This window comes from Schistocerca cancellata, chromosome 3, assembly GCF_023864275.1.
Source record: "Schistocerca cancellata isolate TAMUIC-IGC-003103 chromosome 3, iqSchCanc2.1, whole genome shotgun sequence".
Classification (NCBI taxonomy): Eukaryota; Metazoa; Arthropoda; class Insecta; order Orthoptera; family Acrididae; genus Schistocerca; species Schistocerca cancellata.
The window spans coordinates 374,869,342-375,013,520 of NC_064628.1; the positions used below are offsets into that span (position 1 = coordinate 374,869,342).

Here is a 144,179-nt window from a genome sequence, read left to right on the forward strand (position 1 = left end):
TTGCCCTGTCAGGATTTAACGGCGTCAGCGCCGGTAAGCGTTGTACAAAGTTCGGAAGAACAGGTTGAGTTGAATTTGTCGGGGCACTGCCTGAAACGAGCTGCTGTTGCTGCAGTGATCCAGGAGAGTGTGTCTCCAGGGTATGTGGCGACGACGGATGGTCGGGTGGCAGCGTGAAGGTGACGCGTTGTGGTTGAGCGCGATCCGTCGCGACGCGGAAGGCCGACGCGGGTGAGACACCGTATTGTGTCGATTGCGGTTGCGGAAGTTCAACACATTGCAGGTGTGTTCGGATTGACGTGTCACGGAAGACCTACGCAGATGAGGCACCGAGATGCGCTGAGAACGGTAGCAGAAGCTCAACTGGAGCCAGCGTGGGGGCGACAGGTGAGAAAAAGTTCAAAGTTTGAAAACGCGTGCCAGTCCGTGGCAAACTTGATGTACGATCAGAGTTGGAGCCACCTGTGTTGCAGGGAGGCTGCAGAGGTGCGGGCTGTCCAGAAGCACAGTGAGGAAAATGCTGTCAAACGTTGGACGGAATGTGTGAATGTTCATTGTTCATAGTCACTTCACTCAAAACGGTGTGCGGATGAGGTGAATGTCATGGCACAAAACACTGAGGCTTAGCAGTAGGACGGAGATGGAGGTCAGGCACAGATAACAAGCTATTGTTCCTGTTGCAAGCCGGGATATTGAAGCAAGAAGGCATGTGCTGATGCTGAACCAAGGCAGGCGCGGGTGTGGTCGGATGCTGAGGAGGTTGACCTGTGAACAAAGCAGTTCCGGCCACGTGGCAGGAATCCATGTAGTACTGCACGGATTGCAGCATGGCAAACCATTGTCCTGGTGATGGTAGGTTATCTAATGAAGCGATTTGCAGAAATCGGCATTGATCCCACACTGCACGGAGATCCGTAAGAAGTAACTGGTCGATGAGGGAGGGAACATGTGGTGGGAACGAAGGCGTCTGATAGCTGGAGTCATGCACACTCGTAACCTCACTTATTGTTGCAGGCTCAAAAACGTCCAGCGAAATCGGCGTAATCGTCGAGTGAGAGGCATCACGTTGCAGTTCTGGTGGGTGTATATCGCCCGCAACACATTGCATGTAGATCACAAAATCCGGCATTAGGCATTGGGCCGAAGCCATTGTTCGAATGTTGTGTTGATGTAATACACGCGAAAATAACTGATGTGGAGGCCGGGGACACAGTAAAATGGCGAAAACGGAAGACGTTACAACTTGGGGTCACCAGTGAGGTGGATGCTCGGGTCAGTTACACCAATCAACACCTTATAATCAGGAGTTTACTTATTCACCTCTTTACATGAGTAAGGCTTACAAAGAACTGGATGGCAGAACTGCACAAAGATAATGTTTAGCTTAGTTCAAAGACGATACTCAGATCAATACTGGTGTTGACCTCATTGGCGCCACAGGCAAATAGGAGCACCTATTTGCCTGTGGCGCCGATGAGGTCAACACTAGTATCGATCTGAGTATCGTCTTTGAACTAAGCTAAACATTAGTTTTGTGCAGTTCTGCAGGGCTGTATGGCAAGTGGTTCCTTTGAATGATGCTGACTGATGTTGATCGCTGCACCAGCAGATGATCATTGAGCAGTGATGTAGATGATGATTGGGCAGTGATGTTTATCTGGACCACATGGCGGTAGCTTGCTTGACAGTAGTCGCCAACTTGATGCCCTTTTCTAGCCAGATGGGTACTACTTATACATGTTCTGACCAACATATTGTCATTTAGGCACCCCAGGTGACATGTAGTTATCCAGTTGTAATGTCAAAGCGGTGTTCCTGATTTCAGTTACACTGCTGGCTGCTGAATGGTGGTTGTATGCAGAAACAGTTTCTTGCCACAATCTGTGGCAGTTACGTGGTCATCAGGCACTGACCTCTGACATGTTAGAGCTGGCTAGTGCTGTTACAGAGTGCAAGTCACACAGTATAAATTAAAGTGCTTAAAATTTATTGTACAATTGAAAAAAAAAATGTTTCATAAAAGGTCCTCAAACATGATTACTGCTTGTAAGATAAATTTTACACTTTATTATTAAACACTTCATTTTAAAGGACCATGTTGCTTTCTGAGAGATTCTGTGCCTCTACCATTGACTAGTTTTTGTTCCTTGCAAAGAAAAAAGAAAAAAAAAACTTATGAAAATCACTTTGTGGGAATACATATTAATTCAAGAGCAACATATTACACACCACTTAAAATTATAAAGTCTAAATTTTTCATTAACAGAAATACCGTTACTATATTGCATACTCTCTAAGACGTACTATAGCTGAAAAAAATGGTAAAAAAATCAGATTTTTTGGCATTGATTCCCATGTTACAGCACAATACCCAAACATTAAATGGAAAGCTCTCTCTCTGGCCTAGTTAGCTTTCACAGAATGAATTCTGGCTGGCCAGGTTTAAAGGCTGCAGATGACTGAGCACACAATGGGTAGAAGCACAATGTTTATGTTTTTGTAATATGAGCTTACAATTGGACATGCATGACATATCAATAATGACACAATTTCTGAGGCATCCACTTTGGCACCTGACCTCTTAAGGAAATTACAAAAATTTCTGTTATCCAGAATTTTTTTCCAAAGCAGTTGGAAGTTAAACCATCCTGTTATGAATAGCAGAAAATTTTCTCTCCAGTCACTGTTAACTTTCAACCATGCTATAAATAAATCATTGTTATTTTTGTCTGTCTGATGTTTTTCTTCTGTAATAGAGTTATTTGGTGAAGGAACTAAATTGTGGGAGACCCATCTTTCATCAGTATTGTACACACCAGGTTGATAATTACAGAAGTGTCCATACTAAAAGGATGCAATGATTTATTTATTTTGATCCAGCATGAAGAATAACGCATTTTCATGAAACATTATATTACAAAAAATTGTAAGAATTTTATTAATCTTAATCCAACAACATTAATATGTCACAGTATAATGAGATGGATACTCTTTATGTTTGTGTATCTTCTGGATTCTCATGTAACATCTTATCTTCAGTATAAAGTTCCATGCGCCACTGATGATAGGTGAAAGGTTGCGAGCGAATCTCTTCTGATGGTTTGTACTTCTTACGCACTGCTCGCAGATGTGGATTAGGTGGACCCCATGTAAACGTTGGCTTTAGCAAACTTTCCATCTTCTGTGAAAAGAAACAATGAAAAGTTAATTTGCAGCTATAATTACATTTTCAGTATTCAACAAAGCTGAAGGCTCCAAATTATTGAACTTTTAACATGCCCAACAAGTTTCCACTATTGCTAACAGATTTATGGACTCAAGGACGGTAATGATGTGTTAAAAAACAGTGGAATGAAACAGCATACATATTTGACGAGGACAACATATGGACATGCCACATTGTTTTTAGTGTATCAACATTGCTGTGGTTGAACATCAAAAGCCACAGCTGTGGTCACATTAACTAGCTTTTTGCCATGGGCTGTGCAGTGTTTTAATCACTTCGTTGAAAATCCACATTGTGCTTTGATGACGAATGGGGGAAGAACATACTACAACACAGCAACTTCGGCCGGCTGGGGTGGCCGAGCGGTTCTAGGTGCTACAGTTTGGAACCGCGTGACCGCTGCGGTCACAGGTTCGAATCCTGCCTCGGGCATGGATGTGTATGATGTCCTTAGGTTAGATAGGTTTAAGCAGCTCTAAGTTGTAGGGGACTGATGACCCCAGAAGTTAAGTCCCATAGTGCTAAGAGCCATTTGAACTATTTGAACAGCAATTTCTACTTTAGAAAATAATAGTGTGTAAATACTGCACACGTTAACATATATTGCTTCAAGCAAATGTTTAAGCTTGTTGTCTTATGATACCTCTTTTATGACTCTTGTGTATCTGCTGGTCGTAACTGTTTGCTACGCACTGCTGTTCCTTCAGCAACTTGTGTTTCTATATTATTTACATTTGATAACCCTCAAACATCAATGGTAGACAAGTGCAGGGCTTTACAGATCAATGTCCGTGATGGATTGTAGAACAGACACATCCCCATATTTTATAATCACTTGTGAACCAGATAGTTATGCATAGAACATTCTGTTTAGAGGCTAAGATATGCATTGAACATGTTCCTAATAGACAATAATGACATTTTGTATCGTGTGTTGCATTTGTCAACTATTGTTCTGTCACATTCCATTTACGTTCTGAGCAAGGAAACCATTACTGCCTATGTGGCTTTGTATTTACCCTAATATCACATACATCATCCTTTTGGTCTCTAATGGCATATAGAATGGAAGCAGTAGAAATGTCATGTAGTGTTCCTTAAATATTGCTTCTTTAAATTTCTATAACACTATTTTGTGAGAAAAATGTCATCTTTCTACCAAATATTTCCATTTAAGTCCTCTGAGTCTCATACTTTGCAGCATGAAGTATACTTATCTGTTACAATCCTAACAGTACATTATTAAATTCACTCAGTGTATACAGTCTACACAGCCAATCTTAACCATTTTTATATTGCACCACTTTTCAATATCTTCTGTTCTCTTATTGTCTGAACTGCTCATCATCCATGTTCCACCGCCATCCAAAGCAGGATTCCAGACAAATACCTTCATAAAATACTACCTAACATTTAAATTTCTATTTAATAATAGCAAATTCCTCTTTTTCTGAAATGCTGTTCTTGCTATAGCCAGTCGTATTTTATATCTTCTGTATTTTGGTCATCATTTATTTTGATTTCCAAATAGCAAAATTCATGTACTTCTTTAAATGCCTTATTTCCTTATCCAATTCCCTCAGCATTGCCTGATTTAATTCAGCTATATACCATTACCTCTGTTTTACTTTAGCCAGTGTTCATCTTATAATTTCTTTTCAAGACACTATCCGTTCTGTTCAGTTGCTCTTCCAAGTCCTTTTCTGTCTCTGACAGAATTACAATGTCATTGGCAATCCTTAAAGTTTACTTTTTTTCCACTGAACGAAACTTCCCTTTCCAAATTTCTCTTTCTACTTACTGTTTGCGCAATGCACAGAATGAATAATATTGGGGATGGGCTATAACCTCGTCTTTTACCTTCTCAGCCACTGCTTTTCTGTAATGTCCTTCAACTTCTTTTAACTGCTGTCTGGGTTCTGTGTAAGCTATAAATAATTTTTCAGGCCCTGTATTTTATCCCTGCTACCATCAAAATATTAGCGAATTTGTCTATTCAACAATGTCAAAAGCCTTTTCTAAACATAAACAAATACAATAAACATAGGTTAGTCAAGATATGCTGTAGTGTCACTACTTCTTTGCATGCTTCTGCATTTCTCCAGAATCTAAATGTATCTTCTACAAGGTAGACTTTTAGTAGTTTTTCCATTTTTCTGTATATAACTAGCATCAGTATTTTGCACCCATGACTTATTAAACTAATGGTTCTGTAGTATTCATACCTGCCAGCTTCTGCCTTCTGTAGAATGGGAATTATTACATTCTAACAACGGAAAATCCAGAATGGAATATGAATTAGCAACTCAGCATGTCCACTTTATGGTAAATTATTACATTATCCTTGAAGTATGAGAGTATTTTGCTTATCTGATACACCTTGAGTGTCACATTGAATTGGTTTGCCATAGCTGGGCCCCCAAGAATCTCAGTAATTCTGAGGGAATGTGTCTATCCCGGGAGCCTTGTTTCCACTTAGTCATTCAGTCATCTGTCAGTTTCTTATTTCTGTATCATATCTCCCTTCTCATCTTCATTTACTTGCTTCTCGTTCTTTCTATAATATTGCCTTCAAGCTCATTTCCATTGTTTAGCCCATCTACACGTTCCTTCCAACTTTCACCTTTTCCTTCTTTGCTTAGTACTGTCTTGTCATTTGAGCTCTTTGAAATTCACGCAGCTGCATCTTTTCTTCAAAAGTCTATCTAATTTCCTTATTGGTGGCATCTATCTTTTCCTTAATTATGCATGCTTTTACAGCCATGAATTTGAAACTTCTTGGAAGATTAAACCTGTGTGCCGGACCAAGACTCAAACTCGGGACCTTTGCCCTCTGTGGGCGTGTGCACTTGAGTTTGAGTCTTGGTCTGGCACACAGTTTTAATCTGCCAGGAAGTTTCATATCAATGCACACTCCGCTGCAGAGTAAAAATCTCATTTTGGAGCCGTGATTTTTTTCTCTAGCCATTCTTGCTTAGCTATTATGCATTTTCCATCCATGTCATGTTTTAGACCTCTGTATTCTTTTTCGCTTATTTATCTACTGCATTTTTATATTTCCTGCTTTTTTTGGTTATCTTCTGTGTTGCCCAAGAATTTCTAGTAACTCTTGTCTGTTTATCTATTTGACTCTTTGCTGCCTTCATTATTTTATGTCCCAAGGTTATCCATTTGTCGTCTATTGCAATACTTTCCCCTCTTGAAGCCATACAGTGCCTACTGCTCTGAAATTCCCAAAAAGACACAGGTTTCTTGAATTTATACTGGTTCTATTTCCTTGATTTCCTACATTCCAGTTTTAATCTGCAGTTTGTAAGCAATAAATTATGTTCAGAGTTCACATCTGCCCCTGTAAAAGCAATGCAGGCACTGATATGGGGGGGGGGGGGGGGGGTGACAAACTGTGGTATCTGCCCCAGGCGGCAATTTCAAGGGGTGCCAAATTCATATTCTTGAAGAAAAAACTTTGCTTCACGAAGCGCCTATCATTGAGCACACACTGGTCTATCGATTATTCATATGTTTCTGAAATGCATCCCAGTTGTTTCTTGAACATTTTTGATCACAGTTTAAGTTGATTTCTGAACAAATCATGAGTTGATTTTTGAAAGCGTACATAGTGTACATGATGTATCTGCCAGGGGAATCCCCACCGAATCTAGAAATAAAAAAACTTTCCCGCAGACAAAAGGGTATGGGACTATATGAGCTGAGCCGAATGAACATGAATGGATGAATGTCAATCACTGTTTGTTCATGTGGTTGATTGGGTGTGCAATGATCAGGATTGTTATAAGTATTAGTGAATCAATAGATTCAGATTACCAGAGTGGAAAGAAAGGACTAACAGGTAAGAAAGATTACATATTTTCTTATTGGTGTACCCAAGAAAATGAAATTTTAACAGAAAATTTTTTGCCAGATTGCTATACTACCAGTTGCACAGCCCTGATTAGCAGCCACTGTAAGTTCTGTTCTGGGAATAGTGCAGAAAATGCATTGTACAAACACATAATAATGCCTAACCGAAGAATAAACGTGAGATAATTGTACCTGTGATTCTGGCAGGGTTAGTGAAGTTAACTGGAGGATAAGTTTTGACAATGGCAAGAATAGTTACAGAATTAATGATCACACGATTGTTTGTTAGAATGAGGAAAGAGAAGAAATAGGGACATCACACAAATTATATGGAGGTACATTACAATTTCAAATTTACATAACATTTTCATCTACTACTTTTCAATCTCATGCTTGAGAAATTGGAGGAGCGTATGAGTATGAATGAAATGTGAAACTACTTCCAATATAAAAATTTTTGCTTATAGTAGGCCTAATAGGCATTTGATATTGGTATTTCGTGAGTTATGTTCTATCATGTTATTTATGTAAACTAGGTACATAAAAATGACCGTTTGTGCCAAAACAGTCTCGCTTGTTTGGTGCGTGCTACAGCTGCTGCGCCATTAGAAAGACCTGTTTCACCATATCCAGCATACAGTGACAAAATAGACGTAATCAGATCAAGAAACCACAAAAGTATTAGATGCTATTTGTATTAACAGCTTTTCAGTGTTAGACAATGACATGTTGATTTTTCGTGTAGCAAAACGTTGACAAACTTTGATGAGATAATAGCCCTGTGAAGCTATAGCAAGATTAGAGAAAAAAAAATACTGATACCTAAGGACTGAAGGAAGAAATGTGGACTGTCTTACCTGTCTCTTATCTTTGCTGATTTTGTGCTTCTTATATTTAATTTGGCTAATAGGCAATAAGGACTGCAAATTTTCTGAAGAGTTGTTATTCTCCCGGTCACAAATAATCCCATCCAGTATTAATTGTGACTTTTTTTGAGGGTGTATGGTGTCAAACTGGCTAACTAGGATCAGGAGAGGTACCACAGGACATTTTCATTTCCACTGTCCTGAATATACGTTTGATGGTTTCCATTACAAAATATAGATGTTTTAATTCCTCAGAACGAAACACAGTGCTGTGCAATAGAAGAATGCTGTGTGAAGAGGCGTGGCACTGCCCTTTGGCACACTTAAGACCAAATATGTTTTATATATCAAAGTCTTCAGGAAGGTGTGCACTATAAAATGACCAATTTTCGAAAAACAGATTTTTTAAAATTTTTGACATCCTATCTCAAATGCTCGAGGGGGGCACCACTATCAAGTTTTCATCCCGGTTTGGAAATATCCTAGATCCAGGGCTGTGTCAATGTCTTACAGTTTAAAATCTGGTTTCAAAATCTCTGTCTTACCATTGTGTAATCAATCTGAAGCCTTCAAGTCCTCAGGTCTCTACCAAATATACTACTTGAAATGGCAGTAATACATACAGTGACTGACCTTCCTCATTGTTGGTGTCATTGCTGTTATAAGCATAAGAATTGAGTGACATGAGAAAGAAATTGAAACAGAAGGTAAATGCGAGCTTTCGCTCATTTAAGAGCATCCAGTGAAAGGCAAATGGTGATCAGGGCTATAGATCAAGATATATTTCAGTTTTAATGGAATACTGAAATCAGAATTTGAGCTAGTGCTAAGAGGCAGGAGGTGACCATTGGTCATGTTGGCCAAATACCCAAGGACATTGTGTCATCACGGAAGGCTTCAGAGCACATTGACAGTTTTTGTGAAGCCAGTGCAAGAATATGAAGGTCTAAAACTAAAAGTCAGACACAGTTTGTGAGGACAGACACCCCATTGCAGCAATCAGCTGGATGAGTCCATGGCCTGGATGGCAGGGAAAGAAAAACAGTCCATCCAAAAAGTACATTTTATGACAGTAAGAATTAATGGAGAATTATTTCAGATAGTGTTGCAGAATAACTTCCACGTACCAACCAATGTCGTAGATTAAGATTTTGATAGAATTATTAGTAAAGTGGCCTGTTTGATGTTACAAAAGCCAAAAAAATTATAATTAGGAGTGATAGACTATTGTATGGAGGAGAATGTATCTGGGCTTGGCTGAGGTTTGACCAAGTTCAGATGGCAGTCCATCATAGTTACATCATGAACTTTGTATTTATTGATTTGATATTGATTAACTATGAATACATACAGTCATTAGGCAGTGCTTTTAATTAGTGCCTCAAAGTATATTTTTGCTGGTGAAAATATCTGCAGACAGGAGGAGATAGGTAACTGAACAAAACTTATTGCACATCCTATATTGTCACGTAACCAAATGTTGATTAATTGGACGATATCAATTATCTAGTTGCCAGTGTTGTGATAGGTCATCACTAATGACCATTACTGTGGGGTTATAGTATTTTGTATCTTTGAGAAATCGTGTGACTTATTGCTGGCAGATCCCAAAACTATTCTGGTGGTTCATGCCCCTTGTGGCATATCAGCAAAGTGTAGTTGTAAGTACATGTAGCTATTACGATAGGGCAGAATTGTCTTGTCAATCAGAATTAGTTTCAGTCCCACAATTCTGTTGACTGATCAACTCTGCATAAATTTTGTAACGTAAGCACAGCAATTTCATTGGAGGACAAAGGAACTCAATAATATACGAGGGGTGTTCAATAAATAATGCAACACATTACTTTCTCAGCCAATTTCAGTTGAAAAAATGTTGAATTTGGTGTGGAATATTCCTCCTTCAGTCCACATAATTTGATAAAGTTCCAGTAGGTGGTGGCGCTATATGTAGCTTCCAAATTGGGGTGTGTAATGGACGTGTGTTCCAGAGAGCTGTCGCTGGGTTTCTTTTGGCAGAAAACAAGAGCACTGCAGATATTCATAGGTGGCTGCAGAATGTCTATGGTGACATGGCAGCAAACAAAAGTTTGATGAGCCATTGGGTGAGGCATCTGTCATCAAGGTCACACAAACTTGACTGATCTCCTGCATGCTGGCCGGCTGCACACACCCTCAGGAAATTGAAGAAATGACTTCAGCATGTTCATTCTCATGAAAATATAAACAAACTTATCCTTCTCCATGACAACACAAGGCCTCACACAAGTCTGTGCACCTGAGAGGAGCTTATTATACTGCATTGGACTGTTCTTCCTCATCCACTCTACAGCCAGATTTTGCACCTTCCAACTTCCATTTTTTTTGTGCGTTGAAGAAAAGGGAAGCAGTATGTGGAGGGTGGGGAGGTTATTGATGCAGTAAGATGTTGGCTCTGATGTTGACCAGTGGAGTGGTACCATGTGGGCATACAGGCCCTCCTAGTAAGGCAGTGTTAGGCCGTTGCATTGAATTGAAATTATGTTGAAAAACAGGTTGTGGGGCGGCGAGTGGGTAAGCAAATTGCTTGTGAAATAAAGTTTGTTATTTAAACGTGGGAAAAACACTGCACTTCCCGGCTTTTGGAATGTTGTATAATGCTGTCTTTCGCCGTTCTCAACACTGGCTCTCTCTTTGCTTTTTGGCACCCAGAAAGTGATTTAACGAAACGTAGAGCCTGTAATGAGAGTTCCTAGTGCCCACTTAACCTGAGAATATTATTATAGCTGCAGCTTATAGCTCTGAAGAAGTAGGAGATTGTTCAGGATTTCTAATCAAAAACAATTTTCCAAAATAGTTGAGTATATTCTGAAATTCACTGATAACATCACAATTATCCCAACAGCCTAACAAACAGAGCAGTTCAGAGTCTAATTCGCTGATGCAACTATAAATGTCCGAATTGAATGTCAAAAGAATGCTCGCCAAAATTTGATGAGAAAATCTCATCAAACGCCACGCTAAAATGATTGGTAGAATGTCTGTCCCGCGACGGCACGTGAAAATACAACAACACGCAAACTGAAGCTAGATAATGAAAATCATTCCAAAAATAATCCTTCATTTGAAATGTTTTCACAGTTACGCGTATACATCGTAACTCAATACGGCACCCGAGGCAGTTTGTAGCAGCGCTACCGTAGCGAAGCGACTCCCGACACAGCTGACGTGCTATTCAGCGTCTGGAGAGAACTGGGGCCTTCCTTACTCGCGCAGTGCTCTTATATATATAGCCTCGGTGCGGACGGCTAAGAGAACGCCGGCTCTAACTTGGCTCTCACGACTGGCCGCTGGGCTAGTAACGCACCACTTCAAGTTACATAATAATTTATAGCTTCTTTTGCTGATGGCTTATGAAGCTGTTAATTTAATCGTGCATTTAGCACGCAGGTAAGTATTTATAATAAAATTCTGACGTGGCTAAGTTAAATATCTTGGGCGAGAGAAATAATTAAGTTACGCTGCACGCAGCAAATGAGCTCTGAACTGGTCCTTTTTAGATCCGCTATCGCTATAATTTTATAGGTATTCAAAAGAAACTTTTCACATCTTCATAGTCATAGCGGACCTCCAACCTATTTAAATCTAAACATCCTAGTCTTATTCATTAGCCTACTTAATCTATCTTGCTTCTTTCAGTTTTGAGATGAAAACCAGAAAATCATGAATTTCCACTAAAGTCTTAACCTGTGAAATCCAAAGTACTGTTTTTATTAAATTATTATGAAAGATGAGTCTAAATATAAATTTTGAAGTCTCTAGCTCCTTTCTGTTGCGCCAATTATTTTTTTAGAAAAACGTCCAAATTACAAAAATGGCTGAAGTTATCGAACTGATATTTAATACACATTAATTTAGTATTATTCCTTACATGCTGGAAAAGTTTCAGATCATTTGCTTGAATTTTAAGGTATTGCGCAACATTTATGACGTCAGAGCTAGTTACAGCAGACTGGCTGGCACACAATGGAAACTGATGTGAATTTACTACAGCGTGAGTAGGCTGCTTCCCTACATCACCCTCTACTTAAATTTTTTGTTTATGAATGTTAATGAATGAGAAAAAAAATTTAATTACAAAAAGGGAAGCAAGAGTACAATTTAACTCCCTATAAAAATCAAAATTGGAATATAAACATGTAGAAACATTAAAGAAAACTGATTATCTACATTAATTATTTAAATTGTGGGCATGTTCACTGCCTTTTAAACAATGTCAGTACTCAAAATTTTAAGCGAAGTCACTGAAATATTTCGGCATACATATTGCCTTAGACCAACAAACACATAATAATTGAAAAATTATGAAAATCTTAGACCCATTAAATACATTAAATACACTTTTACATACACAAATTCAAAGAAAATAACATGATACATAAACAGATGATTATCTCTTAGCAGTCTTTTCTAAACCTGAAAGAAAGTTCACAAATAATTTTTACACACGTGATTGTAGCCGCTTTGGCTGGCGTCCTACACTTCCATTCACAAGGGTAGAGGAGGGGAAGTTGCTATGGTGTGCGTCCTTCACGTTCTCTCTAACTTACATGGGGGAAAGGGGAGGGTCACTGTGAGTTGTGTCCAAGTCACTCCACGCTTTCACGCAGCTACCAGGCTGCCATTATCTGGTTTGTCCTGTAGAACAAACAAAAGAGTGCCTCAGACTCTGTTCACTTAATATCTAAGGGTGGGTCACAATGAAATGGGGATATATACATTTTAACTTCCAATATATTACTGGAACAAAGTTAACAGAACTTTTTTTTTCAACATTACTCTTGCGGTTACTTAAATGTCATAAAATCGGTAAATAAATGGCTCAAAACGCCGTTAGTCACGTACTAGAGAAAATCTATGCTCATGGCATACAATCATGAATCCTATTTAACGTCAATTTATTATTTCTGGGCCGGAACACTGAACCAATGCTCGGTACATTCCTGACATTTGTATATTAAGCACTTAACTGAATCATCTTTGATTATCTTATTCTTAGAGATATTATGAGTATGATTAGTGGTTGTTTTCTCAGCTTCTTTGTATATGTGACTTTTGGTAATAGTACAGTCCTGAGTGTTCAAAACACACTACGTTTAGTTGCCTACAAAATCCACTTATTGGTCCTCTGCTGTTGTCAGTTCCACATCTGCAATTAGGGTCTTACTTACTTTGAAGTGTATTTATGCTGAGCTAAAATTACTGTTTCACGTCTGCTATTATGTTTCTTATTTATATTGCTAGTGTATGTACTTATTTACCACTCACTCTATTAATATTTAAAGCATAGGATAGCACATTTATTTCATATTCATAGTGTATTGCGGCTGATTAGTTTGCTCACGTGGCAATCCATTTCCACTCGATCGGATGCTGAAACCTCAGGTAGTCTCTCTCGGACCTACCACTAAAGTGCATCAAATAATTATGGACGAGCGTAATGCTAAATTCCTTAAACCTATAGGACACCATGAGCTGCTCTGTCTCATCTAACATAAGGGTACCTATGGTCGCATTCACGCTTCCAACTCATAACCTCAATACGCATAGGTGTATCCTGTCACACACTACACTAAAATAATGGCCAGCTCCAACCTTATAAATACTTCAGGGACGTGTCCTTCACGACTCAACCACAAACACTGCTCACTTCTATTACACTGCCTTTCCTTGCTACATCAGGTGAGTTTAAACTTACAACTTATCTGCATATTTTTCATAACACTTAGCAATCTCTTTCTTATTATTTATTAGTTAGCTCTAATGTATCCACTAGGTTTCATTACCACTTCAGATTCTGCTAGTACACGAATTCATACATCTTTTTAAATTACTGTTGATGGACCATTTCCAACCAAACAACACTTTGTACTTACTATATTACCAGGGTACTACACATAATTGTTACTCAAATACATTTGTATCTTAATTACGTCATACTTCTCTATTGTTTGTCACTATTCAGTTTATCACATTAGGTATCTTTCTTCACTGATCGGTAGATAGAATGGTAACATAACTCCTGGCCTGATAGTCATGACAGAAAAATTTCATGTCTGAAAGAAGAGATCTAAATTTTGGTGGATAGGAAAGATGAAGAATGAGTGAGACCTGAAAGGGAAAGAAGATCTCACACAGCTGGGACTGCACAGCTGCCACACTGTGTAGAGGTTACAGAACAACCTCCTCCCTACAGCCTTCATTGGCTGAATGCTGGTTTGGTAACCATAACGGAAAATTTTGGTATTAGGAAAGAAAATGTCGAAACTTTTGTGGATAGAAAAGATGAAGAATGAGTGAGACCTGAAAGGGAAAGAAGATCTCACACAGCTGGGACTGCACAGCTGCCACACTGTGTAGAGGTTACAGAACAACCTCCTCCCTACAGCATTCATTGGCTGCCTATGAATCTCTTTAGGTCAATCACGTTCCTTAGACCTAATAGCTTCTTACTTTTAGGGTATTCTAGCCTATATGCATTGGCATGTGGTTTTCCTATGATCCTGAAAGGTCCTTGGTATACGAACATGAATTTCTTTGTTTCTGCATTTACCTTCTTGGATTTTTCTTTGGTTTTAACAAGGACTAATTGACCTATTTCAAAGCTAGTAGGTACAGCTTTTGCGTCATGCCGCTTCTTCCTTTCCAACGCTCTTTTTCTCATATTAGCCCTAGCCTTTAGTTTCTTTTCGTCTGTGGATATTTGCGTTAGAATAGGGAATTCTACCATATCTGCTATCACATTGTGAGGTTCTTGGCCAAACATCAATTCGCAAGGTGCAAAACCAGTTGCATCATGTCTTAAGTTGTTAATTACATTCTCAAAATACTTAATGTGCTCTGCCCAACTTGAGTGTTTTCGAGCACAATAAGTTCTACAAAGCCTATTCAATTCCCTCATAATACGTTCACTCATATTTCCTTGGGGGAAATACGCAGATATTTTCAGATGTTTCACGCCGGCCTTATCTAGACATTCCTTAAATCTATCAGAAGTAAATTGAGGCCCATTGTCTGACAGCAAATTCTTCGGAACGCCAACGTTCACGAAGAAGTCTTTTTCCAACTTTTCAACCAATGTTTTTGCATTCGCTCTTTTAATTGGGTATAGCTTAACATATTTACTGAATCCATCCACAACAACAAAAACATGTGTACAACCACCTCTCGAAACAGGAAGAGGGCCAAACAAATCACAAGCCAGTAATTCTAGGGTTTCAGTGGGCTCTACTGAATGCATATCCCCTTGTATTCTGCTGTTAGCAACACGGATCTTCTGGCACACTACGCAAGATGCTAGACGCTTTGCCACACGGCGGTACATGTTGTCAAACACAACCTTTTCCTTTAATTTTGCAATGCACTTCTTTGCACCGTAGTGCCCATACCTCAGGTGTACATAGTCGATTAGCAAGTCTACATGTTGTGAGGGAAAGCACAGCTTCCACTCAGAAACACCTATCTTTTTCCTCCTAAACAGAATACCTTTATGCAACCAATAGTATTGTGAAACCTTAGGATAGTTCGCATTTCCTAAATAGCTCTTCACTAATTTCAGTTGGTCATCTGCATTCTGCTCACGTCTCAAGTTCTTAATCACTCTCTTTAATGCACCTTCTTCCTTTACTTCGTGCAATGCAAACATTCGAACTTCATTTAGGTCTGTTGCTGTAATCCCCGCGTCATCACAGAGCTCCGCACTTCTAGATAACCCATCAGCTACCAGATTGTCTTTCCCTTGAATATATCTAACCTTAAGGTCAAACTGCTGGAGATACAATGACCATCTTACCAAACGAGAATTCCTCAACTTACAGGTTTTTAAAAAGGTCAACGCCTTATGGTCACTGTAAACAATTATCTTGTGACCTAATAAATACTGCTCAAACTTCTGTACCCCAAATACAATTGCTAATGCTTCCAGTTCGGAGATGCCATAATTTCTCTCTGCTGCCTGTAAAGATCGACTTGCGAAAGCTATAGTCTTGTGCACTTCTTGCTCGTTCTCTATTTCTACCTGGAATATTTCCACAGCTATACCATAGCCACTAGCATCAACAGACATACAGAATGGCTTTTCAAAATCAGGATGATGTAAAATTGGACTATTAATTAAAGATTGTTTAAGCACCTCAAACGCCTGTTGACATTCTGCTGTCCAAACCCAAGGGGTATTCTTTTTCAGCAGGAGGTGAAGACAGGGAGCATTAAAAGCCTGGTTACTAACAAAACGCCTATAGAAGCCGAAAAGACCGAACATTGATCTCAACTGCTTCTTGTTTCTGGGAGCCTCAAATTTTTCAATGACTGCTAGCTTGCCTGGGTCAGGCAGAATACCTTTTCCACTTATCCTATATCCCAAGAAACCTATTTCCTCTTTAACGCATTCTGTCTTTTCAATCTTTAGTTTCATGCCACCTCTCTCAATAGCCTCTAACACTTCCTCTAATAAAGCTATGTGTTCTTCCCAGGTAGGAGTTGCTATTAACAGATCATCTACGTAGACTGTTATTTTATTACTTAAAGCTGGTCCTAAAACATGGCACATCACACGTACGAAAGCACAAACAGAGATATTAAGTCCGAAAGGTACCACACGGTATTGGTAACAAACTCCTTCGTACAAGAAAGCTGTGTACTTCCTTGAACTCTCCGCCAGTGGCAAGTTCCAATATCCACACGTGATGTCCATAGAAGTTAAGAATTTTACTCCCCGGAATTTTTGCAATAATTCGTCCATATTCTGCGGTCTATCACTTTCCCTAACCACTATTTCATTTAACCAACGAGCGTCCAAGACCAATCTGACACTCCCGTCTCTTTTTGGTACAACAACAAGAGGATTATTGTACTCACTGACCGCTTTCTCAATCACATCCCACTCCAGCATTCTCTGTATCTCTTTTCGAACCGCCTCCTTCCTAGCTACAGGTATTTGGTATGGCTTCCTGAAAAACACCTGGCCGGGTTTCACCTTTAATTGACATTCATAACCTTTGACTATGCCAGGTCGATCTGAAAATACCTTATGATGCCTTTTTAGAACCTGTCTCAGTTCTTCCTTTTGATAGTCTGAAATCTTATCGATCTCTTGCAATTTAGCTTCTATTTTGTCTAAAACAATTGCTTCTTCTTCTTCTTCTTCTTCTTCTGTGTTCAGCTTACTGTTACTAAAATTCACACCTTCGTCCCAATACCTCCTATTTTTCAGAACTCGTATAGGCAACTCCCAAGTTTCATGATCTGTTACTACATGCTTATCACTAAAAGGTACTATAATTACTCCGGTTATTGGTAAGACCATTTTTAATTGGCTGTTCTCAAAGTCCACAACACTCTGATATTTTGACAAGAAATCTATGCCAATTAAAACCTCAATGCTGAGATTGTTTACAATTAAACATGGATGATCTATTAAATTACCATTAATGTTAAAGGGTAGTAAAGCTTCTTGTTTTACCGTTTTTGAAACCTTGCCAGTAGCACCAATTATTCTTAGTCCTGATACTCTCATTACTGTAAGCTTATCTTTACCCGGTAATGCATCAAAGAAGGACTGAGATATTGCACTTACCTCACTTCCACTGTCTAAGAGACAACGTACATTGATACCCAACATATTTACTATTATTATAGGGTGGCTTATTCTAGGTTGTACAGGTGGTTCCTCAAATTCATCAAGTAATTCCTTTTGGATTCGTCTCCAACTAAAGTGATTGACATCTGTCTTCATTATATTTAGGTCACAGTGTGTAGGGGTTTCCTGAATTACATTTTCAGCTGCCTTTTCCAGTCGGTCTATTAATTTTAAATCGAAACACTGCACAACTTCATTACATTTAGTTTGCTGAACATAACCCAAATTACTGTAGTCTGAGCGATTCTGCGTCTCCAGACCGGGCATAACACTAGTTACAGCTAAACCACTTTCACCATTATCGTCAGTTTCCTTTTCAAGTGACAACTGGTCACAGCTACTGGGTTCATCGACCCTCAACAGCCTACCCTCTACATTCTCACTTATCTCCTGTCCTAAATTTATTAGTACATTATCAACATCCTGCACAGGCACTTTAGATAAGAGCACATCATCTTCATCGTAAATATAAGCATGAATTTCTTCTGCTTCTTCACCTGTCAATTCAGTATTTTGTAGCTCTTCGCTATTGTTACACTGCTGCGCCTTCTCTTTTTCTTCCCACTTAGAAAGCGTTTCTAACACGGTATCTATCAAATACTGTGAGTGATCTAATATTTCTGTGGTATCTTTAGATGCTACCGACTCTTCATCCACATGTTCAGTTTGAGTATTCTGATCTGTCTTACCAATTCCCTTAACTACTGGCTTAGGAAAAGTAACCACCTGGTGAGCGCCAGTGTCCTCATAGACGGGAACTAGTTTTCCTGCCTCGGCCTATTGCTGTTTTCTTTAGTTTCATTATAATTGACTGGCACAGCATTGCTTTCCGTACTGTTGTTTACATACATATTTCTGTTCGGAACAAAATTATTATCTCTTGGATGCCATTGTTGGTTCTGATAATTATTTCCCCAATTCCTACCTCTCTTAGGATGGCGAATACCTACTGTTCTGATGTTTACATTACCATTTTGCTCATTCCTAAAATTACTATTATTGTTAGTGGCATTTCTGTTATTACGTGCCTGCTCCTCATTGGCAGCAACACGTTCTACACGTTGCAAATATTCAATGAAACGATCAAGATTGTCTCTAGGGGCCGATATAATTCTGGTTTGCCAATACCATGGCAGTTTGGCTTCAAGACCTAATATAATCATTTCTGGCTTTAGCTTTTCCGCCAAATGTGACAAACGTGAAATCCATGACCTAGCAAATTCTTTAATTGATTCCTTGCCTGCACTGAAGCGTTTTCCACTCCAAAATTCTCTTAACACTTCATTTTGCTTATTACTAGACCAATATTCATTAATGAAAGCTGTTTTAAACTCCGCTAAAGTTTTACACTTCAACATAACATCAGCGGACCAACGCAAGGCGTCACCTGCTAAATGGCTTTTAATAAATGAGATTTTCTCTCGTTCAGACCAATTTGGTGGAATTACATCTTCAAAATCGTTCCAGAAATCTAGCGGGTGGATATTTTTATCTGGATCAAACCGCAAGAACTGCCGACACCCGATAAATGCGGCGTTTGCAGCTACAACTTGTTGTACACTACCATTACCAGAAGTTACTGAAGCTACTTTACTCTCAATGTTAGCAATGTTAGTACTGATATTTTCTACTCTCAATTCAACATTATCTACTCTTTGTACAATATGAGTAGTATCACTTTTGATTGCATCTACGTCTGCTTGACATATGTTTACTTTAATATTAACATCTTTAAATCTATCTGAGCACAGTTCAGATTCCGACTCGATCTTTTCTGTTAATTTGTGCTCCAGCTTCGTATCTTCCATTTGGAAGTCTTTGCGAACCTCAGCAACTTCAGATTTAACTGTTTTATACATTTCAGAAAATTGTTGAGCAACCTTTTTCTTAATATCCTCATGGTTGTAATCAATTTTATAATTCAAACTGTCTAGATCCTCTTTCAACTTATTGCAACCAGCCTTGAAGGTATCGTCCATTACCTCCAATCGTTTATTAAAATTAGTTTGACTGGCCACAATCCTGTTATTTACCTCAATTATATCAGATTTTAATTCAGCTGTCATTTGTGCATTACTGGCAGCGATTGCTTGTAATATAACATTTAGATCAACAGCCCCAGCATTTTTGGGTTGCTCACTAGCTGGCTTTTTATCACACTCAGGTGACGAAAAACTAGCTCCAACACCAGAATCATCAAAATTAAATGAAACTTCTGATTGATTAGTCCTATCTAACTTCTCCTTCTTAAACTCTACCATCTCTGATGACTGTTTCATTTTTAATTCATCAGAGAAACTATCATCCAATAAATTTACAATTTCTACTTTCTGCTTTACTACAGGGGTCTCTATTATTGAATCATTACCCCTTCCCACACTACTGTCAGGAGATAATACTTCATATTTTACTTTAACATTACCACTTTTATGCATATTTACACTTGAACCGTTGTCTGGATTTACAGTTCCTTCAACAGACATAGGTTCTGATTTAAGCTTAACCTCAGTTTCTTTTGGCGGTTCCATCGCCGACAGTCTCTTAGTGCAGGTTAGTAAAATTTTTAACAGTTTTCCACTTAACTTAGTTCCTTCTGCACGACGTTGCCGTAGCCGGCGCGGCGTACCAGGATTCCTGATGCGACGTGGCACGTTGAACTGCAGACGGCACTCCGACGGCTGTGGTGTGTTTACGTGGCCCGTAACTGCAGGCGCGGCCCCCGGCTGCTGCGGCGGACGACTGCGGTACGGCGAAACTGGCTTCTCGCGATGCCGGCAGCACCGCTAGACTCAGTGCCAGCTCCGTCAATCTAGATGCGTTGTTGATTCAACTGCGTTGTCCACCTGCCTATGTAACACTTTCACTGTTCTATACTCAGTTGCGTGTCGCATTTCACTCGCGAATCCGAATAGTTAAAAATCACTTTCACTTAGTTGATTTCCCGGCCGATGCACCATATGTGGGGCGGCGAGTGAGTACTGCATATTGCTTGTGAAATAAAGTTTGTTATTTAAACGTGGGAAAAACACTGCACTTCCCGGCTTTTGGAATGTTGTATAATGCTGTCTTTCGCCGTTCTCAACACTGGCTCTCTCTTTGCTTTTTGGCACCCAGAAAGTGATTTAACGAAACGTGGAGCCTGTAATGAGAGTTCCTAGTGCCCACTTAACCTGAGAATATTATTATAGCTGCAGCTTATAGCTCTGAAGAAGTAGGAGATTGTTCGGGATTTCTAATCAAAAACAATTTTCCAAAATAGTTGAGTATATTCTGAAATTCACTGATAACATCACAATTATCCCAACAGCCTAACAAACAGAGCAGTTCAGAGTCTAATTCGCTGATGCAACTATAAATGTCCGAATTGAATGTCAAAAGAATGCTCGCCAAAATTTGATGAGAAAATCTCATCAAACGCCACGCTAAAATGATTGGTAGAATGTCTGTCCCGCGACGGCACGTGAAAATACAACAACACGCAAACTGAAGCTAGATAATGAAAATCATTCCAAAAATAATCCTTCATTTGAAATGTTTTCACAGTTACGCGTATACATCGTAACTCAATACGGCACCCGAGGCAGTTTGTAGCAGCGCTACCGTAGCGAAGCGACTCCCGACACAGCTGACGTGCTATTCAGCGTCTGGAGAGAACTGGGGCCTTCCTTACTCGCGCAGTGCTCTTATATATATAGCCTCGGTGCGGACGGCTAAGAGAACGCCGGCTCTAACTTGGCTCTCACGACTGGCCGCTGGGCTAGTAACGCACCACTTCAAGTTACATAATAATTTATAGCTTCTTTTGCTGATGGCTTATGAAGCTGTTAATTTAATCGTGCATTTAGCACGCAGGTAAGTATTTATAATAAAATTCTGACGTGGCTAAGTTAAATATCTTGGGCGAGAGAAATAATTAAGTTACGCTGCACGCAGCAAATGAGCTCTGAACTGGTCCTTTTTAGATCCGCTATCGCTATAATTTTATAGGTATTCAAAAGAAACTTTTCACATCTTCATAGTCATAGCGGACCTCCAACCTATTTAAATCTAAACATCCTAGTCTTATTCATTAGCCTACTTAATCTATCTTGCTTCCTTCAGTTTTGAGATGAAAACCAGAAAATCATGAATTTCCACTAAAGTCTTAACCTGTGAAATCCAAAGTACTGTTTTTATTAAATCATTATGAAAGATGAGTCTAAATATAAATTTTGAAGTCTCTAGCTCCTTTCTGTTGCGCCAATTATTTTTTTAGAAAAACGTCCAAATTACAAAAATGGCTGAAGTTATCGAACTGATATTTAATACACATTAATTTAGTATTATTCCTTACATGCTGGAAAAGTTTCAGATCATTTGCTTGAATTTTAAGGTATTGCGCAACATTTATGACGTCAGAGCTAGTTACAGCAGACTGGCTGGCACACAATGGAAACTGATGTGAATTTACTACAGCGTGAGTAGGCTGCTTCCCTACAAGGTTTTGTAACCAAAAAAGTGGAGAATAATATGGTGTATTTAAATCCTGAATAAAACCATCCTGCTTTTAGAAAAAAATGCGTTGCATTAAATTTTTGTTTTCCTTACCTATCTAAATAATTTCTTTTATCTCATCATACATTGTTTCAGTTTCTTCATCACCTGCAAAGCTAGATGGCATATGAACTTGCACTGCTGTGGTGGTTGTTCAGTTTATGTATTTAATTCTACAAGATTCCAACTGTTTTCTGAGTATTGTTGTATTCATCCAAAGTTCAGTGAGGTTAAAATATGGAAGCACAGCGATAAAACAAGTGCATACAGATAACGGCAGGTACATTAACAGGTCAAAGATGTGTGACTGGACTGAAGTACACAGCATCAGAAGGTAGACATGTGTTGTAACAAAGTCATGCACTCCTGTTAGACTACCATTTATCGTCCTAGGCAGATTATTTGATATTACACTGCAGAATCGTTTTTTGTTAGCTGTTTCTCTTGGTCTAAACTGATGTATGTATGATGCTAGAATAACTTGTCCATGAATTTTTGTCTATGGCAGACTTTATTCTGATTAACCTCAGATTTCTAAACCATTTGAATTTTGTAATTGAGGGTAGGTAAAACATGTTACATGATCCTTAAACCAAGTGTTAGTGATGAACAAACTATGCTCTGTGCAAAATTTTACCAGATGTCTTCCTCTTTCATTCATTACCTGAAGTCCATGTTCTACTATATTTCCTTCTCTTCCATTTCCCACTGTCAAACTCCAGTCCATAATCACAGTAAAATTTTTGTCTCTCTTAACTATCTGAATAATTTCTTTTATCTCATCATACACTGCTTCAGTCTCTTCATCACCTGCAGAGCAGGGTGGCATATAAACATGCACTATGTGGTGGTTGTTCAGTTCGTGTCTATTGCGGCTGTGACAATACATTCACTATGCTGTTCATAGTAATTTAGCCACATTACTGTTTTCTTATTCATTATTAAACCTACTCTTGCATTACCTCTATTTTATTTTGTATGTACAATTCTGTACTCTTGTGACCAGAAGTCCTGTTCTTTCTTCCACATTTCCCTAAGTCCTACTATATTGATTTCCCATTTTAAAATTTGTGGTGACTTATCATTTGTCACAATTGATTATGCAAGAAGTCAACACGTGTGTGTGTGTGTGTGTGTGTGTGTGTGTGTGTATGTGTGTGTGTGTGTGCTACTCCCCCTCAGGAACCACACAGGTTAGCCTGGCCTCTCCACAAATACCCTTCTGATGTGGTTGCACCTATGATAGGGCTATCTGTATCACTGAGGTGCATAAATCATCCCACCTGAGTGAAGTCTACAGTTCATTTCATATCACTTGTTTATATAATCCATAAATATTTAAACAATGTGATAGGATCCAAAGTTAGTGCTGACTTGTAGCTGGACATTACTTTGTTTGTTTCCACTGATGCAGGAATTACCTTACATTCATCCACTTCTAAAGATATGTGCTGTCGACTACACAAAACGGATAACATCTGCAATGTTAGCTGTTCTAATGTAATGAACTGATGCTGACACTATTATGAATATCTTCAATTAATATTTTATTACTTTCTACTATTTTATTATTATTATCCTCCAATAGTCTCTTATTCTCACCCATTAATTTTCTGTTATTATCCTCTATCATTTTCTTATTTTATTCTAAAAATTTAGCAATTAATGTCGTTATATCTACTTTTTCCACTTTGGCTGTCATTTTGTGTGTAAAAACAGGCATACATATGCACGTCTATACAACAGCTCAACAACTGCTATGTAACAATATACCTAATTCCTAATATAGTATTACTATGTATGTTTGCGAACAGCATAGTGAATGCATTAGTGTAGCCAAGATAGACACGAAGCCCACACCTACCACAGTAGTACAAGTTTATATGCCAACTAGCTCCGCAGATGATGAAGAGATTGAAGAAATGTATGATGAGATAAAAGAAATTATTCAGATAGTGATGGGAGATGAAAATGTAATAGTCATGGGGCATGGAATTTGATAGAAAGAAGAGAAGGAAAAGTAGTAGGTGTATATGAAATGGGAGTAAGGAATGAAAGAGGAAGCTGCCTGGTAGAATTTTGCACAGACCATAACTTAATCATAGCTAACACTTGGTTTAGAATCATGAAAGAAGGTTGTTTATGTGGAAGAAGCCTGGAGACACTTGAAGGTTTCAGACAGAGTATATAATGATAAGAGATTGAGGACCCAGGCTTTAAATTGTAAGACATTTCCAGGGGCAGATGTGGACTCTGACCACAATCTATTGGTTATGAACTGTAGATTAAAACTGAAGAAACTGCAAAAAGGGGGAATTTAAGGAGATGTGACCTGGATAAACTGAAAGAACCAGAGGTTACAAAATTTCAGAGAGAGCGTTAGGGAATGATTGACAGGAACGGGGGAAAGAAATACAATAGAAAAGGAATGGGTAGCTTTGAGAGATGAAATTGTGAAGGCAGCGGTGGATCAAGAAGGTAAAAAGATGAGGGCTAGTAGATATCCTTGGGTAATAGAAGAGATATTGAATTTAATTGATGAAAGGAGAAAATATAAAAATGCAGTAAATGAAGCAGACAAAAAGGAATACAAACGTCTCAAAAATGCAGAATGGCTAAGCCTGGATGGCTAGATGACAAATGTAAGGATGCACAGGAGCCGACTCCATGGGGCCTGAGGGGGCCCGAGCCCCCTCAAAAATTCGTTTGGGGGGCTCCACCGTCCCCAGTAATTTAAGAAAATTATTAATTGTATTATGCTTTGTAAAATCACAAAATTATGTTGGAATTTTTTATTTTCCTTGTTTGACGATAGTTACCTTTTAAAATACAGTCAGAATGAATTAAAACAAATAATTATTATGGTAGTAAGCAGGTTAACTGAAAATGAGTGGTGTGAATCATGATAGTGTCACAGTGCTGCGGGCACACTTAGAATTTGTCCCGGTGCGCGAATCTTCGGGTAAAGTCTGGCTCCGGCGGGCCAGCGCTGTGGCCATGGTGACATCAAAAGGACTGCAGCAGAAGTGCCTGGAACCCTCCACCTCATGTCGCCTTGATGCATTGAGACAATATGATGCTGTGGCTATATAAAGCCCACCCTGGTGCTGCAGTCATTCAGTGTGGATAGTTTCGTTCAGTGCATGCTGCAGACGTGTTTAGTGTTCCAACTTTAGTGTGTAGTGGACTATTTTATATGGCTATATTTTATTTGTTTACTTTAGTCTCTTAGTGTATTGTGAATTAAGTTTGCAATGGATAAATTTGTTACCAAAATTGTGCGCTTGGAAGTTGATGATATTGCAAGACAACCTCCAACAGTTACTGTGTTGTCAATTGCTTCATTGTCTTCAAGCGAGAACCATTCACAGCTGAAACCTGGACAATCCGGTAAGGGAAGATCATTTCAGAAGCCTTGGTTGATCAAATATACATGGCTAGAATATGGAGCATCTACCGAAAAAGTTTTTTGCAAAACCTGCAAAGAGGCAGATGCTAAAACTCTATTACAATTTTCTTCACAAAAACAAGGTGCATTTACTTCGGTAGGGTTTCCTAACTGGAAAAGGTCTTTGGAAAAATTCCATCTTCATGAAAATACTTTTATGCTTAAAGAAGGTGTTCTGAAACTAAATTCTATCACTAATCTAAGTGTGGCCTCCCAACTATATGAACAGTTACATAGTGATATGAAGAAAGGCCTTTTAGCTCTTGAGAGCAATTTCTATGCCGACAAGGACTAGCAATTAGAGGGTACAAAGTTGTAAACTCAAATTTTTTTCAGTTGTTGGAACTCTGAAAGAATGACATACCTGATTTTAAAGATTGATTAGGGCATTTGGGGTATAAGTGGACATCCCACAATATTCAAAATGAGATCATTGATCTACTGTGTTGAGAAAGGTATTGGCTTCAATTAAGAAGGCTGAACATTTTTCTATTATGATTGACGAAACAAGTGATTCTTCTATTCACAAACAAGTGTCATTTTGTATTCGTACTGTCGATGATTCCTTAATCATCAACGAAGACTTTATTGACTCATATGAGACCATCCCCCCCCATGAACCATGGACCTTGCCGTTGGTGGGGAGGCTTGCGTGCCTCAGCGATACAGATAGCCGTACCGTAGGTACAACCACAACGGAGGGGTGTCTGTTGAGAGGCCAGACAAACGTGTGGTTCCTGAAGAGGGGCAGCAGCCTTTTCAGTAGTTGCAAGGGCAACAGTCTGGGTGATTGACTGATCTGGCCTTGTAACAATAACCAAAACGGCCTTGCTGTGCTGGTACTGCGAACGGCTGAAAGCAAGGGGAAACTACGGCCGTAATTTTTCCCGAGGGCATGCAGCTTTACTGTATGATTAAATGATGATGGCGTCCTCTTGGGTAAAATATTCCGGAGGTAAAATAGTCCCCCATTCGGATCTCCGGGCGGGGACTACTCAAGAGGGTGTCGTTATCAGGAGAAAGAAAACTGACGTTCTACGGATCGGAGCGTGGAATGTCAGATCCCTTAATCGGGCAGGTAGGTTAGAAAATTTAAAAAGGGAAATGGGTAGGTTAAAGTTAGATATAGTGGGAATTAGTGAAGTTCGGTGGCAGGAGGAACAAGACTTCTGGTCAGGTGACTACAGGGTTATAAACACAAAGTCAAATAGCGGTAATGCAGGAGTAGGTTTAATAATTAATAGGAAAATAGGAATGCGGGTAAGCTACTACAAACAGCATAGTGAACGCATTATTGTGGCCAAGATAGATACGAAGCCCACACCTACTACAGTAGTACAAGTTTATATGCCAACTAGCTCTGCAGATGACGAAGAAATTGAAGAAATGTATGATGAAATAAAAGAAATTATTCAGATAGTGAAGGGAGACGAAAATTTAATAGTCATGGGTGACTGGAATTCGAGTGTAGGAAAAGGGAGAGACGGAAATGTAGTAGGTGAATATGGATTGGGGCTAAGAAATGAAAGAGGAAGCCGCCTGGTAGAATTTTGCACAGAGCACAACTTAATCATAGCTAACACTTGGTTTAAGAATCATGATAGAAGGTTGTATACATGGAAGAACCCTGGAGATACTAAAAGGTATCAGATAGATTATATAATGATAAGACAGAGATTTAGGAACCAGGTTTTAAACTGTAAGACATTTCCAGGGGCAGATGTGGACGCTGACCACAATCTATTGGTTATGACCTGTAGATTAAAACTGAAGAAACTGCAAAAAGGTGGGAAGTTAAGGAGATGGGACCTGGATAAACTGAAAGAACCAGAGGTTGTACAGAGTTTCAGGGAGAGCATAAGGGAACAATTGACAGGAATGGGGGAAAGAAATACAGTAGAAGAGGAATGGGTAGCTTTGAGGGATGAAGTAGTGAAGGCAGCAGAGGATCAAGTAGGTAAAAAGACGAGGGCTAGTAGAAATCCTTGGGTAACAGAAGAAATATTGAATTTAATTGATGAAAGGAGAAAATATAAAAATGCAGTAAATGAAGCAGGCAAAAAGGAATACAAACGTCTCAAAAATGAGATTGACAGCAAGTGCAAAATGGCTAAGCAGGGATGGCTAGAGGACAAATGTAAGGATGTAGAGGCTTATCTCACTAGGGGTAAGATAGATACTGCCTACAGGAAAATTAAAGAGACCTTTGGAGATAAGAGAACCACTTGTATGAACATCAAGAACTCAGATGGAAACCCAGTTCTAAGCAAAGAAGGGAAAGCAGAAAGGTGGAAGGAGTATATAGAGGGTCTATACAAGGGCGATGTACTTGAGGACAGTATTATGGAAATGGAAGAGGATGTAGATGAAGATGAAATGGGAGATACGATACTGCGTGAAGAATTTGACAGAGCACTGAAAGACCTGAGTCGAAACAAGGCCCTCGGAGTAGACAACATTCCGTTGGAACTACTGACGGCCTTGGGAGAGCCAGTCCTGACAAAACTCTACCATCTGGTGAGCAAGATGTACGAGACAGGCGAAGTACCCTCAGACTTCAAGAAGAATATAATAATTCCAATCCCAAAGAAAGCAGGTGCTGACAGATGCGAAAATTACCGAACAATCAGTTTAATAAGCCACAGCTGCAAAATACTAACACGAATTCTTTACAGACGAATGGAAAAACTAGTAGAAGCCAACCTCGGGGAAGATCAGTTTGGATTCCGTAGAAATAAAGGAACACGTGAGGCAATACTGACCTTACGACTTATCTTAGAAGAAAGATTAAGGAAAGGCAAACCTATGTTTCTAGCATTTGTAGACTTAGAGGAAGCTTTTGACAATGTTGACTGGAATACTCTCTTTCAAATTCTAAAGGTGGCAGGGGTAAAATACAGGGAGCAAAAGTCTATTTACAATTTGTACAGAAACCAGATGGCATTTATAAGAGTCGAGGGGCATGAAAGGGAAGCAGTGGTTGGGAAGGGAGTGAGACAGGGTTGTAGCCTCTCCCCGATGTTATTCAATCTGTATATTGAGCAAGCAGTTAAGGAAACAAAAGAAACATTTGGAGTAGGTATTAAAATCCATGGAGAAGAAATAAAAACTTTGAGGTTCGCTGATGACATTGTAATTCTGTCAGAGACAGCAAAGGACTTGGAAGAGCAGTTGAACAGAATGTACAGTGTGTTGAAAGGAGGATATAAGATGAACATCAACAAAAGCAAAACGAGGATAATGGAATGTAGTCGAATTAAGTTGAGTGATGGTGAGGGAATTAGATTAGGAAATGAGGCACTTAAAGTAGTAAAGGAGCTTTGCTATTTGGGGAGCAAAATAACTGATGATGGTCGAAGTAGAGAGGATATAAAATGTAGACTGGCAATGGTAAGGAAAGCGTTTTTGAAGAAGAGAAATTTGTTAACATCGAGTATAGAATTAAGTGTCAGGAAGTCATTTCTGAAAGTATTTGTATGGAGTGTAGCCATGTATGGAATTGAAACATGGACGATAAATAGTTCGGACAAGAAGAGAATAGAAGCTTTCGAAATGTGGTGCTACAGAAGAATACTGAAGATTAGATGGGTAGATCACATAACTAATGAGGAGGTATTGAATAGAATTGGGAAGAAGAGGAGTTTGTGGCACAACTTGACAAGAAGAAGGGACCAGTTGGTAGGACATGTTCTGAGGCATCAAGGGATCACATATTTAGCATTGGAGGGCAGCGTGGAGGCTAAAAATTATAGAGGAGGGATGCCAAGAGATGAATACACTAAGCAGATTCAGAAGGATGTAGGTTGCAGTAGGTACTGGGAGATGAAGAAGCTTGCACAGGATGGGGTAGCATGGAGAGCTGCATCAAACCAGTCTCAGGACTGAAGACCACAACAACAACAAACAACATATGATTGCCTTAATGAATTGTTCTGGTGATGCATCTACTCTGTCCCACCATTGTGTACGAACTTTCTCTTCTTCTGGACTTTGATCCTTTGCAGGGTGATGCTGAAATATAAGATCATGATGACTACGTTTTGCTACAAAATAGACTTAGAAAACTTTAAGTTTTGCTTTTCTATATTTTAAATTCTTCCTCTCTCACAATGACAGATCCCCTTAATTACAACTCAAAATAGTGTAAACCTTCAACATGTGATCTTATCCTCCCACACATCACTATTAAAATTCTCTGTCTATAAAAGTTTCAAAAGCTTCAAGAGGCATAATACATACAAAGGAAGAACTTTTTACTTATCTTCATTTTCTCTTCTTGTTGCTGTTGGCTCCACTTATTGTGTCTATGGCTACATTTTTGAATCTGAAATTTTGATTTATAATGTTGTGGGTTCCTAATAACTGAATAACTAATGAAGATTTACCTGTTGCTGTGAATATATTTTTATTTTATCCCATTCCTTTATATTACACTGACTTTACAAATCCACTTCAGAACATGAATTCATATTACTATTGACAAGATTAGAAATTCATCTATTTCCATCAGAGGCATGCCCACTACTACGAACATTCTGCGATATTCACAATATTCCAAAAAGTTTACAAAGCAAAAGAGTTTACAAACTTTCCCCACAAAAGAAGGATCTTCTCTAAAATATATCATTATTTTGTAAATGAGTCCAGAAATAAATTTAATAATTGGCACAATTAATAATATAAATTTTAAGTGTACCAGAAATTTCGTAATTTCAAATATTTTTTAAAAGAAGAGTAATTTTGACTGTTAGTGAATATCATTTGTAACACATTAATTTCTTTTTGTACATTTTAGCCTGAATCATAACACATCACATACAAAATCATATGAAGTTCATTCAGTTAGCAGCCGAGATGATGTTCACCTATACGAGATTTGAGATTAATCAAGGTATCAGCTACTTCTATGAAAAAGAGTAAGGTCAGACAAGGGTGTCCCATTACAACCACTATATTATGTGTGTGACCCATAGGCCATACATGGAAGTTCCATATTTTTATATAAAAAAATGATTCATTAATTTGGGTGCCCCTTGACACTGTTGGTGGCCATCTTACTCCAAGCCGTCCATGACACTGCCAACTCAGAAATTCAAAGCGTATCTATATCCTTTTGCAGCAAGTGAGTGGCACTCATCTCCTGATGACTCACTGCTGCTCTTGTTACTACTCACACACCCTCTGCACAGACACACACCAGGGTGCACAGTATCTGTTTCTTTTCTTTTTTCCTACACTACTTGACATATATCAGGTATGGAGATCATCTTTAGCTGATACAAGTATTAATAGTGGATCAGGCTGCTTGATAAAATGTCCTGGGACACTACAGTAATTTGGCATGTGACAGTTCCACATGGTAATTTCACCCCCTCCAATCAGTCAATCCTTTGAACATTGCTACAGTGACATCATTGGGCCTTTGCCACCATCAGAAGGGTACCAGTATTGTCCGGCAGTGATTGACCATTTCTATCGTTTGTCTGAAACCTGTCTTATGAAAGATACAATGGCACCAATTGTAGTCACAAACTTCTCCTGTGAATGATCCCATGCTTCAGCATTCCTCTCTGTCACCACTGATCACGGCATGCAATTCAAGTCATATCTCTTTAAAGCACTCTCAGCACTGCTCGGCAAGAGCTATTGTACTCAGACCTCTGCCTATCACCCTGACACTAATAGTCTTCTGGAATGCTCCTGACATCCTACAAAGAAGATTTCAGAGCAACAATGGCTGAATTAAAGTATAGGCAGACACTTCAACTATCAGTATTACTGCAAGGCCTTGGACTTTGTGTAACATCTTCTCTCGCAGATCCACAAGCACCATCCTGCCATTTCAAAAGAACCTTCTACCCAAGGACCATTAATTTTCTGTGACTTAGTCACACAAACAGGTTTTTGTCTGACACAGTGCTATTTTAAGACATCTCCAACCACTATACAATGACCCATACAAAGTGTTGGTAAGCTATGAGAAAATGTTTTACATTGATATCAATGGCTATTCTGTAACAATATCCACTATACAATGACCCATACAAAGTGTTGGTAAGCTATGAGAAAATGTTTTACGTTGATATCAATGGCTATTCTGTAACAATATCCACTGACGAACTCAATCCAGTCTTTACCCCAGCTAACACCAAGACACTACCTACATTTATTTCCATGAGGACACTGGACACACCTAGTCTTCCACTGTTACCGGCCGTGCCTCCAAGTGAACCTCAAGTCACAACTCGTTTTGGGCACCGAATACATGGTCCTATCTCAAATACCATTGACACCTGGGAAGGGGAGTGGAGGGGGAGGGGTGTGTGTGTGTGTGTGTGTGTGTGTGTGTGTGTGTGTGTGTGTGTGTGTGGAAGGGCGTGGGGGGGGGGGGGGGGGGTCGACTGATGGGGACAGTGAATTATCTGCTATGTATTTCATATGCACAGTGTAAGGTAGCTGAATCTTCATGCTACCTCTGAGCTTTGGGATGGATATAGACACTCTTAGCAGTCTCATGATTACTCATTGTCATAATCTGTTATGTTGTGTGTTTAAATAAACTGCACTTTCACACAACATATCTTATATAAATAGTGTTTGAAAATGTAAAATCCATTTTTTAAGTTTCATTCACTGTAATCTCTCATTTTGTAAGAGGTAATACAGTAAAACTTCATTTACACATTAAAAACAACAACAACAACAACATAAGTGTGAAAAATGTATATATGAAATATAGCATCATACTATCAAATTAATTGGTAAACACAAATGAAAAATCCAGTAACTAAAAAGTTACATTCTACAAAACGTTATACAGGCTTACTAGGCATGCTACTTAACAAAGATATAAAGAAAAATGTAAACCTCTACACAGAAGAAAATTTCATTTCATAAAAAAAGTCCATAATTTTTGCTTGTTTTTTCTTTGATGCAGCAATAACGTACTCAGTACCCTCAAAATGGTGCAACTCTGTCATTATTTTGTCAGAAACGTTGTAGCATGTCACAAATTGTTTAATTATTTCTAACACATTTACTGCATCGTTAAACAGGATGGAGGAATGATGAGGCTCTTCTCTATCATCCTCATCGTCAGTTTCTTCCTCGTCCAGGTCCTGTGATGCAACGTATACAACAAAATTTGCTACAGGAGCTGCAAGTCGAGGACGTAAAGTCGCATGATAATCCCTTTGGGAATGGATGAGTGTACATTTCATTATATGCTCAAGAAAGTGGCTCCTCATATTTTGAAGCTGAACACACTCCTCAGAAATGCTACATCTGCAAAAGACAGACTTACTGTAATTGTGCAATTTCTAACTACTCTAGTTTACAGTACTGGTATAGTGCTATAATGCTGCTGTGCACACTGCTCTAATGCTGCTCTGCACACTGCCGAAAATAGTACCAAAAACATATGAAGCTATTTACACCACACTGAAGGAGGAATATGTGAAGGCAAATAAATTTAATATGTACTGCAGTCATGAAAAATTTTTATTTCCACAGAAGTTGTAGATTTTCTCCTTTATATTCTTGAGGGTATATCGTAGCTGTACTTCATGGCTAATAGCATCTGCAATTTTTTATAGCTCTCACTTTTTATACTCAGGATGTTGTAAGTTACACAGTGCTTCATCTGCCTCAAATATTTCTATCAATTTCGTTATATGTGCGATGCGCCATGTAAATTTGGGAGTCATATTGATAAACATTGTGTGTCAGACAGTGCAGCGATGCTAGCGCTCCAAGCAGGTGATGTCTCCATGGAGTAAACATAAGATGAATGCTTCCTTTGATCAAAGAAAATTTGACCAATGCCTAACTCTGACCAAGTTCCATATTACACTATCAAATTTTATTATAGTCTAATATTGGCCTTACCACCCCAATTCCTGGAAGCCCACTCTGATACACTGCACCTTAATTTGTGCACAATGTGGATATTTTGCTGGGACACGAAGGAAAAAAGAAACCATATACGTAAAAAACAAATAAATGAAGTTTTACTGTAATATACTGAAGAGAAGATGTCAATTACAGTAAAAAATAATAATACTAAGAATGGATATGTGAAAAACCGTAGAAAAAATGAATGTATACCTCTTTTCGGATGTGTTTGACAACTTGCACTAGAGTCCCAATAGGTATTATCATCATAGTTAAAGTCAACATGACATTTGATGTTCTTATTTGATAGTTTGACAGATGTTGGTTCAGATAATTAAGGGAATAAGTGCAGTGGAAGTAAATAAGACCCTGGAAATAGAAAAAGTTTGAAAATACAAATATTTAATTAAATACAAGAGCAGATATTACAAAAGGGGTATCTAAAATCTAAATATCACCTAAAATCTGATCTAGGAAGCACATTACATACTGGACAGGTGTTACAATCTGCATTAATTATTCCATAATAATTAAATATCATTCTCTCAGATTAAAGACTTAAACAATCAAGAAGTTTAGCATGATATGTTAAAAATTTGTAACTTCAAAATGTGTAACTGCTCCAACTCAAATATCTCATAAGGTTTAGACCCAAAATTTATTCAAGCAAGGCTGATTTTCTCTGGAAAACATTAGTACAGTCTGGCTTGTGTGAAATGAAAAATAAATTTTTGTTACATACAACATGAGCTAGAGGTTGAATTTTACAAGCAATGTACCATAAGTAATGCAACAGTGTCCTTGACCTCTTTATTTGCTGATGTACATTGTTAAAATCCAGCATGTAGCTGGGGTGACACTTTCTCTAGACTTTGCAGTTCCTTCAGAAGCAGTATACAAGGGGCTGAAGCGTACCTCAACATTCTTCACGTAATACTGTTTCTTGAAACTTTATAAGTAGACTTTTGTGGGATGACTGGTGTGTATCTTAAACTGTCTGACAGTTCACATTTTTCATAACTTCCATGACATTTTCCCACGTCTCAAACAAACATGTAACCATTTGTGTTGCTCAATGTCACCTACATGGTATTGATACCACATGCTTTGACAGTATTCAAAAACGGAATGCATAAGTGTTTTGAAGCAGCCTCCATTGTAGACTGACGGCACTGCCCCAGTATCCTGCCAATGAACTGAAGTCTGCTATCTGCTTTATCTGTGATTCAGCCTATGTCATCGTTCCATTTCGTTTCCCTACAAACTGTTACACTCAGGTAATTTGTATGAGTAGGCTGTGTCCAATTGTGACTCATTAATTTTGTGTTTGTAGTTTTGTGAAATGCACAATTTTTCATTTCTGTACATTAAAAGCAAGCTATCAGTCTTGGCACCACTTTGAAATATTATCAAGATCTAATTGCATATTTGTGCAGCTTCTTTCAGACAGTACTTCATTACAGGTAACTGCATCATCTGCAAAAGTTGTGCGCTTACCACTAATATTGTCGGCCATGTCAGTAATATGGAACACAGAAAGCAAGGCTCCCAATACACATTCCTGGGACATGCCCCTCAAGTTGCATCTACTTCTGTCAATGACTCTCCATCCAAAGTAGCATGCTGTGCCTCTCTAACAAGAAATCCTTAACATAGTCACAATTTTTGTTTGATACCCGATATCATTGCCTTTTTGTTAACAAACATTGGTGTGTTACAGAGTAAAATGCTTTTTAGAAGTCAAAAAATATCACACATGATTGCCTCAATCTCCTGGCTTTCACCGAAGACATGTGAAGAGAGTGAGATATGGTTCCACATGATCAACATTTTCAATATCCACGTTGGCTGGCGTGGAGGTCCTCCTATTAATGATAGCTCATTATGCTCGAACTCAGAATATTCTCTGAGATTCTTTAAGAGATGAACATCAGTGAGAGTGGACGACAGTTTTGTATTTTTTTGGAGCTCTTCTGCTACCGTTCTTGTGGTCATATGTGACCTGTACTCTCTTTAAACAACCGGGCACACATTTTTTTGTTCAAGGATTCTACACCAAAAAAAACGTTAAAATGGGTGCTATGTTGGTGGCACATGCTACATAGAATCTGACAGATTTCCTCAGCCCTGGAGCCCGTAGCGACTACTATTTAGTGAAACAACCTGTAATACAGTTAACATATATTTATTGACACCAAAAGTAGAAGCACAAGCAAACTCATATCTGAAGAGAATAATCCAAGGAAAGCCCAGTAGCAGATCCAAGTCATAGTGGAGGATGCGAGAATATGTTCATTATAGTACAGCTAGCAAAGAGAAACACAGAACTTGGGCCACAATCTGAGTAAGCGTCTTAGTCGATGGGCACCACTTGGTACCCTGTGAGCATCGGCATGTGCATCTGTGCCATATATTTGTTACAGGGAAGCAGGTTCCTAGTGGCCAATTCTGGAACAGTACTGTGGGCTGGCTGGTGGGTCTTGATAATATAATGTTTTGAGGGGGAAGACAGAAATGGTGTGATGCTGGTTGCACGGCCTCATGTCAAATGTGCGTATTTTGATTTCTGGCTGAACAACTGGTGGTAGCTGCCACTGGAGGAGTTGCCACTGGAGACGGAGACCCCCCTAGTAATGTGGTAACATGGAGTTACCATATCCCTTCCTCCTCAGGAGAGAGAGACTTGTTGGTGGCTGTAAAAACTTTGAGACTTTACACGCTGGTGGGCACCCACCAATGCAACGTCCTTTGCACTGTTGGACTCCAGAGTCACCACCACCTCCCTGCTTGCTGATTGTGGACTGTAAGTAGCCTGGATGGGGGCAGGTTCTGTATGTTCAGAGGCATGGGAGCTCGAAATTGGGTGACCCAATATGCTGTGGAGTGGTAGGAGTGCCAGTGCTGCCAGGAACAGTTCCTGGGACAGAAACCCTGGGTGTAGTAGGAAACCTTCCAAGAAAGGATAACAGTTCCTTAATGTCTTTGACCAAGGCAGTGCTGATGATGATGTTTGGTTTGTGGGGCACTCAACTGCGTGGTTATCAGCGCCCGTACAATTTCCCAACCTTTGCTCAGTCCAATTTCGGCACTTTCCTGGATGATGATGAAATGATGAGGACAACACAAACACCCAGTCATCTCGAGGCAGTGGAAAATCCCTGACCCCGCCGGGAATCGAACCCGGGACCCCGTGCTTGGGAAGCGAGAACGCTACCGCGAGACCACGAGCGGCGGACGAACCAAGGCAGTGCTTTGATTGCTTCCACATTAGTGGTAATCAGTTTTATGCTTCATGTGAAATTACATGTCCTAAATATTCAACTTCTGGCTGAAAGAACTGAGATTTGTCAAAGTTACACTTTAAACCTGTATTGTGGAGTGTTGGAACAGTGTACATAGATTCTGGAGATGCCTTGGCGGAAGTTCCCATTACTATGGTATCATCAAGATAATTTATGCTGCATGGCATATGTTGCATTAGTTGCTCAAGAAATTACTGAAACATAGCGAGAGCACTGGTAAACCTAAATACTAAGTGCTTGTATTTAGAGATGCCAAAAGGAGTGTTGGCTACTAGAAGCTGCTGTGACTCTTTGTCAGGAGGAAGCTGCGGGCTTTGGACAAGTCAGGTTTTGGGAAATATCTTCCACCAGCTAATTTGGCCATTCATACATCCGCTTGTGGTATGAGATGAATGAGTCTATGTATTTACTGACATTTTGAAGGCACCGTATAGTCGCAATTTTCTGGATGGCTTCTTGACGATTACCAGTGGTATCGCCGATTGACTAGATGCAACCAGTTCAGTGACATCCTGTTTTGTTAGTTTATCAAATTACTCATTTTACTAAGGTTTGAAGCTCCTCTTTTCGTTCTTCTGTGTTTGCGATTTAAAACTGGGTTGTTTTGGAAATCAGCCTTATGCAAACACATTTAGTTTATTTTTATATTTACCCAGACATGTTTCGACACCAATGTGTCATCTTTTGTGGGTTAAATTTTTATTTCTTAAAGTTAAATCACTAACTCAACTGTATTATTATACATCGATTTTAATGCTTGTTTTCATCGTGTTTTTGACAGTGTGGCATCTGCAAAATTTTCCGTCCTGTTTCATGTCCCTGGTTGGTGTCTCAATCAGCTGCTGTTTAGTGCACTCAGTTTTTCAAAAATTCCCGCTCACTACTTCACCTTCATTCACTTACACAAAATGTGGTGAAATGTGATCTGCAAAGGCACTTCTGACAGCGCGCTGAGTGAGAGGTGTCATGTTATACAACGTATATAACAAATTGGTGCATCAGATATAGCATTTCCACGAATAAATAATATAAGTTTTTGATTACTACCACCCTCATTAACCATTCTTACACCTTCTGTAGTAGATAACGGTGCTGGTACAGGATGGACAGTTTACCCCCCTCTAGCAGGGGCTATTGCATATAGGGATGCATCTGTAGATCTAGCCATTTTTTCACTACACTTAGCAGGTATATCATCAATTCTTGGTGCAGTAAACTTTATTACAACAGCAATTAATATACAATCAGAAAGTATAACTTTAGACCAAACACCTTATTTTTTTGGTCTGTAGCCATCACAGCCCTTCTTCTTCTTCTTTCACTTCCCATTTTAGCAGGACCTATTACTATATTACTAACAGACCGAAACCTAAACACATCATACTTTGATCCTGCAGGAAGGGAGACCCAATTCTGTATCAACACCTAGTCAGATTCTTTGGGCACCCAGAAGTTTACATTTTAATTTTACCAGGATTTGGTATTATTTCACAAAGTGTATGTCAAGAAATAGGGAAAATTGAATCATTTGGAACCCTAGGTATAATCTACACCATACTATCAATTGGGTTAATGTGATTTATTGTATGAGCACACCGTATATTTACAGTAGGAATGGATGTTGACACACGAGCATACTTTACATCAGCAACAATAATTATTGCCGTACCTACAGGAATTAAGGTATTCAGATGACTGGCCACATTATATGGAACTAGACTGGAGTTTAATCCACCATTATTATGAGCTCTGTGGTTCGTTTTCCTATTCACAATTGGTGGATTAACAGGATTAGTATCAGCAAATTCCATTGTATTACATGATACATATTATGTAGTTGCCCACTCCCATTATGTACCATCTATAGGAGCAGTATTTGCAATCATAGGAGGTGTTATTCAATGATACCCGCTATTCACAGGGTTATCCATAAATAACACATGATTAAAAATTCAGTTCACAATTATATTCATTGGCGTAAACTTGAAATTCTTCCCTCAACACTTTCTGGGATTAGCAGGAATACCACGCTGATATTCAGACCACTCAGGTGTATATACATGATGAAATGTAGTTTCAAGAATTGGATCTACAATTTCTATTGTAGGAACCATTATATTTATTGTAATCATATGAGAAAGAATAATTACAAACTGAGCAATCATATTTAGACCTAATATAAGAAGATCAACAGAATGATTACAAAACAATCCACCTACAGAACATAGTTACTCAGAATTACCATTAATTTCTAGATTCTAATATGGCAGATTAGTGCAGTAGATTTAAGCTCTACAAATAAAGGTTTGACCTTTTATTAGAAACCAATAATGGCAACATGATCAAATTTATCACTTCAAGATGGAGCTTCACCATTAATGGAGCATCTATCATTCTTCCATGACCATACTATGGTCGTATTATTATTAATTACACTAATTGTAAGCTATACCCTAATACTATTTATTGCCTACACAAACTGGAATATACTTCGTGGACATTTAATTGAAACAATCTGAACAGCATTACCAGCAATTACCTTAATTTTTATTGTACTCCCATCACTACGACTATTATATTTACTTGATGATTCAGTAGATGCAATAAAACACAATCAAAACAATTGGACGACAATGATACTGAAGATATGAATATTCAGAGTTTATAGATGCAGAATTTGATACCTACATAACACCAGCCATGATTTAGAAAATGATGGTTTTTGACTTCTAAATGTAGATGACTGGACAATTCTTCCAATAAATACAGAAGTACGAGTATTAACAAGAGCCTCAGACATTCTTCACTCATGAGGAGTACCTGTTCTAGGGGTTAAAACTAATGCTGCAACAGGTCAGAAATTTGTGGAGAAAACCACAGAGTCATGCCAATTGTAACTGAAAGAACTTCAGTAAATTTATCCATCAAGTGATAATCTAAGATAATTTAAGAAGTTATTTAAAATCTATAACATTAGAGTGTCAATCTAAAATAACTAAATAATTAGTACACCTTGAAACATCAGATGACTGAACGTAAGTAATGGTCTCTTAAACCAAACAATAGTAAATTAATGACTACTCCTGATGGGGAAGTTTAAATCCAAATCACTCAAATATCTCCTCTCATATGATTCTCTCTATTCATTATGTTTTCAGTCACTTTAATTCTATTTAATCAAATAAACTTTTTCTCATTTAAGCCTAATCTTATTAAAAGAGCAGAAAAAAGAACAATCGAGATAAAAAATCTAACCTGAAAATGATAACTAACGTATTCTCAACATTTGATCCATCAACTAATATCTTCAACTTATCATTAAATTGAACTAGAACATTCCTAGGATTACTATTAATCCCATCAATATTTTGACTTACATCATCACAAATTAATATTATCTGGAATAAACTGAACTTAACCCTACACAACGAATTTAAAACATTATTGGGACCAAAATCATCTTTATCTCAATTTTCATTATAATATTATTCAATAATTTCATAGGACTACTCCCTTACATTTTTACTAGAACAAGCCACTTAACATTAACATTTGCAATTGCTCTATGTATATGATGAATACTTGTATTATTTGGATGAATCAATCACACTAATTCCTTGAACCCCAAGGAACACCACCTGCATTAATATCATTTATAGTATTAATTGAAACAATTAGAAATGTTATGCAACCAGGTTCATTAGCAGTACGACTAGCAGCAAATATAATCACTGGACACCTATTATTAACCTTATTAGGAAATACGGGACCATCTATAGCAATAAATCTAATTTCATTACTAATTATCAGACAAATACTCCTAGTAATCCTAGAATCAGCAGTAGCTATAATTCAAGCTTATGTTTTCTCAATTTTAAGAACTCTATATTCTAGAGAAGTATACAAAACTTGTGTTAACAACTCACTCAAACCACCCACTCCACATAGTAGACTATAGACCTTGGCCATTAACATGGGCAATTGGAGCAATAGTCCTAGTATCAGGATTAGCAAAATGATTTCACCCATTTAACATTAACTTATGCATAATTGGATTTAGAATTACCTTATTAACTATAATTCAATGATGACGAGATGTTGTACAAGAAGGAACATGTCAAGAATTACATACAGGATTTGTATCAATTGGATTATGATGAGGAATAATTTTATTTATTGTATCAGAAGTCTTATTCTTTGTATCATTCTTTTGAGCCTTCTTTACCAGAAGACTAGCACCAATAATTGAACTAGGAATATTATGACCTCCAATAGGAATTCAACCTTTCAATCCTACACAAATTCCATTACTTATTACAGCTATTTTTTTAGTCTCAGGAGTAGCCATAACATGAGCACACCACCGTCTTATAGAATCTAATCACACTCAAGCACTACAAGGCCTATTCTTCACAGTACTATTAGGATTATATTTCACAATAATTCAAGCATATGAATATTGAGAAGCACCTTTCACTATCGCAGACGCAGTATATGGATCAACATTCTTTGTTGCACTAGGTTTCCATGGACTCCATGTAATTATTAGAACAATCTTCTTAACAACACGCTTACTTCAACACTCAATAAATCAGTTCTCACCAAGACACCACTTTGGATTTGAAGCAGCAGCATGATATTGACACTTCGTAGATGTAGTATGTTTATTCCTATATATCTCAATTTATTGATGAGGTAGATAATTGTTTTTCTAATATAAATAGTACATTTGACTTCCAATCATAAAGATTGATATAAATCAAGGAAAACAATCCTAGTTCTATCTACAAGAGTTTTCATTAGATTCATTATCCCAATAATCATTATAATCCTTGCAACAGCACTATCAAAAAAATTAATTAATGACTGGGAAAATAGATCACCATTTGAATCTGGGTTTGATCCAAGAAGATCAGCATGAATACCATTCCCCCTTTGATTCTTCTTAATTGCTGTAATCTTTCTAATCTTTGACTTAGAAATCGCACTAATCCTATCAATCGTAATTACTTATAAAACATCGGACATTATAATCAGAATTGCATCAACAATATTCTTCATTCTAGTCCTATTAGGAGGACTATATCATGAATGAAATCAAGGAGCCTTACAATGAGTAGAATAGAGGGTTGTAGTTAACTAACATTTGGGTTGCATTCAAAAAGTATTGATATAATCAATCAACCTTAAATAGAATGAGAAGCAAAATATTGCAGTCAGTTTCGACCTGAAAGACTGGTAAATAATATACCCTTATTCTTATTAATTAATTGAAGCCAAAAAGAGGTGTATTACTGTTAATAATATAATTGAAGTAGGCCTATAAAGTTCCAATTAAGGAAATGTAAAGCCAATATGACAGCTGCTAACTTTTTATACTAGCAGTTAAACTCCATTAACATTTCTAAAATTTATATAGTTTAAATAAAACATTACATTTTCATTATAAATATAATAATATTTATAAATATCTAAAAGTAAAAGTACCTCCTTAACATCTTCAATGTCATGCTCTAATTATAAGCTATTTAGGTATAAGAAAAAAACATTACTAAAATAAGTATCCAAAAAATAAAAGTTAAAAGATAAATCTTAAAATTCATATCATAGCAACCTTGAATATAACCAATTAAGTAAATAAATAATGTATACAAACCCTGATGCCAAATAAGTCAACCCAACCATAATCAAATGATTTTGATGAATAATAACCCAACTTCAAAGGAATATATCTCACAAAATTAGTTGAAAGGAAAGGATAAACCGCATAGAACCAGCAAATTTAACAAAAGAAAGTATACTTAAAGAAAACAAATTATGAGAAAAATCAAACTTAGAAATAACATAACCCACATAATCACCCAAAATAACAACTGTAATTGTCAATAACTTTAAAAAATAAGGTAAAGTAATCACATGAGTAATAGGGAAATCAACCAAAATAAAAGACTACCACCAAAAACAGCGACAAAGAATAATAAGCCCTATCATCAAAAGAAAACCTTGAGTAAATTACTATCTCCATATATTGAATAATAAAATAAATGAAAAGAATAAGAAGCAGTTAGATCAGTAGAAAAAAATAAAAAAAATTAATTCATCTCAAACAAACCATTTCAAGAATTAAATCCTTTGAATAAAAACCAGCTAAAAAGATATACCACATAAAGATAAACTAGAAACATTAAAACAAATAGAAGTTAAAAGCATAAAGTTAATAATTCAACCCATAAAACGAACATCCTGATAATCATTTAAATTATGACTTATTGAACCTGCACACATAAATAACGATGCCTTTAACAAAGCATGAGCTAATAAATGGAAAAAGCAAGCTTTTGATAACCTATAGCCAAAAGTAGAAAGAGCAATAATTTTCTTTAAATCAAATTCAAAATTAGCACCCAATCCAGCCATAAACATAGTTATACAACCAATTAAAAATAAAAACCAACCACAATTATAAGTATCTGATATTGGTCTAAAACGAATTAATAAATAACCCCCCCACAGAAACAAGGGTAGAAGAGTGCACTAAAGCAGAAACAGGAGTAGGAGCAGCCATAGCAGCAGGAAGTCAAGAAGGAAAAGGAATCTGAGCTCTCGTTGTTATGGCTGCCAAAACAATTCATACAGTAATAAGCTTTATTTTGAAAGAGCCAGAAATAAAATCGTAATAATAAATATAATTTCAACCACAAAAATTTAACATTCAGGCAATAAAAATTAAAATAGCAACATCACCAATCCAATTAGGAAGAGCAGTTAACATACCAGCACTATAAGATTTTACATTTTGGTAATAAATAGCTAAACAATAAGAAACCAAACCTAAACCATCTCATCCTAATAAAACTGTAATCAAATTAGGACTAATAATTAAAAACCCCATTGAAAGAATAAATATAAAAACAATAATAATAAAACGATTTATATTTTTGTCACCTAACGTATAATCCTCTCTATAGCAAATTACCAAAGAAGAAATATACATAATAAAAGACATAAAAATAAGAGACATTCAATCCAAAATTGAAGTCATAACAACCATAGAACCATTTCAAATTTAAAAGCTCTCATTCAACAAAAGCTCTATAATCAATTATTAAACAATAGATATCTAAAATAAAGATCATAGTTCTTGAAAAGAATAAAGAAAAAAACTCAAAGACCAAATAGAAAATAAACTCATGGCCTAAGATGAAAGACTTAATATCATTGATCCCACAAAACAATATTTTAAATTAAAATACTTAAGCAATTTAAACAAAGAAATATTCACCCTTTAAACAAAATATATTTAAAGTCAATCAATGCAAAAGTAAAAGATAGTATTCCCAGAAATAACCAAGAGAAAAAGTATAAAACCCAGAATAATAATTCCCATGCTGAGAATAAGAATATAAGTATAAAGTATAAACAGCTCTAAAAAAAGATTTAAAAAAATTAGAGAAAAAAATCTAAAAGAAGACCAAAACATAATTCTATTAAATAATCTAAGCTCACCTACCAAATTTAATGATGGAGGAGCAGCTATATTTCATGATCTTAAAAGAAATCACCACAAAGACATTCTAGGTATAAAATTAATCATACCCTTATTAATTAATAATCTTCGTCTACCTAAATGTCCATAAATAATATTAGACAAGCAAAATAAACCAGAAGAACATAAGCCATGGCCAACTATTAAAGAAAGTGAACCTATACAACCCCATCAATTCATAGTCATTAATCCACCAATAACCATTCTTATATGAGTGATAAATCTAACAATAACTCCACCAGATAAACCTAAAGACAACCAGAAATAATTAAACTTCAACCCCAAATAAGAAATAACCTTTATTACACGAAAAATTCCATAACCACCTAGCTTCAATAAAACACCTGCAAGAATTATTCTACCAGAAATAGGGACCTCTACATGGACCTTAGGAAGTCATAAATGAACCAAAAATATTGGCATCTTAACTAAAAAGGCCAAAATCATAAAAACATAAAATGTAAAATAATAAGAACCAAAATCAACAAATAAAGGAAAATACAAAGTATTAGGAAAATCATAAACCCTAAATAAAACTACCAACAAAGGCAATCTAGCAACCAAAGTATAAAAAATTAAATCAACACCAGCCTGCAATTGCTCAGATCAATAACCCCAACCCAAAAAAAGAGCAAAGTAGGAACCAATCTAGCCACAAAAAATATAAAAAGAAAGAAGGCTTAGTCTAGCAAATGAACAATAAAGTATAATTATTAAAATCAAAACCATAAAAACAAAAAAATTAGAATGTTAAGAACTTAAATAAACTGAACCTCCAGCAGTGATTATTAAAGAACAAATCGAAAAGCTCAACAGAATCAAACTAAAAGAAAAATGATCAACACCAAAATAATATCTAATTATATTCAAATCAGCATATGAATATACACAAATCATAAAAACAAAACTTGACAGGAACATTAAAGAATGAAGCAACCATCAACAATTGTTTAATAGCTGGCCTGTGTGGCCGAGCGGTTCTAGGTGTTTCAGTCTGGAACCACGCGACTGCTACGGTTGCAGGTTCGAATCCTCCTCAGGCATGGATGTCTGTGTGATGTCCTTAGGTTTGTTAGGTACGTTCTAAGTTCTAGGGGACTGATGACCTCAGATGTTAAGTCCCATAGTGCTCAGAGCCACTTAGCCAATTCTTTAATAAAAAAAGGAGGACCAAAGAAACAGTTATAAATAAATACTTCAACAAAAAGAGTAACCAAAAGAATTAAAAAAATCATTACCATGAGATCGAATTATTGAAACCAAAATAGAAAGGTCTAAAGCCCCTTCACAAACAGAAGAAACTAAAAAAATAACAGGAAAAAATAATCATAATCAAATTCAATAAGAAAAACAATAATCAACATAAATAAAGAAAGAACAATATATTCCAATCTCAGACGAACCATTAATAAATGATTATGTTTAGAAGAAAAAACATAAAACACCAGCAAAATATATCAATAAAAAAAGTAAAAATAGAGAATATAAACATTAGTTTTAATAGTTAAAAAAAAAAAAAAAACACCGGTCTTGTAAACCAGAGATAAGTCTAGCCCACACTTTTAAAACTTCAGAGGTGAAAAAGCTTCCATTGTCGGTCTCCAAAACCAATATTTTAAATAAACTAACAATAATGGAAAGTTTTTGATTGTCATTTATTTTATTCTTAATATTTATAGGTGGTATATATTTGTTCTATTTATTTATATCATAAGAATTGCATCAAATGAAATATTTCAATTTAAATCAATTACCATAATCATCACATTAACAATATGAGCCTTTATCGTATCAATGCTAATTATTTTAGACACGATAATATTTATAGACTTCTTCAAAAATACCGAAACTATAAATATCGATAACTCAATCAGTTATCAATAAATAACAATATCTTTAGAAAAATTATGTACTAAAACAACATTTATTATTACAATAATAATAATAATTTATTAATTTTTTGCACTATTAGCAGTACTTAAAATTACTGATATTAACCAGGGGCCTATTCATAAAATAAGATAATATACTAATGAATAAACCCTTACAATTAAGACACCCTTTAATTAAAATTATTAACAATTCCTTAGTTGATTTACCTGCACCAACAAATATTTCATTTTGATGAAATTTTGGGTCCCTATTAGGGCTATGTTTAGTAATTCAAATCGTAACTGGACTATTTTTAAAGACAGTAAAACTTCATTAACACGAATCCAAAGGGACCAAAAAATCAGGAGTTCATGTTAAAAAAATCCGTGTTAAGTGTAAAACACAGATTTTGATAAGTATACATGTACAGCAGTACTACACTATCAATCACATTATAGTAGACTTATAAGTTACTTTCTTGGAAAAAATTTGGTCATGGTTTGCTGATGTTCATGGGAATGATAATATTTTGTAATTTTGCAAGCAATTGTAATGATAGCATCCGTAAACACAGCAGTGACGTTGGATGTTGTAGCTAACCATTCTAAACAGTCAAAGGCTGTAAACATCTCCTGACAGGTAGGGGGAATGGTATCTGTATTGTCGTCCTCTTCACTTTCTTCTGATACCCCTTCTTCCACCTCGTTCACAGCTTTGGCACATCCGATTCCACAGAAGCACATATGCCAATATCATCGTCTATACTAATGAATTCTTCAAAACTAATCCCCGGGTTCCAACATCCTGCAGAACTGTCCATTCATCAGGTGAAGTGGCATCTTCTTACGCATGGACATCTTCATTGTTGCTATGTCTCCAAGCTCTGTTAAAGCACTTCCCTGTATGATGTGGTGATACTGAGTTCTGGGCTGCTGCGATGGCTTTTATTGCGTCAAGCAGATTCCAATTTGGGGTTGCATTTCAGCAACATGAATTGCAGCTCTTACAAGTCGCTTACGATAAGCTCTCTTTGTGAGAGAGATTATGCCGTGGTCCAAAGGCTGAAGGCGGCCTGCTGGCATTGGGTGGAAAAAACTGAACGTTTATGTTGGATCGGTTCAGATCATCAATGTTATGGGCAGTACATCTGTCCAATGTAAGAACAACATGTCTATTTTGAGCAACCATTCGACTGTTGAAACAAAGAGATGCAAGGTAAAGTGTCCATATTTATGTTTTTAAAACAACATGATTTCTCGGATTTACTGGTAACCCAGGGATGAAACTTCTCACTGCCATCAGCATTACAGCACAGTACAACAATCACACATTGTTTGCTTCATGCTCCACCATGGCACTTATCACTTATTATCCCCAGGGTGTGATTTGGTAAAAGATTGTAGAAAAATCCAGTTTCATCCATGTTAAACACATCACACGAGGCATACTTTCCCCTCACTCAGTTAAATTCATGCAACCAGCTGTTTGCACTTTCTTCATCAACTTTATTTGCTTCGCCACAAATTTGTACAGATGAAATTGAATGTCTCTTTTGGAACCGATACAACCAACCAGCAGAACAATGGAAGTCTTCGATGCCTATATCTTTAGTAATAACATTTGCTTTTGACTGAATCACAGGGCCAGTTAAAGGTATGTTAGATTCACGCATATGACTGAACCATTCTATCAGTAATGTCTCGATGTCTCATACTTGGCGGTATGAAGTCGTTTAGATTTGTTTCCAGAACCTGATGCCGCAGCATTAATAATTTTTTCTCGATTCTTAATAATTGTAGATAAAGTAGATTTAGGTATTTCAAACTGCTCTGCAATTGCTGTTTTCTTGGTACCATGGTCCACTTCATCTAGAATCTTAAGCTTTAACTGTACATTTAGAGCTGTTTGTTTCCTCTTTGCCATTTTTGTGTGCTACGGTACCGGTTGTAAATTTTTATTCAGTATTCCAACTCGATACGGCTATGGATAAAAGACCACCTGTCAAATCTGGCACTGAGCACATTCCTAAATGCTGCTGCACACATTTTTGAATGTCTTACAATGTACAGCATACGCTGATTGTTGAGGTGATAATCGTGGCTTCTGACCTACAATATGTTAAAAATGAGTCAACAATAAGTATAGCTTTGTAGCTACAGTCCTACATTCATTTCAGAAAAAAAATATGCTTTAGAATACTCTAAGTTGGGAGTTTGTGTTACAGTGAAATTTAATTACACTCGGAACTGAAACAGAGTTCGTAATTCACCTTGACCGAAATTCGTGTTAATCGATAAAACATACCATATGAACTAATGTATTCCTGGTGGGACCAATATTTTTTTTCGTGTTAACCACGAGTTCGTCTTATGCGAGTTCACGCTAACGAGTTTATACTGAAGTAAATAATGGTTGAATCATTTGAACTTTACACGCAAATGGAGCATCTATATTTTTTATTTGCTTTTACTTACAAGTAGGGCAAGGAATCTACTACAGATCTTATATGTATATACACACCTGAATAATTGGGACAGTATTTCTATTCCTAGTTATAGCAACTGCATTTATAGGATATGTTATACCTTGAGACCAAATATCATTCTAAGGTGCAACAGTAATTACTAATTTATTATCAGCAATTCCATACTTAGGAACAGACTTAGTTCAGTGAGAATGAGGAGGATTTGCTGTTGACAACGTGACATTAAATCAATTCTTTACATTTCATTTTGTGCTACCATTTATTATTGCAGTTATGGCAGCAATTCTCTTAGTCTTTCTTCATCGAACAGGATCTAATAACCCTTTAGGGCTAAATGGAGATATTGAAAAACATCCATTCCACCCATACTTTACTTTCAAGGATTCTATAACATTTGTATTAAGATAATTATTAATTATATTATGCCTAATTAATCCTTACCTTCTAGGAGACCCAGATAATTTTGTACCTGCCAATCCATTAGTAACACCAGTTCATATTCAACTGGAATGATATTTTATTTGCCTACGTAATTCTGTGATCTATTCCTAATAAATTAGGAGGTCTTATTGCACTATTCTTATCAATTAGAATCTTAATAATTTTACCATTTTACAGCCAAACTTACTCTATTAATCAAATTCTATTCTGAATTATAGTAGTTGTCATATGCTTATTAACATGAATTGGTAAGTGACCAGTTGAAGAACCATATATTATAACATGACAAATCTTAACAAATATCTACTTTACATACTTCTTAATTAATGTTCATGTTTCAACTACATGAGACAAGCTAATTAAGGAATAAAATAAATAAGTTAATTAGCTTAGGAAAAGCATAGGTTGTGAAAACATAAAACTAGAAGCTTAACTCTTCTATTAACTTTTCTCAAAAAAATTCACTAAATAAATGATAGAAATAAAATCTTCAAACCAACAAAGAAAATAAAAAAATTGAAAGATACAGGTAAAGCACTTTCAAGCCAAGTATATCAACTTATCATATTGAAATCGTGGTAAAGTATCTCGAACTCAAATAAACCCAAAAGATATAATAGCAAGCTTAATAAAAAATACAAAAGAATAAAAGTCACCAACTAAAAAAATTAAAGCCAACAACATTCTCATAAAGACAATTCTAGTATATTCAGCCAAAAAAATTAAAGTAAAACCACCTGCACCATATTCAATATTAAACCCTGAAACTAATTCAGTCCCCCCCCCCCCCCCCCCCCCCCAGCACAATCAAAAGGAGTCCGATTAGTTTCAGCTGAACAAGAAGTAAAACAAGCCAAAGCTAAAGGGAAAGAAATAATGAAAAATGAATAATAAAGCTGATACTTTATAAAATCAAACATGTTAAAAACTACAAATTAAAATAATTAAAGATAATAAAATCAAAGCCAATCTAACTTCATAAGCAATTGTTTGAGCAACAGAATGCAGGGAACCTAATAAAGAATAATTTGAATTGAAGACCAACCAGCAATTATAACAGTATGAACACCTAATGTAGTACAACATAAAAAAAACATATGAGAAAGAACACATGTAAGTTAAGTAAGGAAAAATTACTCTAACAACAAAAGAAATTATCATCACTAAAAGGCTGTGAAATCCCTACAAATTCTACTTTATTTGGACCTTTACGAATCTGAATATAACCTAAAACCTTTTGCTCCAACAAAGATAAAAGGGCCACACCAATTAAAACACAAATAACTAAAAAAAGAAAGTTTAAAATAAACATAAATAAATCATAAAGTATCAATATTATTTGTAGAAAAAAATCTACATAAATGAATTCTAAGTTCAACACATTAATCTGTCAAAATACTAAATTAATTAATATTAATCAATATAATATAACATATTTTAACCATATGGTCCTTTTGTAGTAATATAGGTTAATAGTCTTAGGGTAGAATCCGACCTGGCTCACGCCGGTCTGAACTCAGTTCATGTAAGAATTTAAAGGTTGAACAGACCTAATCATTGGGCTCCTGCACCCAAAATTTTTCTTAATCCAACATTGAGGTCACAATCTGCTTTGTCGATATGAGCTCTTGAAAACAATTACACTGTTATCCCTAAGGTAACTTAATCTTATGATCATAAATTATGGATCAAAACAACAAACATAAATCAATGATATAATAATGAAGAGTTTATCTATTCTTCATGTCACCCCAACAAAACATTATCATTAAATATAGAAAGACAGACAAAAAACTATATAAAAGTAAAATGTTAAGCTCTATAGGGTCTTCTCATCCTAAAGAAGAATTTAAGCCTTTTGACTCAAAAGTTAAATTAAAAAAAATATTAAGAGACAGTTGTTTCTTGTCAAGCCATTCATTCCAGCCACTAATTAAGAGACTAATGATTCTGTTACCTTTGCATGGTCAAAATACTGCGGCTCTTTAAAAATTCGCTCTGTGAGCAGGGCAAACCTCATAATATTTTCAAGAGGACATGTTTTTGATAAACAGGCAGAAATCAATTTTGCCTAGTTCTGTATAATAAATTTACAATGTAAAATTTTCATACAAATAAATATACTAATTCTATCATTATTACTAAGAAACATAATCTTAAAGATAGCTGGTTTAAAGCTTACTAATATGTTTTAAAAAGAAAATTATAGATTAATAACTTTAAAATTTATCCCTTAACCCTTTCAGTGTGCATTTACTCTCAGCGGCTCTTGCCCTGTGCACGTTATTTTCACCTGGTGTGTATATATAGGACTGTAGCAGTCTACCGTTACTATTGAGATAACAATGAGACGCAAAATCCAGTATAGTCGGTGTAAATCATTTCCTTTTTTTAAATCTTTGTTCAGAATGTCTTATTTTGTTCAAAAAAGGTACTTTATTTGGAGAAAAAAATACAAAACATATTACATTAGTAATACTTCAAAGTGTGATATCTCTCGAAACAAAAATTCAAACATAAAGGCACAATACATTTTACACAAATTATCTTGTGTCACTTCGTTTATCATGTTTTGCACATACAATACACCTTCTCTGGGTGGCCTTCTTCTTTGAAGTTCCTGGGATTAGTGAGATAAAGTGGCGCTTGGTTAGGCATAAGGGATTGTCACCATCAGCCGATCTCCTTCCACAACGTCCCTCTGTTTGCAGTTGGTGGTAAATCTCTAGGATCTCCTTGATAAGTTTCTGTTGAAAATCAGATACTGAAATATTTTGTACTGTTTGAGTTTTATATAATGCATGCGCATTGAGCAGAGACAGATCTACCAAATGAAAAAATACTTTTTTATACCATTTTACAGTTTTTCGTACACATTCTACTGAACTTAGTATCATGTCGCTCCTGTCAACGGCCCCCATATTTTCAGTGTAGCTTACGATGCAAGCTGGTTTTGTTTTTGGTTCATCCGTGGTTCTGTCAATTTTGTCAGTCGCTGTAGTTTCGCTTGTATGAAGAGTTGAAAGCATCCTCACTTCCCGCTTGTCCTGCCACTTCAGAGCAAGAAGTTTATCTGTTGACATAAACTTGATCTCGCCTTTTCTAAGTTTTTTTGATAAAGCAGGCATGCCTTTGTGGTTTGTTCTCACAGTTCCACAGGCATTAGTCACTCTGTCATGCAAATAAGAAAATAACGTTGTCAACATATAATGTGTGACCTTTACAAAGGTAACGTTCAAGTAAAGTGAGAACAATGCTTCCAGGTTTTCCAAAATTTACACCATAGTTAGTTTCTTTTTTTACGTCTCTTGGTGCACCCACATAAATAATAAAGTCAAGAATATAACCAGTTTCACAATCACATAACACAAAAAAATTTTACACCAAATCTGTGGCGTTTGGAAGGAATGTACTGCTTGAAGAAGACATGACCTTTGAAGAGAACTAAACTTTCATCAATGCACAAATTTTTAAAAGGATAGAAAGCACCTGGAAATACTTTTCTTAAGTGATCCACAATTCGACGTAATTTCCAGATTTTATCGTCTCCAGGCTCCTTACTGTTATCAGCAAAATGTAACATTCTAAGTAACAGAAGATATCTATCTCTCGGCATGATTTGCGCAAACATTGGTGTAGACAGTAACTGATCATTGGTTCAATAACTGTTTATTTCATTTTTTCTTACTTGAGCCATCAGAAAATTTACAACAAGGAAACAGTAAACTTCGTCATTATTTGTGTTTTTCCAACGTCACAGTCTTGATTTTCACTGGCATCATTGCAAAGATGTTCGTAATATAAATTACATTGCTCAGCTATGTAGCTCACAATTTCTTGGCTAAAAAAAACTTGGAAGCAGTCGTATACATTACATAAATCATCTAAATTGACGATTTTGCAACAGGAACCACTGTCATTGAAATTATACACTTTAGGGTCCAAATCAGAGTCTTCCCATCTAAAATCAACTGTTTTGTGTCTCCTAGGAGCTTTTTCAGGCATATGCTCAGGCTCTTCTTCGGAATTGGAGAAAGAATTGACGATAACAACAAAATCTGGATCTGCATTCACTGGTTCAACATTTGTTGGCTCACAAATATTTTTTATATTTGTGGTGACAGATTTATCTGCCAGCTCATCATCGTCATTATCTGTCCACCCATAATCCGCTGGATTCGGCATGATGATGTCCTCGTCGTCACTTTGGTTTAGAATTCTCAGCAGCTCATCATCTGTAAACGGACGGTAACGTCACGTCATTTTATTTGGTAACGCGGAAACGGTTGCACACAAACTAGGTAATATAGCGATATGAACGAACTCAGCAGAAAGAGAATTCAGCATTCAATAGTCGTTCAGGTATTTCCTAGTACTTCAACAGTTAAACTGCATGCTTGCGCAACAATTACCTCCGACTCGCTAGTCCGATTGTCGGCGTATACGTAACTATACAACTGTAGCAGGGAACGCTGTAAGTATTTTTTATAGCAAATAGTATACAGACATCTGGAGCACTGAAATGATTAGCATATATTTACGTCTGGAGCAGTGAAAGGGTTAAAGAATAAATAAGTTAATATTTATACTTAAAAGATTATATAAAAACAACTAACTTTAAAAAATTAAATTTTTCTTAAGAAACTAGATATCTTAGCAAACGATAAACGTCTCATTTCCATAAATAATTTAATAATAATTATGATACATTAACTATAAATTATTTATAAATCAACCCAAATCGAGATAAGTAATATAAATACTAAAATTTTGATAAACCCTGATGCAAAAGGTACAACAAACAAAATCTACTTTAAAAAATTTAAAATAATATTTCATAAAACACTTACATTACCAATATACTATAATTTAAAAAATCAATTCTATAAAATATACTAAGACAAAAAAAACAACAAAATTATTTATATTAAATAAACAAAAAATCAGTATAATAAAATAAATAATCAAGACATCCTGGTCTGCATAGAAAAATTTTCAGTTTAAGTGAAATACTTTATTAATAAGTTATATCTTTAACCTCTTTTTAGATACACTTTCCAGTACATCTACTATATTACGACTTATCTCATCTAAACTGAAGCTACCTTGAAATAATTAAAATAGAATAATCAATAATGAGAGTGACAGGCGATGTGTACAGACCTCAGAGCCAATATCAGTTAAATTAAATAAATCAAATTACTGTCAAATCCACCTTCATCAAAAGTATTTCACTATCGAATCCGTTATAAACAAAAATCTATTGTAACCCACCTCCTCTTAACTATAAGCTGCACCTTGACCTGAAATATTTTATAATTATAAATCCTGAGAATTATAACTCTAAAAAGATTCTCTGATAATGGAGATATACAAACAAGTAAATTAAGTAGAGTAAATCGTGTATTAATCACGGGGTAGGTTCCTCTGAATGGAATGAGATACCGCCAAATTCTTTGGGTTTAAAGACCTTAACTAATAGTACCCTGGTAAATATAATTAACATTTAAAATAAAAGGGTATCTAATCCTAGTTTATTATTCAAATTTCACAGATTCATAAAAAGAACTACAAATAAATTTTAACATTTCACCTTACAAATTTATATTTTAACCCTAAAAATATACACAACTGTTAAAACCAATTATACTCACTTGTATCAATCGTATAATTGCGGCTGCTGGCATGAATTATGCCGATACTAAATCAGTTGCTAAATCCAAGATCACCTGATAATTAAAACAAATTAGATTAAATATGACATAACATGACACCTCTCACTCAGTGTGTTGTCAGAAGTGCCTGTGCAGATCACATTTCACCACATTTTGTGTAAGTGCATGTGAGGTGAAGTAGTGAGCGAACATTTGTGAAAAACTGAGTGCAAGCAATGCACTAAACAGCAGCTAATTGATACACCAGCCAGGGACACAAAACAGGCTGGAAAATTTTGCAGAAGACATGCTGTCAAAAACACAATGAAAACAAGCACTAAAATTGATGTATAATGATACAGTTCAGTTAGCAATGTAACTTAAGACATAACAATTTGACCCACAAAAGATGACACATTGGTGTCGAAACATGTCTGGGTAAATATAAAAATAAACTAATTGTGTTTGCATAAGGCTGATTTCCAAAACAACCCAGCTTCTTTAACTTAGTCGTGGAGAGCTAGTTGGACAGGCTCTGCAAAAGTGAGGGTAAGCAGAAGGTCTGAGTGTGATGTGGCTGTGGACCCCTTTGCAAAATGAAGTCCAGGAGAGAAGATGACTGTAAATTCCTTGCATAATGCCTGTAACAGCTGAAAGGTACTTCATCTGACACTACATAAACAGCATCAATACAATAAAAAGAATAGTTGCTACTCACCATGTAGTGGAGATGCTGAGTTGCAGATAGGCACAACAAAAAGACTGTCAGTAATTTAGCTTTCAGCCAACACGGCCTTTGTCAAATGTACACAACATACACATATGCACTCACTCATACAAATGCAACTCACATACACATGACCACAGTCTCTGGCAACTGTAGTCAGACTGCAAGCAGCAGGGCATTATGGGAGAGACAGTCATGTGAGGATAAGGAGGCTGGGGCGGGAAGGGAGAGGGGTAGTACGGTAGGGGTGCGGGACAGTAAAGTGCTGCTGGGAGCATGCAGGGATGAGGTGGACAATGGGGCAGCTAGGTGCAGTTGAGAGGTTAGATGGAGGACAAGAGGGGGTGGGTTAACAGAAAAGGAGAGAAGTAAAAAGACTGGATGTGTTGGTGGAATATAGGGCTATGTAGTGTTGGAATGGGAACAGGGAGGGGCTAGATGGGTAAGGACAATAACTAATGAAGGTTGAGGCCAGGAAGGTAACAGGAACAAAGGATATACTGCAGGGAAAATTTCCACCGGCGCAGTTCAGAAAAGCTGGTGTTGGTGAGAAGGATCCAGATGGCACAGGTTGAGAAGCAGTCACTGAAATGAAGGACTTTGTGTTGGGTGGCATGCTCTGCAACAGTGTGGTCCAGTTGTTTCTTGGCCAAAGTTTATCCGTACCCACTCATATGAACAGACAACTTGTTGGTTGCCATGCCCGGGTAGAATGCAACGTAGTGGTTGCAGCTTAGGTTGTAGATCACATGACTTTTCACAGGTAGCCCTACCTTTGACGCAGTAGGTGACGTCTGTGACAGGACTGGAGTAGGTGATGGTGGGGGGATGTATGGGCCAGGTCTTGCATCTAGGTCTATTACAGGGATATGAGTCATGAGGCAAGGGGGTGGGAGCAAGGTTGTGTAGGGATGGATGAGGATACTGTGTAGGTATGGTGGGAGGCTGAATACCCATGTGAGAGGATTGGGAAGGATAGCAGGTAGGACATTTCTCAATTCATGGCAAAATGAGAGGTACCCGAAACCCTGGTGGAGAATGTAATTCAGTTGCTCCAGTCCTGGATCGTACTAAGTCATGAGGGGAATGCTCTTCTGTGGCCAGACAGTGGGGCTTTGGGAGATGTTGGGTCACTGGAAAGATAAGGCACAGGAGATCTGTTTTTGTACAAGGTTGGGAGGGCAATTACGATCTGTAAAGGCTGCAGTCAGACCCTCAGTATATTTCGAGAGGGACCGCTAATCACTACAGATGCAAATGCCATGGGTGGCTAGGCTATACGGAAGGGACTTCTTAGTGTGGAATGGGTGGCACCTATCGAACTGAAGGTATTGCCCATGGTAGGTAGGTTTGATATGGAGAGAGGTATTGATATAGTCATCTTTGAGGTGGAGGTCAGCATCAAGGAAGATGGCTTGATGGGTTGAGTTGGACCAGATGAAGCAAATGGGGAGAAGGTATTTTGCTTCTGAAGTAATGTGGATAGGGTGTTCTCACCCTTGATCCTGATCACAATGATGTCATCAATGAATCTGAACTAGGTAAGGGGTGTGGGATTATTGGTGTTTAGGAATGATTCCACTAGATGGCTCATTAATACATTGGCGTAGGATGGCACCATGCAGGTGCTCATAGACAAACCCCGGATTTGTTTGTAGGTGAGGATATAGTTGGTCATGGGGAATAGGAAGGAGTTGGTTGGTTTGGAATCCATTGGGCATTGGGAAGGGTAGTGTTCAATACCAGTAAGGCCATAAGGGAGATAGCATCAATAGTGCCAAGCAAGGCACTATGTGGCAAAGGGGCATGAACTGTGGAGAGTCAGTGGAGGAAATGGTTGGTGTCTTCTGTGTAGTAGGGTAGGTTGCAGGTAATGTGCTGAAGGAGTTGGTTTACGAAGGTAGAGATCCTCTCAGTAGAGGCACAGTAACCAGCCACAATGGGGTGTCCTGTGTAGTTGGGTTTGTGACTTTAGGAAGCATATAGCACATAGTAGTGCTGGGAATAGTAAGGGGGAAGGAGAGAGATGGACTCTGGGGAGCTGTTCTGGGATGGGCCTAAGGCTTCGAAGAGAGACTGGAGACCCTGCTGGATTTCTGGAATAGGGTCACTGTGGTAGGATTTGTAGGTGGATGAATCTGACAGCTCACAGAGTCCTTCTGCCAGGTAATCCTCGTGGTTCAAAGCAACAGTGGTGGAACATTGGTCAGCAGGTAGGATTATAAGGCCAGGATCAAGTTTTAGGTTGTGGATTGTGGATCCTTCTGTGGATGTACGGTTAGTTTGCGTGTTGAGTGCTTTGGGGAATGGTGGTAAGGCAAGGTTCAAAGTTTAAAAAAATTTCGATAAGTTAACGGGGCATGATTTGGGGAAGTGGGGGTGGGTCACAGTTGAATGGAGGAGTGAATTGAGTCAGGCAGGTTTCAACATTGGTCTTTGGTTGAGTCTGATTGGTAGGGTTGGTGGCACGAATGTGTTTCCACTGTAGGGACCGGGAGAAGGAGAGAAGGTCTTTAACAAGTCCTGGATGATTGATTTTGGAAGTGGAACAAAAGGTGAGGCCTTTAGAAAAGACTGATATTTCTGCATGGCTAAAGCTTTTGGAGGAAAGATTAATGACTGTGTTTCAGGTCTGTTTAGGCTCTGGATTGTGTGTGGTGGTGGGAGGGAGTTCTGGAGTGTGGTGTAAATGTAGTAGCTTTGCAAGACAGGGTTTGTGAGCTATGAGGGGATGTGCGGGAGGTTTGGAGGTTGTTGTAGAGGTGGTGGTAGTGGTAGTCCAACGCAGGCATAGGAAGTGAGCAGGGTGGATAGTTTTTCAAGGTGGTGTTATGCCTGTTGCTCTAGTTCCCAGAGGGCAAGGGTTTCAATGTGTGTTATGGGTTCCAGGAAATTGGTATTGCGTAGCAGGAGAATTTTACGGAGGGAGATAAGGTATTGCAAGGAGGTAGTGCCTGATGAATTGGTTTTGCAGGACTATGTTGGTGAAGGCTGAACTGAAACAGATGGAGGTCATTGTGGAAGGAAAGGTGGCAGTCGGAGATGGGTAATTTGATGGTAAGATCATTTGGGGGGATTCTATGAGTCAAGCAACAACATAGCAACAGTAGAATGACATTTTCACTCTGCAGCAGAGTGTGCGCTGATATGAAACTTCCTGGCAGATTAAAACTGTGTGCCAACCGAGACTCGAACTTGGGACCTTTGCCTTTCGCGGGCAAGTGCTCTACCACTGAGCTACCCAAGCACGACTCACGCCCCGTCCTCACAGGTACTGGTGGAAGTAAAGCTGTGAGGATGGGTTGTGAGTAGTGCTTGGGTAGCTCAGTGGTAGAGCACTTGCCCGCGAAAGGCAAAGGTCCCGAGTTCGAGTCTCGGTCCGGCACACAGTTTTAATCTGCCAGGAAGTTTCATAGCAACAGTATGTGTGACTGGTTTCTTGCTAGGGATGTGGTAACTTTTCTGTATTGATGCGGATGGAAGGAGCAAGAATCCATGATGGTGCAAAAAGCAGGTAAAAATATGTAAATAATGTAGAATTACATCTGCAAAAATGCACTCAGACATGTGGGAAAAATTAAGAAAAGGGAGAAATGGATGAAATAATGGGAAACAAGATGAAATCAGATGGATAAGGCAATGGTGAATACCAACTGAAATTGGCCTGAAGTAACAGTGAGATCAAATGAAAACTAAAAATATTTGTAAAATGAGTTGCAGGTCTGTGGGGGATAAGTGTCAAAAGGGGGTTGGCAGAAGTGACTGGATTAGGAGAATTTAATATGTGCGAACTGGAATAGAGGGGAAGGAGTGGAGGGTGGGAGGGGTTGATACAATGAGATACAAGATGGTGTGGCATAGGAAATGTGCAGGAAATAATATGTGAAAATACACGAGGATGAGGCAGGGAGAATGATCAATTTGAAGGTATAGGATTAATTATATCGGCGGGAGTAATGTAGGACATAAGATGCTGTACCAACAATCAGTGTGGTCTTGTAGCTCTCTGCAACCTATTTTACAAATAGTTTTATTTTTCATTTGATATTGTGACTTCAAGCCAATTTCAGTTGGTTTCTGCTACTCTGCTAGACTTCATCTTGTTTCCCTTGTTTCATCCGTTTGTCCCTTTTCATAATTTTTCCCCATGTGTATGAGTCTATTTTTGTTTTTTTGGTTGTAATTCTATGTTATGTATGTATTTTTACTCGCTTTTTTCCACCACCATAGATCCTTTCTCCTTCCAGTCATGTCAATACAGAAAAATTTCCTTATCCCTAGCCAAAACCCAGTCCCACATACTGTTACTGCGTTGTAACTTGGTTCATGGAATCCCCCAAAATGGTCTTACCATCAAATTACCCATCTCCGGCTGCCACCTCTCCTTCCACAATGACCTACGTCTGTCCAGATTCTGCCAATCCTAAGTCATCACCAATATAGTCTTGCAAAACCAATCCTTCAGGCCCAAACCTCCTAGCAGTACCTTATCTCTTTCCATATAATTCTCCTGCCCTATTACTTTTACCCTACTCTCGAAAACTCTCTCCCACCACCACACAGAATCCATAACATAAACAGACCTGAAACACAGTCATGAACCCTTCCTATAGAAGCCATATCCCCACAGAAATATCAGTCCTTTCCAAAGGGCTCACCTTTTTCCCACTACCAAATTCAATTGTGCAGGACTTGTTGAAGACCTTCTCTCCTTCTCCCAGTCCCTACAGCAGAATCACTTTTTTGTCACCAATCCTACCAGTCAGACTCAACAAAAGACCAATGTTGAACCCTGCCTGACTCAGTTCACTCCTCCATTCTACCTTGATCCACCCCACTGCCCCCAAATCACCCCATGTTAACTTATCAGAATTTTTTAAACTTTGAACCTTGCCTCACCATCATTCCCCAAACTCCTCAATATGCAAACTAACCTTATATCTGCAGAAGGATCTGCAATCCACCACCTAAAAACTGATCCAGGCCTTATAATCCTATGTGTTGAAAAAAGCTCCACCACTGTTGTTTTAAACTACAAGGTTCACGTGGCAGAAGGACTCCATCAGCTGCCAGATTCCTGTCAGATTCATCCACCTACATACCCTGTCACAGTGACCCCATTCCAGTAATCCAGCAGGATCTCCAGTCTCTCCACAAAGCCTTAGGCCCACCCCAGAACCTCTCTCCAGTGTTTATCTATCTCCTCACCCCTACTATTCCCCGCACTCCTACCTTCTACATGCTTCCTAAAGTCCATAAACCGAACTACCCAGTATGCCCCATTGTGGCCAGTTACTGTGCCCCAAATGAAAGAATCTCTGCCCTCGTACACCAACACCTTCAGCCCATTACCTGCAACCTACCTCCTACATAGAAGATGCCAATCATTTCCTCCACTGACTCTCCACAGTTTCTGTCTCTTTACCACATACAGATAGTGCCCTGCTTGTCACTGTTGATGCCACCTCCCTATACACTAACATCCCAAGTGACCATGGCCTTACTGCTATTGAACACTACTTTTTCCAACACGTAATGAATTCCAAACCAACCACCTCCTTCCTAGTTGCCATGACTAACTATATCCGCACCCACAATTACTTCTCCTTTGAAGGCATTACCTACAAACAAATCCAGAGTATGGCTATGGACACCCACATGGCACCATCCTATGCCAACCTATTAACGGGCCATCTAGAGGAATCCTTCTTAAACACGCAGAATCCCAATCCCTCACCTGGTTCAGATTCACTGATGACATCTTTGTGATCTGGTTTGAGTATAAGGATACCCTGTCCACACATCTCCAGAATCTCAACACCTACTCCCCCATTCACTTCACCTGGTCCTACTCAACCCATCAAGCCACCTTCCTTGATGTTTACCTCCACCTCACAGATGGCTATGTCAATACCTCTGTCCATATCAACCTACCTACTGCCAGCAATACCTCCACTTTGGCAGCTGCCACCCATTCCATACCAAGACATTCCCTCCATACAGCCAAGCCACCTGTGGCCTCGCATCTGTAGTGATTATCGGTCCCTCTCAAAATATACTGAGGGTGTCACTGTGGTGTTTACAGATCGTAATTACCCTCCCAACCTTGTACAAAAACAGATCTCCTGTGCCTTATCTATCCAGCCTCCCAGCATCTACCAAAGCCCCACCGTCTGGCCACAGAAGATCATTCCCCTCATGACTTAGTACGATTCAGGACTGGAGCAACTGAATTACATTCTCCCCAGGATTTTGAGTACCTCTCATTGTGCCATGAAATGAGAAATGTCCTACCCACTATCCTTCCCACTACTCTCACAGGGGTATTTCGCCACTCACCAAACCTACACAATATCCTTGTCCATCCCTGCACAGTATCCTCGTCCATCCCTACACAATATCCTCGTCCAACCCTACACAATATCCTCGTCCATCCCTACTCAATCCTGCTCCCAATCCGTTGCCTCGTGGCTCATGTCCTTGTAAGAGACCCAAAGGCAAGACCTGGCCCATACAGCCTCCCACCAACACTTACTCCAATCCTCTCACGAATGTCAACTATTGCGTCAAAGGCTGAGCTACCTATGAAAACTGTCATGTGATCTACAACCTAAGCTGCAACCACTGCACTCCATTCTACATGGGCATGACAACCAACAAGCTGTGTGTGTGCATGAGTGGCCACTGACAAACTATGGCCAACAAACAACTGGACCATCCTGCTGCTGAGCATGCCACTCAACACATATCCTTCATTTCAATGACTGCTTCACAGCCTGTGCCATCTAGATCCTTCTTACCCACACCAGATTTTCTGAATTGTGCAAGTGAGAATTCTCCCTGCAATATATCCTTTGTTCCTGTTACCTTCCTGGCCTCAACCTTCATCAGTCATTGTCCTTACCCATCTAGCCCTTCCCTGTTCCCATTTCAGCACTACACAGCCCTCTATTACAGCAACACACCCAGTCTTTTTACTTCTCTCCTTTTCTGCTAACCTACCCCCTCTCTCCCTTGTCCTCCATCTAACCTCTCAATTGCACCTAGCTGCCCCATTGTCCACATTGTCCTGCATGCTCCCAGCAGCACTTTACTGTCCCGCACCCCTACCGTACTACCCCTATCCCTCCCCACCCCAGCCTCCTTATCTCCTCATGACTGTCTCTCCCATAATGCCCTGCTGCTTGCAGTCTGGCTCTAGTTGCCAGAGACTGTGGTCATGTATATGTGAGTTGCATTTGTATGAGTGAATGCATGTGTGTATGTTGTGTACTTTTGACAAAGGCCATGTTGGCCAAAAGCTAACTTTCTGACAGCCTATGTTGTGACTTTCTGCGACTCTGCATCCCCACTATATGGTGGGTAGCATCTATCTTTTCTTTATATTGTTACATTCGATCATAGTTTCTTGATTGTTTACGTAAACTGTGTCTATGACTGCAAAATGAAATGATGTGAATGCATCCAGCCAAACAGATTTTCTGTTCAACTGCTGCCTACGGCCAGAAAAGTTATTTGCCAGACATCACTTTCATTCTTGGTGTTAACTGTGAGTTGACTATTGATAGAAATGTTTTGCTTGTTGTAGTTTACTTAGTATCAAGTTGCTAGGGACAGGGGAGGTGCACCAAGTTTCAAATACGTTGCAGTTGTACCAGTTGAGCTTCGATGTGCACTGTGTTAAATAATTTGTTGGGTAGGAAACTGCTGGCAATGATCAAGTTTATGTCTATAGGCTGCCTTTGCTGCTGGCGAGAATGAGAATGACACACTATTGCATTGTATCTTGTCACAAGTCATCTGACAATGAGGGCAGTCTTCCAAGGATGCTTCTTAAAGCATGATGAGCAAGATGTTAAGTGGAAAACACCATGTCTGTTTTGTGCTGTGGCATGTGCACGGGCTATGATGTGTTTTCTGGTGGGATGCCTGCCACTAGTTATGAATCATCCTAGTCTACTGATGCCCTGTGATTTGCTACCTGGCATCCCAACAGCTGTGATGTTTGCCCATGTTTCTAATTGTTGGCTTGCTGCTTGTGAAGCACTGAAAGTCTCTGTGCAAGCTAGAATTTGATCAAGTGATAGGTTGTCAATCTCTAAAACTTTCTGTCTCTGTGATTTATCATCATACAGACTATCTATCCACATGAATGGCCACTGCTAAATGGTGGCCAAGAGACAGTTGTACCACCCAGTTGCTGACCATGCTGTCAGTATGATGTGGTTGACGTCACTGAGTGCTTCACAGACTGAGTCATCTGTATTCTACTGATCAATCCCAGCTTTTCTGAGTGGCATAGATGTGATCTCTCCCTGCAACATATCCTTCATTCCCATAATCCCCCTGAATTTAACTTTTGCTAGTTCCTATCCTTCACCTGCCTATCCCTTTCCCTGTCCTCACCAAGCCCTTATACATCCTTTCTATGTGGCCAGTGACCCTACATAGTCTTTCTCCCTTTTTCACTTCTTTTCTATCACCTTCTATCTGACCCCCTCCTCAACAAAGCCTCCCGATCCTGCACCTAGCAGCCTACTATCCTGGGCCCACAACGTCTCTGCATGCTTCCACAGGAAGCACTAGCATCCCCCCCCCCCCCCCCCTGCCATCTCCACTTGCCCCACACTTCCTCTGTAGGTCTCCTATACACCCTAGGAAAGATCACTGCTCAGTGCTCACCTGACAAGAAGTTACAATCAGGCTTTAGAGCCTGGAAATGACAGTGGATATGTGTGTAGGGGATGCGCTTGTGTGAATGTATGTCAGTTTTGTTGTCAATGTCTGATGATGGACTTAGTCTGATAGCTGAACAATACATAGCAGTCTCTTTCATTGTGTCTTTCTGCCACTCAACACCACCTCTATGTGGCACCAACCTTGTCGCCCTTCAGTTGTGAGTGGGTAGACTTAGCCACAACAGTGTAACAGCATGCGAGTTTGTACAAGATGACATTCAGGCAATGTTCCAAGTTTGGCCAACCTGTACTCCAATAAAACCTACAGAACTGTCATTAATCTTTCCAGCTAAGAACTGGGTGATGGTCTGTTGCAGTGCTGAATAAAGGCCTTAATTTCTTTCAGCACCAGTATTAGATATTATTAGTCGAATGGCACAGGGCATTAGACATCTCTCACACGATGTGGGTGAGGACCTCTGACTAACTATTGGCCATATCCTAGTGAAAGCTAAGCCATCAAAACCCAATATTAGCCAGAAGGAATGACATGGCTTACAGTTATTATGTGCTAAGGAAGATTTGTTTGCTGTGTTAGCTGAAAAAGCAAATGACACTATGACCCTGAACACCGAAGACTACTACCTCAAGGTGCTGCATTAATTAGAAGATGATACATGTTGGAAGCTTAGTCGTGACCCAACACAGACCATTGTCAGAAAGACAAGGAAGTTCATAAAGGACTCTGGTATGCTAGAAGATGTGATGAAGAAATTAATGCCATGTGCTGACAGACCTCACAGGCTTTATTGATTGCTTAAGATAGACAAGGAAAATGTTCCTCTGAGTCCTATAGTTACTACAATCAGTCCACCAACCTACAGATTGGCAAAACATCTGGCAGGTTTATTAGAACCCAAACTGGGACACTGTGAACATCACATTGTTAACTCACAGACATTCATTGAGGCCTTCAAGAAAATAAAGATAGGGCAAAATGACATAATAGTTGGTCTGGATCTTGTGCCACTTTTTATGAGAGTGCTGGTACAAGACTCATTGGATCAATTTTCCCAACAGTTGCCACCTGACATCATCAAGCTATTCCAACATGCATTAACGACAATGTGGTTTATGTACCACAATGAGATGACGGATGGCACAGTCTCCAGGTGTCGCAAACTTTTCATGGAGCACTTTGTGGAGCAAGCTCTGATCTCTGTGAGGTTGTGACCATTTTGCTTCTTACAGTACACTGACAACACCTTCTTGATATGGCTTCATGGTAAGAATGCACTGCAACAGTTGCCTGACCTCATTATTGGCATACATCCCAACATCAAATTTACTGTTGAGTTGGAGAGGGATGGCAAGTTTCCATTCTTGGATGTTTTAGTTGAACGGAAGGCATGAGGCTGGTTTAATCATTCAGTGCACACAAACTGACTAGTAATTAAACACCACCAGTTTTCACCATCCTGTACACGAGAAAGTGGTGCTGAACATGTTAGCACACACGACAAAGATTATTTCTGGCAACGACCATTTAGAGTCTGAATTTAAGCATTTGAATAACATATTCAGAGAAAATGATTACAGCATGGGAGAAATTGATAAAGCTTTCAAGTGCCATCAACAAAAGATGCCTTATGAATTGGCAGAAGAGGCCAAGCCAGCTGCATTCCTTCCACACTGTGGAGCAACTACCAGCAAGTTAGGGTGCCTGCTGAACAGACGTGGACTGAGACCATGGTTCCATCTTGTCTCTAAGATAAGAGATATGTTATACCCCATTAAAGGATGTTCGAGTTGCTAGTGTGTATAGTGTATCTTGTAAGTGTGATATTATTTAATAGGTCAGACCATTCACTATGTTTCCAAGCGTTGTGAAGAGCATTCATGACACATCAAACAAAGGGAACTTCAGAAGGCGGCCATGGCTGAATATTATCCAGAAAGTGCACATAAAAAAAACAAAAAACCACAAGAGTTTTGACTCAAACAACGTCATACTGGGATTCAGTTATCAAAGAAGCAGCCAAAATTAGGATAAATAGGGACAGATTTAACAGAGACCTGGAGTACACACTTAACAGGGTATGTGGGTGGACTTTGGACATCAAGTGTATTCAACGATATAGCCTTGATATTTATAGGGATGCAGGAGCATCAGTTTTAAACATGGTGCTGGTCACTTGCATCATGTGATGTCACTCAATCCCACAGCATCATGGAGCAAACTTGCCTTCCACGCATGTGCTGCTGTGGCCCTCTCTGGAAGATTCCACATGCTCCCATTACATCTATATAAGCAGAGCACCGTGATTTCATTTCCTGATAATGATGAAGGAGACAGCTGTCAAAAGCTTTGAGAAGTTTATTTGAAATGACATGGCTTGCAAACTGAGAACATTTCATTGAAGCATGCCACTGAGAAGGAATCTGAGGACACACATGTGGTGTGTAGCTATCTATACCTTCACTTTATATTATTCCATCTGGATTTGCCATTGTTTTAAAAAGACAGTCACACAAATTTGTAGATGAAACAAGACTGGAAGAAGTTACCTTGTGGCATTGTCATGTACGATCGACATCTCTCCCCCATCGCAAGTTCTTTGACTCTGTTAACCTAACAGCCCATGGCATCTTGCTTGTTCAGTTTGCTGTGTGATTTGTTGTAATGTGGATGTCTGTATGAAATATACTGAGTCCTACAGAAATGTGTGTGTTTCCTTGGGCTACAATCCAACAGAATCCCCACAGTGGTGACCCCGAGTAAGACTTCATGCGCCGTTTCCTCGTAGTGAAAGTATTTTCGCGTCTACCACCTCGGCTTTGTTTACGCCTTCATTCGTTCCTCTTGGCCACGTATGCTGCTGTGCAGCACATGGATATCAAAGCTTCAGCACCTAAAATGGGGAATTTTGTTGCTTCACCACCACCTGGATTCTACAACACGTTTCCTGCAGTTTTGTTGTCTCAACACCTTCGCCACTCGACAGTGGAATATGTGACTGCAGACTCAGGCTTTGCCTCTCCAGCAAGTGTGCATCAACACATGCATTTCAAAAATGATAATGAGGAGAGCAAAGTTCCTGTATTTCATCATACTGACATGGATTCTGCATTTCATGCACAAACTATGTATCAGACACCGGCTGCCCAGGTGACCATTACAACAGTGCCGTGTGCAACCTTGCCTTTGTTAGGACAGACCACGTATACCAATCGTGCTCTTGCGACATCTGAGTGCTTTACTGCTTCATTGGTTTACAACGTGGACAACACCCAGTGTATGTCATGAACATTTCCAGGCCAGTTTCCACCCCCAGTGACCTTTTGGTCCCTCAGTGCACTCTACAGGCCCCACTTGATGTGAACAATGTGCTGCGTGGCGATACTAATTGTGGTTTCTGGCCTTCCGAACGTGCTGCTGCTCATCATGTTGACAGCCTGATGGGAACATTTTACTGTGCTGCGCCACACACATCTGCTCTTCCAACCCCCCCCCCCCCTCCCCCCATTCCCCCCCATTCCCCCCCACTCCCATGCCAGTGCAAGTAAACTTGTAGGGGGTTTCAGCTGCAGCCATTCACTCACTCACTTTTCACATGACACAGGCCATGCCTTACACATCAGACTTTCACACTGTCCAGTTCTACAGCATCATTTCCTTGTGCTTTGGTGCCATTCTCATCTGCTCCAACAGACTGCTCGTTCACACCCTATGCATCAACTGTGCCGGTCCAGCATCCATGTCATACAAGTGATACGAGGGACTCAGATACAGAACTACCTGCAGCTTCATCGCCACCACCAGGCTGCTTACTGACCCTGCCCCCACTATCCGAGGATAACCCCGCAATGTGGTTTGCACTGGTGGAGAACTTGTTCAAACTGTACTGCATCACAAATGACAATTTAAAATTCCTGTGCCTCATGACTCAACTGCACAGGCACACAGACCTAATCTGCAACCTACTTCTGAAGCCGCTGCTAACTTCAAAGTACGATTTTGCAAAACAGACTATCATGGATTGCCTCTCATGTTCCCCACAAGACACTATTCTACAAATACTGTATGAGGAACATATTGGCAACCATACCTCATCCCAGATTTGGCACCGGCACCGGCTATGCCTCCTGGTCAGCGAGCAGATGACGCTGGATGAAACCCTGTGGTCTGTGTGGTTATCAAAACTGACTACATATGTACGGGTTCATGTCCTCCTCCATGCCCTGGAACCCATTGGTTGGCGTCTGCAGATGGCTGACCAGGTCTAATCGCTCACACACCAGTGCCACCAGCAGGAGCTCATGCAACATGTTGACACCCCTGCACCGGTAGCTTGACCAGCCGCAGGCAGGAGCAGGCCGCGCTCTGCCCCTCAGATTGCTGTGCCATCTGGTACCCAGCACACGTACTCTCTGCCTACCGAGCCACTGCATATCACGTTAGCACCAACCACCCCAGTGTACGATCTTGAACACACAGACGACTGGTCGCCTCTTCTCGCAACGCATCCTCACTGTTGGTACCCCACCACACTCGGCAACGATGCGAAAAAGTGCCACTTCCCATGCGAGCATTTGAAAAGCCAATCATCCGATAAGCACCAACCCATGCTACATTCCATCCATGCCTCTGTCCCACTGAATGGCCGCCTTTTTGTCAAAGACTATTCTTTTGAGTCGCAACTTCCTCGTGGACACCGGCGCTGATGTCTCAATCATACCTAAATCGATTGCCACATGCCCCCTCACATGCACACACTCTCTCCTGTGAGCAGTGAACTCATCTACACTCCAGACCTGTGGCTCTGTCAAGCTTCAACTCCGCATCTCTAATGGCCTCTCCCTCCCCTGGATCTTTCACAGGCCTGGCATCGCAGAACTGATCCTGGGAATTGACTTTTTATCACACCACCACCTGTCTCCAAACGTTGTTTGAGGTTCTCTGTTTTACTACCCCTCTAACTCTCATATCCCGTGTGATTGTGCTCTGCCACCTGCTCCAAGTATAAACACCATTAACAGTTTAGTGAATCAGTGAGCAGCTCTTGCAAGCAGGACTTGTGCAACCGTGAATCGCATCCTGGCGGAAAGTGCCGAGACATGTGCCCTCCACTGTGAGAACGCCGTTGTGAAATATCGAATTGTATGCACCAAGTATGAGCTTGCCGCGATCCCCACCCACATCAATTTACACCGCTTGGCAGTGCTGACACCTGACAGCTCCGCCAACAACAGCACACAGACCTAGCAACATGATACCTATCTCGTGTAACTCCAGTCTAGACCTCATAGTGTTACCTCTGCCTCCCCCGCCACAATCATGTGTGTTCCGCTCAATGTCTCTCTCACCTGCTTTCGCAAACTGAAACTCGCATGCCTCATGATAGTCCAGCCGTCCGGGTTCCGATAACACTCCCCACTGCCATGTGCGTGGCCACCCAGTGTGTTGATATACATTACCCCCCCCCCCCCCCCCCCCCCCGCCTCTCGCGCCTCTTCGCACGGCTTGCTCCGTACCTCCAGGTGCGCCAACAACGCTGCCACCACCAAGTGAACCTCTCTCATGCACTACAGGCAATAGACAGCCTCTACGCACACTGCTCGCACCCACCTTCCAATCCATGTGCCCCTAATAAACCAACCGACACCACACCCTGCTCGCACGCAGCCATCGAAAATTTGATTTCCACATCATGAATGGAATTGTTCATCACATCATCACATCCGAGGGCCCACATATTCACCACAAGGCTCGCCGCCTTAACTCACTTGGGGTACGCTGGGCTTGCCAGCAAACACAGGACCTTCTTGAGGTGGGAATTTTAAAGCCCTCCAATAGTAACTGCTTGTCAAATGTACACCGCACCCCTAAACATTATGGCTCCTTTTGTATGTGTGGCGATTACAGATGCTTGTACACTAGAACTGTGACGGACAATTATCCTATACCGAACATTTCCGACTTCACTCTTCTTCTCACAGGTGCTACAACTTTCAGCATACTGGATTGCAAACGCACTTATCTCCAAATCCCAGTCACACCCGAAGACATTCTGAAAACGACAATTATCACTCCCTTCAGGTTGTACGAGTGCCATTTCATGCCATTCAGGTTAAAAAATGCTGTCCAGACATGGCAACACTTTACTGACTCTCTCTTGCTACAGTTTGTCTTCTGTTTCGCATATCTTGACGATATCCTGATCTTCAGCAAATCCACACAAGATCACAAACACCACATCACGATAGTAGACGACACTCTCTCATCAAATGGAGTCGAGATCAACACTGACAAACTGCAACTGCGCCAATAATCTGCCCAATTCTTGGTGTAGACAGTCTTGGCCACCAGTATACACCCTTCTGAATCGAAGGTGCAATCAGTCTTATCCATGCCACTCCCTACCACACACAAAGAGCTCCGTCAGTTCCTGGGAACAATAAACTCCTACTGTCGTCATTTGCCTGCAGCAGCCAACACCTAGGCCACCCTCACCAATGCCCTTGCCAGCAAGCAAACTTCAGGGATGCGCCCCATTCCTTGGATGGAACCAATGCGTGCAGCCTTCCAGGCCCTGAAATACTCTCGAACAAGCTGTCACCCTCGCTCATCCAATCTCGGATACTGAACTCTTCATCACCATGGATGCCAGTGACTCTGTGGTAGGCATGGTCCTACAACAACACCACAATGATGTGGTCACACCAGTTCAGTTCTTTTCAAAGAAACTTTCACGGGCCCAACAAAAATACCCAGCCTTTGACCGTGAACTTTTAGCAGTTTATGAGGCAGTGAAACACTTCCATCCCGACGTTGAGGGTCGACCTTTCCACATCCTGACTGACCATTTAACCAGTAGCAGATGCCATACACAACCCCCATGACTATGTGGCCTCCGATCTCCTTTCATGCAAGACCATATTCAGGCCCATACGAGGTCATAAACCACACTGCTAACAAGATGGACATCCGGGTTAAAGGTTCGCCACTCACTGTTTCTCTCCACCGTGTGAAACTGGCACACATTTGACTGTCTTTCACATCCGAAGAAGTTATGCAGCCTCCCACCCCTGAGGGCTCACTCTCAAGCTATGATCCCTCAGAGCTAGTGCCGCAGCCCTCACCAAAACATGCACCTGTATCACCACAAAGCCGTTCCTCAAGTTCTTGCCCTCTCTCTCTCTACATCTTTTCTGCTACACCCTCTAATGGTTTTGGAAACTGATGTCCCACACGAACATGTGGAGGACATCACCATCCTCATCGAAGACAACCACATCTTCATCCTGCTGCAAGACTACTCACCCCACCCAACCAGGGACCCAGTTCGTCAGTCGATTGCCGGCTCCTGCCCGCTCCCACAAGGGGTCGACCACACGCTCCTCCAAGTTATGGTGACCCCACTAGGGAGGGTTACAGTTCGGATGCTGCCTGCTGACCACACAAGGGCACATTCTTTCCCTACACCTCTCCATCCTCACACATGGGCCGATGCCTTATCTGCCCACACCACCTACAGTAGTTCCACATTGACCTTCCAGCATGGTCCCTGCCGCAACAACCTCCGGAGATGGTCATACCCCTTATATCACTGTCATCTCCCTCACCACCTTCATCGCTGGACGTGTCCCCCTTCCAGTACACTCAAACAGTGCTCCACACTGCAAGGGGGGTGGCTGTGTGGTGTTGACTAGTACGAATGAAATATCTCCACCATCGCAGGTTCTTTGACTCTGTTAACCTAATGGCCCGCGCCATCTTGCTTGTTCAGTTCGCTGTATGATTTGTTGTAATGTGGACATCTGTATGAAATATACTGAGTCCTACAGAAATGTGTGTGTTTCCTTGGGATACAACCCAACAGAAATCTCACAACCTCTACAAATTTCTTGAAAATTATTTTCGACAATGGGCTGCAATGGAGACAACATATAGATAATGTCAACTGTAAAACAAGCACTGTAATATTTATTATGAAACAGCTTGCACAATATGCTAACAAAAAGCTTCTACGAACAGTGTACCACATTCTTTATGAAAAATACTTAATTACTGTTTGGGGAAATTCCGGCAGCCATAACACAAAAGAAATTCTTGTGTGGCAGAAAAACACCACTGGTACCGTTCTGAATAAAAAACAAACTGACCTACACAGAATTGCCTTCCATAAACTAAAAATATTAATGAAAGGCAATGCATTTACTTTTACATGATCAAGCCCAATGGATTGCATGCTGCTACAAGTTTCCTTCCCCATCATCTTCTATCCATCAAAAATGTCATTTGTCATCTGTACACATCTATAGCTGACCATTGCAGGTCTTCGTGGAGGCTATCCCTTTACCTCTTCCTTGCCTCTTCTTGGAGGACTCTTCACTGTGGAGATGAAATCCAGAGGCTTCTGTGGCCACTTGGCATCTTCTATACAAGCCACATGTCCAGCACACTGCAGTCAGTTGCTTCTGATGATTCCTGCTATACTGGCAGCTAGGTACAGTTCATCAAGCTCATGGTTGTGTCTAATCCTACATTCACCCATGTTTGGGAGTACCATTGCACCAAAGATCTTCCACAGCACTTTTCTCTCAAGTCCCACTTTTGGATACTCCGCATCACACAGCTATATAGTACCATGGGTTGGATTAGGATTTGATATAGCTGAATCTTGAACTGTCTTGAGAGACAATTGCACTAAAGCAGTTGTGTTAGTCTGTAGGACTGGTTTCCTTCCTAGGCACTTGTGTTGATATCTATTTCACAGGAGTAGTTCTCCATGAAAAAATTACAGGTATTTAAATTCATGGACATTCTTGTAGGACTAGTCTCCCCATCCACAATGACTGCAGTTGTCCAGTATCCTGACCTTGTCGATGAGTCTTAACAAGGTAATCCATCCTGTCTTCATTTATAAGTATCCAAAACTGGCTGCCACCTCCTGTGCCCTGGTCATTTGTTTCAGTTCTTTAGAGCTGCTGTGTAAACAAATATCAGCCACATAGGCTAGCTATCCCAGTTTCTTCCCTTTGACATAGATCCCTTTGAAGTACTCTCTAAAACTCTCAAATATGATCTTTACAATTGCAAAACTGAACAGGGTAGGAAATTAACCATCTCCTTGATCTTTACAATTGCAAAACTGAACAGGGTACGAAATTAACCATCTCCTTGCCTGAGACCCGTGACAATTTTAGAGGCATGTGTTACTCCTCGGTTTTCCATCATCACCTTACTGTGTATTTTACTCAGTCCAATCTTTGCCAGGCTGATGAGTTTCTGTAGCATCCTGAACTGTCTTAGACAACTGATCACACTCTTATGGTGTATGCAGTCATAGTGCTTTTTGAAACCAACAACAAAAATGTGCAGTTCTTTACTGTGTTCTCACAGTTTCTTAGTGAGCTTATGGAGGATAAAGATGTGATCTGCTGTTGACCATCTCTGTCAGAAACCTTCCTCGTATTCACCAATTACTGATTCTGCCAAGGTTTGAATCCTATGTATGTTGCAGATGGACAGGACGACTGCGTCATAGTTGTCAAATTTCATTTCATTAACCGTGTTATGGATTGGGCAGATCAGAGTCATTTTCCATTGTGTTGGTATTTCTTCTTTGGTCCAGATCATTTGTACCAGCCTGTCTAGTCTTCCTGCAAGTTTCTCATCTTTCACCTGAAACATCTTGGCCTGTACTCTGTCTTCACCTGGGCTTTCATTTTCCTTAATCCATTTGCCATTTGATGTAACTGATCTCATCCAATGTGGATGAGAAGGTGAGGGGGTGGAGGAGTGGGGAGAGGGGGGGGGGGGGGCAGTCTGCATCAGCTGTGGTCAGAGACCGGAAATCGAACTGTAACTGGTCAAGGTATTCCTTCCATATTACAGTGATATCACTATCATTGGTCAGGATGATAGACTTCTGCCGGACCTGGTACTCTATGCTAAAACACTTCAGTTTTTGGAAAATTTTCCTGTTCTTGTTTCCTCTAAAGTCTGATTCCACCTCAAATATGATGCTCTTAACATACTTTACCTTTGCTCTTCTCAGAGTTTCTTGGGTAGCTCTTCGAATTGCCTCAAATTGTGCTTTATCCTGCACTGGCCCTGCTTCCTTTAGCCACTTGCTCCTGGCTTCTTGTCTGTTCCAAAGTATCAGCACTTTCCTTTCCAAACCAGATCTCCTTGCCAACTGGGTCTCCACTGATTGTTTTCTCTGCTGTGACAGTCACTGAGCTCCAGATGTCTCTATACATTTGGTGAGGGCCTTCACTGCCATCCCATTCACCAAGTGCCTCAAAATGTTCAATAAGTTGCAGCTGATATTTGTTTTTTATAGTTTCATCTATTACCCTTTCAACATGGTAGCTGACAGCCTTCTGTAGCTTAGCCCTGACCCTTCCTATACACTGCAGTTATAACAGGCCTCTATCCACAAACGGTCACTTTCACATTCCGAAATCAGCACTGGCTTAATGTCCAATACCCATCTGTTTATTGTCCTTCCATCTGGTGAGATCCAGATGCCTTTATACTGCCCTTAAGCTGGAAGTTTGTGCTGAAGAGAACAAACTTGTTGATGTAGCAAAGCTAATGAACCTCACACCATTATAGTTGCTTAGAAAGACAATACATAATGAGAAAAAATGTACATGTTTATTCACATGACATAATAAATAACGGTCAACTGAGAAGTATACCACATACAGTGAAACCTGGTTGAAGAAGTTCATTGATACTCAGGAGTACAACTAGTAAAGTGTCTTGTTAAAGAGTCTATAGGACAGTGTGAGTGAAAAGACACTCCAGAAACTTCTTAAGGATTATTTAATGAAAAAAAGAATTTTATAGTGTAGTGCATAAATACATGTGTATAAATAACGAGGAATATTACCATTACTTGTATTTTATATTTTAATCACCTTAATATATTTTATGTTTATACATTTTTGTATGTCTGTTCTGTAGACATCTAAATTAGAGTATATAAGTAACTTTAATATCTAAATATAAATTGAGAGAAAATTTTATGCAATGTTACTATCATGATTATCAATTTGATGTTTTATATTGTATTGTTCTGTATTACAAGTATACACACTGTATGGAATGTAACCAAATGGGACCAAACAAAAATCAATCAATCAGTTCAAAGTGCAGAAGCTGTTGGAGGTGTGTAGAGTGAAGCTAGCAGATTTGCAACATCACTTTAATCTTTTCACTAATGTGACAAGTTTGTCTATGGCCAAGTTTTTTGACTTTAATACTATTATTTTTGTTGGTTTATTTCTCAACCTGTTGATAATATGCCTTCTATGGGTGTTGCAGTTTCAAACTTCGCCATTTGTTTTCCCAGCCAACTGGTGCACCACTAGCAATGACCAGCAGTACTTTTCACAAAGATTGCGGCACAATATTCAACATAAAGAAAATACTGGCATTTCTGACACTGATCTTCATCTAGGAGACTCAGCATTAAGTTGTTTTGACAGTAAAAATCTTTGTGAATTGTTCAGTGAAGTATGCTGTTCAATTAAAGATGACAATAACCAGGTTTTTAAATATGATCACTTAGTCAAATAAATTATGATTTTAAGCCTAGGTATTCTGGACTATGAAATTTATTTGTCAAGTATTTTAATAAGGCAAAGGGTATTTTATCTGGAACTCCTTCAGTATTTATTAACCAAATTTGAAATGATATCAAAATGGGTATTAATATACAGAAGGTGGAAAAAAAGTCTGTGTATAGGCTCCAGAAATAGGAATGAGTGGAGCATGGCAGTATACTCAAATGCACAAATTAAAAGGATTATTGAATTTCTAGTTCCAGAAATTTTATAATTAGTTTCTATGTTAGGTTGAATGGAAAATAATAGGAATAATGTCACAGGGAAGTATAAATTACTCCAGTGCTTTTGTTTATATGTTAATGAAATTTTTTTGATTCAATATAAATAATGGAAAGAGTAAAGGTAACAACTTACTGTTCAGTTAAGACAGCAATAAGCACTTCAACATGACACAACATTTCCAAGCTTTCAGAATAATCATTCTTGAGAAATAACAGAATGCACATGCACAAACATACCCACACACAAATACAAATTCACTATATTTTGTTCTGGTCAAACTGCACTGCGCCATTAGTCAAGATGCGGTGCCAACAGAATACAATCTCGTGTGTGTGTGTGTGTGTGTGTGTGTGTGTGTGTGTGTAGCTCTGAGGTACAATTATTCTGAAAACTTAGCAACATTCTCAGTGTCGTTTACAGGACCAGCAATGATTCAAAGCCATTATTTACTTTTTTTAAAACTCATTTCATTTCTTTGCATTCCATAATAAAGTGATTGTTTGAAAATTTCTAAAAGACAGAGACTAAATGATCTATTTAATTTGTGTTTGTCTCATCTCTGGACAAATTGGCAGCCCTGCTCTGATGTTCAGTTTGCTAGATAGTTTAGACAAATCCTATAACAACTGGCAATTCCAGATACTTTCCTGTGAACTTATTTGACACTAAGTATTAAGTACATTATTACTTACTGCAATAATTATTGGTGTTATGTTCCACCAAACTTTCCAAATTACTTTTGGAGGTGATTTCTTCATGAACTGGATATCAACAAAGAGTACCGATGTTCCATACAGCCAGTAAAATGTAAATGTTTCAAGCAAAATGGCTACCAATGTAACCACTTGTTGATAACGGATTTGGTACAGTGGTTGTAGAATCACGAAGCCAGTCTAGATTAATAAATGATAACAATAAGAAAACATTAATGTTTTCAGTCAAATTCAGGATGCTATCTACAAACAGAAATGTTGGTATTAACAATATGTTTTTTCTCCAGGAACGTTTAAGGAACTACAAAATAAATTTATTGTAATAGAGCTATTAGTTTGCCCTGATCTTAGATATTCCTCACTTTTATCTGGGCATAACCACCAACCATTTGTCCTCCAGAATGCTTGGCATCTGCCGAACTGTGGCCAAGAGCAGGTTTCACCACACACTGGTGGTACATGCTGCTGAACACAACATGCTTGATTTCAATAGCTGTGCATTTGGATCCTTTCCCCCACCCTTCAGCACAAGCTTTTATGAACTATGTAAATGGGACATCCTTGAAACACGTGCTTCATTCCTGTAATCCTTCTGGCCTCACAGTTTCTCCTTCCTCTGTACTGCACCCTCTCTCAATTGAAACTTCCATATCATCATCATCATGCACTGTACAAACTCACCAGCTCTGATGCCCATGCATCACATTCCTATCCAGTGCACCTCTCTCTCTCTCTCTCTCTCTCTGTGTGTGTGTATGTGTGTGTGTGTGTGTGTGTGAGAGAGAGAGAGAGAGAGAGAGAGAGAGAGAGAGAGAGAGAGAGAGAGGGATGTGTGTTCCTTTCTGTGTCTCTGTCAACTCAGTGCCTCTACTACACTCCTGGAAATGGAAAAAAGAACACATTGACACCGGTGTGTCAGACCCACCATACTTGCTCTGGACACTGCGAGAGGGCTGTACAAGCAATGATCACACGCACGGCACAGCGGATACACCAGGAACCGCGGTGTTGGCCGTCGAATGGCGCTAGCTGCGCAGCATTTGTGCACCGCCGCCGTCAGTGTCAGCCAGTTTGCCGTGGCATACGGAACTCCATCGCAGTCTTTAACACTGGTAGCATGCCGTGACAGCGTGGACGTGAACCGTATGTGCAGTTGACGGACTTTGAGCGAGGGCGTATAGTGGGCATGCGGGAGGCCGGGTGGACGTACTGCCGAATTGCTCAACACGTGGGGCGTGAGGTCTCCACAGTACATCGATGTTATCGCCAGTGGTCGGCGGAAGGTGCACGTGCCCGTCGACCTGGGACCGGACCGCAGCGACGCACGGATGCACGCCAAGACCGTAGGATCCTACGCAGTGCCGTAGGGGACCGCACCGCCACTTCCCAGCAAATTAGGGACACTGTTGCTCCTGGGGTATCGGCGAGGACCATTCGCAACCGTCTCCATGAAGCTGGGCTACGGTCCCGCACACCGTTAGGCCGTCTTCCGCTCACGCCCCAACATCGTGCAGCCCGCCTCCAGTGGTGTCGCGACAGGCGTGAATGGAGGGACGAATGGAGACGTGTCGTCTTCAGCGATGAGAGTCGCTTCTGCCTTGGTGCCAATGATGGTCGTATGCGTGTTTGGTGCCGTGCAGGTGAGCGCCACAATCAGGACTGCATACGACCGAGGCACACAGGGCCAACACCCGGCATCATGGTGTGGGGAGCGATCTCCTACACTGGCCGTACACCACTGGTGATCGTCGAGGGGACACTGAATAGTGCACGGTACATCCAAACCGTCATCGAACCCATCGTTCTACCATTCCTAGACCGGCAAGGGAACTTGCTGTTCCAACAGGACAATGCACGTCCGCATGTATCCCGTGCCACCCAACGTGCTCTAGAAGGTGTAAGTCAACTACTCTGGCCAGCAAGATCTCCGGATCTGTCCCCCATTGAGCATGTTTGGGACTGGATGAAGCGTCGTCTCACGCGGTCTGCACGTCCAGCATGAACGCTGGTCCAACTGAGGCGCCAGGTGGAAATGGCATGGCAAGCCGTTCCACAGGACTACATCCAGCATCTCTACGATCGTCTCCATGGGAGAATAGCAGCCTGCATTGCTGCGAAAGGTGGATATACACTGTACTAGTGCCGACATTGTGCATGCTCTGTTGCCTGTGTCTATGTGCCTGTGGTTCTGTCAGTGTGATCATGTGATGTATCTGACCCCAGGAATGTGTCAATAAAGTTTCCCCTTCCTGGGACAATGAATTCACGGTGTTCTTATTTCAATTTCCAGGAGTGTATTTGGTGAGTTGTTTCCTTTACTGCTAAGTTATTTACATAACTTATCTATATATCACTACCACCTCCATAGGAGAGATTTCTAATGCACACCTGTACAAAGCTGCATGTCAGGAAAGTGTGTCCTTCACATTGTATATTAATTACATGACAGACGATATTAGTAGTAACCTCAGAATTTTTGCAGTTACCTATAAACAAGTATTATCCATATACACAGTTGGCGCTTGATAAGATTTCAAAATAGTTAAAAGACAGAAAACTCATTCCACATATTCATAAATGTAAAAAATTTTACTTCCAACCGACAATGATCTGTGCGCCGAGATTCATGCAAATTACTTAGAAAGATATATACTGTCATCTTCAGTAAATAAATAGACATTACATTCCTTGTATATTTTGCATCTCTTTCTTATTAGATCTTCCAACCTCATGAACTGTTTAAAGGTATATTCAACTAGTAATACAAACATATTACACATCTAAATGCATATTTTACTCAGTCACAATGGAATTGAAACATCCAGCACACCATCAGTCAAGTAATACAAGTAAATGGCAGTGTTTACTGAAAGCAAAAGCATAATTTATAGTTGCTTGACACAAATGAAAGACTAAATTATTGGTGCCACATATTTAACAACTTCGAAGCAACGCTGTGACGAAGCAATTAGGGATATTTTTACTTCCCCTCTTGTTTTGCCATCAGCCTCTTTAAATTCGTTTTTTCAATTTTAACTAATTACATTAACATACATGAGTATAATCTGCATTTTCATAAAAGAGAAAGGTTGGCCCTCAGTTTTTAGGAATTTAACACCAGATCTAATTTTGTGCTTAGTGTTATGGATGTAATTGATTTTCTAATTTATTTTTACTTTTCCTAGTTAGTAGCTTTCATTATGGGGTGAAATCAATAATTGTTTCGTAACTTAAATTCTATTGTTGACATATAAACAAATATAAAATCTGTACTAATTATAAACATTTGGAAGAAGAAATACTAGTAATCTTAAAGTATCTATTTGTCTCTATTCGAAAACATGTTAGCAAAGCCAGCCCTTAATTTATTTCAAAGTAATTAATAGTTTTGTCAAAAGTATTGTTTGCCTAACGATATTTGTTAATTTCATGAGTTAAACAAATAATTCAGCCTAACTCATATAGTAGAAGAAACTGTTAAAAGGAATGAATTTTTCCATGTATTCAGTTAATTTAATGAGTTAAGTTTTAATTGTAATTTCTCTAAATTTAACTTCGAACAATGTGTAACTTCGGCACCTATTATTATGAGGATATACAAGGGCCTGATTTTTGGTCTCGAGACAGTCAGTCCACAGCTGAGTTTCAGATGAGGAACCTGTGTTGGTTAGAATGACAACAATGCATCAACTTAACAGAGAAATAAGCGTTACACCTATAGGCTGTGTGTTAAAGCAATGACAGTGTCTGTTCCATATGTACCTGATTATTCTGAAATAACTGTGAATTATGTGGTTATGTTTTTACTGCTCGTTGATGCTCAACAGGAAACTATTGTAGCAGTATGTGGATGTTTGCCTGCTAACTATTAATGAGGCTTATGGGAAGTTAGAACAATAGTGCGCTGGCCACATATAACAGTGTAATATTGTGTGAGTGTGTGGGGTGGGGTGGGGGGTGAACAGTGAAAGTAAAAAACTTTGAAATGCAACTGTGCATCTGTCGGCTACATTATTTAAACTAGTCAGTTTTGTACTTCCACACTCTAGTTTTTCAGTCGGTACACTGACATCGAGGACTACAAGCAAAGAAATAAAGCAGGCCAATGTTGTCTTTTTTAAAATAAAATCTGCACTTCATAAACTGCAGGAAAATAGTATCATATGACTATAACATCGCCGGCCGCAGTGGCCAAGCGGTTCTAGGCACTTCAGTCTGGAACCATGACCACTACGGTCGAAGGTTCGAATCCTGCCTCGGGCATGGATGTGTGTGATGTCCTTAGGTTAGTTAGGTTTAAGTAGTTCTAAGTTCTAAGGGACTGATGACCTTAGATGTTAAGTCCCATAGTGCTCAGAGCCATTTGAACCATTTGACTATAACATCTGAGTCACACTTAGAACCAGCTGACTCATACAAATTTGTCAGTGTTACAATTTGTAGAGATATGAAATAGAACGATTACATAGGTGCTGTCATGGGTAAAGAGAGTGGCAGACCTTAGTTCATTGGCAGGATGGTGAGGAAATGCAGTCAGTCTGTGAAGAAGGCTGCTTAAAAATTTCTTATGCATAGTGTGTGGGACTCATATCAAACTGGATTAACAGGGGATATTGAACACATACAAAGATGGTCCTAGGACTGTTTCCTTCACAAGGGTGTGTCACAGTAATGCTGAAAACCCTGAAATGCAGACACTTGCGGACTGATGCCAGTTATCTTGTGACAGCATACTTACAAGTTTGCAAGAACCAATTTTAAGTGATGAGTCTAGAGATATTCTTCATCCTCCTGTGCGTCACACCCATACGGACTGCAAAACTAAGAACATATTAATTACAGAACACACAGAGGCATTTAAGCAAGCATTTTTTCCATACTTCATACACAACAGGAATGAGAGGAAAGCCTAAAATATGGGACCATGCTAAGGACCTTCAGTCATGAATTTTGCAGTGCATTACAGAGTATGTGTATAGTTAGGTAGTTAGCTAGTTAGTTACATGTTCCATAGATCATTTGATCAATTCTATTATCGAAATTATGTGGAAACTGTCAAGTTTATGGGTTATGTAAACATGATTAGTGTTAACATCAATGAATACATTATTTTTTAGTCCTACTTATGCAACTACAGTTAAAAACTTGTTTTTATTTTTTGTTACATGCTGCCAGTTTATAAAAGAAAATTGTTCATGGACTAGAAAGAGTTGTTCACGAGAAATGATTTTAAGTTAGATTTAAAGCTTACTTTGCTACATGTCAGACATTTTAGGCCACTGGACAAATGATAAAAAATTTTTGTTGCTATATATTGACCTCCTTTCTGGGACACTGACAGCTTTAATAATGGGTAATGAAGGTCATTTTTCCCTCTAGTGTTGTAGGTATGGCCTTCACAGTTCTCTGTTATTCTAAAATTGTGGTGGATTATTTATGATTAATTTCATTAGTGTGTGCTCCCATGGAATCTAGCATTTGGTCTTCATCATATGTGGAATGTTTGTGACCTCATTTGCAACCATATCTCACCATAGTTTAGTTGTAACACCACTGTTAACTTCAGTTCAGTTTCTGTGGTCTGATTGCTGCCATGTGCCTTACCAAGTAAAAATTTGCCCAATTTTATATGTTTATGATTTGTTACACATATTTTTATCATTTACTCTTATTTGCTGTTTTAATTGGTTGTTCTATGAGTATATTTTTCCAGGGAAAGTGATGTTGTAAGGTATCCTGAAGGGATCATATGAATAATAGCAGAAATTTTGTGAAAGTGTGATGAATTTGATGATGATTTTGATATGGAAGAGGAAGTTACTAAAGCTGATGACCACAACAGTGAATCTGAATAGTCACAGGTGGGAAGCAACAATCAGGTAACTCCTGCACTTGGCGTTACAGCAGGTAACTACACATTTTATAATGGGAAAGGCAATGGAACTCTTTGGATCAGTCAGCCTCTAACTACAGAAAAAACAGATGTTAAAAATATTATTTCTGTTTTACCTGGCCCAAAATGGACTTCGAGGAATGCACTTGCACATTTAGATGCATTTTATCCATTTGTCTCTGAAAATGTGATAGAGGACATCTGTGGTGCCTCTAAATTCAAAATTTCCAGATCCCCACAGTCTGCCCTGGCAGACGACACAGTCCCCACAGCTGCACCTGGACTTTCTCTAAAGAACCCCGTGTCCAATAGGCAAATGCTGACACGAGTATCTTCCCCCCCCCCCTCCCCCCCCACCCCCACCCCCGACCACCATGTACGAAAACAGATGTTTCCACCAGATTTATCCTAGCTGGAGATAAAGCCATTCTCGGATGTGTGCATGTGCTGAGCAGTAGTAACAGTGGCTACGTGAATGTGTCATTTGCTAATTCAGTGAACATGCAGTGTTTTCTAATGAGGATCCAGGCACTGTACAAAGATCATAATTGTTGCAACCTGATGGCTTCCCAACGGCAGTACGTGGATATATTTCGGTGAGTCAGTCTTGCATCGAATTTTGCAAATGACTGTGGGTACCTCGTTTACCAAACAGGACAAAGGCATACCTGCTGGCATGGCTTAAATGTAAAACTGCCTATCTTAGGGTGAGGAAATCCCACCAGAATTTCAGGAAAGTAATAAAAGCGAAATTCAAATGACAGTCAGTGACTTTCAGTATGACTTTTGCTTATCTTCAACTGTCACAAAAAAAAAAGAACTGACTGTGATCCACCTCTCTACAATGCAGAATGTGGTGGTTGACTATGCTGTAAAGTAGGATAGGTGGCAATATATGACAGGTCTGCTGACAGATCACAATGCTTGTGCAGTCACAAATGTTTTGGAGCACATTGTTATACACATTGTTGAACATGGGGCTCTGCAGGGTACAACCCCTATTGTGTTCTCATGATGACTCAATGACATCATCAATATGGCTGCAGTGGACACAGGATCATTAAGATTGGATCATGGATCAATGGAAACATGTTGCCTGGACAGATAAGTCATCTTTCTTTTTACACCAGGTCCACAGTTATGCCCAAATAAACCAGAGATGAACACATGAAGGGACAAGACAAACACCAAGACAAACAAATGTAAAGAAAGGGCGACAGAGAGTTAAAATGGAGGGAGGGTGGAGGCTCTGGAGAGAAGACCAAACCGCCCACCGTCAGATGGGATGATAAAAACCCTCCTCATGAATAAAATGTAAAACTAAATCTGCTGTTGAGCCATTATTACCCAACACTGAAAGTAGGGTGCTGGGACGGTTAAAAGTCTATTGCAGAGTGCCTAAAATTGAGCAGTCCAGCAAGATGTGGACGACAGTCATAGGGGAGCCACAGAGACACCGAGGTGAGTCCTCGCGACGGAGGAGGTAACCATGTGTTAGCCAGGTATGGCCAATGCGGAGCTGGCAGAGAACCATGGAGGCCTGCGAGAGGCCCGCATGGAAGACTTCCACACATTTGTAGTCTCCTTAATGACAAACAGTTTGTTGTGCGTACTGTTATGCAATTCCATCTCCCAAAGCCGAAAAACATTGTGGCATAATATGGAACGCAGGTCAGGTTCAAAGATGCCCATCTCCAGCCTGTCAGCAAGTTCGTTTCCTGGGATTCCAATGTGTCCTGGGGTACAGACAAACACCACTGAACAACTAGACCATTCCAGAGCATAGATGGGCTCCTTGATAATCGCTACCAAGGGATGGCGAGGGTAGCGCTGATCGATAGCTTGGAGACTGCTCAAGGAGTAAGTACAGAGAAGAAACGACTTGCCAGGGCATGAGTGGATGTGCTCAAGAGCACGAGATATGACCACCAGCTCTGCAGTGAAAACACTGCAGCCATCTGGCAAGGAGTGCTATTCAACGTACCCTCTGTGAACATAGGCGAAGCCAACATGACCGTCAGTCAATGAGCTGTCGGTGTAAACCACTTCAGAGCCCCAGGACATGGCAAGAACCCAGAGGAAGTGACAGTGGAGAGTAGCAGGAGGAACTGAGTCCTTAGGGCCATGCGAAAGGTCCAGATGAAATCGCAGCTTAGGTATACACCATGGAGGTGTATGTGGAGCAGAGCTGGTAAAGGAAAGGACTCCAGTTCACACAGGAGGGATCGGGTACAAATTGTGATTGTAAGCCCTGACGTGGGCCACCAATGCAAGAGATGAACCGCCATGGGTGGGAAAAGGAGACGGTGTGCAACGTAACTGGTGAGCAGTTGTGCACGCCTAACTTTCAATGGAAGGACTCCAGCCTTCACCAAGACACTGGTCACTGGACTCATCTTATAAGCTCCCGTCGCTAGTGGAAGACCACAGTGGTGCACTGGGTTGAGTAATCACAATGTTGAGGGTGCCGCCGAACCATAAACCAGACTCCCATAGTCAAGGCAGGATTGAACAAGTGCTCTGTAGAGCTGCAGCACCATAGAACGATCTGCATCCCCGTTGGTGTTGCTCAGATAGCAGAGGGCATTGAGGTGCTGCCAGTACTTCCACTTAAGCTGACGAAGGTGTGGAAGCCAAGTCAATCGGGTGTCGAAAAGCAGTCCTAAAATCAATATGTCTCCACTACAGTGAGTGGATCATCATTAAGGTATAGCTCTGGTTCCAGATGAATGGTACAAAGCTGACAGAAGTGCATGACTCATGACTTTGTGGCTGAAAACTGGAAGCTGTGGGCCAGAGCCCATGACTGCACCTTGTGGATGGCTCCCTGTAGGCGCTGCTCAGCAACACCAGTATTGGAGGAGCAGCATGAAATGCAGAAGTCGTCTGCATACAGAGAAGGTGAGATGGATGGCCCTACAGCTGCTACTAGACCGTTAATGGCCACTAAAAATTGAGATACACCCATTCTCCTGGATATGGGGGAACTATGGGAGGCACCAACTTTGACATGGAAAGTATGGAGTGACAGTAAGTTCTGAATAAATATAATGCGACAATGATATGATGTTGCCAGGTTGTGTCATAAGCTTGTCGTAAATCAAAATAGACGTCAACCAGGTGTTGGCATCTGGAAAAGGCTGTTCGGATGGCAGACTTGAGGGACACAAGATTATCAGTGGTAGAGTGATCCTGGCGGAAGCCGTCCTGACATGGCCACGTGAGTCCAGGACCCAACCCAACCGCCGACACACCACACGTTCCAGCAGCTTACAAAGAATGTTGGTGAGGCTGAGGGGCCAATAGCTATCCACATCAAGTGGGTTTTTACTCGGTTTGAGCACTGGAATGATGGTTCTCTCTCACCATTGCGATTCAAGGATGCCATCGCACCAGATCCAGTTGAAGATGACGAGGAGATGTTGCTCATTGTCAGACAAGAGATGTTTAATCATCTGACTGTGGATCCGATCCAGCCCAGGAGCTGTGTCAGGGCAATGTGCGAGGGTGCTGAGGAGCTCCCACTCTGTAAACGGGGTGTTATAGGATTCACTGTGGTGTGTAGTGAATGAGATTACTTTCCATTCTATCCGCCGTTTGAGGGTGCGAAAGGCTGGGGGGTAATTCTCCGACACAGAGGCTCGAGCATAGCACTCAGCAAAGTGCTCGGCAATCGCGTTTGTGTTGGTAGACACCACGCCATTGATGTTAATGCCAAGGACACCTGTTGGGATCTAGTACCCAAAACTATGTCTGATCTTCATCCAGACTTGGGAAGGTGATGTATGGCACCCAGTGGTCAACACGTACCTCTCCCAACACTCCTCTTTCCATCTTTTTATAATCTGGCAAATGTGGGCATGGAGCTGTTTAAAAGCTATTAGGTGCTCCAGGGAAGGGTGCCTCTTCTGTCACTGTAGAGTCTGCCTTCGCTCTTTAATGGCTTCAGCAATTTACAGTGACCACCAAGGTACTGTTTTTCGCCAGGGGCACCCTAAGGAACAAGGGATTGCGTTTTCTACTGCAGAAATGATCGTTATAGTGACCTGTACAACCATCACATTTGCTCAACAATCACACTGATGGCACCATGTGGGGGAGATTCAGCGGTGACAGTAGAGACGAAGGCTTCCCAGTCTGCCTTGTTTAAAGCCCAGCCAGGAGAGTAACAGAAAGATGGGATAGTGGTCACTACCACACAAGTCGTCATGTGCTCTCCAGTGGATAGATGGGAGAAGGCCAGGACTGCAGACCGAGGGATCAATGGCCGAGTATGTGCAATGTGCCACACTGAAATGTGTTGGGGCTCCTGTATTGAGGAGGCAAAGATCGAGATGAGTGAATAGGTCCTCAACATCTTTGCCAAGGCCATTAACCTTGGCTCCACCTCACAAAGGGTTATGGGTGTTAAAATCACCCAGAAGGAGAAAGGTGGGGGGAGTTGTGAAATGAGTGCAGCCGAAACATGGAGTGGTGCTTCACCATCTGGAGGAAGGTAGACATTACAGATGTAATTTCCTGCATTGTCCTCACACTGACAGCCACAGCTTCTAAAGGTGTTTGAAGAGGCACAGGTTCGCTACAGACAGAGGTAAGGATGAAAATACATAATCCACCTGACTGTCTGTCACAGGCAGGACAGTTTTTGTAGTTCTCTGATAGCCATGAAGGGCGGGTGTCCCCACTGCGGGAAACTGTGTCTTATAACGATATGTTTACGTAATGTGTATACATAAACATACAGTTATAAATGTCCCCGTTCGTAGTCTCTAATTATAACAATATGTTACTTTTGTGCTGTAACATATAGCTATAATCAGCGGTGGAAACATATTTGCGAACGCCGACCTTGTGCGGCTGTTTGTTGTTGGATCGTCTGATCAGTCGGAAGTTGCATTGCGTAGGAGAGTAAATGCCTATTCAAAATATAATTATTTTGGATAGCTCAACATGAATTTCCTAAGGGACCATAGTTTATCATGTATTTACCAGTAGAATATGGTGCGGAGAAAATATTTCGCCGCATGCAACTTCCGTCCGAACTCGACGAAAGAATTCATGACTGTGAACTCTCTATTTGGCAGAAACATATAGAAAATTAAATAATTTCATGAAGAAGTGAGACATAGATTCTGTAGTAAATGAATAGTCCATACACCAGTTCCATTTAACTCTGAATTTATGGCAATTAATAGACGAACTTACACTGCAATGAAGGATTTAACATGGATGCCGTTTTGACTGGCACTTCTCTTAATGAAAACAATTCCTTTGACGTTTTCACATACACGTCGCACAATAAATCTACTGCTAGGCACTTTTAGTATTACACATTTACTTTACACTAGAACAATATTAATTTTGACAATAATAATACGGCGGCAAGACATGCGCGTCCGACACAAGTTACAGGAGACAAGAGAAGAATGAGTAACTGTTCATCGAGAATATCTCGTACCTCAAAAAAAAAAAAAAAAAAAAAAAAAAAAAAAAAAAAAAAAAAAAAAAAAAAAAAAAAAAAAAATATGTGTAAAAGTGTTCTTCTTCTGTCCGTTTTTCGCGCCGCGGTTTTCAAAGTCAATAACTCACTGCATCTCTGACGGCGCTTCGACAATAAACAAGTTACGTCACAGGTCGTTCACCTTTTACATTCTCGCAACATTATTTGCTAACTGTAGCTGTTGCCGAGCGACTGCTCGATTAGTGAATGATTTAAAATGATAAGACAATCACATAATGTTACAGTCTCTTGAAGGACAATGCAAAAAGCAGGTGTACTGCTTAAAAGTTGATGTAACTCAACTAGGTGGGAGAAAAAACAGCCGCAGTTCCACTAGAGAATGATGCTTTCTGTCGTGTGGGGTGGCATGGAGTGATCAAGGAGGCAAATTAGGCCCCAGTATCACCTGTCGCCACCTTGAGTGTGGGCATCCAAGGTGTCAGCGAGATCTAGGTCCTCAGGGGACACCAGAATCTCCATTTTGTCCTCAGGTGCAGAGCAGTGGGGAGTGGTGGTGTAGGGGGCACTGGAGGCTCCCGTTTCTTAGTGGACTTCTCCTTGGAAGTTTTTTCCTCTTGCTGCTCCTTAGGGCTTAGGGGCTGGCTGGGAGGGATTCTCAGAAGTAGCTTGAGGGACAGAGGAAGACCTTGAAGCCCTCCGACCAGCAGCCAGTGGCTTTTTCAACCACTGGCTGGTGTCCACTGGACCACGGGGGAGGGGGGGGGGGGGGGGGGACCATGGAAGGTTGAGTCCCAAGCGACCCCTTCTGCATAAGAGGAGCTTGAGAAGGCCATTTGCTTCTCTGGCTGGGCGGAGGGGACCAATGTCCCCTTCATTCTGGGGGGCGATGCTCCCAAAGTAGAAGCTTTGGGAGCAACAGAAGTCATGCTACCAGCCAACTGGAGGGGGGAGGAAGATGGGCGGCCCTGAGGGCCCACTGAAGTAAACTTAGATGATGAGCGTAATGGTGTCATTGATGGTGACACCATCATGACAGCAGCATAAGAAGATAACATGGGAATAGGGTTTAGTCTTTCATATTTGAGTTTAGCCTTGTGGAAGACAACCTGTACAGGGTCTTGTACTCCGTAATTTTGCACTCGTTTTGGAGTACTGGGCAGTTCAGCGAGCAATGGGAGTGATGCTGTCCACAGTTCACATGTGGGAGGAGGTGCACATGGAGTATTCGAATGCAGCAAACGTCCGCAGTCTTGACATGTGGTGCTGCAAGGGCACTGGGAGGACATGTGCCCGAATTTCCAACACTTAAAGCACTGCATAGAGGGAGGGACATGGGGTTTTACGTCACATTGGTACGCCATCACCTTGATCTTTTCAGGCAATGAATCATCCTCAAAGGTCAAAATGAAGGCACCAGTGGCAACCTTATTGTCTTTGGGTCCCCTGTAAATGCGCTGGATGAAATGAACACCACGCCATTACAAATTGGCACATAGCTCATCATCAGCCTGTAACAGGAGGTCATGATGAAAAATAATTCCCTGGACCATATTGAGGCTTTTGTGGGGAGTGACTGAAACAGGAATATCACCCAGCTTGTCACAGGCGAGTAATGCCCGGGACTGGGTTGGGGAGGCCGTCAGAATCAAAACCGACCCACTATGCATTTTGGACAGCACTGTCCCTTTCCCAAACTTATTCTCCAGGTGCTGAACAAAAAACAGAGGCTTTGTTTCCAGAAAGGAGTACCCATCAGATCTGCTGCACACTAAGTAACATAGGAATGATTTAGGGTCATACCTGTCAGCATTAAAATCAACCTTACCTTTCTTAGAGACTGCTGGGGCCATTCAGCCCCCCCCCCCCCCCCCCCCGCAAAAGATGACATAGTCCAGTTAATCATGGGTCATCTGCCCTGATGCCACCCACCCCAATCAGGGGCTCTCCTCACGGGTGCCACCCAGCCACTGCAAAGGCCACCTGGCATGATGTCCATTGCCGGGAGTCCTGATGCCCCAAGAACACAGGCATTTACTCCTTGGCATACGTGGGGAGTTTACAGCTCAGGCAGTGCGTTCCCTGTGTTGTCAGAAGGCTGCCACCAAATGGGGTACATAACGGCCCCACCACAATGGACTGGCTACCATGCTGGATACTGGGTGCAGAGAAATCTAACAATGTCATGGGGGCAAAAGAGGACAGGAGACAACCAAAGAAGTGTCCTTCCCAAATAGTTGAATTGCAGGTGGAGATGCAAAGCCATGATGAGAAAAGGTTGAGGAGATCAAATCTCATAGCACTATAGATAACTTTGCACCACGTAAGGTGTCCTTCCCTAAATGGCCCACTTTTCTGTAGAATTTGGAAAGTGGCAGGTCAAACCATGAAATGGGACCTGAACTCATAGGGTCAAAAAGTGTGAGACTCCTTTTAGCTGCCTCTTACAACAGGCAGGAATACCTCAGGCCTATTCTGACCCCCAGACCCACAGGGGCTAGGACAATGACTAACGAAGGTTAAGGCCAGAAGGGGTATGGGAACATGGCCTATATTGCAGAGAAAGTTCCCATCTGTGCAGTTCACAAAAGTTGGTTTTGGTGGGAAGGATCTATAAGGCACAGGCTGTGAAGCAGCCGCTGAAATGAAGGATGTTGTGTTTCGCAGCATCCTCAGCAACTGGGTAGTCCATTTGTTTCTTGGCCACAGTTTGTCAGTGACCATTAATGCAGACAGACAGGTTGTTGGTTGTCATGCGCACATAGAATGCTGCACAGTGGTTGCAACTTAGCTAGTAGATCACATGACTGGTTTTACAGGTAACCCTGCTTTTGATGGGATAGGTAATGTTTGTGACTGGACTGGAGTAGGTGGTGGTGTGATGATGTATGGGACAAGTCTTGCATCTAGATCTATTACAGGGGTATGAATCATGAGGTAAGGAGTTGGGAGCAGGGGTTATGTAGGTATGGATGAGTATATTGTGTAGGTTCTGAAATGAGAAATGTCCTGTCCGTTATCCTTCCCACCCCTCCCATGGTGGTATTCCACCGTCCACCAAAACTACACAATATCCCCTCTCCCCTGCCTTCCATCTGACTTCCCGACAGCACATAGCTGCCCTACCCACTCCACTTTGTCCCTGCACGCTCCTCAGCAGTACTGCACTGTCCACCACCCATATCCTACTATACCTCCCCCTCCCTACCATAGCTCCTCCTTACCACCATGCAGTCACCACTCCCATCATGCACTGGTGCTGCTGCTTGCAGTGTGGCTACAGTTGGCTGAGACTGCAGTCAAATGTGTGGAAGTTGCGTTTGCGTGTGCGTGTGTGTGTGTGTGGTCTATTTTTGATGAACGCTTTATGGGCCAAAAGCTTTATTTGTGATAGTCTTTTTGTTGTGCCTATCTGTGACTCAGCATCTCCACTATATGGTGAGTAGGAACTTTTCTTTTCATAATACAGATGAGCGTATTGTATGCTTAGAACATGTGCAAAATCCAGAAGGGATAGATGTTCTGTGCCTCTCTGAACACCATGTAACAACAGCAATGTAGACATTAAATGTCAGGGATTAACGACTTGCATTATTTTCATGTAAAGTTAACATGGCAAAAGGAGGAGCTGCAATGTATGTGAAAGTTGGACACAAAGTTAAAAATACTGAAAAAAACAATTTCTGTGTTGCTCAGAACCTGGAAGCGTGGACTTGCAAGTTGTTACTGCAGAATACTTGTCTGCAACAGACTACAAATTCCCTCTAGGAAACTTTAGCTGTTTGTTAATGAGCTACCTGTCCGACAAGAAGAAGCAGTTAGTAGTTTGTGGGGATTTCAGTGTAGATTTCTTAAAATATATGGACAGAAAAAATAGACTAGAGTTATTATTTGAGTGTTTCAATGTAATTTCAGAAGTCAATTTTTCCAACTCTTGTGCAGCATAGCAGTGGGGCACTGATTGATAACATTATTATAGACAGAGCTCAGGCTGAAACAAATAAAGTGTACCCAATTGCTAATGTACTACCTCATCATGACACACAATTAAAAGAAATAGCATGGCATCTTACAACCCAGAGGTAGGTTCATGCAGAGCTGTGAAGCTTATTAAAGACAACAGAATACAATGTTTTAAGAGTAAGCTTGAAGGGTTGGTATTGGATGAGTTAAATGTGGAAAGAGATGGTAATGTGAAATTCAGTTTGTTATATAATAAATTACTATAATTATGTGATAGTATCTTTCCGAAAATATTGTCCAAAAACACTGTTGTGACCAGTGGACACGATCAGCTGACTGCCAGTAATGTCAGAGGCCCACACACAGGCTGCTCAGAGCACTGCCTCGCACACTTACGCCTTGCTGGAGAGCAGATCATTCTTTGAACTTGCTACATGTTATAGTTGAAAAATATAATGATCTTGTTGTTTGTCTTAGAGTCAAGATGTTCATTACAGTTGAGACTCAATAAATGCTCTCTTTTCATTTACTCCCATTTCTGTGGTAATTTGGAGGAAGTACAGCAGTTGTAGATTACAAGTTCATTAACTGTAGACCCCACATAATATATGCAAGCAAGTGGCAGTCTTGTAGCCCTGCAAGACTTAGCTTCAGAGGTGACCCTGATTCGATACATGGTCAAGGAATACAGTTTTTGAAAGAAGAATCATCTTGCATCTCTAAAATGACAGATAACAAGCTGCACATCACGTCAAGACTGACTGTGCAACTTCTACCATTTTGGCCTACCAATCCTGTTCTCTGGTTTGTGCAAGTTGAGGCAAGTTTATTATGTTCAGGAATAACAATGTACTCATCAAAATTCACACTTGTGGTCATCTAACTTGATAATCGATTCATGGTGGGGGTGCAGGACACTATAATGACTCCACTGGAAACAGATGTGGACTTGAAGTCAGAACTCATATGCTGAGTACCTGCCTCTCAGATGGTGAAAGTATGACAAATCTTAACACAGAAAGCAACAAGTGACAAGAAATCAATGCAGTACCTATCTCACTTATGTGGCAAGGTTGATGCACACACGGTACCAGATATGTTGTTGTGCACATTATGGTGCAGCAGAATACTGGCACAAGTTGAAGCGATAATAGTATCTCAAAAGGAAATGCATTTAGATGATGTGGCAACCCTGGCTGATTGCATTCAGGGTGCCACTGTGTCCACTTCCAGTTCTGACTCAGCAGTTATGTGCAACAGTGCTTCAGTGGACAAAACCTGATTGTGATAGATTGACGACAAAGGTGAAGGCGTTTGGAGAACAACTGAATAACAACTTGTTAAACAAGACTGACGTCCTGGGTGAACAACTGAATGAACTTCTCACCAACTGTTATGCTAAAAGTAGGTACTGACAGCACTCAGAGCCATTCCACATCCCATGGTTCTCATTGCGATGACAACAGCCCCTACTTGTACCTCTACCTTCAAGTTGTCAGCAACCAACAATGCCATCACTCAAACATATGACGCACATCATGCAGAGCTGGATCTGGGACAGCGTCATACAATAAAATGGAATTTTGTCATTGCTGACGTGATGGAACCAAGAATTGGAGCAGATTTCCTTGCCCACTACCACCTGCTACTGGACATCACCAACACCCACTTACTAGATGCTGTGACTGAGCCGACGACATCAAGCTTATCCAGGCAGCAAAAGACCATTTCGCCACTCCACCACACTCATATGGCCTCTGGGGGCCCCTAAGCAGGTATTTAATGATACTATCCATTACATTAACACCACGGCATGTCCCCCAGTTTTGTCTAGGCCCTCACGGTTGACCCCTCCAAGAAGACTCTATCTGAAGCTGTGCTTCTGGCAGCACACTCACAAAAGATGTGCCCCTGGCACTGGTGGTGGATGCTAGTCAGGTTACGCTTTGCATGGTGCTTCAACAATATGTCCACGAGATGTGGCAGCTGCTTGCCCTCTTTTCTCGCAAACAAATGGCAGTGCAGCAAAAGTGGAGCACATACAATTGGGAATTGCTGGCCATTTATACAGCAGTGAAATATTTCCGCATACAGCTAGGAGCATGGATCTTCATGAAATACACTAACCAAAAGCCTCTCATGTATGCCTTCCGTCCTCTCATGTATGCCTTCCGTCAAAAGAATGATAACTGCTCGCCACAACAAAATAACCAGTTCCACAGATATACAACATGTCTCAGGGCTAAACAAAATGGTGGCTGACTGTTTATCTTGGTTTAGTGCTGTCACGAACAGCATTGATCTCTTATGCCTGTACAATGTGCAGCAGTGTGATGAAGAGCTAAGTAACCTTCTTCAAAACACAGTGACTGGACTACAACTTGAACTTGTGAATGTGGCCGGAGCAGATGCTCATCTATACTGCAACAGTTCCACTTGGAAAACTCGCCCATATGTGCCAGCAGGTCTACACAAGTGTGTCTTCTATGGCACCATGACCTCTGTTATCCAGGCACCATGGCATTAGCAAAACTTGTCACCTCTCACTATGTTTGGCCCTGAGTACAAAATGATTATCAGCAGTTGGCCTGTGCATGCACGGCTTGTCAATGAAGTAAGATTGCTTGGCGAGTACATGCACCCGTTGGAAACTTCCCACAAACATGCAAGAGATTCATGCACGTACACTTAGGCATTGTGTTGCCTCGGCTGCCATAAGATGAACAGTGCCATTTACTGACGATCATAGATAGATTCACACAATGGTCTGAAGATATTCCGGCCTACAACACCTCTGCCGAGACACTGGCAGTGGCATTCAAGTCACAGTGGGTCATGTGATTTGGCTGCCAATTACGTACAACTACTGAGAGGGGATGCCAGTTTGAATCAGAGTTCTTCAGTCAGAAGAGCAAATTAGGTGCCACTACCCACCACCTCACCGTGACCTACCATACAGCCAGCAATGGAATGGTTCAGCACTGGTACCATTCCCTTAAGGCAGCACTCATGTGCTATGACACTAAGTGGACTATAGCCTTACCACTTGTTTTACTCAGCCTGCCAGCGGTACATAAGCCAACACGGACGTGGTGCCAGCAGAGCTAGTATATGGTGAGACATAGCACCTACTGGGAACATTAATGGTGATCTTTCCATTGGATGGGAAAGTTACACAACTGTACCCTTAGCGCTGCTCAAGAGAAGTACAACATGTGCTAACATGGTGTATCGCTCTCTCCCTTCCATTCATCCATAACAACCTAGTTGCAACACTGCACTGTACAAGCACTTACAACAGTCCCCTACATGACAAAGACAGACACTCTAGACATTTCACAACAGATCGGAGTTAGGCAACAGCAAACCACCAACACTGTGAACTCATCCAGGCAGCAATGAGATGCCACTGCATATGCAATAGACATTCATTTCCTGAGTATGAGACTTACTTAAGATGTTACTAATCTTCCTTCATTTTCACTTTATACAGGCACTTTTCTCACATGACATACTGAAAGCTTTGGATCAATGCAATTAGGTAAATGTGATATTTCTTGCTTTCTGAAAAGCATTTGGTTTATTCTCAGAAGTACAATCATATGAGGTATCAATTGAAATTAGTGACTGAATTGAGAAATTTTTGAAAGGGAGGACACAGCTTGTTATCTTGGATGGAGAGTAGTCATCAGATGTTGAAGTAACTTCAGGTGCTCCCCCCCCCCCCCCCCCCCCCCCTGCCCCCCTTCCCTCTCCCAGGAAAGTGTATTGGGGCCATTGCTGTTCATGTTACATATCAATGACCTTGCAAACAATATTAATAGTAAAATCAGGCTTTTTGAGGATGATGTAGTTATCCATAATGAAACACTATCTGAAAGACTCTGAATAAATACTCAGTCAGATTTTGATAAGATTTCAATGTGGTAAAGAGATTGGTGACATGCTCTATTTTTGATGAAGGCCATACTGGCTGAAAGCTAATTTGTGACAGTCTTTTTATTGTGCCTATCCAACTCAGTATCTCTACTGTATAGTGAGTAGCAACTTTCCTTTTCATAATATTGTTACATTCTATCCTGGATTTTCCATTGTTTGACATGAAAGTGCAATGTCGATATGGTATGTGACCAACACTGTCAGTGGTATTAGTGGAACAATATCCAAAACAAGACTTACTCAGTGATTTTATATCATACAATCATGGTGTATCACACAACAAGGCTTTAGTCCTGCACTGCATCTGGATTTTTATGATGGACACTCAGGCACATTATTGATTCAATCCAGCAAAATTAACAAGAAGCAGTTGCAAGACACAACAAATCCTTCGATTTCAAATGAGCCACCCCACTGTGGAAGCCAGTACCAACTGAGCCAGCAAGATACATGCAACCTACCTCCCACTGTAAACAGTAATAGTGCGTGTTGTATCCACATCTTTACTGGTTTCACATACACTTCAGCAGCAGAGCACGCAACTGCTCAACTCGTTGTGGGTTCCTAAACACTGATGGTGATCCATGGTAGGTACAATGAACCACTCAATGAAATCAAGACACCTATACAACAAGAAGAAATGCCACACCAGTTGGGCTATACGTGCACCTGACACCTGACCCCAAGTCTTTGATCACTTGTCAGAGAAGCAGTTCTTGGTGGATATGGGACTGGCAGTCAGTGCCATCCCAGGCAGAGCACCACCATTTACAACACAATCTTTGCACACCTAAAGGGAGCAGCTAATGACCCACCAGTGCAACAAACTGGAACTTTCAAATAAATGATAGATATAGGATGGTGACAAAAAGGATGCAGCAATTCATAATAGCAGACATGTGTGAATGAATCTTAGGAAAGGATTTCTGTCACCACTTTCACCTTGTGCCAAATCTAGTGGCAAAAGTACCTATGAAAATCACTTCAGGTGAAATTTTACATGGATATGCTGATTTCACAGAAGAACTCACATCGAATCTACAAACTATTCCTCCTACAGGCAAACTGAACCACTTTCTATCAGGCGTGATCACGAGATACGAAGCACTTGAGTGTGAAAGAGATCAACTATTAGAGGAAAATACAGCACTTAAAACTTCAATAGAGACAGCAGGAGAAGAATTACACAAGCACATCTCATGGCATTACAATGCGAACAGTAGTAGCACTGCACACTTCAGCATCAACAGCTACATCATACGGCCTCTTCAAGAGCGGCATCCAGCACACCATACTGAGAGCAACAGCCATGGCCCTCACGGAATTTACAGGTCAGTATTCAAAGTGTGCTAGTGTTACCATCAAGTGGCACTTGTACCAAATAATCACTATGCAGATATGGTCTACTGCAGGGAGCCAAACATGATAATATGCATTGTGTATGAATTATTGTATTGTATTGTATTTTTATTGATCCAGGCAATCATAGTATTGTACAGCTGTACATATGATACTGGATACGTCAAGAGAGCTATTTACAAGTAATTTTTACAAATTGATTTTTACATTATTTTGTAGCAAGGAAATTATCTATCTTAAACAAAACAGTTAATACAAATCATAGAATTGTAAGTTTGTACATACGATATTGGACAGGTCAAGGGAACATATTTACAAGTAATATTTAATAAATTGATTTTACATTATTTTGCAATGAGGAAGTTAGCTATCTTTAACAAACAGTAAATACAAATGTTGTATGGTAAAATACAAACAGCCAATACAAATGTAATAGTAAAGTAGTCCAGTGCATTTCATAGACATGCACAGTATATAATAATCCAGTATATTTCATAGACATGAACAGTGTATAATTTTCAGACCTAATTGAACATTTATCATATTGTTTACATTTTTAACCCCTTTCAAAAAAATGATCAACTGCATAAAAGCAATGGTCCAAGAGATATTTTTTTAACTTATATGTGAAGGCTCTTGGGTTCTTTGTTGCTTTGATTTCATTGGGTAAATTATTATACATTTGTATCCCAACATTTAAAACACTTTTTTGGTAGCAGGTAGTTCTGGACTGAATCATATGTAGGTCAGATTGCTACCTTGTTGCATAGTTATGAATATCTCCATTGAATTTTAGTGTGCAGTCATTGTTTAACAGGTATGACTTGACAAATGAGACGATGTTATAAATGTAAGCAGAGGGCAGTGTCATAATGCCATTTGTTTTGAAATGGTGTCTGCATGATTCGTTATGTCTTAGATTACATATTATGCGTATTGCCTTTTTTTTGCATTTTGAAAATATATCTACCTCCAGGTGAGTTTCCCCAAAATATGATTCCATACTGTAATGTAGAATGGAAGTAAGCATAATATACATGTATGAGAACAGATTTTGTGACTGATTTTTTGAGTATCCTTAAAATGTTGAGAGCTTTTTTGAGATATAATTTGTGTGAGTCTCCCACTTAAGATTTCCTTCAAGCCATATGCCAAGAAACTTGACAGAGTCCACACACATAAGCTCTTGGTTATTTAGAATCACATCAGGCATTTCTTGTTTTTGGGATGAGAGTCTGAAGTTGATGTACATTGTTTTCTGTATGTTTATAATCAGTTTGTTGTCGTTGAACCAACGACATAAGCGGTTTAATTTTTTGGTTGTGGTCCTCTGTATCAGTACCCGTTATTAGTATACTTGTGTCATCGGCAAATAGTGTGGTATGTCCTGTAGCAAGCTTCGTGCTTATATCATCAATGTATAGCAGAAACAGTATGGGTCCCAGGATTGAGCCTTGTGGCACACCATTGTGTCAGAGGAGTGGACAGTAGATCGATGGGTGGTTGTATTCTTTTTTTCAAAATTAATTTCAACTTTTTGAAATCTGTTTGACAGGTAAGATTCTAACCATTTGTTTGTAATTCCTCTTATACCTTTATTTGCTAACTTCTTAAGGAGTATGGTATGGTCAATTACATCAAAGGCTTTGGATAAATCTAAAAAGATACCAGTAGTGATTTCCTTATTATCCAGTGCTTTTAAGCTTTTGTTGAGATACTCATAAATAGCTGTTGTAGTTGTCTTTTGCTTTCTAAAATCATGCTGGTGTTTTGTCAATAAGGATAGTTTATTAGTAAAGTCTTCCAATCTGGTGTAAAATAATTTTTCAAATATTTTTGAGAATGAGCTGAGTTGTGCTATGGGCCTGTAATTGGCTACATCATTTTTAGAGCCCTTTTTGTGAAGTGGGGTAATTTTAGAAGTTTTTAGTAGGTCAGAGAAAACTCCATTTGTAAAGGATGCATTTATTAGGTGGGTTAGGGGTTCTACAATGGATTCTCCACATTTCTTTACAATTAAATCAGGAGTACTTATTCTTTAGTCCTTTTATAGCTGTAAGTACTTCAGTATTGGACACTTTGTGAAGAAACATTGATGCCTGTACTGGTATGGTTTCTATTAGTGTTTGGTGTTGAGTATTTGGTCTGTGGCAGTTGTTCTTTATCAGGTTTTCTGATATTTTGCTAAAATAGTCATTAAAACCATTTACTATTTTTTGGGGATCTGATGTAACTTCATCATTTAGGTTTAGTTTTAATGTTTTGTTTATAACATGCTGCTTACTGTTTGTTTCATTTTTTACAACTGTCCACAAGCCTTTCATTTTATTGTTAGATTCCTTTATAAATTTATCATTGTATAATTTTTTTGCTTGTTGGATAACTTTGCTGTAGATTGCAAAATAGGTCTTACAATATGACCTAAACTGATCATCAATGTCATGGTGTTTCATGTGATTTTTTAAGTCACGCTTTTTTTGGCTGGAAATCCTTATCCCTTTTGTTACCCATGAGTTTGTGTGTTTGTTTCCGATTTTCCTGGATTTAAGTGGAAATGCAGTATTGAAGTGGTGGAGAAATGTTTCATGGAAGGAATTAAATATGTAGTTTATATCATTTTCTTTATAGACCTCTGCCCAGTTTTCAGCCCTTAACAGATAGTTAAAAAGCCTTATATTATCATCATTAAATTGCCTTTGCATTTTAGTTATTGTGGGATATTGTCCTATGTAATTTAAATTCGTTGTTAGTATTTGGGATTCATGGTCACTGTAACCTGTGCTGATGACTTCGACTGAGTGGTGTAGTTTGTCTGCGTTTATGAAAATCTGATCTAGAGCTGTTTTTGAATTTTTTGTGATCCTGGTTGGTGTGTTTACAGTTGGGGATAGGTTGAATGAATTTGTAATATTCAACAATTCATCTTTGTTTTTTCCAGGTGTGAGGAAGTCAATATTAAAGTCTCCAATTATTAATAGATTTTTGTTTAGTGAGTGAATTTTTGTGAGTAGTGCTTCGAGGGAGTCTTTGAAGGTTTGGATGTTCCCATCAGGGGCTCTATATACATTCAGTATCAGTAGGTTATAGTCTGTTAAGATAATTAAGGAGAATTCAAAGTCTGTTTCTATTTGCATATTATTGTACTTTGTGAGGCTTTTGTATCTTAAATGTTTTTTGACATAGATTGCTGTACCACCTCCCTTACTTTTGTTCCGACAAGAATAACCAGCTAGAGTAAATTCGCCAAGTGGCGTTTTTTTAAATTTTGTCTTCTGTTAACCAGTGTTCAGTAATACAGAGAACATCTAAGTGTGGCTTTGTTTTTAGGAAGAGATCTATTTCTAGTAACTTATTAAACATTGACTGCACATTATGGTGTAATATTTTAAAGGATAATAGTGACTGTTTCCCAATGGAATGATTTTTGACACCACTCACCGGGTTTTCCTGTAGTTTTGGTTCATGAAGATTTTGCTGCTAGCAGGGGGCTACTGGTGTTCTTGCCCATAAAAAATCCTGGCTGTAGGCTGGAGGTCTGCATTTTCGTGTTGAAAATCTTGTCACAGTTTCCAGTGGTACTGATTTGGAGTGTGGCTGCACATGTTTTGCTGTTTCCACTTGGATGTCATGGGCTGACTGATTTGTGGCACTTGACGAGATATTTGCATAGGATGTTGGTGGTGACTTAGTGCTGACTGTGGATACCTTCTTCTTTTCTAAAACTGCTTCTGGTGTTTTCCTTGATGACCCTGACTGCATATTCACTTTTGTTGTTGTTACTGATGGCTCTTCAGCTCCTGGTGTTGCTGTTGGTTCAGCTGCAGTATTGCTCATTCTTCTGAGATTGTCCACCAAATTAGCTTCATTGGACCACAAATATGTTTGATGTCCTGGTGTAACACGTTTTATGGCACTTCTTGTTACCAGTGGACTTTTGATGGAATTCAGCAGATTAACACACAGTTTCTTTTTCCCATTTTTATGTAAGTGAAACCCATGCCTGGTGAAGTCTTTCTGTTGGAGGAAGCCATTTACATCTAAAACTCTGATGTGTTCACTGTAGGATGCATTCTGCATCAAGTAACTGTTCATTTGGTAGATTTTGCAGTTTTCGTTTGGCATGTCATATCTATACGGTATTGTGCATAGAATTAGTTGTGTGTGCCTAGTTTTTGCGATCGTTTCATCTAGTGATGTCATAAAACCACGTTTTGATCCATTAATATCATTTGCACCAGCTAAGACGACAACATAATCATTTTGTCCTAGACTAGACGTATTGTTTTGTATATTGCATGTAGTTTCTTTGAATATAGCATTTGGCTTTATCAAAGATGTAAATTTATAGCTGGTTGTTGAAATTTCGTTCAGTACTTTTGCACAGTTCCTACCGCGACTATCTGAAAGTAACAGTACCTGTTTTTTGTTATCTGTAAGCTGACTCATATTCGTGTTTGTTTTCAACTTACTGCGGTCGTTTTTCTTAACCATTTTTAAATTACATGAGAGGTGTTCAGAAGCACTTTGTAGGTTATCTTTATTTACTGTTTCACATTTTTCATGTCCACTCTTACCTTTGTTTACTGTTTCACATTTTTCATGTTCACTCTTCTTCAATGGAGCGTCATTTCTTTTGTTAGTACAAATATTTAAAACAACATCACTGTACAAATTTCGAACTTTTTCCTTATGTGGCGGTTCAGAAAGGTTTTTGATCATGCTTTCCAGTAGCAGAGCATGTTGTCTTGTGACTTGAAGTTCTTTCTGCAGTGTTTCTAATACATTGGTTTCGCAATTTTCATGATACATTCCACTCGCATCTAGATAACCGTTGCACTTTGTTCCACAAGCACACGATATGTTTTCGAGATTTACTTTCGCAAAGCAGTGTGGATGATACCACATGTGCATCACTGGGCAAGTTCGAATACCGCTTTTTACTATTTTATCACACGATATGCACTTTGTAGACGCTAAATACTCATAGTTTACTGATCGATTTATTACTACATCAACGCACGCCGCCATCTTCCTAACTCAATGCCTGGACTGTCTGTGCATTTTAAACTGTGGCACCTAGCACCAGATTGACTACATGCAGGTAAAACTGTGACAGATGAGCAACTGTGTGCAGAAATAGCACAGCCTCACCTGTACATTTAGTACAGAAAAAGGACTGTTCATACCAATTTTAAGAGGATTATTGGGCTCTGAATGCGTGGGCAATACCTGATAGATACCCAATCCCAAATATCCAAGACTTTTGCCACATGTTGGCAGTTGCCACCATTTTCAGAGTAATTTTCAAATTCCTGTGGCAAGAGAAGTGCCAGAAACAGCTGTCATTATCCTGTTTGGATTCTACGAGTTTTTTTAATGCTGTATGGGATAAGAAATGCCACATAAACCAGGCAGTGCTTCGCTGCCAGTTATTATTCCAATTTCCATTTTGTTTTTCTTACCTAGATGACATCCTAGTTTTCTCAGCTTCATGAGGAACACCTCCACACAGTTTTTAATACACTAGAACAGCACGACATTGTAATAAACGAATAAAAATGCCTGAAGTTATTTCCCAAGGCCACCTAGTATATCAGGCAGGCATCTGCCCCACACAGGAATGTAATAGAACTTTTACAGGCACTATCTATATCTTCTAGTTACCAGGAGCTCAGGAGACTTTCAGGGGGAGTGGACTCCTACAGGTGTCACTTACCTCAAGTAGCAACACAACTAGCACCACTCACTGATGCCCTTGTAGGAGAAAAAATTGGAAACAGCCACTGAAGTGGACCTGAGCAGTGCAACACACATTTGATGACATGAAGCTATTCTCATGACAGGCAGTCACATTAGCACACACTGTACCCGATGCTCATACCTCCATCACAGCTGATGCGAGTTATACAGCCACTGGTGCACTGCTGCAGCAATTTGTAGATGACAAGCAACAACCATTACAGTTTTCTTTCACAGAAGCTCATGCACTTGCAACAAAAATGGTTAGCATTCGACTGTGAATTGTTCACAGTAAATGAAGTGGTACACCACTTTACGGCCAAAGTAGAAAGCAGGCAAGTTCACCATCTTTACAGACTACTGCCCTCTAGCAGAAGCAGTAAGAAACCAAGGCAGTGACTGTTCACTGACAATTCTGACATCTCTACCACCTCTGTCACTTCACAACAGCATATGAGGGGTGCTGAAAATATGGTAGGCGACTTTCTGTCACAAATCAATGCATTGTCCATGAGCACAAATTATGAGGGGCTTGCAGTGGCACAGGAACAAGACCCACAAATACAAGAACTTTTGCACAACACAAAGTACCAGCCTCAAGTTTGAATATCGTTCACTTCCCGGTATGAAGTGTCAAATTTGGTGCAGCATTTCTCAGGACAGTGCCCGCTCAATGGTGCCTTTGACCACGTGGAAACATGTCTTTGACTGCTTGCACTAACTGTCTCACCTGTAGCTATGACCCTCAACAAAATTAGAAATGGATAATTTTGTTTTGTGTGGCTGGAAGCAAAATGTAGCTGTAAACAGTGGCCACAAGCATGTGAAGAATGTCAACAAAGCAAAACTGGATGTCATGCCATCCTGGGCCTACGCCATTTTGACATCCCTATAGGCAGACTAGAACATATTGTCTTAGAATTGGCCAGGCTTGTAAGGTAACAGGGGATAATATGGAACTCTTTCAAGTAATTTAAAATTTAAAGCACAGCAGCAGAGATAATATGCTGGGCAAAATAGACCAGAAAATACTTGTTTTGTGTTTTGATGGACGTTGTAGTTCCATTGGATGGTGTTTTGGTTTTCTTTTAATTGCAACGAATTATATAAGTGTGGTGATAATTTGTAAAATTATATAATGTATTTAGATTTAAGTATTTAAATATTATAAAATACTGTAAACGAATTGTGGCCATGTTTAGCAATTATTTTGACTACTGTCGTGTCATGTGACCCGACTCAGGACTGTGGATGTGAGCGGGAAAATCAAGGTCTTTTGTGGTTGGCCGTTGTGGTGGCGAGTTGGGAGCGGCAAAGTTCCGCGAGTGCAAGCATGGACACCAGGGTATGCAATGGAACAAAGTGAAAGTGTGTGGGTGTGAGACAAACAATGTACGAATTGCACCGATTATTATTTGTGAACTTAAAAATGCATGGCCACAACGTTAAAGTGTTTCTTTTGAATAAATAAGTTTCAATCTGAACGTGTATAGTTCAATTCACTGCTCTTCAAAAGCCAGCCAATATCAGACTCAATAATAGGGGCGATAATGCAACCGTTTACTACCAACCCCCTTTACAGATGAGCCACGTGACAAAATAGGTAGTAAACGAGCCCGAGTTCAGTTGCAATTGGGGGCTCGTCCGGGATAGGACTTTCTTCCATATTCCATAGTATTTCGGAATCGAATGTCCTTCTGATGTTAGGCTTTTGAACAGTCCGTGTGGGGGCTCTGAGCTAAATCGGTGCATTAGCAGTACCGGAGTGTTTGTGCTGGACAAGATACGCGCTGCCCCGTGGTTACGCCGATATAAGGCCACCACGATTGTGAAGCAGTCAGTTACACAGTCTGATGAGTCGACCACGTGTTTGCCGCGGGTAAAACAGTCGTCCGTGCCGCGATACGTGCTGCCGCGAGAAGAAACCGTCGTCCGTGCCACGTCCATGTGTTGCTACGGGTAAAGCAGTCGAAGCTGTATCCACGTGCTGCCGACGATCAACGCCGTCGTCCGTGCCACCGACCAACACGACTACATGCTGCCAGGGGCCTATGCAACGTGTTCTCGCTCCTGATTGAGTTTGCTGTGTGTCCACGCTGCCGATTAAGATTCATTGCATAGCTGTGCTGCGGAGCTCACTGCAGACGTCGCGTCACACGAGGATTTAAAAGATAAGTACAGCCAGCAGCTACATTGCAAAATTGTGTCCTTTTCATTAGCTATGGCCGATGAGACGCGTGAATCTCAAAGTGAAGGCGAATCAGTGGATGTTAGGAGTACCTGTAGTAGCCCTAGCATGCCAAAAGAAATAGGCTGGATACCAGGAAGTGACCTCAGCACATTTTTTGTGAAACTTACTAGTAAATTAGGAGAAATAGACTCGAAAATAGGGAATATAAAAACTGCAATAGTTGGAGAAATGGATTCGAAAATAGGGGATATGGAATTAAGGCTTAGTGATAAAATAAAGACAGTGAGTGATAAAGTTGAAAACACAGTTAAAATTGTTGAGGGAATTATCGAGAGAGTTGATGAGGTTGAAAGAGGCCTAGTAGCCAAGGTGGACACTGTGCAAAGTAATCTTGTGGGGCAGATTCAGGTACAGGAACAGAAATGCACATTATTTCAAGGACAAACAGAGGCAGACATTGAATCCATTAAGATAGGAGTGCTGGACTGCCATAAGGGAATTACTGACAATAAGAAGGAATTAGAAGGGGAAATAAATGTCTTGAGGGAAACAGTTAATACTGTGGCAGCAGGGAATGGAAATTTATTGTTGGGATATCCTCTGGGGCATGGATTTCAGTCAAAACCTTTTAATGGGGAGAATAAATACCATGCAGTTGACTTTCTAGCTGCATGTAAGGATAACTTTGTGACAGGGATGAGTGAGGAGGCAAAAATTAAATATGTTAAGAGGCAGTTGGAAGGGGGAGCTCAAACATGGGCAAACCAAAATGATGATAAATTTTGTGATTTTAAAACCTTCGAAAACCTGTTCTTGAACAAATACTGGGGTCAAGCAAAACAATTTAGATTGCAAAACGATTTTTTGAATGGATCCAGTTACAAGAGTGGAAAGGAAAGTATGAGAGAGTTATGTGTTAGAGAACTGAATAAATTAAATCATCTGGATAGGCCACTGGGCATATTAACAAAAATATCTACACTAAAGAGAAGATTACCAGAGCATTTGCAATGGGATTTGATTCACAGTGCAACAGATTCAGTGGAAGAATTTCTTAATTTTGTGGGTAATATGGACAGGGCATTGTGTTACAGACCTAAATACATGGAACATAGGGAGGTACGAAGCTTGACATGCATGTCTGTTTAAAAAAAAAAAAAAAAATTATTGGGGGCTATGTATACGTGTATTTATAATTGGAGTATTATTTGTGTTACTGTGTAAGTTGTGTTGCGATGCCATTGTTGGTGGTCAACAAACTTCATTATACTGTATGTATTTGCAATAAGGGAATCTGTTGTCCAATGGATTTGCACAACTGGTGTGGGTGTGATAGAAGCCTTGTTGAAAGTCATATGGGAACTGAAACCTACTGTACATATAATCTATTTCTGTATAAATGTGTGGAGAATATAGGAGGGAGGAAATCTGCAAATAGTTTGTTAAAAAAAAAAAAAAAAAAAGTTGAGATTTTATTAAAATTTCTAATGTATCTGTGGCACCGGGAGTTGATACTGGTGCGTGGGGGTAGGATTGTTGCTGGGACAGTCATGTAGGGCAGTCACTAAATATGCAAATTGTAGAGGCATATGGGAAATAATTAACTTGCTTATTATAAGATGTTCATGAGGGAAGTGAGGGAAAGAACACTAATGGCTAAGTGGATGCTTGTAAAAGTTTATGACCTTGGTGAGTTTGTTTGCCATTTATGATTGAATCTAGATAGCCATGGAAATGTCATGAAAGAATGGGTTTCAAGATACTGCCAAATATTATGTGAAAATTTATATAGGAATTCAAAAAAAAAAAAAAAAAAAAAAAATTTGAGTGTATTTATGTACAGTGATATAGCTGTATGGATGCTTTAAAAAAAATATTATTATTATTATTATTATAAGTGAAATAGAATATATTTAACTATGCCATGTTTGTGTTTGATTTATGTGCATGTTTGTCATTTGTACAAACCTCAATAAGAACTGATCAGTGAAAACAGGATGTTCCAGGGAGGATTTGGATAGCCTGATTCCTGGGAAATGTGGGTCTGCATGTCTAGCCAAGATTTAAGAGGATTTGATTAAATTTTGATAGGATGGCTTGGCTAAAGAGAGGAAGCACAGTGCTGTTGGCTGGCAAGTTTGGAAAGACTGTATTCCAATCCATAAACCTGTGAACAAAAGGATCTGGTTACAACAACTTTGTGCAACTTACAGAAACAACTGTGTAAAAAGTGGAAGTGTTAATGTGCAGTGAGTGTGCAACCTACATATAGACTAACATGGGCATTTATTTTGCCTGCCCAATCAGACTCAATAGGAGACTATCCAATTGTATATTTGAGTTGGATACATTGTTGGATTATGTATGTATGTTTTCTGATGACAGTACTTACACTGATTAACTCACCACTATAACACTGTTCTACATGTTTTGATGCCATTATAGTTATAATTAAAATGTTTAATATGTAAAGTAATATGGGTTCACTCCATTTGGTGCTACTTCATGTTGCCGTTACTAAGGTAATGTCTCCATGAAGTGGGGGTATGTAAGGTAACAGGGGATAATATGGAACTCTTTCAAGTAATTTAAAATTTAAAGCACAGCAGCAGAGATAATATGCTGGGCAAAATAGACCAGAAAATACTTGTTTTGTGTTTTGATGGACGTTGTAGTTCCGTTGGATGGTGTTTTGGTTTTCTTTTAATTGCAACGAATTATATAAGTGTGGTGATAATTTGTAAAATTATATAATGTATTTAGATTTAAGTATTTAAATATTATAAAATACTGTAAACGAATTGTGGCCATGTTTAGCAATTATTTTGACTACTGTCGTGTCATGTGACCCGACTCAGGACTGTGGATGTGAGCGGGAAAATCGAGGTCTTTTGTGGTTGGCCGTTGTGGTGGCGAGTTGGGAGCGGCAAAGTTCCGCGAGTGCAAGCATGGACGCCAGGGTATGCGATGGAACAAAGTGAAAGTGTGTGGGTGTGAGACAAACAATGTACGAATTGCACCGATTATTATTTGTGAACTTAAAAATGCATGGCCACAACATTAAAGTGTTTCTTTTGAATAAATAAGTTTCAATCTGAACGTGTATAGTTCAATTCACTGCTCTTCAAAAGCCAGCCAATATCAGACTCAATAATAGGGGCGATAATGCAACCGTTTACTACCAACCCCCTTTACAGATGAGCCACGTGACAAAATAGGTAGTAAACGAGCCCGAGTTCAGTTGCAGGCTCCTTCCAGACTCAAAAGGTTATAAATACAGTCTGTTTGTGACTGACTGTGTGACAAGCTGAATGAAGGCAGCACCATTCCCAGATTTTGCGGTACAATCAACAACTAAAGCATTTCTACAGTTGTGGATTTCTGGATTTGGTTGCCCGGGTGTGATTACCACTGACTAGGGCCCCCAATAAGAGTTGGCCCTGTTCACGGGACTATGCAGGTGCTTTTGCACTGTAGTATAATACTTTTTCTGTCACTTTTTCTCTTTAGTGCAAATGTTTATGCATAGTTTCACAAGTGATCTATATGGATCAAAGACTCATTATGACTGTGATAGAGAAAGAGAGTATCCATGACTCCTGATATAAAAACTCTGTGGCTAGAATGTGGAACATTATGGATACTATGGACTGACTGACTTCTGATTTAGCAATTGGTGAGAGTAGGATCACAGCAGAACTCTAATTAGTGGCGTTGTTGTAAGCTGCCATTTTGAATACAGAATGTAATTTGATTAATTATGACAGCATTTTATCTCATAAAAGAGGATGATGAATCCTGAAATGTAGCTATGAAGATCACTTGTGGAAAAATATAATTTCATGAATTGAAAAGGTACGTTTAACTCCTCGATTATTTTAATTTCTCCCTTGTCTTTGACACGGAACATTATTTGGTGTGTTGTAACTCACAGAGAATTTTGTATCCTGGGAAATCAATAAAGCCTGTACCATGACTGTTTATGCTCTATTTTGAGAGATCAATTGCAGGACTTTTGTCAAAATTTATACACAACTTGGACACTGGTTCCCATGCTGCAGAGTGAGTACATCACAGCACCCAAGACAGCTTCCCCATGGCATACAATTGTGCCTCTGACTATTTTAAGAATTTTCAGAGTCGACGATTGCTGGAATTCTGCATAGCCACAGAAATCAATTAAGATGATGAAAGGAAAGCTAGAAGAGTTTCAAGTGGTGGTGAATAGTGATGGCAAGGTATATCAAGCTCCATGACAACAAACTTTTGGTGACACATCCAGTTCACAAATCCAAATGTATATTTGCCAGACTATAGTCCCCCATACAGTCCACAAGGAGCCGCTATGGGCCAGTACATGTATTCTACACCTAACAGTGAAGAGAAAATTCTCAAGTATCGTCAATTTCAGATATTTAATCCCGATAACAGGACGGTAAATTCCATAGCATTTGTGTGAAGCTTCAGGGGAGTTTTGCCGAGGAACTGGACTGATGCACAGAAGATAAGCTATGGATCTAGTTATATTCGAGGAGAAAGGGCACTATGGGTGACCGGCACATGTGAATCTTGTCAGACTTATGATGAATTTGAACAGGTATTCTTAGCAAAATAATGGTTTCATGGAATTCAACAAAGGCTGCACCAAGAAGTATTTTACCCTGAAAAATTCTCATTCAAGCAACGGACATTAAGAAAGTATTTTAAAAAATATCTTTATAAATGTCACTACCGGGATGATCCATTACCACAAAGGGATATACTGAGAATATTAAAAGCTAGATATCTGGTCAGTGTCTGAAATCAGCTCGTTAATGTGTCAGATGAAAATTTGGAGGGATTTTTATCTGTGTTATAATTTGCCTGACCTGATTCAAGAAGACTTTAAGTCCATGTCGGGATTGAATAACAGGTATAATAAAGCGAACAGTGGTGTCTATCACTCACCAAATGGCCGTGGAAATGGTAGTAATGGACAAAGAAGCAACAAAATGAATAAAGCAAATCCAAGTGACATACCAAATGGTAGTCCAAACAATATTTGAAAGAACAACAGTGGAAATGGAAATGAAGGGGCTTCTGACCGGCCAGAAACAAATTTAATAAAGGCGATCTGAGGTACAATCAAGTCCAACCTAATAACCAGCAACTAGTCGGTTTTGGAACAATATTTTTCCACGATAGCAACAACAGAACCAGCCACAGTTTATGCCAGAAGATTGGCACTGCAGACACCAATAATTACAGAGGTAACAGACATCGCAAATAGCGGCAGTGGAGAGTATCCAACAAACTAATCGTGACCGCCTCAAGTCACTGAGATGCCATCAGAGATTAGAATAGAGGTTGCAACCAGCAACTGCGATTGCTATGGTACAACAATGGGAAAGAATTATTGGAGGAATTGTGTGAAGATATTTATCAGTGTGACAAGGTTTATCCTTTCATGCCAGTGTTGGAAATACTTGCTAGAATCAAAGGAATTCCAGTCACTGTGACATTAGACACGGAGATTTGGCTAGTGTGATATCGAGAACTTTATTCTAAAAGCTATTGCAAAAAGCAAAACTATCAAATTTGCCAATGGAGACCTGCAGAATTACAGGAGCTTTAAGATTCAAAAGTGTCATGATGCAGACACAATAGAAATTGAAATTGGGAAATGCAGCAATCACATGCACATTCCTGACTGTTGAAAATTTGATCATGGATTGTATCCTGGGCGTTAGTAGCATACAAGAGAGGAAAAGAAGCATCGACTTCTCAATGAGGAAAGTGAAATTTTGGATCAACGGTGCTTTAGTGGAAGTTGACTTAATGTGGAAAGAAGGAGTACATGAGCAGTACTGCCGGTCGGCTTGCATGAGCTTGATCATCACAAATAATAACTGCCAAAAAATGCTTTACCTGAACGCAGTGAAAGTATCTAAATTTTCATTTTCAGATCAAGTAATTGAGAAACTAAAGGAACCTATGCACCTCACTGATAAAGAGAAGTGGCAATTATCAAGCATTCTATTATCTCTCTCTCTCTCTTTTTAAAGATAGACCCAGAATCATCAAAGAATGTGTGTGTCATCTTGATGTTATGCCACATAGGACATACTGTCATAGGTTCTGTATTGTTCCTTGGTGTCTTAAGTTGTTGTGGTCTTCAGTCCAGAGACTGGTTTGATGCAGCTCTCCATGCTACTCTATCCTGTGCAAGCTTCTTCATCTCCCAGTACCTACTGCAACCTACATCCTTCTGAATCTGTTTAGCGTATTCATCTCTTGGTCTTCTTCTGTGATTTTTACCCTTCAATACTGTCCTCCAATACTAAATTGGTGCCGGCCAGAGTGGCAGAGCAGTTTTAGGCGCTACAGTCTGGAACTGCGTGACCGCTATGGTCACAGGTTTGAATCCTGCCTCAGTCATGGATGTGTGTGATGTCCTTAGGTCAGTTAGGTTTAACTAGTTCTAAGTTCTAGGGGACTGATGACCTCAGAAGTTAAGTCCCATAGTGCTCAGAACCATTTGAACCATTTGAACTAAATTGGTGATCCCTTGATGCCTCAGAATATGTCCTACCAACCGATCCCTTCTTCTAGTCAAGTTTTGCCACAAATTTCTCTTCTCCCAAATTCTGTTCAATACCTCCTCATTAGTTATGTGATCTACCCATCTAATCTTCAGAATTCTTCTGTAGCACCACATTTCAAAAGCTTCTAATCTCTTCTTGTCTAAACTATTTATCGTCCACGTTTCACTTCCATACATGGCTACACTCTATACAAATACTTCCAGAAACAACTTCCTGACATTTAAATCTATACTCGATGTAAACATATTTCTCTTCTTCAGAAACGCTTTCCTTACCATTGCCAGTCTACATTTTATATCCTCTCTACTTTGACCATCATCAGTTATTTTGCTCCCCAAATAGCAAAACTCATTTACTACTTCAAGTGTCTTATTTCCTAATCTAATACCCTCAGCATCACCCGATTTAATTCGACTACATTCCATTCTCCTAGTTTTGCTTTTGTTGATGTTCATCTTATATCCTCCTTTCAAGACACTGTCCCTACCATACAGGTGCTCTTCCAGGCCCTTCACTGTGTCTGACAGAATTACAATGCCATCGGCGAACCTCAAAGTTTTTATTTCTTCTCCATGGATTTTAATTCCTACTCTGAATTTTTCTTTTGTTTCCTTTACTGCTTGTTGAATATACAGATTGAATAACATTGGGGATAGGCTACAACCCTGTCTCACTCCCTTCCCAACCACTACTTCCCTTTCATGCCCCTCAACTCTTATAACTGCCATCTGGTTTCTGTACAAATTGTAAATAGCCTTTCGCTCCCTGTAATTTACCCCTGCCACCTTCAGAATTTGAAAGAGAGTATTCCAGTCAACATTGTCAAAAGCTTTCTCTAAGTCTACAAATGCTATAAACGTAGGTTTGCCTTTCCTTAGTCTATTTTCTACGATCTTCTAGTTTCTTCAAAGTCCTCTGCCTCTCAAACCCCTGCTTGGAGAACACACTCAGGAACATCATCCTAGAAGCCAGCTGTAAACTTGAGTTCCATGCCACACACCACCTGAAAAAACTATCCACAGTGCTAGTGCAACATCTAAGAAGTGAAGTCCCTCTCCCTATCCCTCACAAACACCAACCACAACAGCACCTTCAACAAACCCCCCTCATAGCCAAAACCCTAGCCTAGCCACCCTACTCAGTCTCCCAATCCCAGCACATACTCGACACAGACCAAATCTCAACTATAAACACAGTCAAATGCCACATATCACCAGTCGCAATTCAGTTCTAAACCTCTCATCCAGATCCCTCTCTCCTCCAGAGACATCTGTTCTATCAAAAGGCTTAACCTTTAGCCCCACGCCTAAATTCAACCACACTGCCCTGGTTAAAGATCTCCTCTCATTCACCCGGAATCTCAACTGGAAATATCACTTCACCACCCAAACACAGCCCCCAAATACTAGACACAGTGTTGAACCCTGCCTAGAACAGTTCCGACCGCCTTCTCAAAGGGATCCTCCTCCCCTCCCCCAAAACCATCCCTTGCAGACATTTCAGGAATTCCTCACATCAAGTGTTGCCTCCCAGTCCTTCTTGAAGAACATCCTGACAACCCCCAACATCACCCCAGCTGAATCCCGTGCCATTAAGAAGCTGAAAACAGACTGCTCTATTGTCATCCTCCCAGCAGATAAAGGCTCCACAACTGTAGTTGTTGACCGTGTGGAGTAGGTGGTAAAAGGACTACCTCAACTCTCCGACACCTCAACCTACAAAGCTGTTACCCAGGATCCCACTCCCTCCATCCAGACTGAGCTGCAGAAAATCCTAAAAATCCAAGGTCCCTCACAAGGCCTCACAACAGCTTCCATAGACCTACCCACTCCACCTGAACCATGTACCCCTACCTATTACCCAAAATACCTCATTATGTTAAGCTTAGTATGTGTTCTACAATAAATTGATGTCAAGGATAATGGCCAACAGTTTTGTGAATCACTTCTACTACCCTTCTTGTACACAGGTGTGACCTGCACCTTTTTTCCAAGAACTGGGCACAGCTTTTCTTTCAAAGGATCTATGATAGATTAAAGTTACAAGAGTTAGCCTAAATCAGCCACAAGTTCAACATAGAATCTGAATAGGGATTTCATTGGCCCTGGAGCTTTGTGGAATATTAATGATTTCAGCTGTTTCTCAACACCACTGACACGAATACTTATCTCATTCATCTTAGGTGGTATGAGGATTAAATTGGGGCAATCCTCCTAGGTTTTCCTTTGTAAAGGAACATTAAAAACCAAGTTAAGCATTTCAGTTTTTACTTTGATACTCTCAACTTTAGTCCCTGTATCATTTGCTAAGGACAGACACTAACTTCGGTGCCTCTAACAGCCTTTACGTAAGACCAGAATTTCTTTGGGTTTTCTGAAATATCATTTGACAAGATTTTGCTATGATAGTCATTGAAGGCATCTGCATTGCTCTCTTAACAGCCAAGGGCATTTCAGTCAGCATCTCTCCGTGTATGGCCCTACACTTTGTTTTACACCTATTATGCAGTAATCTCTGTTTCTTTACAGAGGACATATACTGTGGAGGGTCCCTCCCATTATGAACTGTTCTACTGGGTACATAACCAGTGCAAGGTCAACTATTCTTTCAAACTTGAGCCACAGTTCCTCTAAATGCTCTTGCCCTGTGCTGAAATATTGATTTTTTTATCTAGTTTCTCTGCTTGTTTTAGATATCCTTTTTACTTCGGTAATCATTGTTGCTACAACTGCATCATGGTCACCGATACGTTTTGATCCTCAAAGAGGTCAGGTCTGTTTGTTGTTATGCTATCCAATATATTAATATCCACCATGAGTGGGGTTCCTAACCATCTGTTCTAGGTAGTTCTTCGATATGCTCACCTGTATGGCATGTGCACAGTACACAAAAATCTCAAATATGACTTAACTTTGGTACTTATTATAGTCTTTTAGTTATTTAGAATTCATAAGTGTAAATAGTTTACCTAAAAATTGTGCTAATTACAATCACTACCAATTTCAGATTTCTTTGTTATTGTTGACATATTCCTTTATTCACTACCTGACAAGTCAGATCAAAAATACATATGAATAAGTGAAGTCTCCCTACAGCCAATGATGAAAATGTGTTAGCAACAGTCACATTCAGTTACTTTCAGAATAATTAAGTTCTTTCATAAATGCATTGACACTGGAATAATTCCACATCTAGGCAATGTAGCCAGTGTAATTTAATACAAAGTATTGTTGTATCTGAAAAGTTATTATTTAAACAAATCTTATTCTACCATTCATTCACCCAGAAAACCTTTTACTCCACCCCCCCCCCCCATATTCTCTCTCTCAAATATTTTTGAAACAATCTAAGGAATAATTAATACTCAGAAAGCTAGGAGTATAAATTTTTGTTTTCTGTATTTCTTCCAACAATACCGTAAATTTTGTCTCCAGAGGGGAGGTACAGCCAGCTTTTCTGTCACTAACAAATTTCAACATTCTTCTCCAGTTTCATTTTTTTCTGATCAGTTAACATTTTATATACAGGTTGATTTTGCTAAATGGTGACAAACTGCAAGAAATAATCTTGAGAGAATAAAGAGCAAAAAAAGATCATAGGAACATATGGCTGGAAATGTGCTCCATGGGAGGTACATCCATTTGCAGGTGGAGATAAAAGGTTCTGGCAGTGTAGGTTTCAATGATTGAAAGCACACATAAGAACACCTCAGGAAAGATGGAATGTTCTGCCTGTACTAGCGTTTTAGTGGTGTGTTAGCAAGGAACCATCAGCACCTGCCTAACCTCAATATGTGGTTGGGATAGATGTTGTCGAGATGATTTCAAGTGGCAATGCAGAAATGAGCTAGAGTACTATCACGTAGTAGCCATGTTGTGCTTTGTACTAACAAAAGCACCTCTTTCAGCAGGGGAGGCAGGTTCACATGCAGGAGGTGCAGATATGCCTTGCCTGTGGCCTGTGTGACACTGTGAAATGATGACTGGTCCCACAATGCAATTTCCAATAGTCCCCACCCATATATTGAGTATGAACTAGCATTGATGGTTCTCTGCCACCAGACCACTAATACACAAGTACAGACAGAACATTCCCACTTACCTGACATTTTCTCATGTCTACTTTCAATCATTGACACCCACACTGCCAAAGATCTTTTATGTCCTCTTTCAAATTGGTACAACTACCTTGGCATACATTTGCAGCCATATGTCCCTATGATCTTTTTCACTCTTTACACTCTCAGGGATCATCTCCTGCAGGTTTTCCCCATTTAACAAAATCACACTGAACAAAATATCTGAAAACTGTACTGTTGTGGGTGTCATACTCCTCAAAAAGCAAAATTAAGCAATCATATTGTCATATTATGAAGTTCTGTTTTACCTCTGTGATCAGTGGTAGTGTCGCTAGAAAGCCCAGAAGAGAACACATGGGGAGTATATATTTCTGGAAATGCCATGCACTGTAGTAACTTAAAATGCACTGCACGAATGCTGTCATATACGTTACCTGGAATACAGAAAATGCACATAAATATTTAGTTCATGAGTATTCTATATACATATATATTTAATTGATATTAGTTCATGAGTATTCTATATACATATATATTTAATTGAAAATTACTTATATATGAGCTATGAAAGTGTTTAACAAATTACAGAGGTACATAACTGGTAAAATGTAACTCAACAGGACCTGATGTTATCCAGCACATACTAATCTCCCAGCTTTTGAAGTATAATTGTGGCATCTGTGTTATCATTCTACATATATTCTACTGGTACTTGTTAACTGAAATAGCTTTTCAGTTCATTCATTCAACCATCAACCTGTCTTGTTCTCTAGATCCCACTATGACACAGTACCTGGATTTTTTCTCCAGTCCCAAATATATTTGCAAATTCTGAGATATCTTTCATATTACCATTTATATAACATGTTGTACAGTGGGGACTGTTACTGAATGGATTTAATAGTGTAAAATTTTATTTTTATTTTTCACTTGATGTTCACCAGTGCCTTCCGCCTGGCAGCTAGTTGCAGCATATCAGTGACATTGCACAAAACTGGACAGAACCACTTTGAAACTCACGTGTTGAACCATTAGCAGCTAAACTCATGTGTTGTTGACAAGGAAACGCTACCAAACTGCGCAGTCTACAACTTGGCTGCCCAATAGGGAGGGTTGGAGGTGGTCACATGGGGAAGGAACCGCGGCCAGCTGCCGGGAGCAGATGCGCCGTCCTCTCTCTTCTGCTTGCAGCTTCCGACTTGACCAGGCACTCTTCTCTCCTGCTCTCTTGGGCAGCAGCCCATTCAGTTTCAGTGGCTTCTCTAGGCCTGCCTTTCCTTCGTACGGCATAAAACAACCATGCACTTAAAACATGTTTGAATTCTTCATCTCAACGGATGCCCACTGCTTTCCATTCCTCACCAATCCTGACACTTCAACATATGGTGACCAGAAGTGGGATTGCTCACCATTAGGCCCGTCTTATTGACCTAATTGAAGTTTAACATGCCGTACCTGATGAAGCTGCCAGCAGTACTTCGTGCCTGACATGCGAGATGCTATGTGCAATAACAAGCGCACGCATTCGTGGTTCACCACACAGACTTCCGCTGTTTCGGCGTTTCTAGCAGCTGCCGCAGCTAACGCCAGGCCACTTACATCGCCAAGCACTTCATCGCACCACACAGCCAGCTACTGCCACTGTTGTTCCCAGACAATCCAGTGGTATGCCGTGCCGTGGGTGGCCGCCTTCCACGTCATGCCGATGTAGTGCGGTGGCATGTTCTAGCCACACGCCGCCATCCAGGAAACGTGGGTGTTCTGGCCAACTAGCTGAGGCACGTCGCACAGCCATTGACATCATCTCCACTGCTGTTTCCTGCCACCGTTGTCCAATGAGATGCAGCCATCGACGACTCACTACCACCGTAACTGCAGCTTTTGTAAGTCCATCGCTCAATTTCTCCTCACCGCGATTTCCTTGCTGCCAGCTATGCTGTCATCTTGCCAAGTGTAGGCCTTTTTTTTCATGCTAAAATCGTAAAAGTTTTCAGCGAGCACTAGGTGTCCTAAAATTGTAACCATGCCTCAAACACATAGTACCGCCACTGGCGAAGGGAACTCCCCACCTACGGAAAATCCAGAACCAGTAGCTGCCCTTCAAGCAGAAATAGATAAGTTATTGTTACAAAAGATAAAATTGACAGAAGAATGCCAAAAGTTGGCTCAAGCACAGTCTGCCAATCTAAGTGCCTCAGAAACACACCCTGCTGCGCTGCAAATGACGGGAAAGCACCTTAAGTAGCACAGTACCCCAACCGCCCATTGCAACTTTGGCTAACAATTTCCCTGCAGTCAACTTCATCCCAATGTTTTCTGGGAAACCTAATGAACAAATAAATTCCTTTCTATAAACTGTCAGAGATGTAGGCCGCACCTGTGCTTGGCCAAATGACTTCCTATTAATTGTACTCTGCCTTCAATTGTCAGGTGACACCCGTTCATATATCAAGTCAGTTCCCACTGTAATGGTCGCCTGGTCGTAGATATTACTAATTGCTATAATCGCACTATTTCACTCCCATTTACGGAGCTTGTTAGCACTTGATGTTAGGTTGGCGCCATTAAACTGCATTGTGTTGTGGTAATCGCTGCTACTTGCTGGATCGCTGCCGTGTCTTGATGCTGATGCTGGCTCTAAATCTGGTTGTCTAGGGTTAAAAACATGAGGTCCCGTGTTTTTTATGTGCTTTTGATGATAAAGAACGAGCAAAACCAACAAATATGTAAACTTCAAATATTTATTACTCTGGTGGCCATCTTAATTCCACTGTCCACCAAAGACCATGACTCAACACAAAGTAGTACTTCCGTTACATGTTCTTTGCATTGTTTATCCACCTCAAACAATAACACACAAACACACTTTACCAAAGTGACCTTCTGACCCTTCTTGCAGCTTGTATTTATAACATTGTCAAAGAACTACTAAAAAGAGATATAGTTTATAAGTCACATGTACATCTGTTATCATAATTTGTGCAGAAAAGTTATTAATTTGCATCGAGTGACATAATTTAACATGTTATTAAAATGACAGACAGATTTGTTGACTTGACAGAATAATCCTTTGTTACAAAAAGGCCGTTTTTTAGAAGTTTGTCAATTGACTTCTCTAATTTGCATAAATAAGTAAATAACATGAATTATTAAGAATTACATTGGTTTTCGTCTAAAATAGGATTGCTTACGTGAATACTGAGTGAAAACGCTCCTAGTGAACAAATAGGTTTCACTGGGTGATTTTTATTTAAGGAGATCCAAAATACCTAAGTTGTCCACTGTTTTTCGTACTTCATATTAATTATTTAGGATGAACTCAGTGTTTTTACATGATGACATTTGCTGTATCAGTGATCAAGTGATATTAACTTTTGTGTGGGTCAGTTATTGAGTATAATTTAATGGGTTGACTGTTTATGGAGACATGTTATGCAATCATTGTTAACATACACAATAACTTTTCTATAATCATAAATACTTGTTAAACTGGTTGAATTTGGAGGGTATCGCATACTTCGGTACAGTAAAGCCTTTAATATGTTCCATTACAATACCCCCCTCGGGTAATATCATTTACAGAATGTTAATGATATTAGCCGACTAGGACAAATGTGTCAAATGATTAAAATTTGGGAACGTACTACTTTAATAATTTTTTTTGTTTTACTATGCATAATGTGTATGTATACAATGACCGTTACACCGTTTCAAAATGACTTTTTCCTGCAAATATTTTAGTTGTGTTGTTTCAAATGCACTTTGTGTTATGGCTCTCAGTATGACAGCATAATAAAAATATTTAGTAATATATGAAAGCAAAAAAAAAAAAAAATGTTAATCTTTGCTCCCAGTGAGCCACATGGAAAATGATCAAAAACAGACACAAATATATCACATGCGATTTTAAGATATATAAAAAATATATGTAAATTATTTCAAAGTCAGTTCTCATTGAGTCACAGATTAATCAAGATAATAGAAGGAACATAAATACATTACATAGATGGACAGGTCATATGTCCATAGGAAAATATTGCAACTGTCTGTTCTTTTTGAGCCACATAAAAGAAATTAAAACAAAGAACAGAATTATAAGTATGGACATGATATATAAACACAAACACTAGAGAAGTCACATGTATGAGTATAATATGCATTTGAAAAAAAAAGAAAAATTTTTTAAATATTGTCTCCCATTGAGACACATAGTCAAGACAGTACAAGAACATATTAATACTAAAATTGGACACTTAAATTTGTCACAACATAACACAAACATCAAACTTGGTGAACATCTGATTAGCTGTAGAAAATTGTACACAAATCTTATGCCTAAGAAAAGAATAGTAACAAAATGATGGGTCTTGCACACCAATTTTTTTACATTGTCTTTTATTTGGTGCAAGTATGTCCCATATTCAACAATACTAAAGGAAAGTAATAAATGTTTGTCACCTTCTTGCCCGTTGAAAGTAAAGAAGATGTCTCAAAATTTAATATTCAATAGTGACAATAAAAATATAAAAACATTCTCTCAGAGATCTGGAACTTTTCCAGGGTCTGTAGGATGAGTGATAGTTGCTATTTGACACACCCAGTAAAAATCTTTGCTGATAACATGCTTTATGGAAAATGGGTAAGTAACTGTATTCAAAGAGGGAAATGTGCTTACTCATGTTTATATGGTTTCAATTCAGTGATGTTTCTTAATCCAAATAACCTTCTTGATCTGGGAAAGATAAGTCTATACGCATTAGAATGTGGGCTTTCTTTTATTTCAAATGGACCAATGTCAATGTTTACTTTAACATATGGACAACCTAGCTCAACATCTTTGTCTATTTCAGTATTTTCAAACAATAGATCATTTTCAATTTCTTTAGTTCCTAAGTCTAATGTTTCTTTCCTACACTTAGACACATCCCTCTTTGTTTGCAAAGCATTGACATTTAAACATAAACCTCTGTTTTCATCTGTTCCTTGTAACACTGTGTTGTCACTTAACCAACTACTGTTTTCACCCCCTTTTTTATAAAGTCCACTACGGATTCTTGTCTACCATGTAGGATACAAGGTTGCACTTATCTTTGCTAATTCTTTCCAAAAGACATCTTTGTTTATGCAGTGTCCATAGTTGTTCCACAAAACTTCTAAAAACTTTTCCCCTTTTTCTTGAAAACACACATTTACATTCCACCCCTTTATATTTTCTTTAATATTATTATTACCATTCTCATAGATTAGTGTTTCATAGTTCCCAATCGGCAATAGCTTGTCCTCAGATACACATTCCCTAGTCTGCATTTCACTTAAATTAACCTCATTATTACCCATGTTTGTCACATCACTTACCTTTACCACATAAACACTTTTCAATTCTACAAATACTTTTATTTCTTCCTCCACACTCTCATCAATAACATCACTTGATTTAGGATCATTATTTAAATGTCCCTCTATTACTTCTTCCTCCTCCTCCACAACAACACCATCTTCAGTTTTCCCCCTATGTATCGGAATCTCAGCAATTGAGTCTTTGGCTCCATTAAACGCTTCGTCATCCCCCTTCTTATCAAATAAACCCCCCAAAATAGATTCTATTTGTGGTGTGTCTGACTTGTTATTAACACCAGTATCTTTTTCAGCCCAACTATGGAACTCTGCAATACCTTCAACTTCTGCACTTTCACTAACTACCTGTGCTTCAACACTGTTTTTATTAACTGTATCACTTTTACTCGTAGTATCCCAAAACCTTTTATTAAATTCTAATTTATTCATTCTAACAACATCAGTATTTTCATGGTATTTACTCTTTACATTGTATCCTCTCCTTTTCCAGTTTCGGTTATGTGTTGTCCTATCATAATATTGTCTAGCCCCAAAACTACAGACATCTAGTGGGACTGTCCACCGTTTCCCGGCTGGTTCCCTCGGTCTGTCCGTTTGTAGTTGTCGTTTTGTTCACTAGTTTCAACAAACCTCCTTCTATCTTGTTCTCTTCCCCAATACCTATTTCTATCATTCCTGTTATCTCTCCTCCATCCTCCCTCCTGTGTATTGTTTCTGAAATCATTTTCATATCTCCTATCTCCCCTATTTGGAGCATTAGTTCCAGAATTTTCAAAGTCTCTCCTCCCATAATAATCTCTATTTACATTCCTGTTCCACCCCCCATACTGGTTGTTGCCAGAGCCAAAACTTTGGTTATTTTCTCTTTCCAAGGCCCTATCTAATCTATCTACAAATTTCAGGAACTCTTCCATTGAATCATCTGGTCCATGGACCAATTCCCTCTGCAGTCTCTCTGGTAACCTTCTTTTTAAAACATCAATTTGTGTCATAATATCAAAAGAGTTATTCAAGTGAGCAAGTTTTTTCAATTGATCTCTGCAAAATTTTTGCATTCCCCCTACTTTCCCTCTATACACTGGTCCATTTAGAAATTCTGACTTTAATCTGGCTTGTATGGATTGTGACCAAAATTTGCAAATAAACTTAGCTTCAAACTCTTCAAAAGTATTCCAAGAATCATTATTCTCATTTGCCCAGGATAGGGCCTCCCCTTCTAGAAACCATTTTACTAACTTAATTTTTATGTTATCTGACATTCCTACAACAAACATATCCTTACATTGGTGAATAAAGTCAATAGGGTGCAGATTTTCACCAGGAAATCATTTCACTTGGATGTGCCCATACATTGTATTTTGATTGTAAATCGTTTGTTTGGACATCAATGCGTCCTCCAATTGTGTATATTTAGTGTGTATATTTTCTACTTTTGTATCTACATTAGTGGTATACAGGTTGTATTCTTGTTTAAGGTTTTCTGATGTTTTGTCTATTTTCTGATCTAATCTTTCAACTTCAGTATCTACTCTGTTGTAGATGACAGCAATGCTGTCTGTGTTAGCTTGTATGTTTTCATTTAAACTTTCAACTTCAACTTGAAATTCTTTTCTGAAGTGTATCAACTGTTCTCTAGTGTCCTTACTGAGGGTAGTTTTAATTTCCTCACACTTCTCATTGAGATGAGTACTTAATAGATCAAAATCCAAACTTAACTTATCCAGTCTATCTGTGTTTTCTTTAAGTTTCAAACTTACTTGTTCACTTGATTGTTTAAAATCCAAACGTACTTGTTCACTTGATTGTTTAAAATCCAAACTTACTTGTTCACTGGATTGTTTAAGTTGCGAGCTTATTTGAGTTGCAAACCCTGCTAGCCACTGTGTTAAGTTTAATTGTTCACCAACCCCTGGTTCAATTTTTACATTTCCTATGATCTCATCACTCTCAGGTAGAGACATGTTAACTATTAATGATTTTAAATGACAACAACAACAAAATACCTTCCTTTATGTAGCTATACTATGATGTCGTGATCGGTGTTCCTGTTGGCTTTCTTCACTTCTATTCGGTTTTATCGAAGCTGAAGTCTTGATTGATGAATTCCATTGACATAATCCAGACGTTAATCTTCCAAGCGGTGTGATAATGGTTTTTGGTAGTCGCACAAACACAATTTATTTAATTTTGACATATTTTCACTGTTGCCACACTGCACAAATAAACCTTTTTGGAATGATAAGCACTTACGAAATTTATCGCTGCACTATTATCATCGATGCACTTAAAGATCCCGGACGAGCCCCCACTTTTGTAATGGTTGCCTGGTCGTAGATATTGCTAATTGCTATAATCACACTATTTCACTCCCATTTACGGAGCTTGTTAGCACTTGATGTTAGGTTGGCGCCATTAAACTGCATTGTGTTGTGGTAATCGCTGCTACTTGCTGGATCGCTGCCATGTCTCGATGCTGATGCTGGCTCTAAATCTGGTTGTCTAGGGTTAAAAACATGAGGTCCCGTGTTTTTTATGTGCTTTTGATGATAAAGAACGAGCAAAACCAACAAATATGTAAACTTCAAATATTTATTACTCTGGTGGCCATCTTAATTCCACTGTCCACCAAAGACCATGACTCAACACAAAGTAGTACTTCCGTTACATGTTCTTTGCATTGTTTATCCACCTCAAACAATAACACACAAACACACTTTACCAAAGTGACCTTCCGACCCTTCTTGCAGCTTGTATTTATAACATTGTCAAAGAACTACTAAAAAGAGATATAGTTTATAAGTCACATGTACATCTGTTATCATAATTTGTGCAGAAAAGTTATTAATTTGCATCGAGTGACATAATTTAACATGTTATTAAAATGACAGACAGATTTGTTGACTTGACAGAATAATCCTTTGTTACAAAAAGGCCGTTTTTTAGAAGTTTGTCAATTGACTTCTCTAATTTGCATAAATAAGTAAATAACATGAATTATTAAGAATTACATTGGTTTTCGTCTAAAATAGGATTGCTTACGTGAATACTGAGTGAAAACGCTCCTAGTGAACAAATAGGTTTCACTGGGTGATTTTTATTTAAGGAGATCCAAAATACCTAAGTTGTCCACTGTTTTTCGTACTTCATATTAATTATTTAGGATGAACTCAGTGTTTTTACATGATGACATTTGCTGTATCAGTGATCAAGTGATATTAACTTTTGTGTGGGTCAGTTATTGAGTATAATTTAATGGGTTGACTGTTTATGGAGACATGTTATGCAATCATTGTTAACATACACAATAACTTTTCTATAATCATAAATACTCGTTAAACTGGTTGAATTTGGAGGGTATTGCATACTTCGGTACAGTAAAGCCTTTAATATGTTCCGTTACACCACCCTTAGGGGGACCACCTCTTTTGCCACGTTAGAGGCTGGGTTGAAAGAGAGATATTCGGACAGGTGTGACGCCCGCTATTACAGGGACAAGTTGTCCACCCTTCACCAGAAACAAGGGGAGGATGTAGAGGCATTTGCTGACTGAATCCGCGCTGTGGCTTGCCGTACTTACATGCTGGGTTTGGATCCCGTCCATAACGAGGTGTTAATTGAGCAGGCAGAAGCTCGCTTGATTGATGTACTTATATGTGGAATCAACCCGTATATTGGAGGAGAGGTAAAAATAGCATCAACCGCCTCGTTGCATTATGCCACACGACGTGCAATGTTGCGATAGGAGTTAGCGCATTTTATTGCTAGTTCGGTGTGTCTGAACGAACATCCACATCCAATTTTTAAATATGAGCAGGGATGCCAACGCTGCTGAAAGGCAGGCCATGTTGCCACAAACATTATTGTTCTCGGTTTGGAACCATAGTACATATGAGTAAAAACTGCCTGCAGAACCCGGGAAACGGGGGCCCTTGCACAACCAGCAGAGGGAAAAATTCTCCATCAATTCACCATAACCCCAAAATCAGCCAGAAAATGGTTGGGAAGGCGAGTCATGCTGCCCGACTGTGCCCCCAGTAAAATTCACGCACCCAATCCGTCGCAGTGTCGTAAATGAGGCGACGAGTATCTTCCTCAATGGCAAAGTTCGAGGAAAAAATGTAAGAGTGCTTATGGACACGGGAGCGCAAACGAGTGTAGTATTTGTAGGTCATGGGGATAGATGAGTATTAATACCACCCCGTCACCACATTAATGGTCTGAGCGATGAGATAATCGTACCCACTGGGTATTGCCAAGTTAAACTGAAAATCGGAGCTTGCCACTATCCTTTTGACATGGATGTAATTCGAAAACAAAGGCGAGATTTTAACATCATCCTGGGGAATGACTTCCTCCACCACTATCAGAGTATAGTAGATTACAGAATGTAAACTGTCCGTCTCGGTGAGGAAACCCACGGTTTTGGCGGTCCCCACATCATTCCGCCGTAGGGTACTTGTGAAACCCGGCCACTTCCACAGGTTCCTTCCATGCAAATGTTGGCGTTATATACAACTACCTCTGTTAGAATCAGCAGTTGCATGGGACGCATTCTCTGGCTTGGGGTCAACCCCTGCAAACTGCCGAGAACAGCCATATTGGTGGATCCTCTCCATCAAAACGATGTCCTCGACAGATTACAGGTACATGTTAAACATGGTTTAACGACAGCGGAAGTGCAGGGAAAGAAATTTTATGTTCCCATCTGTTTGGACAATTTCGGAACGAAAAAGGTAGAAATTCCTAGTGGCACCATTATAGCAAGCGGCCGTGAGATTGAAGAAAACCACTCTGGACAAGAGAAGGTAAAACCTAATCAAAACAATGGCTTCCAGCATATGCCATATTACTCTGCTCAGAGACAAATTTAAGAATAAGTTAGCTTATCTGCCTGGGGCCGACCAAAGCAAATTGTACTCTGTCTTGGAAGAACACTCCTGGTTATTCGAGGAAAGGCATTATTTGTCTTCTACTGACCTTGTTTGCCATGAAATTTCCACTGGAGATGCAAGGCCCATTGTGGAGAAACCATATAGAACACTGTATCACCTCCAGCCTGTTGTGGAGGAAACTATCCAACAGCAGCTAGAGGCAGGGATAATACAACCCTCTGCCAGCCCCTGGTCATCCCCAATCATAGTCATCCCAGATAAATTAATCAATGGAGAGAAGACATACTGTCTTTGCGTCCATATGGTAGCAGTAAATAAGGTAACCACTCCTGATACTTACCCTCTCCCACGTATCTACGAAACACTGGACAAGCTAGGAAATTGCAAATACTTCACTAACCTTGATATGAAGAGTGTGTACCATCAAATACTGGTTGCACCACAGGACAGGTGGAAAACAGCATTTTTAGTTCCCTCCAGTCATATGAATTTTTGAGAGTGCCATTTGGGCTGTGCAATGCACCAGCCACTTTCAAACACTTTGCCAACTTACTGTTAAGAGGACTGAAACCTACAATGTGCCTAGTTTATCTAGATGATATCATTGTCTTTTCCAGAACCATAGATGAGCAAGTTATCAGGTTAAGAAATGTTTTATCTAGACTAAGAAGTGCCAATTTAAGTTTGAAAATAGAAAAACATTCCTCTTCTGAGAGACAAGTACAGTATCCAGGGCATATTATTAGTGGTGATGGAGTAAAGCTTGATTCCCATTTAATTGAAGCAATTAGAACATTCCCTTCCCCTAAAAATGCAAAAGAATTGCAAAGCTTTCTGGGACTCAGCAACTATTATTGGCATTTTGTAAAGGACTATGCCACAGTAGCCAAACCCCTTACCCACCTGTTGAAAAAAGATGTACCTTATCATTGGACTCCTGAGTGTGCAGCTGCTGTGCAGCATATCAGAGATGTTCTGACTAGTTCCCCCTTACTGATCTATCCTGATTTTGAAAAACCATTCACTCTCTCCTGTGATGTGTCAGATTGTTGGGGCTATTCTGAGTCAAATTGTTGACGATGAGGAAAGACCAATTGGTTACGCATCCCATCACCTGAACCAGGCGGAAATTAATTACAGTACTACGGAAAAAGAAATGCTGGCACTAATGTTTGGAGTCAACTATTTTAGATGCTATCTTTATGGGAGAAAGTTAACAACAGTAACAGATCAAGCAGCACTTCAGTGGCTATTAAGTTTAAAAGACCCTAGCAGCTGTCTCACCCATTGGGCCCTGAAGTTGAGTGAGTATGATTACCAAGTACAACACAAAGCTGGAAAATTGCACCAGAATGCTGACGCCCTTAGTAGAAAAGTGAGAGTAGCTCAAACTGACGATGTGTCAATTGATGAATTAAAAGACTCACAGGAAAATGAAGCAAAATGTCACCAGTATCACTCCCATCCGGATTTTGTTACAAAAGACGGAATTCTATACCACAATACCCCCCAGGGTAAACATACAGTAATACCTGAAAACCTACAATCCAGAATTATCGCCCAGTGCCACGACAGCATTCAAGCTTACCATAGTGGATGAAGAGCCACAAAAGCCCGCATTTCCACAAAGTACTGGTGGGGCAAAAGATGGTGAGATGTTGCTAAGCATATAAAAACTGCCTACCATGTGCACAAAGAGCACCACCCCACCTATCAAAATTCCCTTAGAATCTCTTCCTGAGGCATCAAAACCCTTCCATTTCATGGCTTTGGACCTAGTCGGGCCACTTCCCATAAGTACACAAGGAAGTAAATATATCCTATCTATTATTGATCATGTAAATAAATTATACACAACTGCAACCAGTCACTTTTTCATTAATAATGCTTTATTACATTAACCGGTTTTCGAACCCTTTCAGGTTCATCTTCAGATGATTTCGGCAGAATCCGGGAAGTTACATCATTACTGGTGGTAGCATAATGCTGGGTGCTGGTTTGCGACAGTATAGGCGGCTTTTTTCGTATCTGTCTGCCTCCATTTTGATGTCCAGAACACTTTCACACGAACTATATTAGTTCACACTTTAACAGTGACACTTTACCAGCATCCAGCATGCGCTTTACAAAGCTTTGTAAAGCGCATGCTGGATGCTGGTAAAGTGTCACTGTTAAAGTGTGAACTAATATAGTTCGTGTGAAAGTGTTCTGGACATCAAAATGGAGGCAGACAGATACGAAAAAAGCCGCCTATACTGTCGCAAACCAGCACCCAGCATTATGCTACCACCAGTAATGATGTAACTTCCCGGATTCTGCCGAAATCATCTGAAGATGAACCTGAAAGGGTTCGAAAACCGGTTAATGTAATAAAGCATTATTAATGAAAAAGTGACTGGTTGCAGTTGTGTATAATTTATTTACATTAATATACAGTCACGGTTCTAAAATATCCGTAATGGATAAGCATAATCTATTATTGATCACTTTTCTTGATACCTTATTTTGGTACCCATCACTTACATGTCAGCTGAAACAGTAGCACGAGCTTTTGCGGATCATCTTGTCCTTCCTTTCAGAAGCCCTGAAGCCATTATCACAAATCAAGGAACCAATTTTATGTCTGCCTTATTTGTTCAAGTTTGCAAATTTCTGAGAATTAGGAAATGGAGAACCACCCTTTTTCATACCCAGGCAAATGGCCGCATTGAGCTTGTCCACTGCACTGAGAAACAAATGCTTTCCCATTACATCAGCTCAGCCAACAGTGACTGGCAAAGATACATTCTGTACGTGGCAAGTGCATATATCAGCTGTTTCCACGAAGCAACTGAGCATACCCCTTATGAGATAGTGTTTGGCTGCCCTATGGAATCTCCCTTTGAGATCGATAAATTACCTCCAGGAATCGACCACACGGCTGTTAAGGGGCTAGCCCACCACCTTAAGGCAATTTGGAAGAACGTGCAAGGAAACAACCGCAAAACAGCCAGGAAACAGATGGTAATATGAAATATCATTCTCCCCCCTCCCCCCCTATAAACCTCCCGATTTGGTTTTACTAAAAAAACTTAGTATAAAGAAAGGAAGAGTGAAGAAACTCGCCCCTCTGTATGACGGAACATATTCAATCATTCGGCTCAGTTGCCCCGTCAATGCAGAATTACAACTGTCTGACCGCAAGGTGGTCATCCATTTTGATATACTAAAACCCTATTCAGGACCTATGCCTCTCCCACCACCTTCTGAGACAAGCACTGGACATGCAGCAGGTTCTGCCCTCCCCCCCCCCCCCCCCTTCCCCCGCCCCATGAAGTGGAGGAACAGGAAAATTCCCCCACCCCCAGCTTGCCCTAGGTACACTCTGAGATCTAAACACCCATATGCCCCTAGATCAAGGGACTAAACATCCAGGTACTTCTTCTTACTTAGGAAATTCCCAGTAACGAGGCTGAAGCAACCACCTTATTACTCTCCTTTGCAAATGAAGATGTCACCCTAGCCTCCCTCTCTGAAAGAGTTTATCAGATACTCAATACATCCTTGTAATTCACTCTCAAATGATTGTAATCTAATGTAAAACTATAATGGCTATTCTGCTGCAATAAATCGTTTATTTATTTAGTTCTCTTGGCTCTTGTGCTCTCCCCTAAAACCTGTAAAGCTATCGAGAGTGTAAAGGGGACAATTTGATAGTCGATTTCCATAAATCTTATGTTCGAGGTGTGGGGTATAGTGAATAGGTACGGAATATTTAATTCGTGGTATTAATACTTAAATTTGTTTGTTTGGGGGTTCTCTCATTGGTGGAGATGCACATATGGTAAGAGTTTTTAGGGTGCCGCTAAAACTGGTTGGTAAAACAATTTATCAAACTCAGTACATGGTGTAGCAGGTAGCATTATGAAACTGGCGAGAGACACAGGCAGACGTGCTGTGGCAGAGGCAGGTGTCCAGTTTGCGCTGAGATAGCGGGACAGCAGCACAAAGCGTGCAGCGCTGAGATAGCAGCAGGGCAGCACATGTAGCGTGCCATGCGTGTTTGGAGTGAGCGACTCCTTGGAGGGGGATCAGGTGCGACTAGTGGGACTGCGTGGGTTGGGGAGGGGTGGGGAAGTAGCAGTAGTGTCAGGTGTTAGAAGTGACTCTGCCTCTCACATTATGGTTGCCGCACGTGCGACTCCTCGTTGACAGGTCCACCTGATTCTGACATATATATTTTATAGGTAAGTCCGTCCCATCATTAAAACATGATACACCACCAGAACACTATAACAAGTACACCCCACCAGTAAATGGTGCCTAACCTCCTCTTCCCCACCCTGAGATATACCAAAAGGCTCAGTACTATGTGCATTTTGTATGATTAGAGGTGTTCAGCAATGTCTGACCCACTATGCGTGCCAGTTGCTAGCTCTTTAATAATTGTTACCCAATACCTTGTATTATGATTTTGTGTTATGTTTAAACATTTCAGTCATTTTGCTGCGTGCAGCAAAGCCCTTGCTATATCCTATATGTTATACCATGCATGTATTTTTATAGTTTATGACATTTGTTTTGTACAATATGCACTTGTATTTTACATTTCTGACCCCAGTATGTAAAGACCCACCACAGCCCTGGATTCCATACATGTTGCACTATAGCAACACTCCCATTACATAAGATTCCCCTGCAGTCATGATACTTGATTTTGTAAGTTCGCAATTCCAGAATCCCATTATGTGCCTTGTTCGTGCCCAGAGTGCGACTGGTATATTTAGAAGAAAGTGAGGCCCCGAGTTGTCTAAAATACTTAACACAGAAGAGTCGAATATGCCCCTGTAGTTGATAAGAAGTGCGCTACCCTCTCGCTGAAGAGTGGTAAGTGAAATAGATTTTGTGATAGGATAAAAGTAATTAAGTTTTACCCAAGTAAAGGTACGTTGTCCAAGACGCGCCGCACACTAGCGACTGCGACGGTTCGCTACGTGACGTCAGAAGTTGCCTGCTGGTGCATGCGCAGTTCGAGTTTGGGATGCGACGCGTGACTGTTGCAGCAGCTGCCGCAGCACTGCACCAGTGAGCAGCGCTGCGACGGAAGTCGGACGACACAAAGACGTATGGCTGCCAGAAAGATGTTGAGCCAGTCAAGGAAAACTGAAATGAGCCACTCACAGGATGTGATGCTCTGTGAGCTGATCTCGCAACATCCTTGCCTTTACGATTTGAAGAACCCTAAATATAGAGACACTATGTTCAGAGACAGAATTTGGGAAGAAATTGGTGCACAGTTGAAACTGGCAGGTGAGTGAAATATATAATATTTTCCCATTAATGCAAATTTTTCAGGCCTTTTATGAAAATCAGTATAATCCATGCAGATGTAGAGTTAGAATGACAAAAATGAACTTGAAGGTCAATTTTCTCATTACTCTTTCCTGTGACATAAAAATTGAAAACGGCAAGTACATTATAAAATGAACAATCTAAAGTACAACGAGAAAGTTACATTTTACAATACCTTCACTTTGAAAGTAAACGGTAGATTGGTGTCTTGATGATACCTTCTAGTTGTGAAAAACCACCACCAGATTGTTGTACAGCTTTCTGTAATCAATAGATGTTCGTTTTTGAGGAAGGCGTTTCTCAACAGATTGCGCAAACAGTATTCTGCAATAAGTAATTTGTCACATTCACTTCAATTCATTGGTAGAAGATGGTGCTCAAAAAACTTGTGCCAAAAGTACACTACTGTTTTACAAGACCCTTCTGACACAGTTCACAATTGAAATTCGTCTTTTGTAAATCCTGGAGTCATCTTTTGAGTGCAGCTTGGCAAGATTAAATGTTCATGTCATCCATAACGATGTATGCTGTCAGAATATAAGAATATTTAAGTTCATTTGGATCAGAATAAAGAGTCAGTCGACTATGAAAGTTGCCTTAGCTTGTTCCAAAAGTTTCTGCATGGGAGAAACTGACAAGTATAATTTGGGGAAATTTTGTGAACAAGCACGGACGTTATTTCTTCCACATTTCTGCCAGTGTATACTGTAGACGTTCAGAATGAAGATTCTAGAGATGTTTAAGGTGTAACCCTATCTTGTTGTCAAGAACTTGAAACAATGCAATGACGCTAGCGTGCGCTTATTGTTAATAAACTTATCTTTCATTGGAATTTTAGGTGAAATGTGCAAAAACAGATGGAGGAATATTCGGGACTCGTATCAGAGAAATAAACGAGAAAGCAAGCTTGGAACAAGTTCAGATGCCTCAGCAAAACCAAGAAAATGGGTTCTGCTTGATCACTTGGCTTTAAGAAACCTACATTTCGTGGCATTTTAAATGAAATTGTCAAGAGCATATGGAGAAATATTAGTAACTCATACCAGAGAAATATATGACATAAAATGGTTTCATTAGGTCCAAATGTGTCAGCGGAACAAAACAAATGCATTCTCTATTGTGTGATGACCACACGATTCTCGTTGCGCGTCGACAGAACTGGCGGCTATATAGTCGCGACGCTCCCAGAGATATATGAGCCCAAATCTCGGAAACGGAGATCGATATCATTCTGATCTCAACTTTAAAAATAATTTCGATATGTTAGCCTCTTTTCATCGGCAACGATGTATGACCTAACGTGAACCATACGTAAAGTAGCCAGCGACCACATTTTTCACTGTACACAATTCAAATTTTATGCAGTAGGTTACTTGTAAATTAAGTATCGGAATAACTGTGACGAATATTGGAAAAATAGACACCTCATTATCAAGCTGTGATGTGAAACTGTAAGATACGCAAACATCACTTTTTTGTGCCTTTTACTTTCCTCACAATTGATAGAGAAGTAATATACAGCGAAAAAAACACGCAAAACCGGAAGATATACTTTTCAATTTTTTAAAGTAAAAGGAGAATCTGTATCGAAAAACTAACTCTGGGAGCCGATGTAACTTTGTTGCATTAACATACAGTATTTTTTACAGCAAGAAAATCGGAATTCTTATTTTTCTTATGTATTTGAATCCGCCGCCGCCGACCGGAGTTTGGGAAACAGCGACGACTCCTGTCGTGTTGCGGCCGTGTCAACGTCTGCCAGGGTGGGAAAAGAGGAGGGGGCAGCGTCGCAGTTGCAGCCAACTGTCGCGTCTTGCACAACGTAACTTAAGTGAAGAACAGTAGTTCGCACCCCACATGTGTTTTGCACATTTAAGAATTCACCAGACGAACACAAGTTTCATTATTGTTCACCCTACTTTTTAAGAAGTAATTTAATGATGAAGTGAAGATGTTATTAGCGAGAACGGAAATCGGCACTGCTATCATTTGCGTACAGTGCTCTGCCACGTATTTAGGAAGTGAGAGACACCCAGTTGTTTATTCAATCAATCACACCCATGATATAATAAGATTGAAGCACCAGCTGAAATAATCACTAGATTGTTGATGATTAGCACCCATGACATGATGTCACCACCCAGGTGCAGTAATGTGTTATCTTGTTGGAAATATAATCAGCAAAAGACTTCCACCCAAATGAATGAGAGCATTCATCGTACTATGTTGCAGTAGTTCATGCCCCCCTTCTTTTTCGTAGCTCACCCTGTTATTTCATGGATTTTGGGAATTTTGTAGTAGTTACCCCCACATGACATAATCGCCTCTATGGAGACAGAGCACAGTTCCTCCCTTGCCCATGCATTGTGCTGGGTTATTACCCTTGTTCTGAGTCGCTCATCTATTCGTTCCAACCTCAATCATCACTTTGTACCTCCCTCCTCCAGGGCCATGTGCTTTACACAGTGCGGTTAGCGCCCACAGAGTGCCCAGCTGATCGGTTTATTCTTTCAGTTTTTGCTTTCATAAATTGAATGCCTACCTATCTCTTTAATCTATACCTCATTGACACATCATGATAAGACTTGCCTTCATCTGCAACCTGGTCAGTAGCCAATGCTACTCAGACATATTGCTCCCCCCCCCCCCCACCCACCCCTCAGAGTTAGGGGGAAGAAAAAACCCTGCGACTGGTGGATATATCACTGCTGAATCAATCTTATTCTGAAACCCATTACCTGAACTTGTTCCCAATTATACCCAGTTCCTTATTCTTTAAGGTGAGCACCCTTCTGGTTCGCAGTGGGAGGGCCGCTTGGCATAGATGGCCAACATGTCGAGAAAAAACCCTGCATTAACTGCAACATGATTTTCCCATTGGTCAAATCCCTTTTCCTCCTAAGCCACAACATCCATTACTAAAGCTTCTGAGTCAGCAAATCACTTATGAAGTCTGGACTTTGATCACATACTTTTGTTGTCTGAATAATTTTACTTACAGTACTAATTAATTAACTCACTAATTAATAATTCCATGTAATTCACTCTCATTTGCACTATGACACACATTCATATAAACAAGGGGATTCACAGTGCAGAAGAGAAATAAAATCCATGTGTTTCTATAAATTTGTAACCAGTACCATTTTCTGTGACCCGAAATCCCATTCATTCCTGCAGTTCATCAAAGACAGTAAAATCCAGCCACCACAAAATAGTGTTTGCAGTGAGTTCATAATGGAGTAACATCTGTGTGCACCTGTATGGAAAATGTACCATGTTCATGATAGGTTTTGTGTCCTGCTGGTTATTGTATAATAGTTCAGTAACAATTTTTGATAATTACTTTTAATGAGAACTTGTATAGGGTACCAATGACTGTGATGATCTCTAATAGTACCCTACAATAACAGTATTGTTTAACAAGAACAGAGTCTTGCTGTGCAGCTCTAACCGACATTAATTATTCCATGTGAGTCAGTGAAAAGTGCAATATCGTCCCTAAGCTGTGTTGCTATTGTGGAGAGTGATTAGGTTTGTACATATCAACTGATTATTTATCACACTTAGACTATAGTGGACTGTCATGTTGGTGTTAGGTTACTGTACTTGGACTGCAACTGTAGAACTGTTATTGGGTGTACTGTGTATCTATCTATTTACCTATATTGAATTGAAGTGTATGAAATGTGAAACATTCATAAACAGTAATTCAGGCAACACTGAAGTGTTATTAAAGTGTCTGAACTTCAAATGTCAGTAAGGACCACGTTATTGACAGTAGCATAGTTTCACCACCAATGTTCCAGTCAGTTTTTGATAGAGGCACCAGCTACCAAGGACATATCTGCAGGTAAATCGTGAAAACTACAACGTGTTTTATAAAAATGTATAATAACCTTGATTTCAAGATTGACTAACACTATCAGAATAGCAGGGGATTAAAAAGAAAGTAGATGAGCTTCTTGTTTATTTAGAAGATTTAGAAACTGAGGTTGGAATAGATTTACTATGCCTGTCTGAACATCATATAGTCACAGAAATAGAAAACGATAAATGTAGGTGGATATAAGCTTCCAGTGAATGTAAGTAGACACACCATGGACAGAGGAGCAATTGCCATATATGGTAAAACTTACAGAGTGTGAAAAATGTGGAAACTAAAAAAAATTGTGTAGAGAAAAATACAGAAGCATGTGGCTGTGAGCTTAAAAAATGGTACTTTTATAGTTGTAGCTATATATAGGTTCCCATTGGGAAATTTTCAGCTGTTTCTGAAAAACTTGGATTCTTCGTTGTGCTATCTGTCAGATGGAGGGAAGCAGATTATCATTTGTGAGGATTTCAGTGTAGATTTTCTGATGGAGTCTGATATAAAGCATGACATTGAAGTATTACTTGGTTCTTTCAATCTGACATCAGTTATTGATTTTCCTACTCGGGTAGTAGGGAAGAGTAGTGCACTGATAGATAATGTTTTTATAGACTGAAATAAATTTAATCAAATAAAAACTTTTCCTGTTAGGAATGGTCTTTTTGATCATGCTGCACAGCTAGTTACAGTATATGACATAGCTCCATACAGTACTGCAAAACAGTCTTCCAAAATAGTGTGTCCAATTAATTATTTAATGATTGCAAATTTTAAGGAAAGCTTGCAACAGTTAAACTGGGATGAGGTGTATAGGGAACCCGATGTCAGTTTAAAATTTAACCTATTTCATGATACCTTTGTGAGCGTATTTGAAAACAGTTTCCCTAAGAAAACAGTGAAACATAATTGAATAAAAAATCTAGAAAGCAATAGACAAAAATATCTTGTAAACAGAAAAGGAAAATGATTCACATAGCTACAAGGAGTAATGATCCAGAAACAGTCAAACATAATAAAAACTACTGTACTGTATTTAGAAAAGTTATTAAAAAGTCCAGAAGTATGTGCATTATGTCTGAGATTTGCACCTCTGATAATAAAATTAAAAAAATTTTGGAATATTGTTAAAAGGGAAAAAGGGCACCAGAGAGCACAGGAGGACTGTATTTCTAACAGACTCAATGAAAATAACAATGAAAACAATCAATTATTGACAAACTTATTTAATTGGATAGATAAAAAATATCTACTCACCAAGTGATGGCTGAAAACACACACAACAGACGGTCATAACTGGCAAGCTTTTGGAGCTAGTGGCCCCTTCTTCAGGCAGAAGGGTTGAGGGGAACGAAGAGGGGTGAAGGGAAAGGACTGGAGAGCTCTAGAAAAAAAAGAGGTAGATTTTGGGAAAGTCATCCACAACTGCGAGTTAGAAGAGACTTACCATACGGGATGAGAAGGAAAGACTGATTGTTGGGGACTGCATCAGATGAGATCTGAAAACACGAGAGCTTAAAGATGGAAGACAGAGTAATATGCAGACAGAGATTACTGCTTAAACATCACACATGAGTTAATAAGAGTGAAAAGCTAAGTGCATTGTATGTAAGAGAAGTGTAAGGGGGGTAGTTCAAAATAGACAGGAAAGACAATGAAGGATGTAGGAAAATAAACAAAATACATTTGCCTCAGATGTCAAGGCTGTATGGGAGGGAACGTTTGAAATGGAACCAATGCCACCTGTCAAAATGTAAATACTATTGTTTGTTGGTAGGTTTAATGTGGAGGGAAGTGTGTAGCTGGCCTTCGGTGAGAATGAGATCAACATCAACAAAAGTGGCATGGGATTCAGTATAGGACCAGGTGAAATTTAATTGGGAGAAGGTATTCAGAGAGTCCAGAAATTTTAGCAGGTCAGCCTCACTATGAGTCCATATGGTAAAAATGTCATCAATGTATCTAAACCAAACCAGGGGCTGAAGACTTATTAATCCCAGGAAAGCACCCTCCAAGTGACACATTAAAAGGTTGGCATAGGAAGGAGCCATCCTGGTTCCCATGGCCGGACTCAATGAAAAGATTGTTAACAAAAAGTCAGAAGTAGAAAATATTTTTAATAATAATTTTTTAAGTGTTGTAGAGAAAATAGGACCCAGCTGTTCATTAGAAAATGGAAGGCTGTATTTGGAAAGAGGCAATACCTATGCAGTTTGATAAAATTGAAGTCCAACCCATCTCTCCTACTGAAATTAGGAAAATAATAAATTTGCTCAAAAGTAAAAGCTCACGTGGAATTGATCGCATTTCGAACAGAGTACTAAAAGCTTGTTCCCAACAGATAGGTAAGGTTCTCAGCCACATACGTAGCAGGTCACTGAAACAGGGCATTTACCAGATAGACTGAAATATGCTGTTGTTAAACCATTGCATAAAAAAAGGGATAAGTCTGATGCTAACAAGTACTGCATTTTGCCCACGAGGAGAAAATCCGAGAAATTAGAGCCAATACAGAGGCTTATCACCAATTATTCTTCCCATGCCCCATTCGCGAGAGGAACAGGGTTGGAGGGATTAGGTGGCGGTACTGAAAGTATCCTCTGCCACACACCATTTGGTAGCTTGTGGAGTATGATGTAGATGTTCTGCCCGATCTCACTTCTCACAGATTTATCCAAAATTATTGAAAAAGTAATGTACTCACATATTTGTAAAAATGAAATACTGACAAAATGCCAATTTGGTTTTCAGAAAGGCTTTTCAACTGAAACTGCTGTATCAGATATTCGGCATCACCCACTGAGATTTTTTGTGTTCTCTCATAGGCTTTTGCCTGTGTGAATCATGAAATTTATCTAGATAAGCTTAAGTACTGTGGTATGAGTGGGACAGAGCACAAATGGTTTAATTCACATTTAATTGGAAGAATACAGAAAGTTGAAATTAACAGTACAGATAATGAGTTCTCTAACTGGGGACGTATCAAAAATGGTGTCCAACAGGGTTCAGTCTTGGGTCCCTTGTTATTCTTAATATATATTAATGACTTGCCACTTTATGTTCATGAAGCTGCAAATCTAGTTCTTTTTGCTGATGATACAATGATAGTAATCACACTCAGCAAACAAGAATTAGCTGAGGAAACTCTAAATAATGTCTTTCAGAAAATTATTAAGTGGTTCTTTGCAAATGGACTCTCACTAAATTTGGAGAAAACACAGTATATACAGTTCTGTACAGTAAATGACATAACAGCATTGACAAATACAGGGGGTAGGTAGGTAGGTAGGTAGGTAGGTTGGTTGGTTTCTTTCTTTCTTTCTTTCTTTCCCCCTACCCATGTATACTGCAACAGTGTAATTTGGTAATTTGCTGATAGTCAGCGCTAGTTGCAAATATGGCGAGTTCAGGTGTGAAGTGAGCTTTCTGTGTGTTGGAGTTAGACAAAAGCAAGAGTGCTACAGCTATTCAACAGATGTTTAGAACCAAGTATGGTAAGAAGCCACTAACAAGGAAGGCCATTTACCACTGGCACAACAAATTCATTATGATGCGTTGCTTATGCCCGGCAAAGAGCGGACATCCCAGTGTGGGTGAAGTGAATATGGAGCGCGTACAAGAGAAATACATAAGGAGTCCAAAGAAATCGGTGCGTCATGCATCCTGGAAACTTGAAATGGCTCCAATGACAGTGTGGAAAGTCCTGTGACAGAAGCTGTCTATGGAACTATTCAAATTGGTGCTAGTACAGAAGCTCAATGATGATGACAATGACAAGCGTTTTGAGTCTTGTTTGCAATTGCGACAACTGAATGAGGATGGAGATGGCATTGTTGATCTCTTAATTTTTAGAGATGAAGCCACTTTTCACAGTAATGGGAAACTGAACAGGCATAATTGTCGAATCTCGGGTACAAAGCATCCACACGAATGCACTGAATTTGAGTGTGACTCCCCAAAAGTAAATGTTTTTTGTGCCTTGTCACCTCAAAAACTGTACAGGCCATTCTTTTTCGTCAAGAGCACCGTCACTGGATATTCCTACTTGGACATGTTGCAGCAATGGCTGATGCATCAAATGCAATCAGACTCTCCGTTCATCTTTCAGCAGGATGGGCTTCCACCCCATTTTCATCATGAAGTTCGTGAGTACCTGAACAGAGAGCTGCCGCATTGATGGATTGGCCGTGCTACAGAAGTGGATGGCTGTTTCATGAAATGGCCTCCCCAATCACCAGATCTCACTCCGTGTGACTTTTTTCTGTGGGGAAACATTAAAGATCTGGTGTATGTACCACCTCCAGCACATGTTGTAGCAGAGCTCTGGGAGAGAATATGGGAAGTGACTGCCACAGTCGATGATGCCATGCTGGGATGGGTATGGCAAGAATTTAATTACTGTATTGACATCTACCGGGTCACTCATGGTTCGCACATCAAATGGTTGGGGAGAAAAAAAAAAAGTGGAATGTGTATGACATGTGTGCAATGTTTAGTTCTTGTGTAACAAATAACTGAAAGTGTTCCCGGACTTTATGTACACCCTGTATAGACTTTGAACAGAAGTCTGTTGCCAAGGCAGAATACTGAAAATTTCTGGGTGCACACACTGATGAGAAATTGAATTGGAAGAAACACATTGGTTATCTGTGCTGAAATGTTGTGGTTCAGCTACTTATGCTATTAGGGTTATTGCAAATTTTGGTGATAAACATATCAGTAAATTAGCCTACTATGCCTATTTTTATCCACTGATTTCATATGACATCATATTTTGGGGTAGTCCATTGTTAAGAGAAGAAGTATTCATTGCACAAAAGCGTGTAATCAGAATATAGTTGGTGTTGTGACGCGCCGATCATTCAAAGTGCCACCACGCAGTTACGCGTGTCCTCTACATGCGGCGCTGTCTGCCAGCCATGCAGCAGCCGCGCCACCTTAGCGGCCAGCCGGCCAGCGTCCGCTAGGCTTGGACTCAGTGCAGATTTGACCGTTACCATGTACACATGCCTTACATGGTCTACTCGCTCTGTGACTTACACATATTGTGTTGTCTTTTGAAATATAAGTGATCAACTTGACATTATAACAATTGGCGACGATGTAGTGGATTTTTCCTTTTCATCATTGACCCACAAGTTTCCGTGGCTACTTTAGAGCAACTATTGCAAGGTCTCATCGAACAGCAAACGCTTCTCATGTCAGCGATTCACGATTTTGCTGTGGCATCCAATGCGGGGCGTTTCTTGTCATTGTCTATACCTCCTTTTCCTCCTTACGACGAGGCTGCGGAAGACTGGTCTGATTACTAAAAACGTCTTCGACAGCACTTCTTGGCATTTCATGTCACGGACGAACAAACATTTAAGTCTCTGTTTCTTTCATGGATTTCACCTCAAATGTATCGATTGTTGTTGCAATTGGCTCCTTTGAAAGATCCAGCATCTTTGTCTTTTGCTGAAATGTGCTCACTTCTGTCCACATATTTTCATAAGCAAACACATGTGGTAGCCTCTCGTGTTGCCTTTTATCGTTGTCAAAAACAACCGAATCAATCCTATCGCACTTGGGCTGCTGAACTTCACGGCCTCAGTAGAAAGTGTCAGTTTGTTACTGACATTCACAAAGAATCCTATGCCGATTCCATGGTGCGGGATGCTATTATCCGGTCGGCACCCGACAAAGAAGTGAGGCAACGTGCCCTTCAGTTGGCAAATCCAACTCTCAATGAAGTCCTATCCATCGTGCAGTCTTTTGAAATTTCTCGTGCTGCTGGAGTGCAAATAGAGGCATGGGGTGATGTCGGGGGAAATACAACCTCTGTGCGCAGTTGCCGAAGCATGTGGCGTGTCCCCGCTGGCCGACGTGGCCGCAGTATGCTCCCGAGCGCAGCCTCGGCCTAACCGCAAACAAACCTCTAAGAAACTGCAGCAAAACGCCCGGCAACATCCTTCATGTCCGCGGTGTTTTACGAAACGTTCATGGGAGGATTGTCCCCAACATTTGGCCGTGTGTCACAACTGCAAAAAGAAGGGTCATGTGTCATCTGTTTGCAAATCCGACCGCGTACATGATGTTCATGAACATGACGCTGATTCTGATTCTGTGTTGTCTGTCAATTGTACTTCTTCCCTTTCAGGGAAGTTATTCCTCACGGTCCAAATACTTGGTCGAGATGTTCGCATGCAGGTGGATACTGGTTCTGCTGCCACTATCATCAATTCTCAGACGTATCTGCAGTTGGGTTCTCCAATCCTATCACCTGTCACTAGGCAATTACGGACGTACAATAAACAGAAGATATCTCTCTTGGGACAATTTGATGCTGAGTTATCTTACAAATCTGTCATTCGCACTGTTATCCATATTTATGGTCGACCATAGTAACACAGAAAATATTTTTGGTTTCGATGCCTTTCGCGTTTTTGGATTCTCCATAGATGACTCTGTCAATATTGTCTCTGATGCCATTCCTTATGCTCAATTGGATTCCTTGTCGACGACATTTTTGTCCCTTTTTCTCCTGGGTTAGGCCATGCCAACAATTTTGAAGCTCATATCACACTCAAACCCACCGCTTGGCCTAAGTTTTTTCGGAGTCGGCCCATTCCTGTGGCCCTTCGTGATCGGGTAAAACGGGAGCTGGATCGTCTCACTGCTTCTGGGGTCTTGCTTCCTGTCACTTCAAGTGAGTGGTCCTCTCCTGTCGTTGTTGTTGCTAAGCCAAATGGTGATATTTGTCTCTGTGGTGATTTCAAAGCCACTGTAAATGCTCAATGCCTCATCGACACTTACCCTATGCCCCGACCTGAAGAACTGTCACTAAACTTGCTGGATGCCAGTATTTTTCTAAAATTGACTGGTCAGAAGCTTATCATCAGCTTCCTCTTGACACTGCTTCCCAGCAGTTTCTGGTCCTTAACACGCCTTTCGGCCTCTATCAATACCAACGATTGCCATTTGGGGTTGCTAGCGCCCCTGCTCTCTTCCAGCGAGTCTTGGAACAATTATTGCTCCCTGTCCCTGGGTGTATCAATTACATGGACGACATTGTTGTCACTGGCTCCACCACTGCAGAACATCTTCAGAATCTCCGCACACTTTTCATGTCTTACAGACTGCCGGTCTTAAGTGTAATCTTCAGAAACCACAATTTTTTCAGGCATCCATCACATACTTGGGGTTCCAACTATCTCGGGATGGCATTCGTCCGCTTCAGCAAACTGTCGCTGCGATCGATGTCCTTCCTTGCCCTACATCTGTTAAGGAACTACAGGCCTTCTTGGGGAAAATAGCATACTATCACAGGTTTTTACCGTCTGCGGCTTCGGTGGCTCAACCGTTGCATCACCTGTTGCATAAAAATGTGCCTTTTCACTGGTCCGCATCATGCGATGCGAAATTGAAGACTATGCTGAAACAGGCTCCGTGCCTGGCTACTTATCGACCTGGCCAACATTACATTCTTGCCACAGATGCCTCTCAATATGGGGTTGGTGCAGTCCTTGCACACCGTTTTTCCTGACGGTTCTGAACAACCCATTGCTTACGCCTCCAAAACGCTCATGGATGCCCAACGAAAAAATTCTCAAATTGAAAAAGAAGCTTTGGCCACTATTTATGCTCTTCATAAGTTTCGTGTTTTTCTTTATGGATCCAAATTTCATCTTGTTACAGACCACAAACCACTTGTTTCCTTGTTTCATCTATCAATGTCGCTTCCCGACAAGGCTGCACACCGCCTCCAGCATTGGGCTCTTTACTTGCCTCGTTTCAATTATGAGATTCATTTCTGGCCAACGCCTCAACATGCGAATGCTGATGCACTGTCTCGCCTTCCCATGGGTCCTGATCTGGCATTCGATAGGGACGAACTTTTGTGTTTCCACCTGGATGTTGCCGAGCAGCGGGTTGTGGATGGATTCCCCATCACCGGGGACCGGCTGGTGGCTGCTATGGGTTCAGACCCTACCCTCTCCTGGGTTTTACGCTGTATTCAGAGGGGTTGGCCAGATCGTCCGTCCGCTAAGACTTCTGATCTGTTGTGGAACTACTACGCTTTGCGTTACCGCCTCACGGTTAGGGATGGCGTTATCCTCCTTTCCACCAACAATGCTTCGCTGCGTGTTGTGATACCTGCGTCTTTGCGTGCTTTGGTCTTGTGCCTCCTTCACCAAGGGCACTGGAGTGTCTCTCACACAAAATCTCTGGCACGCCGTCATGTGTACTGGCCTGCGGCCCTTGTGCGTCACAGGCCGCCACACCGAAGTCATCTTTGTAGCTGTGGCCTCCGCCTGAGAAGCCCTGGGAGCACATTCATGCTGACTTCGCGGGACCTTTTTAGGTACTTCTTGGCTACTCGTAATTGACGCCTACTCTAACTTTCCTTTCATTGTCCATTGCACGTCGCCTACCACCGCGGCAACCACAAGTGCTCTCGCCCGCATTTGTTCTTTGGAAGGCCTTCCCTCTACTCTTGTTACTGATAATGGTCCGCAATTTGCCTCTTCCGAATTTGCGGATTTTTGCGCTCATGATGGCGTCATGCATGTCATGGCCCCTCTGTTCCATCCGCAATCTAACGGTGAGGCTGAACAACTGGTCCGCACATTTAAGGCTCAGATGAGGAAACTCCTGACTTCTTCTGCTGCTGATGATGCGCTTCTCCAATTTCTGACTTCTTACCGTTTCACCCCCATGGGCGACCACAGCCCGGCTGAGCTCTTACATGGCCGAC

General features: G+C 39.9%; 1 protein-coding gene across 1 annotated transcript; it reads right to left on the reverse strand.

The window, feature by feature from the left end:
- Nucleotides 1-2,992: 2,992 nt before the first annotated feature.
- Nucleotides 2,993-97,353, reverse strand: LOC126176313 (uncharacterized). Its single transcript, XM_049923464.1, has 4 exons — nucleotides 97,252-97,353; nucleotides 76,769-76,969; nucleotides 33,717-33,872; nucleotides 2,993-3,181 (listed from the first exon to the last, which is right to left on the reverse strand). The coding sequence occupies exons 1-4, from the start codon at nucleotides 97,351-97,353 to the stop codon at nucleotides 2,993-2,995; spliced, it is 648 nt and encodes a 215-aa protein (XP_049779421.1).
- Nucleotides 97,354-144,179: the final 46,826 nt, after the last annotated feature.

Bases quoted from the DNA above. Each gene is read 5' to 3' on its own strand.
- LOC126176313 (XM_049923464.1), bottom strand. From the start codon at position 97,353: ATGGCTGTTGCTCTCAGTATGGTGTGCTGGATGCCGCTCTTGAAGAGG. The intron at 76,970-97,251 runs GTAATGCCATGA...TTATTAATCTAG, and splicing joins GTGCTACTACTGTTCGCATT to ACTGGCTTCGTGATTCTACA. The intron at 33,873-76,768 runs GTAAGTAATAAT...TTCTATTTCCAG, and splicing joins TAACACCAATAATTATTGCA to GGTCTTATTTACTTCCACTG.